The sequence below is a fragment of the Hyperolius riggenbachi genome, chromosome 1 (assembly GCF_040937935.1).
Source record: "Hyperolius riggenbachi isolate aHypRig1 chromosome 1, aHypRig1.pri, whole genome shotgun sequence".
Classification (NCBI taxonomy): domain Eukaryota; kingdom Metazoa; phylum Chordata; class Amphibia; order Anura; family Hyperoliidae; genus Hyperolius; species Hyperolius riggenbachi.
This window is the reverse complement of record NC_090646.1, coordinates 564278499-564422677: the sequence shown is the minus strand read 5'-3', so window position 1 is coordinate 564422677 and position 144179 is coordinate 564278499. Positions and strand designations below refer to the sequence as shown.

The window sequence follows — 144179 nt, the reverse complement described above, 5'->3', positions numbered from 1 at the left end:
TGCATTTATCTAATTTAAAGAACATCTGTAACAAGCCGGGGTAAATTGAGCATGTAAGGAAACATAATCAAAGGCAACCTGTGCTAAAACTATATCCCAGAGCATTTTCCAGAAATAGTGGTTGCTGAAGCAATATACAGATTTTGACCTTTCTTGTAGAAGTCATCTTGGCCCCTGCCCCCTCCATCTCCACGCTTCCTTATTGGCCTCTGCTTTGAAAGGTTAATTAACAAATAGGAGAGCTCTGGAGCCCACTCAACTCACCTTTTCATCCATTTCAGAAGTCAACATTTTTGGAACTACCGAATGTTTTGACATGTAGTTTTCAAAGAAGATAACTTCTCATTTTACCATTACCTAGTTTTTTGATGAGTTTGATTACACAATTATAAATATAGTCAGTCTGTTCGAATGAGAAAGGTTCCTGAGAGGACTTGGAGTTACAGATCGCCCAGCAAGCTCAATATGAACCAGAACTCCTAGGAGTGTGTAAGGGGCTGAAAGAGACCAAAAAGCCCCCTTACTAAAATGCTATGCAAAACAGTTTTCCTTCTTATCACAGAAGGTGTTTGTAATTATTCAGGTTGATGAGATGATTTGCATATTCAGCCGTGATGCTCTGTGGGACACCTCAAAGCTCACTCCAACCTGAATAATTGCAAATACCATGGCCCGTACGAAATTCAGATTTTCTCCTGAGTTTTCTCCTATGTGATATTTACACATTGTGTCATAAAATGCTTTTTAAAAAATGAACAAGAAAATAATAAAAATAATTTTGATAGTACATTTTCACCTACTCTTGGGTATTTTTTTAATTGCAAAATGCTTAAAAGTTGTTTTAAATAGAATATTAAAATTATCTCCTAGGAGATAAAGTGAATTGTATATGGGCTCTTCTGTTTTAAGAAGGCACACTTCTGTTTCGAGAGGACTTGCTAATAAATAGCGTTATCCGGAACTCAACTAACGAGAAGTCTCAACCACCCAGCACAAATTGCCAGCAGTACTCACAGTGTGGAAGCACCATATGTTGCCTACGGAAAAATCCTCCTCACTAGGTATCTCAGGTCCTGCCGGAAGTGGATGGTCACTCTTGTAGGATCCTTACTGGCTATGGATAGCGCCACACCAGTGGGAAGACTACCTCTAGAGGAGATGTGGTAAGCAATGATGAGGGGTGGAGGCACCCAAAATATGATTATCAGATTGTATGTAACAAGGCTGTTTGCATCATGTTGGGTTGATGTGGCTCTGTAAAATTTAAAGCTATAGGCTTGCTACACACCAGTGGTTCTGGATGTAAGCCTGGCTTCAGGGGCATAAAGAGATAATTTGCATATTCAGTAGCAGTGCATTATGGGTAACTACAGATGTTCACTTAAAGCTGAATTATCTCAAGTACCTTCTGTTTTAAGAAGGCAAATCACACTAAGGCTGCTTACACACCAAGACGTTACAGGCGCACGTTAGTGCGCCTGTAACGCTCCCCCAACGCACAGCAATGTAACACAAGTGGGCTGTTCACACAGCCCACGTTGTGTTACATGTAACGCTGCACGTTCTGTGCAAAGTGCAGCATGCTACGGCGTTGGAGCGGCTATAGCCGCGTTAGACTGTTTGCACATGCGCAGTGGGGGGCGGAGAGGAGGCGGGGAGATCCAGCTACAGTAGCCGCGCACATGGCTACTTAATATTCACTGCACTGGCGGGCGCTGATTGGCCGGCGGGACCACGTGATGCAGAGTGTCTCGCTCCGCATCACGTGGTCCCGCTGGCCAATCAGCGCCACTCTGGGAGACATTATAGGACTCGAGCCGCCTAACGCGGCTCACTCTACCGTCGGCTCTTGCAGCAGCATACGTTGTGTTAGGTGCACGTTATGCGACCTTAACGTGCCACCTAATGCAACGTCTTGGTGTGCAAGAAGCCTTAGATTGTATGTAAATTATAGAAAATAGTAAAGACTATAAAAATTATGTATCCTACCTCTCCACATGACACAGCCCAGACAAAAAGGGTTTTAGACCAGGTCAGATTTATAGAAGCAAGTTTAAAACAGACATAGTGTTTCATGAGTCTCCACCCACCTATTCATGTCAATATGAGTGCCTTCAGAAGTTCAGTTTAAGACCAGTCTATAGCATTTTTTTTCATCTCTTTATCTTTATTTGAGAAAGAATAATAAATATGTTAAAATAATAGTATTAAAAAGGGGACGGTCTGAAGTCAAAATTGTTAAATATTGTCTATAACAATGAAGACGTAAATATATTTAGTCGTAATGAGCACCTAAAATCCCCTTCCAGACAGGGCCGGATTTGTGGGAAGGCTTTAAAAGCCCGTGCCTAGGGCGGAGCCAAGGAAGGGGCGGGTTGACGAGCAGTCCAACCAATGTCCCAACAGCTGCCGATACCATTTCTCACAAAAATGTAGCCCGTGCTTTGCTCTGCACACAGACACAGAAGATTGTTTGTGTGTGCAGCAGCAGCAGCTATAGAGAGGAACAGAGGGGCCGGGCAGCTTTGCTAATTTGAGTGTGACAGGACAGGAGCAGCGGCAGTATCGCTGCAGCCCTGCTCGCTGTCATTGTGTAAAAGTCACATGTAAAGTCTGCCCCGCCCCCACTTCCTCCCCCTGCTTGTGTGCCCGGGCCATGTGAAGCTCTCAACAGGAGTTCTGTGTTTAGCAGACACGAATGTGTCAGGAGTCTCAACTCCTCCCCCTCTTTTCCACATGGCTGCCTGAACCTGCAGGGATTGTACAATTGCCGGTGCATCAGTCCTGGTCTCACATAAGGGAGTGAGAGAGCACGAGTGATTCCGTGGAGGAGGCACCCAGGATAGTGTAAGTTGAAGATGCACTGTGTGTTTTAAACAAGACCTTAAGCTAAAATAAAAAAAACAACACAAACAGGATTTACACATTCCTGGGGTTTCTTCTAGCCCCCACCCCCATAGAGTTCTTGCCTCTCAGTTCCTTAGGACTCCTGTTCTATTGTTGTCACCCTTCTTAAAAAGCTGCTACTGGGTACAATCACAGCTATGGCGCATGCAATATTCTGTGTGCACAGCACCTCCTCAATCATGCTCCCAGCACAGCAGCCACTGCAAGAAATGTGTTGTGCGTGTACGATTTGGAATATTTATGAAGTATACTTGTGCATATGCTCTGGACCACGGTTGCCTTGCCGCTTGGAAGCATAATGGAGGAGATTCCATGCACCATAGCTGCAACAGAGATCAGTCGCAGCTTTTTAAGTATAGCTACAGCAGATGGAGAGGAATGTAAAAGAACTGAGGGGCCAGAAGCAGTATTCCTCCCCCTGCAGCTGGAAGAAGCCCCAAGTATGTGTAAATCCTGTTTTTTATGCTTAGATCACATTTTTTGGAATTGTGCAGTGGTGTTTTTTTATTCTTTAAATCAGACTTGAGCTGTGCTTAAAATTACCCTGAGACGAATAATAATAAAAGATTTACACATACCCGGGGCTTCCTTCAACCCCCTCTGCACCGATTGCTCCCACGCCACCATCCTTCGCCTTCTTCTCCCGTTAGCAGCCCCATAACTTTGGCCATTCGGCTGGGAGCGTTCTGTGCCTGCGCAGTAGTACTGCTCAGACGCAGAGTACTTCCAGCGATGGGGTGCGCGCAGTGCGTCCCCACTCGCCAAGCTATCAGGTCTGCTAACGGGAGAATTTGGAGGAAGATGGCATGGGAGCGATTGGTGCGGAGGGGGCTGAAGGAAGCCCCAGGTAAGTATAAAACGTATTATTATTCATCTCAGGATCACTTTAAAACTCTGTACTTTTACTTACCTGGGGCTCCCACAGCATTCTCTGGTCCCCCTCCATTCTCCCACTGGCAGCTCTGTAAGTTTAGCACTCTGACTGCACAGGCACATTCCCAATTCACGCAGCCTTCTCAAGTATGCCCCCATCCCATCCTGGTCCTTTAACCCACACTGTGGCCCCCAGTTCTGGTACTCCCATCCCCCTAAAGCAGGAGTGGGAGGGGAGTCATTAGGTTACCTGTAATGAGGTGATGTGCTCATCTGGCTACTCATACTACTTCCAGAGACCCTCTTCTTCCTTCCCTGTGTGTACAGGCACAACTGTACTAGGTATGTGCAAGTACATGCCCAGTAGCACAAAGCAGCTTGTGCAAAGAGGAACAGGCCATACACAAGTGGCTTTGTGCTACTGGGCATGTACAGACCATAATCAAAGATGACCAGTACAATTGGGCTTGTACACAGAGGGAAGTGCAGCCTCGAGGAAGAAGAAGGTCCCGAGCAGTAGTGGTGGGGCCTGAATATACTCAGAGGGTCCCAGCACTGGAACAGTGGGCCCCAGGAGGATCTACTATGGTAAGTATCTAGTTTTTATTTTGCTTCAGGTTCACTTTTAAGAGAACCCGAGGTGGATTTCAAGAATCCTATTAGCACACAGAGGCTGGTTCTGCATATAATCATCAGCTTCTGTAACTATACCGTTCCCCCCAAAGAATCTGCCATGCAGCTTGTCGCTAGCAGGCTGTTTACATGCAGACTGTCACTCTCCGCCGCTTCCCGCCTTCTCTATAGCGCCGCTCCCCACCTGCGTCCTTTACCTGCAATCAGCTTACAGAGGCGGGGAGGGAAGGGATGCAGGCGGGGAGCGGCGCTATAGAGGAGGCGGGGGAGCGGCAAGGATTGACAGTCTGCATGTAATCAGCCTGCTAGCGACACGCTGCATGTCGCTAACATGGCGGTTTCTTTTCGGGGGGACAGCAGAGTGCAGGGGGGGCCCAGTATAGTAACAGAGGCTGGTGATTATATGCAGACCCAGCCTCTGTGTGCTAATAGGATTCTTAAAATCCACCTTGGGTTCTCTTTAAGGCTATATGTTTGGGGGAAAAGTGTGTGTAAATTGAAGGATGGGGTTGGTTGAGATTGGTCAGGGGGCGACTGGTGACAGTGGGCCTTGGGCGGTAAAAAGTAGAAATCCGGCCCTGCTTCCAGACACCCAACCCTTAAACTCCCCTTCCTGACGCCTAACTCTAAACCACCTGCCAGATGCCTAACCTTAAAACCACCTACTTTCTCCACTGCAAAAAAAAACGTAAATACAAAAAGTGATACATTTTTCAGAAAATACATTTCAAAATGATAATTTAGGAAATGATAATTTTCAAAACAATTTAAAACAAGTAAAATAATAATTGTCAAAATTATTTTCAAAACTATGTTTTTCAAAACACTTAATCACAAAATGAAAAATTTCACTTGGACGGGCCAATCGCCTGGTATTTATTGGGCAAACCAAATTTTCTTTTTTGGCACCCCATAGCCAATACTTTGCATTAGTGCATGCATATAAGGTGCCCAAGTAGTCAATTAGCCGCAGTTGCCCACATTTCCTAATTCCTCTTTTTGGACCAAAAGAAGCAAAAGATGCTGGTACTGCAGTGTGTCTGTGTGGTGACCGTAACAGGGGGGTAGTACCATAACAGGGGGGTAGTATGGACACCTACTGTAGTACTTCAGCAGTGTGTTTAGCGTGCTCTGGTAGTAGTGATCAGGCTGTAAATACAGAGAGGAGGAGGAGAGGCCGGCACTGCTATTAAATGCTTTATTCAAAGTTGTATATAAACATCATAAGTCACATACAATTGGTGTGCATAGTGAAAATTTCACGTACCAGGGTTTATCCAAGCTGCCAAATGGTGGTGGGCGCTGGGCTCTGGAGGGCTACAGCCGTTTCACGCTGTGAGCGTTTCTACGGAGGCTGTGGGTGGCGGCAGCAATTGCCAGCATTTAAAAACTGTCAAACTTCCGTGCGGTATCTAGTAGCTCCGCCCACTTCAAACTGCATGTGGCTAATGGGAAGCTGGGGTATTCTAAGTACTAAGAAATTACATTTTATCCTTCACTATCTCCTCCCATTGACTTCAGTACTTTCCACCTTTTGTTTTGTGTTTTAACAAATAGGTTCCAACATTGGCCTCAATTCACTAAGATCATGCTGGAGATAGTAAGGCAAGAGAAAACTTACCTCCACACAGTGAGAGAGTTATTTTATCTCTTCATTCCTTAAGTTACCTCTTCTGTAGTTAATTTACTTCCTCTGTAGTTAATTTACCTCCTTTGTAGTTATTTTCACACGCAGTTAATAAACAGCCTGTCTTTAACTCTGGAGTTATTTTAAGGATTGAAGAGTTAACTTAAAGACAGAAGAGTTAACTTTAGGTTTGCCTGAGATAAAATGTTTCCTGAATACTACATGCCTTATCACCATGGTGATAACTCTAGAAACGTTATTAAAGACAGGAGATAAGCTTAGTGAATTGAGGCCATTGTCAGAAACCTTGTGTCAGGAACCGGCCCGCGGCACGCCTGCGTATACGGTTCCCGACTGCGGGTTTGACCAGACTGAGAGGGGAAGCAGCCTTAGTCAAGCTAAAACAAGGCTGGGACCCCTCAGAACACCTCTCACTGCCACCACTAGCGGTTCGCTAGACACTTCCACTCTGCTGTCGAGTCCTCAGCGCGCACTCCGCGTTTTCGTATTTGGGTCAGCTTTGCGCTTAGGCCAAATACAGGAACGCCACGCACCCACACACAAACACAGTTGCAATCTTACACTGTCGTGAAGCAAAGACCCACTAACAGTCATTCCGAACGATACTGTTAGCCACTCTGCTGTCGCTACTCGCACTGGCGTTGTTCATACGTTGGGTCAGCTGCGCGCTTAGGCCAACGTATGACAAACGCCCCACACACAATGCAATTACAATTTCATACGGTAGTGTTGCTCAAGCGTACAATTAGGCATGAACTTATACACAGTTACACTTCAGTCTCTTCTAGGCTATGAGTGTTAGTTTAGTACGGCAGAAGTCAAACTTATTAAATAATAATTTAATATTCTAGAAAAACATAGAACAATGCAGAACTTAATATATACAAAAAGATTACAAAAAACAAAGTACAGACTAACCAGCAAGCTCATGGTGACCCAGAACTCATTGGCGTGTGTAAGGGACTACAATGGTCCTAAAAGCCCCCTTACTAAGATGTTAAGAAAAACAAAAATTTGCTTTCCTAAAACAGAAAGAATTTGCGATAATTCAGGTTGGAGTGAGCTCGAGATGTCTCCCAGGCACCACTGCTGAATATATGCAAATTAACCATTGTACCCTTAGAAGCTAAACACACCTCCAGAACCGCTGGAATGCAATGATGTGTCAGCTTGTTAAATTGTACAGAGCCATAATAATCCAACATGCATACAGACTGTTTCGGATTGTTTTATCCTCATCAGTGCATGGCATGGATTAATTTGGCTCTATGGAGTAGGGCTTGTAAACCGAGAGGTACAGACTAACCAGCAAGCTCATGGTGACCCAGAACTCATTGGAGTGTGTAAGGGACTACAATGGTCCTAAAAGCCCCCTTACTAAGATGTTAAGAAAAACAAAAATTTGCTTTCCTAAAACAGAAAGAATTTGCGATAATTCAGGTTGGAGTGAGCTCGAGATGTCTCCCAGGCACCACTGCTGAATATATGCAAATTAACCATTGTACCCTTAGAAGCTAAACACACCTCCAGAACCGCTGGAATGCAATGATGTGTCAGCTTGTTAAATTGTACAGAGCCATAATAATCCAACATGCATACAGACTGTTTCGGATTGTTTGTTTTTCTTAACATCTTAGTAAGGGGGCTTTTAGGACCATTGTAGTCCCTTACACACTCCAATGAGTTCTGGGTCACCATGAGCTTGCTGGTTAGTCTGTACCTCTCGGTTTACAAGCCCTACTCCATAGAGCCCAATTAATCCATGCCATGCACTGATGAGGATCAAACAATCCGAAACAGTCTGTATGCATGTTGGATTATTATGGCTCTGTACAATTTAACAAGCTGACACATCATTGCATTCCAGCGGTTCTGGAGGTGTGTTTAGCTTCTAAGGGTACAATGGTTAATTTGCATATATTCAGCAGTGGTGCCTGGGAGACATCTCGAGCTCACTCCAACCTGAATTATCGCAAATTCTTTCTGTTTTAGGAAAGCAAATTTTTGTTTTTCTTAACATCTTAGTAAGGGGGCTTTTAGGACCATTGTAGTCCCTTACACACTCCAATGAGTTCTGGGTCACCATGAGCTTGCTGGTTAGTCTGTACCTCTCGGTTTACAAGCCCTACTCCATAGAGCCCAATTAATCCATGCCATGCACTGATGAGGATCAAACAATCCGAAACAGTCTGTATGCATGTTGGATTATTATGGCTCTGTACAATTTAACAAGCTGACACATCATTGCATTCCAGCGGTTCTGGAGGTGTGTTTAGCTTCTAAGGGTACAATGGTTAATTTGCATATATTCAGCAGTGGTGCCTGGGAGACATCTCGAGCTCACTCCAACCTGAATTATCGCAAATTCTTTCTGTTTTAGGAAAGCAAATTTTTGTTTTTCTTAACATCTTAGTAAGGGGGCTTTTAGGACCATTGTAGTCCCTTACACACTCCAATGAGTTCTGGGTCACCATGAGCTTGCTGGTTAGTCTGTACCTCTCGGTTTACAAGCCCTACTCCATAGAGCCAAATTAATCCATGCCATGCACTGATGAGGATCAAACAATCCGAAACAATATAGTTATTTGGTTTTGGTACGAGAGATATTCTAAGGGTCCTCCTTGTGGGGGCCCTGGATAAACGAGGGGAGGATGGCAGCTGCGTCGAGTGGAGGAGGTGGAGGAGGCATGCCAAAACTTCGGAACTCAGTTCGCTTTGTAGTAAAGACGGATTGGAGGAAGCATGGACCAAAGGCGTTCATCGATAAGGTACTGGTGGAGGGGTTGAAGCTGAATAAGAGCAAGATGTTCGCAATACAAGATTTTCCAGGACAAGGGGCCTATGATATTACTATGCATAATGAGGAAGATGCGCTAAAAGTGCTGGCAGATTATAGAGAGAGCAGGGAAGAGTATGTTAATTGGTTGGAGTCGGTCACGCCATTATTTAATGAAAAGGCGAGACAGATTTATGTACATATGTACAATCCATTCGTGGAGCCAGATGTGGTCAGGCTGTTTATGCTCAGATATTTTGAGGAGGTGAGTTATGCTGAAAAAATATATAACCATATTGGTGTTTACAGAAGCAAAATGAAGTTTTTTGTGAAGTTCAAGAGACAGGAGGGTTGCTGGCATGATGTAGTTCACCCGCCCCCTGTTTTCTCTATTGCTGGAGAGAGAGGTTATGTCACGTATCCTGGGCAGCCTCTCTACTGCCGGAGGTGCTATATGTTCGGGCATGGAGCCGGAAGTTGTGTTTCTGAGGAGCGGTGCAGACATTGCAAGGAGCCAGTGCACCCTGGCTCCAGCTGTAAGAAGGTGAAAGTGTGTGACCTCTGTGGTCTGGCTGGCCACTTGGCCAAAGATTGTGAAAGGCGTGGCAACTGGCAAAACAAGGATTTACACGTATGCTGCTGCAGCTGGTTCATACAGCAGGGGAAGGAGGTGGTCAATGGCTCCCCATGTGGAGCCCCGGGACCCTGAGGCTGTTACTGAGCCTCCCTTTGCTGATGCAGCTGGAGAGGGCACCAGTGTGTGTCATTCGGGCCCAACCGCTGCTGAGACCCCCCCTGGCCCCCCTGTGGATGATGTAACTGATTCCCAGATGCTGCAGGCAGAGGAGGTGTCAAAGCCGCAGCGAGTTAAAAAAAGGAAACTTGCCGAGGACGTGAATGAAAATGATGATGCTGTGGGGAGTGGGGGTGAAGAGGACGCCGTGCCTCTGTCTGCAGAGTTTCCCTGTGATGTGCAGAATGTTGCCGGTCCTGCCTGCAAGAAGGCTGCTGCTGCCGTGTCTGCAGCGAGTAGGACTGGAGAAGCTGATTTATGTGCTGTGACTGAGGTTGCCCCGAGTCCCCCCGCTGTGGAGAGTCAGGCTGGGGCTGTGCAGAGAGATTTTGTGGAGGAAACCCCCCCAGAGCAGCTCCCCGAAGATGTGCCCGGCTCTCAAGCAGAGCGGGATTCCCCCGATGCCAGTGACGTCACCAGCTCAGCTGTTGCTGAGCGGGACCCGCAGCGTGAGCCTGGAGAGCATGCTGAGGCTTCCCCAACCCCTGCCACCAGTACCGAAGCCTCCCCCGTGCTTCTCATCAGCCAGGCAGAGGTGCCTGATGTCTGCACAGACCCCCAGCGGCCTGCCATGGACGCTAGTAGCCGCAGGTCCGCTGGGAGCAGTAGTGCCACAGTCCCTGGAGCCGGCTCAGCCGGCGAGAATGAGAGGAATACAGGTGGGGAAACAGCTGTACAGTCAGCTGATCCCCTGCACAATCCTGACTCCACCCCTTCTTCTGCTCTCTCGCAGAAGACTCTGCCAGCACATTCCAACCCTGTGAAAAGCGCAGGGAAAAAGATAAAGGCTGACACTGCTGTGGGGAGATCCTAGCAGGGGACTCCCTTTTTTCCCTCCAAAAAAACCGGCTCCCCAAATTCAAATAAAGGAGGGAAATCAGCCAGCATGATGTCAGAGGAGGTGGGAGGAGGTTATGCAAATGAGGAGGAGGAGAGTGAGATGGACATAACTGACCCTGGGAAGGTGGAAGGGGAGAAAGAGGTGGTGATAGAAGAGAGTGACAGCGATCATCCACCACCTTATCAGGAAAGAAAAGATGCTGTGACCGAATCAGAGAGTGATGACACCCATGTGTCAAAAATGCGTATTGTCAGTGACATTTCTGAGGGAGAGTTAAAAGTTGACATGATGCAGTCTCCTGTACCCACTAGCTGGGAAAACACCAAACCAGCTAGGAGGATTAACCCAGAGGTGCCTGGGCCGAGTACTGCTGGAGATTCTGGTCCAGAGGACTGGAATATGGCGGAGTCAAAGAAACAAAAAAGAAAGAAAAATAGAAAAGGAAAGCAGGAGCCCGCTACAGTGGGCTTAAGAAAGGGTCCCAGGGCATCCAAGAAGTGATGATGGCTGAGTGTAGGGTACATAACACGTGGTGTCTTTTGGTGATGGTCCTGTCCCTGCTGTCTGTAAATGTGAGGGGGATCGGCTCCTCATACCGCCGGGCTGCAGTCCTGCAGGACCTTGCAAATTTTAGGGCGGATATTTTTTGTCTGCAGGAGTGTATTTTGAAGACGGTACCAGGCTCTGGGGAATGGGCAGGGGGCAATGCCATCTGGTCCCCTGCCTGCCAGAGTAGGAATGAGGACATTGGCGTGCTGTTTAATAACTCAGGCATAAAGGTTTTGTCACATGCTGTTATCATTCCGGGAAGGATGATGGTTGTGAATTTTGATTTTTTTGGTTCCCAGTACCGTCTTTTTAACTGTTACGCTCCTGCAGACAAAAATGAGAGGGCGGAGTTTTTGGAGGTGCTCAAGTTCAATCTGCCAGGCCGCATTAAGACCATTGTGGCCGGCGATCTGAACTGTATAAGATCGGTTGGGGATCGAGTGGGGTCAGGAGAGACCAAGCTGGACTCCACCAGTAGGATCCTCAACCAGATTGTGACAGATTTTGGACTGCAGGATGCAGCTTTGGCGGCAGGCAGCAGGGACAGGGAATATACTTACTTTTTGGATACGGGCACGGTTAAGTCACGCATAGATTACTTTTTACTTTCTAGGTATGTGTTGGTTTCTGCTGTCTCTTATCACCAGGTCACTTTTTCTGATCACAGAGCCATTCTTTGTTCCCTGGAAGCGTCGGAGAGAGTGGTGTTTGGGAAGGGAGTCTGGAAGTTGAATGTGGAGTTGTTGGAGGATGTGGATGTACTTGAAAGATTTAGGGTGGAGTATGCAGGATGGGTGTGTAGGAAGAGAGGGTTTGTGGATTTGTTGGAATGGTGGGATTGGGTGAAGAGGAGGATTTCTGGCTTTTTTAGGAATCTGGCGTATGAGAAGAGGTGTTTGCAGAGAGAGGAGGAAGAAAGGTGGAAAGTGAGATTGCAGTATCTGGTGAAGATGAAGGAATGGGGGTATGAGGTGGAGGAAGAGTTGGAGGAGGCAAGACAGCGAATGAAGGGAATGTTGATGGAGCGTGGGAAGAGGATTGTGTATCAGGCGAAAGTGAGAGATTTGGAAGAGGGGGAGTCTTGCTCCCGTTTCTTCTTTAAGAAGGTGGTGTCCAGTAGGGAAGTGTTAGAGTCAGTGGTGGTGGATGAGAAAGAAGTGGTTGGTTCTGAGGTGGTGGAAGAGGTGCAGAAGTTTTATGTGGATTTGTATGGAGGAGGGAATGTTGGGTCGGATGTGGAGATGGAAGAGTATTGTGATGAGGTGTTGGAGGAGTGTTTGGATCCGTTGGAGGTGCAGCAGTTGAAAGAGTCGGTGGCCACGGAGGAGGTATGGGCGGCAGTGGGTGCCATGCAAACAGGCAAGACTCCAGGGAAGGATGGGCTCTCAGTGGAGTTTTTTAGGTGGGCCTGGCCTATCATTGGTGGGGAAGTGGTGGAGGTGGTCCAGGAGGTTTTTTCTTCTGGACGGTTGTCCCCATCAATGCGGGAGGGAGTCATCACCCTGATTTATAAGAAAGGAGACAAAAAACTGATAAAAAATTGGAGGCCGATTTCGCTGTTGAATGTGGACTACAAGATAGTGGCGAAATTGGTCGCAAACAGGTTAAGGAGTGTGATAGCATCTATGATTGGAGAGGGGCAGACCTGTGCGGTCCCCGGTCGAAGAAGCGTCGATAACCTGGTTTTGTTAAGGGACATGATAAATTTTTCACAGGAAAATAAAGTGCCGATGGTCATTGAGGGTATCGATTTGGAAAAGGCATTTGATAGAGTATCACACTCCTTCCTGTTCGGGGTGATGGCAAAATTAGGGGTCCCTGATTGTCTCCTAAAAGTTATTAGAAGTTTTTACACTGGAATTTCGAGCCAAGTCTTGGTAAATGGGGTTTTGTCCAGGTCATTCCCCGTTTTGTCCGGAGTCAGGCAGGGGTGTCCGCTGTCGCCTATGGCTTTTATTTGTGTGGTGGAGCCTTTGCTGAGGAATGTCCAGCGGGATAAAGTGGTGAAAGGGTTTGTTGTGCCAGGTGGTGGTGGAGAGCAGGTGAAGTATTTGGCTTATATGGATGATGTGTCGTCTGTACCTTTGAAAGTGGAGAAAGTGCCGGTGAGTCAGGAGATCAAGGTGTTGGGTGTGGTGTTCAGTGCTGGGCCGAAATTACGCATTAGCGTAATTACGCATCGTAATTCACTACAAATGCACCGTAAGCTTTACGTGTAAGGTTACGGTATTACGCGTAATTAATTACGCGCAGACCGTAGGTTACGTTTTACGCGTAACAAATTACGCATAAGACAGTAAACTCCCATTGAAATTACACAGTCTGCCGTAATCGCGTAATATTACGCTCCCGTATAATATAAAAAAGCCGCCAAATTTAAGGGTTAATAGCAAAGCCCCCTTAAGTGCTAAGAGTCTCAAATTTGGAGAATATATTAAGGAGATCAGAAGGAATAAGAGGAAAATTTTTTTTTTCAAAAAGACCTTATAGTTTTTGAGAAAATCGATGTTAAAGTTTCAAAGGAAAAATATATACATTTAAAAACCCGCCGACTTTAACGGTTAATAGCAAAGCCTGCTTAAAATTTAGGAACACCAAATTCACAGGGTATATTAAGGGGATCAGTGGGAATAAGAGGAAAATTTTTTTTTCAAAAAGACCTTATAGTTTTTGAGAAAATCGATTTTTAAGTTTCAAGGGCGAAAATGTCTTTTAAATGCGGAAAATGTCCGTTTTTTTTGCACAGGTAACAATAGTGTTTTATTTTCATAGATTCCCCCAAGTGGGAAGAGTTTTACTTACTTCGTTCTGAGTGTGGGAAATATAAAAAAAAAACGACGTGGGGTCCCCCCTCCCAGACCTCTTTAACCCCTTTTCCCCTATGCAGACTGGGATAGCCAGAATGCGGAGCACCGGCCGCGTGGGGCTCCGCACCCTGACTATACCAGCCCGCATGGTCCATGGATTGGGGGGTCTCGGAAGGGGAGGGGCAGCCAAGCTTTCCCCTCCCCCTCCGAGCCCTTGTCCAATCCAAGGACAAGGGGCTCTTCTCCACCTCCGATGGGCGGTGGAGGTGGAGGCCGCGATTTCCTGGGGAGGGGTTCATGGTGGCATCTGGGAGTCCCCTTTAAAAAGGGGTCCCCCAGATGCCCACCCCCCTCCCAGGAGAAATGAGTATAGAGGTACTTGTAGTACCCCTTACCCATTTCCTTTAAGAGTTAAAAGTAAATAAACACACAAACACATAGAAAAAGTATTTTAATTGAACAAAAAACATAACCACGAAAAAAGTCCTTTAATATTCTTAATTAACCATTAATACTTACCTGTCCCTTTAAAAGCCAGTTCCCACGCAATATCCTCGGAAATATACTAATCAGTTACAATGTAACAAAGTTATTACAATGTAACAACTTTGTTACATTGTAACTACGCCGCACCCGACGTCACTCACCGCCGCCGCCGCCTCCGCGTCTGTGCTGCAGGACCCGACAGAGCTCTGAGCTATAGCTCAGAGCTCTCTAAGCATCTTTGTATTTGGGCTCCAAGGAGCCCCATTGGTCCTTAGCAGACCAATGGGGTTCCTTCTGATTTGAAGGAACCCCATTGGTCTGCTAAGGACCAATGGGGCTCCTTGGAGCCCAAATACAAAGATGCTTAGAGAGCTCTGAGCTATATAGCTCAGAGCTCTGTCGGGTGAAGGGACGCTAAGTCCCCGCCGGCTCCGCTGCCCTCCCCGCCTCTCCCACATGTCACCTATATACATGCTGGCTTCCATGGGTGCCAGCATGTATATGAGTGACAGGTGTGGGCGGAGTGGACGGCGGGAGCCGGCGGGGACTAGCGTGTATGCGGCGGCCGGCGGGTGAGCGGCGAGTGACGTCGGGTGCGGTGGTGTTACAAAGTAACAAAGTTGTTACATTGTAATAACTTTGTTACATTGTAACTGATTAGTATATTTCCGAGGATATTGCGTGGGAACTGGCTTTTAAAGGGACAGGTAAGTATTAATGGTTAATTAAGAATATTAAAGGACTTTTTTCGTGGTCATGTTTTTTGTTCAATTAAAATACTTTTTCTATGTGTTTGTGTGTTTATTTACTTTTAACTCTTAAAGGAAATGGGTAAGGGGTACTACAAGTACCTCTATACTCATTTCTCCTGGGAGGGGGGTGGGCATCTGGGGGACCCCTTTTTAAAGGGGACTCCCAGATGCCACCATGAACCCCTCCCCAGGAAATCGCGGCCTCCACCTCCACCGCCCATCGGAGGTGGAGAAGAGCCCCTTGTCCTTGGATTGGACAAGGGCTCGGAGGGGGAGGGGAAAGCTTGGCTGCCCCTCCCCTTCCGAGACCCCCCAATCCATGGACCATGCGGGCTGGTATAGTCAGGGTGCGGAGCCCCACGCGGCCGGTGCTCCGCATTCTGGCTATCCCAGTCTGCATGGGGGACAAGGGGTTAAAGAGGTCTGGGAGGGGGGACCCCACGTCGTTTTTTTTTTATATTTCCCACACTCAGAACGAAGTAAGTAAAACTCTTCCCACTTGGGGGAATCTATGAAAATAAAACACTATTGTTACCTGTGCAAAAAAAAACGGACATTTTCCGCATTTAAAAGACATTTTCGCCCTTGAAACTTAAAAATCGATTTTCTCAAAAACTATAAGGTCTTTTTGAAAAAAAATTTTTTCCTCTTATTCCCACTGATCCCCTTAATATACCCTGTGAATTTGGTGTTCCTAAATTTTAAGCAGGCTTTGCTATTAACCGTTAAAGTCGGCGGGTTTTTAAATGTATATATTTTTCCTTTGAAACTTTAACATCGATTTTCTCAAAAACTATAAGGTCTTTTTGAAAAAAATTTTTTTCCTCTTATTCCTTCTGATCTCCTTAATATATTCTCCAAATTTGAGGCTCTTAGCACTTAAGGGGCTTTGCTATTAACCCTTAAAGTCGGCGGCTACCTAACATTGATCCATGCGTCAACTTTTCCGCTTGGCAGCATGACCTTACGCATTAATTGCTAGTAAGATTTTACGCGTAAGCCTATAACGTAATAACCAGAATTACGGTATACTTACGCGTAATTGCGTAAATGCTATGCGTAATTATAGACATGTACCGAAATTAAATGTCTATGCCGCAAGCGTAATTTCGTAATGCGTAATAGCGTAAAATTACGCGTAATGAACCGTAAGCGTAGCTTTCTCCATTACGACCAGCACTGGTGGTGTTTGATGCAGAGATGAAAGGTAGAAAGACTTTGGATGAGGTGAAAGGGAAAGTGGTAAGAAAGTTGAATTTGTGGAGGTTGCGGAAGTTGTCCTTTTCAGGGAAAGTGTTGGTGGTGAAAGCTGTGATATTGCCATTGTTGTTGTATTTTTGTTTGGTCTTGCCTCCTGGCAAAAGGTGGATGCAAGAGGTGCAGAGAATGTTGTTTGTCTTCTTCTGGGGTTCAAAGATGGAGAGGGTGGCACGGGTGACGGTTCACAAGGGTGTATCTCTGGGTGGTTGGGATTTCCCTGATGTTGCTTCCTTTTTGTCTCTGCACTATCTGGTGTCTGTCCGTAGAGTGTTGGAGTCAGAAGGGAGGGTGAAGGATTTTGTGAGATATTTGGGAGGATGGTTGTGGAATAAGTTGGGATGGGTCACTAAGGACCTGAGCAAGCCTGCCGCATTTACAACCGCGCTATGCTACCAAAAAGTCAAAGACATTCTGGATAACTTCAACATGACAGGAGCAGCCTTGACAGACATCAGCAAGCAAAACATAAAAAAGTGGATTACAAGGAATGATATGATCTGTGATATAAAAGGAATGACAAGTGTGCAAACAGAGGCAATATGGAAGAGAATGAGTATAAAAGGAATAACAAACAGGCAGAAGGATGTGGTGTGGATGGGCCTGGTATCAGCACTCCCTACTAGAGGTTTTTGCAAAAGGAGGGGTATAGCTGTCTCAGGAAGGTGCCCAAGAGAAGGGTGTGGAGGAGAGGAGGATGTGGACCACGTTTTCTGGGAGTGTGATTTTGCAAGAGATTTTCGGAGGAGGTTGGGAAGGTTTCTAGAGGTGGTGGTGGAGGTCAGGGGCACATCTTTTTCAATGGTGATGGGTGGAGTGTCACTGGGAGAAAAGGAGAAGGATAGGAGAGGGTGGATAGTGTTTTCTGTTTTCAAGGAAGTTCTGTGGGACGCAAGGAACCTAATTGTATTCAAAAAAGAGCAGTTGTCATTGGAAGCAGTATGCAATATATTTTTGGCAAAACTGTACGTGATTTATCTAGCAGATAAAAGGGGTGTTGGGGAGGAGAAGGCGAAAGAATTGTGGAGACAAGAGGAATGGGGCTCTTTGCTCTAAAATGTATTTTTTTGTTGTTTTTTCTTGATTGATAAAGAACAGATTTGATTAAAGCCGGCATGATGATTAAACAGTGAAGGAAGGGCAATATCGCTGCCAACCTGATGGAGAGATCCGTGTGATGGCTGGTTTTTAAGTGATTTTAATCTGAAAGGCAAAAAAAAAAATTAAAAAAAATCCGAAACAGTCTGTATGCATGTTGGATTATTATGGCTCTGTACAATTTAACAAGCTGACACATCATTGCATTCCAGCGGTTCTGTAGGTGTGTTTAGCTTCTAAGGGTACAATGGTTAATTTGCATATATTCAGCAGTGGTGCCTGGGAGACATCTCGAGCTCACTCCAACCTGAATTATCGCAAATTCTTTCTGTTTTAGGAAAGCAAATTTTTGTTTTTAAAAAACAAAGTAAAAATAGTTACAAGATAAAAGTTACAAAGATAACACACACGGATATTTGCGTAAAATAAAAATGGGGATTAAAAAAAACGTTACCAACTTGAAGGTCTCAACTTTGCCGGCAGGAGCATGCCACTTGTTCGACCGGAAGTCGAGATCGACTCTAGCTATGCGCTAACTCCCAGAGCAGATGGTCACTAGGCATTTGCCTCTGCTTTTTATACTCTGAGCTACGCCTGGAGGCTGCAACTTCCTTGGGGAGGGGAGGAACTAGGTTTTAATTAATTAAATCTCAGACATATTCCATTTCCAGGTAAAAGTCTATACATCAAAGATTGTGAAGTGAATCTTTTAACTCCAGGTGAAAACTTGATTAAGGCTTTTTCCTGTCTCCGTTTTATTAGATGTCATTTACAGGGTATAGTTTTGCACCTCCACTAATGATTTAATTTCCACAGGTAAAAAATGGTATCAACAGGACTTCACCCATTTCTAATAGCCTGTCATGTACATTTCAAACGTTCCTGTGTTAGTCTCCAGGCTCTGGTCCTCTTGCTTTGTGTATTGAGACAATGGGCCGTCTCCTGAGTTCAAAAGCCAGGCAGATAATCCCATTAGCACTCTCAGAGGAACTGCATACAGACTCAAAGCACCTCATGTGGTCAAGACAATCACCCATTTCCTTGCCCCAAGCAACTCAAGGTAACCTGCTCCCTTCTGGCAGAAAAAAATGAAAGAATATGTTCCTGTTATCCTTCATATCATCAGCACCTCAATATATCTCCACACCTTGGTGCAGGAAAAGCCTTATTTACTTGTCAGAGAGATGAGCTCACAGAATTTGTGAAATTATTCTTACTGTGAATATCATAGTTTCCCCACAGGGAATTTTTTATTTGTGAAGAAAAAAAATCATTTCTAAAAAAAAATGCACCATTCATTCATTTTTACAAATGTATTTTCTTTTGTAAAAAATGCATCTGTTTTTCATTCTTATTTTCACAAAAAACACTAAAATTTAACAACAATTTTAGGTAGGTAATACTACTTCATTCGCTTATCACAAATCCTTGTTAGGAATTACCAATTCATTCTATAAAAATTCTCCTTCTTTAAGATTCGTATGATTGATTTGGTCAGGTAATTGGTGTTTGTAGGTCTCTGATTGGCATGTCCTGATCATGTGATTCTAATGATAATTTTAGACTCTTGTAGGAAGCATACGTGAGAAATGATCACCACTAGCCAACAAGGGACTTAAGCATCATGCACACTTATAAATTATGATTAGCCAATCACCAATTTTACCGCCTCCATATAGCATAAGGGAAAACAGGATTAAAGCCTGGTACACATATCTAATTTTGATTGGCCAATGCGTGGACAATTTTACCACCTCCTTGTAGCATGAGAGCCAACAGATTTTTGAACACTATGAGCAAATTGTGTAGGTAAACCTTCATTCTACATGGATGTAGTTAACATGATCAATGATCAGCCAATCATAATTGAAAGTGTGCACTAGGCTGTACAAATTAATCACTTGATCAAATTAATGGTATGATTCTCCATTAATTCACTTTGTGAAAAAATTCTGTGAAATAAACTGATCATCTCTAATGTTCATGACCTGTTTCTACCCAGAAAAAGTGTCAAGACAATTAGCTGGCTGTATTCTCTAGCTCGGTTAGTTATCTGACTCAGAGGACAGGCTTGACTAATCCTTGATCGTTCATCTGTGCAATTAGTTAGCACTCAACTAAATCCATCAGCAGTCAATCATTGTACTTTGTGGAAATACATGTTACGTGTCTCTAATGTAAACCCCTATTAAAACATCCTGAATAATTATTATAAAATGTAAACATATATCTTTTTTAATGGGCAGCTCTTGTAGGTCACACCGTAAGGCACTAATTATTGTTTTCCAATACTATTTTGCATGTAAAATTTGCGTTGAGTCGACCTTGTTTATTTCATGTCATCCAGGGAAGGAATAATATTAAATCTAAGACAACTTAATTCATCAAAGACACAAACATTGTTTAAAGTGCATCATAAAGTAAAGATCCCATTGTGTCTGGCGGAGACTTGAAAATAAATGGATTCACTTGTGTTGTCAGGGAGTATTTAAAGCCAGTCATTAAAAGAAATACACAGACAGACTTGTGGCACAGATTTATATGCATGCCCATGTCCCTGGGTGCACTGGATGTTAATGTTTCACAAAGTCAAGAAAAGTTCATCCTGTGATCAAGGTTTCTGGCTGTGTTCCAAGAAGATGTCATTCACAAGGATTGTGTTAAATATACAAAGGCTGAGACTTCAATTCCTACCCATGTGCCAGACTGCTCACATGGACTTAGAACAGTCACTGGTGCTGATTCACTTCATGGCTGCTTGCTGTCTGTCGCTATTATGCTGTAACCCAATGAGATGAGACTTTTTTTTTCTTCTTACCTTTTACAAACTTTTTAGTCTTCTTATCATCTTTTTTTAGTTTTTGCATATTAAATTAAATAATTCACTGAAAACAACACCACTGAATTTAAACCCTTGATGAGCATCACGATGCATACATTTTAAAATATAATATGCCTTTATAAATGAATTCTATAATAGTTAAATGATGCCTCTAGGAAGGTGTAAAGGGTTAGTGTTGTGGTTATATTTAAACGTGCCAAAATGTCTTAAAATGGAGTCATAATCACAACTGAACAATCTCTATATATCATTTGCAAGTGTCCCTGCATCCTGCTTTGTCCGTGTGTCAGTTTTTTGTGCACTGCGCATGTGCAGGGATGCAGAGACACTGAAGGCCTGCAGGGGAGGATGGGGCTAGTGTTGGGCGAACAGTGTTCGCCACTGTTCGGGTTCTGCAGAACATCACCCTGTTCGGGTGATGTTCGAGTTCGGCCGAACACCTGACGGTGCTCGGCCAAACCGTTCGGCCATATGGCCGAACTAAGAGCGCATGGCCGAACGTTCCCCGAACGTTCGGCTAGCGCTGTGATTGGCCGAACGGGTCACGTGGTTCGGACCCGAACGCGCTCTGATTGGCCGAACTGTCACGTGGTTCGGGTAAATAAATACCCGAACCACGTCATATCTCCGCCATTTGTCTGTGGGTTTAGCTTTGGGTAGGCAGGCAGGGTAGTTCGCGCTCCAGCCACGCTAGCCAGGGTCCCCCCCAGTCATTGTGTGTCGCTGCTGGGAATAGTAGTACACCGCTCGCTCAGCATTCTGTTTACTGCCACTCTGTGTACCTCGCTCAGCCACACTATATAGCATTCTGTTTACTGCCACTCTGTGTCTGCTGGGAATAGTAGTACACCGCTTGCACAGCCACACTATATAGCATTCTGTTTACTGCCACTCTGTGTACCTCGCTCAGCCACACTATATAGCATTCTGTTTACTGCCACTCTGTGTCTGCTGGGAATAGTGGTACACCGCTCGCTCAGCCACACTATATAGCATTCTGTTCACTGTTCTGTGTCTGCTTGGAATAGTGGTACACCGCTCGTTCAGCCACACTATATAGCATTCTGTGTACTGTTCTGTGTCTGCTGGGAACAGTAGTACACCGCTCGTTCAGCCACACTATATAGCATTCTGTGTACTGTTCTGTGTCTGCTGGGAACAGTAGTACACCGCTCGCTCAGCCACACTATATAGCATTCTGTTCACTGTTCTGTGTCTGCTGGGAATAGTGGTACACCGCTCGCTCAGCCACACTATATAGCATTCTGTTCACTGTTCTGTGTCTGCTGGGAATAGTGGTACACCGCTCGCTCAGCCACACTATATAGCATTCTGTTTACTGTTCTGTGTCTGCTGGGAATAGTGGTACACCGCTCGCTCAGCCACACTATATAGCATTCTGTTCACTGTTCTGTGTCTGCTGGGAATAGTGGTACACCGCTCGCTCAGCCACACTATATAGCATTCTGTTCACTGTTCTGTGTCTGCTGGGAATAGTGGTACACCGCTCGCTCAGCCACACTATATAGCATTCTGTTTACTGCCACTCTGTGTACCTCGCTCAGCCACACTATATAGCATTCTGTTTACTGCCACTCTGTGTCTGCTGGGAATAGTGGTACACCGCTCGCTCAGCCACACTATATAGCATTCTGTTCACTGTTCTGTGTCTGCTTGGAATAGTGGTACACCGCTCGCTCAGCCACACTATATAGCATTCTGTTTACTGTTCTGTGTCTGCTGGGAATAGTGGTACACCGCTCGCTCAGCCACACTATATAGCATTCTGTTCACTGTTCTGTGTCTGCTGGGAATAGTGGTACACCGCTCGCTCAGCCACACTATATAGCATTCTGTTTACTGTTCTGTGTCTGCTGGGAACAGTAGTACACCGCTCGCTCAGCCAGAGTATATAGCATTGTGTTTACTGCCACTCTGTGTACACCGCTCAGCCAGACTATATACCATTGTTTACTGACACTCTGTGTACACCACTCAGCCACACTATATACCATTGTTTACTGACACTCTGTGTACACCGCTCAGCCAGACTATATACCATTGTTTACTGCCACTCTGATTCTGCTGGGAACAGTAGTACACCGCTCGCTCAGCCAGACTATATACCATTGTTTACTGACACTCTGTGTACACCGCTCAGCCAGACTATATACCATTGTTTACTGACACTCTGTGTACACCACTCAGCCACACTATATACCATTGTTTACTGACACTCTGTGTACACCGCTCAGCCAGACTATATACCATTGTTTACTGCCACTCTGATTCTGCTGGGAACAGTAGTACACCGCTCGCTCAGCCAGACTATATACCATTGTTTACTGACACTATATAGCAGACTATATAGCATTGTGTGTACACCGCTCAGCCAGACTATATACCATTGTTTACTGACACTCTGTGTACACCGCTCAGCCAGACTATATACCATTGTTTACTGCCACTCTGATTCTGCTGGGAACAGTAGTACACCGCTCGCTCAGCCAGACTATATACCATTGTTTACTGACACTCTGTGTACACCGCTCAGCCAGACTATATACCATTGTTTACTGACACTATATAGCAGACTATATAGCATTGTGTGTACACCGCTCAGCCAGACTATATACCATTGTTTACTGACACTCTGTGTACACTGCTCAGCCAGACTATATACCATTGTTTACTGCCACTCTGATTCTGCTGGGAACAGTAGTACACCGCTCGCTCAGCCAGACTATATACCATTGTTTACTGACACTCTATGTACACCGCTCAGCCAGACTATATACCATTGTTTACTGCCACTCTGATTCTGCTGGGAACAGTAGTACACCGCTCGCTCAGCCAGACTATATACCATTGTTTACTGACACTCTATGTACACCGCTCAGCCAGACTATATACCATTGTTTACTGCCACTCTGATTCTGCTGGGAACAGTAGTACACCGCTCGCTCAGCCAGACTATATAGCATTGTGTTTACTGCCACTCTGTGTACACCGCTCAGCCACACTATATAGCATTGCGTACTCTGCCAGTCAGTGTGTATATTGCTGGGATCAGTAATACTCCACTCACCGTCAACCACTATATGAGCTCAACATGAGTTCCCCAGAGACCTCCGCTGTGAGCAGCACTCCCAACAACAGCAACAGCCAACGCCCCACGCAAGCTATAACATCCACCCCAGCAGCCAGTGGTCAGCAGCAGCCCTCCCCGGAGGAGAACGTTGTGTCCATCAGTCCGTCGCCAGAGCGATTAATGAGGGCTGCCATTGAGGAGATGATGGGGCCTGATGTGGAGGAGGAGGTCTGGCTCAGGCCAGCATCCCAAGTTAATGTTGAGGACGATGAGGGGTCTGTGTCTGGGGATGTTGGGGTGGCAGAGGTGGTGGGTGGGTCAGACTCAGGAGAAGAGTTGTATGATGAGGATGATGATCGGGACCATCTGTATGTGCCTCAGAGTCCGACCCCGGAAAACATGTTGTATCGTGTGTTTAGGTACTAAAATCTGCGTTCCCTCCCAGTAGTGTTGGGCGAACAGTGTTTGCCACTGTTCGGGTTCTGCAGAACATCACCCTGTTCGGGGTGACTATATAGCAGACTATATAGCATTGTGTTTAATGCCACTCTGTGTACACGGCTCAGCCACACTATATAGCATTGTGTTTACTTCCACTCTGTGTCTGCTGGGAACAGTAGTACACCGCTCACCCGCCACTGTATAGCATTGTGCTCTGTGTCACTGCTGACAATAGTGGTACACCGCTCACCCACCACTGTATAGCATTTCTGTACTGCCACTGTACTGCTGCCAGTCAGCGTGTACTTTAAGGATAAGTGAAATGAGGAAGAAATCCGGTGAAAGAGGGAGGGGCAAGGGAAGAGGTGTTTCCCCTGACGGTTCACGTACAGGCCACAGGGGAGCACCCAAGAAAACCCACTCAATACTGCCCATGTTGTCCAGGACAACAACCCTCACAGATCCAAAAGAACAGGACCAGATAATTACTTGGATGACCTCTCAAGCGTCCAGCAGTGGGTTAAGCAGCACCAGCACATCACGCACGAGGTCCGAGTCCTCAGCCAGTTAAAGTCTGGGCTTTCTTTGAAGACTGCACTGAGGATGTTACCATGGCGATTTGCAAGGTGTGCAAGACCCGCCTGAGCAGGGGGAAAAGTATTAACAACCTCTCCATCACCAGCATGAGCCGCCACATTCTATCCAAACATCCCACTCTGTGGGCAAACGCGGCAGGACAGGGTACCACCAGCAACACTGCCTCCCTTGGGTTCACCAGACTCACCACCAGACCCGCCTCAGCAGCAGCAGTAGCCCAGCCATTGCGTGGTTCACAACATTCACAAACATCAGACGATGCTGACACTGTCACTTTCCGGACTAGTGCTCTTGAGGTCTCCCAGTGTTCATCAAACACAACAACCAACAGCCCTTCGGTGTGCAGCGCTACGGTTGAGTTGTCTGTTTCTGAGATGTTTGAGCACAAGAGGAAATTGCCAGCAAATGACCCCCGGGCCGTGGCAGTAACAGCCAGCCAGCATAGCCAAGCTTCTGGCCTGCGAAATGCTGCCATATCGAGTGGTGGAGACAAACAGCTTCAAGGGCATGATGTCAGTGGCCATCCCACGTTACGTGGTTCCCAGCCGCTACCACTTTGCGCGCTCTGCAGTGCCTGAGTTGCATGAGCACGTGGTCAGCTAAATAACCCGAAGCTTGAAGAATGCCGTTGCCTGCAAGGTTCACCTCACCACTGACACCTGGACGAGTGCGTTCGGCCAGGGTCGATACATCTCCCTTACCGCGCACTGGGTGAACCTTGTGGAGCCTGGCAGCGATTCCTCACCTGCTACGGCGCGGGTGTTGCCCACGCCGCAAACAGCTGGATAACAACAGCAGCACCTACCTCTCTGACTCCTTCTCCTCCAACGCATCTCAAAGCTGTACCTCATCCGGAAATGCTAACCCAGCACCAGCAGCAGTAGGATCGTGGAAGCAGTGCAGCACAGCTGTTGGCATGCGTCAGCAAGCGTTGCTGAAGCTGATCTGCCTTGGGGATAAGCAGCACACAGGGGAGGAAATTTGGAGGGGAATAAAGGAACAGACGGATTTGTGGCTGGCACCGCTGGACCTGAAACCGGGCATGAAGCTAGACACCTGGCACGAACTGGCAATGTACGCAATAGAGGTGCTGGCTTGCCCGGCAGCCAGCGTTATGTCGGAACGCTGTTTCAGTGCTGCCGGAGGCATCATCACAGATCGGCGTATCCGCCTCTCCACAGAAAATGCAGACCGTCTGACTCAAATTAAAATGAATCAATCCTGGATTGGAAACGACTACGCAACACTCCTGGACCCCAACCAAGTAACATGACCGATGAACATCTGGGATGGTTTAGCGTTTCCGGTCCCTGTTTATTGAACCTCTCATCTGTATTACATTTATGACTGCATGGCGGCAAAAAGCATTGCTGCTATATCCGCACGCTTTTTGTCCTCATGCAAGGCCTGGGTTGTTGTGTCTCACAAAGCGTGGCCTTCTCCTCCTGCGCCTCCTCCTGTTCCATCACGTGTGCTGCTGCTGCTGCTGGGTTACCGTTGCCGCGTGGTCCCTGTTTATTGAACCTCTTATCTTTATTACATTTATGACTACATGGCGGTACAAAGCATGCTATCCGCACGCTTTTTGTCCTCATGCAAGGCCTGGGTTGTTGTGTCTCACAAAGCGTGGCCTTCTCCTCCTGCGCCTCCTCCTGTTCCATCACGTGTGCTGCTGCTGCTGCTGCTGCTGGGTTAGCGTTGCCGCGTGGTCCCTGTTTATTGAACCTCTTATCTTTATTACATTTATGACTACATGGCGGTACAAAGCATGCTATCCGCACGCTTTTTGTCCTCATGCAAGGCCTGGGTTGTTGTGTCTCACAAAGCGTGGCCTTCTCCTCCTGCGCCTCCTCCTGTTCCATCACGTGTGCTGCTGCTGCTGCTGCTGCTGCTGGGTTACCGTTGCCGCGTGGTCCCTGTTTATTGAACCTCTTATCTTTATTACATTTATGACTACATGGCGGTACAAAGCATGCTATCCGCACGCTTTTTGTCCTCATGCAAGGCCTGGGTTGTTGTGTCTCACAAAGCGTGGCCTTCTCCTCCTGCGCCTCCTCCTGTTCCATCACGTGTGCTGCTGCTGCTGCTGGGTTACCGTTGCCGCGTGGTCACTGTTTATTGAACCTCTTATCTTTATTACATTTATGACTACATGGCGGTACAAAGCATGCTATCCGCACGCTTTTTGTCCTCATGCAAGGCCTGGGTTGTTGTGTCTCACAAAGCGTGGCCTTCTCCTCCTGCGCCTCCTCCTGTTCCATCACGTGTGCTGCTGCTGCTGCTGCTGCTGGGTTAGCGTTGCCGCGTGGTCCCTGTTTATTGAACCTCTTATCTTTATTACATTTATGACTACATGGCGGTACAAAGCATGCTATCCGCACGCTTTTTGTCCTCATGCAAGGCCTGGGTTGTTGTGTCTCACAAAGCGTGGCCTTCTCCTCCTGCGCCTCCTCCTGTTCCATCACGTGTGCTGCTGCTGGGTTAGCGTTGCCGCGTGGTCCCTGTTTATTGAACCACTTATCTTTATTACATTTATGACTGCATGGTGGTACAAAGCATGCTATCCGCACGCTTCTTGTCCTCATGCAAGGCCTGGGTTGTTGTGTCTCAAAGCGTGGCCTTCTCCTCCTGCGCCACCCTCCTCCTGTTCCATCACGTGTGCTGCTGCTGGGTTAGCATTACCGGTCCCTTTTCCTGGAACCTCTTATATGTATTACATTTATGACTGCATGCCGACAAAAAGCATGTTACCTGTGCAAAGAAAACAGACATTTCCCGCATTTAAAAGACAGTTTTCCCTTTGAAACTTTAAAATCGATTTTCTCAAAAACTATAAGCTCTTTTTGCTAAATTTTTTTTTCCTCTTGTACCCACTCCCAAGGTGCACATACCCTGTAAATTTGGGGTATGTAGCATATAAGGAGGCTTTACAAAGCACAAAAGTTCGGGTCCCCATTGACTTCCATTATGTTCGGAGTTCGGGTCGAACACCCGAACATCGCGGCCATGTTCGGCCTGTTCGGCCCGAACCCGAACATCTAGATGTTCGCCCAACACTAGATGGGGCCAGAAGTGGGGGGCGTGTGTGTGCGCGCGGCGGGTTTGTGCATGCGCTGGTGCACGCTTGCGCATGCTGGGCAGGCGCGTGCATGCGTGCGGCAGGCAGTGACAGACCTAGCCCATTTTTAAACAGGCTAAGGTCACTAGTTATTCCATAAACTTGCATTATTGATTTTAGCCCCATTTTAAAATTGTGGCAAGTCACCTTCAATACTGTATGTGTAGTACAAACTGTTACACTGTGCTTATAGTAAGTATTACTCTACCTCTCCCAAATCCCTTTCTTTTACCCATGCTGTAAATTGTGGTGCTTATCACTAGCATAGGAGGAAAACTTAAAGAAATTGTAACCAAGGTTCGAACTGCATCCCAATCAGTAGCTGATACCCCATTTCCCATGAGAAACTTTTACCTTTTCTCAAATGGATCATCAGGTGTGTTTGTATGGCTGATATTGTGGGGAAACCCCTCCCACAGTGTGATGTCAGCGCCAAGGTCCTGAAAGTGTCTTGTGTGTGAACCCTGTTGCATTGTGGGAAATAAATAACAGCTGTTTCCAACTGCCAAAAAAACAGTATCTCCTCTGTACATCTGTATATTTATCTAAAAAAAAATCGTTTAGGGCCTGTTTCCACTACATGCAGATTGGATGCAGAATGGATGCAGAACAACTGACTCCAATTAATGCCCATGGGGAAATCTGCATCAGAAAAATCGTGTTTAGTGGGAACAGGCCCATAGGCATTTATTGGAGTTTTTCTGCATCCATTCTGCATTCAATCTGCGTGTAGTGGAAACAGGCCCTAAGCCTATTGCAATGGCAGTTCATGTTATCTAGTTTTTTTCATGTCTGCCAGTAGTAAGGATGATTAAGTTCAGGCCCATTGTGAATTAAATAACATGAACAAATAACAGGATGAATATCAATCATTTCTTTATCTCTCTTCTATTTTTTAACTTTTCAATGTATTGTTTTTATATTTTTTTCCACTTTTTGCTACAGTTCCTCTTTAATCATTAACAAAGCTCAACAAAATGGAAATTTAGAAAAAAAGGTACTTTATTCAATTAATGTTTTGCTTCACAGTCCTGTCTGTATTTTGGTGAAAGACTCTTGACCATAGTCCTAAAAGCTGCCATTTTTTCTTTAATGACTGTAGTGAAGACACCTTTTACAACAACAAAACTTTTGTGGAGCACTTTTCTCCCATAGGACCTAAAGCACATACGCTTATCTCAAATCAGTACATAGTGATGTGTTACAGGGGGAAAGTTATGTGTTCATAAATGCTTGACTAAGCAGGCAGCTTTTCAGTGTTGCTATAAATTTCTCCAGGGTTGGAGCTGTTTTAACTGGGTGTGGAATACCTTCCAAAGGGTAGGGGCTGGATGACAGAAAGCTCTGGCTCCAAAGGTTTTGAGTTGGACTCTGAGCTTGATCAAGTTATTAGATCCTGTTTACCTGACATTGTGGGAGGTGTGACAAAGTTGCAAGAAAATCCTTCAGGTATACGGGGCCTAGGTTGTGTAGAGATTCAAATGTTACCATGCACATTTTGAAGAGGATATTTCATTTTATAGGTAGCCTATAAGTAAAGGATTAGTGTTATGTGGCAATGGCGAGCTTGTCTTACTAACAGTCTTGCAACAGCATTTTACCTGATGAAGTAGGAAGTGCTGAAATTTGGATCCCACACTGTGCTCTACTGATGAAAACCAATGTGATTATTTAAAGGTCATGTCCGAAATCTCTTCTCCTGTCTATTACTTCCATTCAGTCTGGTACAGAAAAAAATCACCAGTGAAATCTGCACATGGCCAAAGTGGAGAGAGCCAAAAGCTATAACAATTGGACAATCTTTATAATAGACAAGAATTGATAAGAGCTGATACAGAGCTGCAGTCAGAGCTGAGAAGCATCAGGTAGGTGTTGGAAATCCGGACACTGGACACCCACTACACTATGAAAAGCAATATTGTTAGATGGGAAAATGTGGTACTCAAAGCACTTGTCTCCAATGTCCTGCTGTGGATTTTTACATCAACTTTAAAGACCTATAAAATGGATAAACAAAAATTAATAAATACATCTTATTGATGTTTAGCTTGACTACCCTTTAGCTTTTCAAATCATATCAATTATCCCAAGTGTTCTTGCACACAGTTAAAGCACACCTTAAAGAGAACCTGAACTGAGTAAAAATATTTAAAATAAACACAAGAGGTAACTTCAAATGAACATTACATAGTTACCTTGCCATCAGTTCCTCTCAGAAGCTCACCATTTTCTTCTGACAATACTCCCTTCCAGTTCTGACAATATTTTGTCAGATCTGAAATATACCAGTTGCTGTTAATAAAATATCAGTTGCTGTCAATAAAATATCAGTTGCTGTCAGTTATAGCTGAGAGGAAAACTGATGTACCAGGTAATGTCCATGTTTCCCTACGGCACAAGTGGGCGATGTTACAGTTTAACTGTGTGCTGACCAGAAAGCTGTTATGGGTAATGGCCATTTTCAAAATGGAGGACGGAAAATTCCCTTGATCACAGTGAACAAACAGGACGCGGGAGAGGAGGAAGAGGTTGAGGAGTAGACTACACGGGAGGTAAGTATGACTTGCGTATGCATATTTTGACTTTTAATTTTCAGTTCAGGTTTTCTTTATAATAAAAAAAGTGGGGAAAAGAAACGTTACCTTCTAACACACTTCCTACTGCTTGCTGTATTCGGTGTCCCTTCCCGTTCCAGGACCTTTTCCCCCTCCGGCCTCCAGTCCTGGATGTTAATAGAGCGGTGAAAACGTGGTTCTAAACCGCATATGCATTACTTCTGCACTGCACATGCCCAGTCAAAGAAAGCTTTTATGCATGTCTTCTTTCTTTCATGCACCAGCCCTTCCATTTACTAGGGCAGACATGGTTTTGAGATAAAATATCTTCTACAGAATCAAGATTGAGCACAGCAACAGGATAAGAGGTGTTACCAGAAGTGTATTATGCAACATAACATATTTTGGGAAGCCATCTTAGAAGCACCATCTCAAAGTGATGCATTTTTCCTCTGTTTACATCCAGGGAGGGGACATAACAATGGTTACAATGTCCCAGTCTCTCCTCTTGCCAACATAAAGCAGAATAGTCCCAGACAGGCCCTTTTTCGTCTTACATAGTAGGAGGGCTAAAAAATAATTGATTGATGAGACTGTCCGTATATGTTGCCAGCCTTTGAAACCTGGGAACTCTGGATGGCTGAAAAATAAAAACGGACAGTAAAAATGTGTTAGATAGTTTTCAATGGAATCAGCTACATGGTAATTGGGTAATTGATGACTGCTTTCATGGATGTGGAAAACATTCTATTATGAAACCAATTTTGTGGAACAACTATATTCATCCCTAGCTTTGAAGCCCTACCACAGATTTGTGATTCTCTAGAATGAAGCTCTACCCCAAAGCTGAATAATTATCTTTATGTCAATTAAAAGCATAAAGGAGTATTTCATGGAGTACTCTTAACAACTATACAGTATATATATACAGTACAGTCCAAAACGTTGGACACACCTTCTTATTCAAAGAGTTTTCTTTATTTTCATGACTATGAACATTGTAGATTGAAGGCTTCCAAACTATGAATTAACACATGTGGATGTATAATACATAACCAAAAAGTGTGAAACAACTGAAAATATGGCATATTCTAGGTTCTTCAAAGTAGCCACCTTTTGCTTTGATTACTGCTTTGCACACTCTTGGAATTCTCTTGATGAGCTTCAAGAGGTAGTCACCTGAAATGGTCTTCCAACAGTCTTGAAGGAGTTCCCAGAGATGCTTAGCACTTATTGACCCTTTTGCCTTCACTCTGCGGTCCAGCTCACCCCATTCCATCTAGATTGGGTTCAGGTCTGGTGACTGTGGAGGCCAGGTCATCTGGCGCAGCACCCCATCCCTCTCCTTCCTGGCCAAATAGCCCTTACACAGCCTGGAGGTGTGTTTGGGGTCATTTTCTTGTTGAAAAATAAATTATGGTCCAACTAAACGCAAACCAGATGGAATAGCATGCCGCTGCAAGATGCTGTGGTAGCCATGCTGGTTCAGTATGCCTTCAATTTTGAATAAATCCCCAACAGTGTCACCAGCAAAGCACCATCACACCTCCTCATCCATGCTTCATGGTGGGAACCAGGCATGTAGAGACCATCTGTTCACCTTTTCTGTGTCGCAAAAAGACGTGGTGGTTGGAAACAAAAATCTAAAATTTGGAATCATCAGACCAAAGCACAGATTTCCACTGGTCTAATGTCCTTTCCGTGTGTTCTTTAGCCCAAACAAGTCTCTTTTGCTTGTTGCCTGTCCTTAGCAGTGGTTTCTTAGCAGATATTCTACCATGAAGGGCTGATTCACACAGTCTCCTCTTAACAGTTGTTCTAGAGATGTGTCTGCTACTAGAACTCTGTGTGGCATTGACCTGATCTCTAATCTGAGCTGCTGTTAACCTGCGATTTCTGAGGCTGGGGACTCGGATGAACTTATCCTCCACAGCAGAGGTGACTCTTGGTTTTCCTTTCCTGGGGCGGTCTGCATGTGAGCCATTTTCTTTGTAGCGTTTGATGGTTTTTGAGACTGCAAATTGGGGACACTTTCAAAGTTTTCCCAATTTTTCAGACTAACTGACCTTCATTTCTTAAAGTAATGATGGCCACTCGTTTTTCTTTACTTAGCTGTTTTTTTTTCTTGCCAAATTCTACAAATTCTAACAGTCTATTCAGTAGGACTATCAGCTGTGGATCCACCTGACTTCTCCACAACGCAACTGATGGTCCCAACCCCATTTTTAAGGCAAGAAATCCCACTTATTAAACCTGACAGGGCACACCTGTGAAATGAAAACTATTTCAGGTGACTACCTCTTGAAGCTCATCAAGAGAATGCCAAGAGTGTGCAAAGCAGTAATCAAAGCAAAAGGTGGCTACTTTGAAGAACCTAGAATATGACATATTTTCAGTTGTTTCACACTTTTTGGTTATGTACTATACTTCCACATGTGTTAATTCATAGTTTGGATGCCTTCAGTGTGAATCTACAATGTTCATAGTCATGAAAATAAAGAAAACTCTTTGAATGAGGTGTGTCCAAACTTTTGGTCTGTACTGTAGAGATAGATAGATAGATTGATAGATAGATAGATACATAGATAGATAGATATATTCGTAAAAGTGGGTACAAAATGTCATCAACCACAATGGGGGATGCTTTTAAAGTGCAGTTTTTCATAAAGGGTAACATAATATAAAAATGTTGAGAAACAAAGATAAACAAGATACATTTGTACATACATATATAGCATATAGCTTACAATGCATAACCAGGATGAACTAGTGTTGTATCAGCATTTGAACCATATATAACTGTGGATGAAATAGGAAATGAAAAGTACAAAATTGATAGAGCTCGTAAAATTGCTGCAACACTTGGAAAATAAAAATTTACAGACCTGCATTAGTTTTTACAGTCACTTATCGTGACTTGAGAACATGGCGCTCATTTATTCAATTTTTAAGGCAGAGAAATATTACATTTACATTGTATAAAAAACATGGAATATAATATAAGCAGTGGACTTCAACTGTACCTCCTGTGTAATAATAATAATCATCATTATCATAATTATTAATAATTTCATTTTTATTTTTATTTTTTTGAATTTTGCTATGAATCAGCTTTGAATAATATTTAAAGCCACCTCCTGCAAAATGAAAGTTTTTAAAACAATCTGTTTTGCACGGTTGTGAATCTGGGTGCACCTGCGAGTGCCGTGGGGGGTAAGGGGTGGGGGGCTGCACATTCACTTGCACTTGTGTGCATGTGCGAGGTCACTTTCCGTTGCCTCAGGAAGTGGTTAAAGAAATCCTATAGTGAGTGGGACATAAGGACGGCCATCTTCATTCCCTTATGCACAATTTCAGTTACTTGGCTGGCATGTTGAGATTTTGGCTTTCAGCTGTGTTTTCATTCACACACAGGTAAAAAGCATGCAACTAGTGTAGTCAGACATAAGTCAAAGCATCTGATCTGCATGTTTATTTTGGGGCAGCGGCTTAAAGTATTAGAGGCAGAGCATCAGCACAGAAGTCAGGCAATTAGCATTGTTTGTAAGGAAATGAAGATGTCAGCCTCCGTATTTCTCTCACTTTAAAGTGGTCTGAAAGTCGGCATTTCTACTTTGCTCTAAAAGATTCCTCACAGCTTGAATGCTACTCTCCCAGAATTCTTTTTTAGCAGAACATCACTGAAATGGTTAAATAAAGCACTATGTCCTGCTATTCAGCTTCAAATCCACATCCAAACTGGAGATAACAGTATCTTTGTTTGTATTCCAATGTTGATACATGTGTGTAAACACAGTGTAACAAGTGAAAATGAGCTCTCTGTGAGGCTATCTGTGCTTAAAGCACACAAACAGCTCAGAACAGCTAATTAGATGTTAATATATAATAAAAATCGGTTTGAATAAACTGCAATGGCGGGTTTCAGGGCAAGATAAACTACACTTTGGAAACGTGTAATTTGTAAACAGACAATATTACTTATGCACAAAAGCAAATATTATAACTGTATGAGTAGTAAAAAGTAGGAAAACACATTTTTATTGAATGTTATGTCGGAGTTTCAGACCACTTTAAGTGCCCTTTAGGAGTTAAAATATCACTTTTCGGCATCAATGCTGTCAGAACACTGTTTGGTATACTAAACAACCATAATAGACTTGGATTGTAATTTATAAATATTGCTACATTTCAATTTGGGAATTATCAGTGTAAAAGGCGGGGAATAGCAATAAGGGATGCAAAGGTTGTGACCGCACTGGGGCCATAGGACTAGAGAGGTCCACTAAGGGCCCTCCTTGAACTGCAGTAATAGCTCTTCAATGGTGCTATCCTGGTAATGATCACTCATAATGTGGATGTACTTGGCAGGTTTTCTGGTGCCATATGAATTGTTATGTATAGAATGCTTGGGGGCCAATGTAAAACTTACACTTGGGCCCAAAGCTCCTTAGCTACACCACTGGTTAGAGTGATGGGTATGCAGAGAGGAAGCATTTAGAGCCATCTAGCCAAGTTAAAGTGTAACTATAGTTAAAGTTTTCTAAGAGATTAGTCACACCTTGATAACCTCTATATACAAACAATTTCTTCGTGAAAAAGAATTGTACTTAAACTAGTAACCTTTTACTTACCTGGAGCTTCTTCCAGCCTACTGTAGTCCGTGCGGTCCTCAGCATCCTCTGGCTTCCCTCCGCTGGCTACTCCAAAAGATGTGCGGTCCAAAAGCATGCCCTGCTGACTGCGCATGCGTGGCCCCATCTGTACGCCTGTCTCAATCACACTTCCATCGCCAGGAGCATTCTGTGCATTTGTGCAGTTCACTAAAGAATGAACCTCACATGCGCAGAACACTCCTGGCAACAGGAAAATGATCAAGATGGGCCCCCAGATGGAGTGACTTGCGTTTGGGTTGTAAATCTTACGAAGCTGCCAGTGGGAGAACGGAGGGGACCCAAAAGACGCCAAGGGACCTCACGAATTACAAGTCTAACCACCTTAGCGGTAATGATGAGCTCAGCTCATCCATTACCGCCGCAGTGGATATCTCCGGCCCCTGTGGGCCGATTTTGATATATTTTTTTTTTAATACACGCAGCTATCACTTTGCTAGCTGTGTGTGGGGTTCAATCGCCAATTCGCCGCTAGCGGCGGTGTAAGGGAGCCCCGCCCAGACCCCTAGCACAGCCTGGCCAATCAGTGCCAAGCTGCGCTATGGGGCTGGATCGGAAACCCCCCCGACGCCATGACGTGGATGACGTGGGCGACGTGGGATGGGATTTTCTGCTTGCTGTAAAAGCCGGCGGTGATCGGACTAGATGGGCAGATGCGCCCTCTAGTGTGAATCATGTAGCTAACTTTCTGTTAGCTACAATGATTCAGAAAATTAAAAAAAAAAAAACTGTCCGCACGCCACCCTGGCGATTTTAATGTAACGCCAGGGTGGTTAAGCACAGTTCAGTTGTGCATTATGAAAAGGGATATCAGAGTGTGTTTTTCACCTTAGTTTTAGGGTTAACAGACTGGGCCCATATTCAATAAACTTTTATCCTGAGCTTTCGCACAGAAGAGAAAAAAAACGTAGGTCCTGACGGTTTTCTGTCTGTGAACCTTGTTGTACTGTGGGAAATAATGGCTGTTTCCAACTACCAAGCACCCAGCATCTACCTCTGTGCACATGTACTGTATATCTATAAAAAATACAACCTTGTAGCCCATCGCATTGTTAGTGTAGCTATACATAATGGCAGATGGTGCTGTCTAGTTTTTTTCCTGTCTTCCAGTAGTAAAGATGATTACATGCAGGCTGATTGTGGATCAAACAATATGAACACATTACATGGCCAATATTAATCATTTATTGCTCTATATTCTATTTTGTATATTTTGTAACTTTTCACTTTGCAATGTATAGATTTATTTTTTTCCCCTTTTCGCTAAAGTTCCTCTTTGTGTTGCCTGTATAAGGTGCCTTCTATAAGCAACGTAGGAGTGGCATTTTATGTGCACGGACTTCAGTGTATATGTACCCCTTGGTAACTGAATATTCATTCTGCTGGACTTCCCCTGTCAGTGGTCTTAATGTTTTGGCAGGTTCAGTATGTGAGCATCTGTATCAGGGATCCATTTGAGGATTATGGTGGGATACCCTTTTAAACTGTAAAAACCTTTTTAAACGTCTTTCTGGTAACAGTGACACTGTTAATGCTGACCTGTTACCTTTGGTATATTCCAATTTATAAATGTCATTGCCTAACCGGTTAATACTATGACAGTGGAGTACGAACACGACAGCTGGAAACATTAATTCCTTCAACACGACATTTCAGTTTAAGCACAATAAATTTTAATACAGTAGCTCATTTGCCAATGCTGCTCCCGATTTTCAATTTAAGACACTTCTAAAATTAATGTGCAGAGACAGCGACTATAACCACAGCTATGACTGAACATATACCTCTTTCATTCTTCTTTTCTGCAGTATAAAACAGTAATCGTGTTATTTAAAAGAACCTGTATAGTGTGCTGTAATTAGGTCTTTTTAACAAAACAGCTCTTTCTGGCACCACGTCTTCCGTTGCTTATTGGCAATAGACAGCAATGTTAATTGTGGGTACTGGATGCTGGGATATTGGTAAGCGTCACTAGTGATGTGGCAAGATAAGGAGGTAGTGCTGAGCAAGTTCGTTATAGCACCAGGTTAATGGCAACCATTTCCGGTTATGCAGCAAGTTTGACAAGTGTTGCAGGAATACTTAGTAAGCAAAGGAAGTGTTAAGATAATGTTAGACATATCATCACTCGTCAGTAGGGATGATGAATATATGCAAATTTATGTAAATTGTTATGCAAATATATGTATCTTGAAAATGGACCAATCAAGTCCCATCCATGTTTAAACTGATTGGTCCATTTTCAAGCTGCACATTTTTGCATACAAATGTACATACATTTGCATAAACTCTGAGAAATTTGCATACCATTGATGATCCATACTCGTCAGAAATATTCCGTTAGCAGCGTAAGTGTTCAGTTGGTGTTAAAAGACATATTGATAGAAAGGATAGTGTAAAGGGGATTGGTTAGTGTTAAGTGTATGAGTAGGCAAGTTAGTGTTAAGTGTATCTGTAGTGTAAAAAGTACAAAGGTTAGTGTTAGGCATATCAGTAGAAGGGTTAGTATTAGGGGCGAGGATAGTGGTCGGCTAGAAGCCTACCATTTGGAATGATTAAAAAAGTGCCACCACTAGCCAAACAAGACTATTGGTAATTTTATGTTATTGATATTCTCATTATCGCCATTTGCCACCAGGTGTCAAAGAAATCATGCCACATGTGCCACAAAAATCATATTGCCAATACAATACATACCATATGGCAGCACGGTGACAAAGTGTATAGCACTCTCACCTTCCAGAGCTGGGTCTGTGGTTTGAATTCCAGCTGGGGCAGTATTTGCACGCAGTATGTATTTTCTCCCAGCGTCTGCATGGGTTTTCTCCGGCCACTCCAGTTTCCTCCCACATCCCAAAATCACATTGAAAAGTTAAGTGCCTGCTCCCTAAAAAAAATTACCCCTAAACTACAATGGACATATGAAAATGGGGGGGTTCAGATAGTGAGCTCCTCTGAGACACAGTTAGTGACGACACTACAGATAATCTTTCAAAGCTGATATTTTACGCTTATGCAGGTCCACAGGAGAGCCTCCTCCACGTCTTTCCCCATTACCGCTAGTGGTGCCTGTCTGCCTGCCTGTATCCCGTGACTCCACCACATGTACTGACATCAGTCATGGGACTAAAAATCAAATGCCGCTATCACTATGCACCTGACTGAGCCCTTTCAAGCAAGATCTTTCCAGTATACCGGATCAATCGTTTCAATCAATTTCAGCCAGAAAATGATTGAATGCCATGTTGCTGCATCAAGCTCTGCCAGATTAAATCATTATGATTGATTCTACAAGATATTGATGTTGCAGATCGTGTAATGTATGGACACCTTTAAACAGAGCAAGGAAATAAGCAGCGCTACTTAAAAACAGACTAGTGCCTACCTGCAAAAGAGTGCAAGCCCCACTCGTGGGGTCGAATACACACCGAGCATACACATGATCTGTCTACCACTAGAGGAGGATGTTGGTTTCCATTAACAGCTTGCATGCAACCTATTAAGTACTCGTCCCTCCCACTGCGAAGAAGTCAATCCTCCTTGGGAGGGGCCTAACACTAACTAAATCTTAACCTATGTATATGCATAGCCTGGGTGCGGCTAATCAAATAAAATCGAAAATTGCGCAAAAGGTGGATCAGCGCAACACCAGGCCACCTCCGAATGGCCTCCATCAGAGATGCGCTGAGCCCCCCCAGGAACTACAAACGCACCTTGAACCCAAACAGAAGCTCTGCATATACACCAAAAGCATGGCTGTTAAGTGGGAGCAGCTGACCAAAAACGAATTACATTAGTACATAGCAAGGAAATGAGCAGCGCTACTTAAAAACAGACTAGTGCCTACCTGCAAAAGAGTGCAAGCCCCACTCGTGGGGTTGAATACACACCGAGCATACACATGATCTGTCTACCACTAGAGGAGGATGTTGGTTTCCATTAACAGCTTGCATGCAACCTATTAAGTACTTGTCCCTCCCACTGCGAAGAAGTCAATCCTCCATGGGAGGGGCCTAACACTAACTAAATCCTAACCTATGTATATGCATAGCCTGGGTGCGGCTAATCAAATAAAATCGAAAATTGTGCAAAAGGTGGATCAGCGCAACACCAGGCCGCCTCCGAATGGCCTCCATCAGAGATGCGCTGAGCCCCCCCAGGAACTACAAATGCACCTTGAACCCAAACAGAAGCTCTGCATATACACCAAAAGCATGGCTGTTAAGTGGGAGCAGCTGACCAAAAACGAATTACATTAGTACATAGCAAGGAAATGAGCAGCGCTACTTAAAAACAGACTAGTGCCTACCTGCAAAAGAGTGCAAGCCCCACTCGAGGGGTCGAATACACACCGAGCATACACATGATCTGTCTACCACTAGAGGAGGATGTTGGTTTCCATTAACAGCTTGCATGCAACCTATTAAGTACTCGTTCCTCCCACTGCGAAGAAGTCAATCCTCCATGGGAAGGGCCTAACACTAACTAAATCCTAACCTATGTATATGCATAGCCTGGGTGCGGCTAATCAAATAAAATCGAAAATTGCGCAAAAGGTGGATCAGCGCAACACCAGGCCGCCTCCGAATGGCCTCCATCAGAGATGCGCTGAGCCCCCCCAGGAACTACAAACGCACCTTGAACCCAAACAGAAGCTCTGCATATACACCAAAAGCATGGCTGTTAAGTGGGAGCAGCTGACCAAAAACGAATTACATTAGTACATAGCAAGGAAATGAGCAGCGCTACTTAAAAACAGACTAGTGCCTACCTGCAAAAGAGTGCAAGCCCCACTCGAGGGGTCGAATACACACCGAGCATACACATGATCTGTCTACCACTAGAGGAGGATGTTGGTTTCCATTAACAGCTTGCATGCAACCTATTAAGTACTCGTCCCTCCCACTGCGAAGAAGTTAATCCTCCATGGGAGGGACCTAACACTAACTAAATCCTAACCTATGTATATGCATAGCCTGGGTGCAGCTAATCAAATAAAATCGAAAATTGCGCAAAAGGTGGATCAGCGCAACACCAGGCCGCCTCCGAATGGCCTCCATCAGAGATGTGCTGAGCCCCCCCAGGAACTACAAACGCACCTTGAACCCAAACAGAAGCTCTGCATATACACCAAAAGCATGGCTGTTAAGTGGGATCAGCTGACCAAAAACGAATTACATTAGTACATAGCAAGGAAATGAGCAGCGCTACTTAAAAACAGACTAGTGCCTACCTGCAAAAGAGTGCAAGCCCCACTCGTGGGGTCGAATACACACCGAGCATACACATGATCTGTCTACCACTAGAGGAGGATGTTGGTTTCCATTAACAGCTTGCATGCAACCTATTAAGTACTCGTCCCTCCCACTGCGAAGAAGTCAATCCTCCATGGGAGGGGCCTAACACTAACTAAATCCTAACCTATGTATATGCATAGCCTGGGTGTGGCTAATCAAATAAAATCGAAAATTGCGCAAAAGGTGGATCAGCGCAACACCAGGCCGCCTCCGAATGGCCTCCATCAGAGATGCGCTGAGCCCCCCCAGGAACTACAAACGCACCTTGAACCCAAACAGAAGCTCTGCATATACACCAAAAGCATGGCTGTTAAGTGGGATCAGCTGACCAAAAACAAATTACATTAGTACATAGCAAGGAAATGAGCAGCGCTACTTAAAAACAGACTAGTGCCTACCTGCAAAGGAGTGCAAGCCCCACTCGTGGGGTCGAATACACACCGAGCATACACATGATCTGTCTACCACTAGAGGAGGATGTTGGTTTCCATTAACAGCTTGCATGCAACCTATTAAGTACTCGTCCCTCCCACTGCGAAGAAGTCAATCCTCCATGGGAGGGGCCTAACACTAACTAAATCCTAACCTATGTATATGCATAGCCTGGGTGCGGCTAATCAAATAAAATCGAAAATTGCGCAAAAGGTGGATCAGCGCAACACCAGGCCGCCTCCGAATGGCCTCCATCAGAGATGCGCTGAGCCCCCCCAGGAACTACAAACGCACCTTGAACCCAAACAGAAGCTCTGCATATACACCAAAAGCATGGCTGTTAAGTGGGAGCAGCTGACCAAAAACGAATTACATTAGTACATAGCAAGGAAATGAGCAGCGCTACTTAAAAACAGACTAGTGCCTACCTGCAAAAGAGTGCAAGCCCCACTCGTGGGGTCGAATACACACCGAGCATACACATGATCTGTCTACCACTAGAGGAGGATGTTGGTTTCCATTAACAGCTTGCATGCAACCTATTAAGTACTCGTCCCTCCCACTGCGAAGAAGTCAATCCTCCATGGGAGGGGCCTAACACAAACTAAATCCTAACCTATGTATATGCATAGCCTGGGTGCGGCTAATCAAATAAAATCGAAAATTGCGCAAAAGGTGGATCAGCGCAACACCAGGCCGCCTCCGAATGGCCTCCATCAGAGATGCGCTGAGCCCCCCCAGGAACTACAAACGCACCTTGAACCCAAACAGAAGCTCTGCATATACACCAAAAGCATGGCTGTTAAGTGGGATCAGCTGACCAAAAACGAATTACATTAGTACATAGCAAGGAAATGAGCAGCACTACTTAAAAACAGACTAGTGCCTACCTGCAAAAGAGTGCAAGCCCCACTCGTGGGGTCGAATACACATCGAGCATACACATGATCTGTCTACCACTAGAGGAGGATGTTGGTTTCCATTAACAGCTTGCATGCAACCTATTAAGTACTCGTCCCTCCCACTGCGAAGAAGTCAATCCTCCATGAGATCGTGTAATGTGTGGACACCTTTAAACGGATTGCTATTTATTTTTTCCTAGCAGGTTTGGTTCCAGACATCAGGTGTGGAGCATAAAAACATGCAGTAAGATATAGTGACAGTCGCATCTCTCTATCTACCGGTAGTAGTGAAGCAATAGGGTGTGTAGACGTTCTGACCACACTAGTGCTCCTCGATCTGGGGGGACCATTAGCCCTTTATTAATGGTATAGGGTAATGATTACCTCTATATGTGCTTTGAATAGTGATGATCAGTAACAAACCATCCTTATTCATCTCCTTATTTCTCTCACAAAGTTGTTGTCCTTGGAGAGATGGTTTTGGCCATCTTTATTAAATGATTATAACACATAAAGTGCTAGAGGGGCCCCAGTGCAAAATGTGCACTGGAGCCCATAGTTCTGTAGCTACGCCACTGTCTATAACTATATAAAGTCGGAGGCAGTAACTAGAGATGTTAGATTCAGCCAGGACAGTTGATCATCTCTACACATGCTAGACTAAAGGTTTATTTCATCAATGGCATGTGTACTGGTGTCCCCCTAGGGTGGTTAAAGATCCTACTCATACAATACAATAACATTTGTAAAGTGCTTTCCTCCCATAGGACTCAAAGCACATACAGTGGGTTGCAAAAGTATTCAGCCCCCTTGAAATTTTCCACATTTTGTCATATTACTGCCACAAACATGAATCAATTTTATTGGAATTCCACATGAAAGACCAACACAAAGCAGTGTACAAATGAGAAGTGGAACGAAAATCATACATGATTCCACACATTTTTTTTTTTTTACAAATAAATAACTGCAAAGTGGTGTGTGCATAATTATTCGGCCCCCTTTGATCTGAGTGCAGTTGGTTGCCTATAGACATTGCCTGATGAGTGCTAATGACTAAAGAGAGTGCACCTGTGTGTAATCTAATGTAATTACAAATACAGCTGCTCTGTGAGGGCCTCAGAGGTTGTCTAAGAGAATATTGGGAGCAACAACACCGTGAAGTCCAAAGAACACACAAGACAGGTCCAAGACAGGTCAGGGATCAAGTTATTGAGAAATTTAAAGCAGGCTTAGGCTACAAAAAGATTTCCAAAGCCTTGAACATCCCAAGGAGCACTGTTCAAGCGATCATTCAGAAATGGAAGGAGTATGGCACAACTGTAAACCTACCAAGACAAGGCCATCCACCTAAACTCACAGGTCGAACAAGGAGAGCGCTGATCAGAAATGCAGTCAAGAGGTCCATGGTGACTCTGGATGAGCTGAAGAGATCTACAGCTCAGGTGGGAGACTCTGTCCATAGGACAACTATTAGTCATGCACTGTACAACGTTGGCCTTTATGGAAGTGTGGCAAGAAGAAAGGCATTGTTAACAGAAAGCATAAGAAGTCCCATTTGCAGTTTGCCACAAGCCATGTGGGGGACACAGCAACCATGTGGAAGAAGGTGCTCTGGTCAGATGAGACCAAAATGGAACTTTTTGGCCAAAATGCAAAACGCTATGTGTGGCAGAAAACTAACACTGCATATCACTCTGAACACACCATCCCCACTGTCAAATATGGTGGTGGCAGCATCATGCTCTGGGGTGCTTCTCTTCAGCAGGGACAGGGAAGCTGCTCAGAGTTGATGGGAAGATGGATGGAGCCAAATACAGGGCAAACTTGGAAGAAAACCTCTTGGAGACTGCAAAAGACTTGAGACTGGGACGGAGGTTCACCTTCCAGCAGGACAATGACACTTAACATAAAGACAGGGCAACAATGGAATGGTTTAAAACAAAACATATCTATGTGTTAGAATGGCCCAGTCAAAGTCCGGATCTAAATCCAATCGAGAATCTGTGGCAAGATCTGAAAACTGCTGTTCACAAACGCTGTCCATCTAATCTGACTGAGCTGGAGCTGTTTTGCAAAGAAGAATGGGCAAGGATTTCAGTCTCTAGAAGTGCAAAGCTGGTAGAGACTTATCCTAAAAGACTGGCAGCTGTAATTGCAGCAAAAGGTGGTTCTACAAAGTATTGACTCAGGGGGACGAATAATTACGCACACCCCACTTTGCAGTTATTTATTTGTAAAAAATGTTTGGAATGATGTATGGTTTTTAATCTACTTCTCACATGTACACCACTTTGTATTGGTCTTTCATGTGGAATTCCAATAAAATTGATACATGTTTGTGGCAGTAATGTTACAAAATGTGGAAAACTTCAAGGGGGCCGAATACTTTTGCAACCCACTGTATATGCAAGATATTTAAATGAGAGGGACTCCTGAACACATTGTCCCCCTCCTTACCCCGCCGGATGGAATCTGCTCCATCATGACCAGTTTGAGCACACTCATCGCTCAGCTGTAGCTGCAGAACACTTCTGTCTGAAGTTTGTACACCACAGCGTCACCTGCAGGATCGAGTTTGATCCTGATGGGTAACATTAATCCAGAAAGTGTGCCTAGCGTTAGATTTGTAGAAGATCAGGTAAACAATTGATGTCTTCCAGATATATTGTCTATCTGTACAACCACTTTTTGTAACTTTGTGCCATTTGCTATATATTATTTTTGCTTTTAATTTAGTTATTTGTTTGTTTGTTTGTTTGTTTTCTGTTAAGGAGTAGTACTGCAGAATGTACTGATGCCATATTAAGCAACATAAAAAATATGATTTTTTTTCTCTTTGTCTCAAGTCTCTGTTTTCTATATTGCTCACACGAGCTGGTCTTCACCGACCCTGATTTATAGCAAAAATCTCCTTATCTATCTCCCTCTGATTATAACATAAGTGTTTGTATCTGGTCGGCAGTGGTCCTGATGACAAGTGCAATGTTCAGCAGACTAATTGGAAGCACATGCTTGGGAAACACCTGGCTGGAGGTGCTTTGAAGTGGATGGGCCTGCTCTACATCACCGGACAGCAGAGTAGTTTTCACTTCTATGAGGGGGATTAGAAAAGCTGACAATTTGGGAAACAATATATACAACAGTCCACGGCTGTTTAGCTCAGTTTGTTTGTCATTTAAACAAGAGCAGATACAAGCCAGCAGTCCCTCTTATCAGCTCCTATAATCAAGTCTAACCATCTATTAAGGTTCTCACAGTAACTGAATGGACAGCGTATTTCTGTGAGCTCACACACATTCCTAGAATGGAAAGGTGATACTATGCAGTGCTAAATTCATTTAAATTTGAAAATATTTTCCTTCCATACTTTTTATTAAAAAAAACAAAAAGAATGTTTTTTATAAGCTTTCTCTCAAGGAAGGTGTAACATCTAATGTATTTCATATGAATCTTACAGGAATATTACTAACGAATACAAAAGCAAAGCAAGACATTCAAATAATCTGCACAGAAATGTTTTAAAATTCATGTCTTGAGATGATAGCATTGATTATGAGTGTAAAATAATATGCAGTGTGTCCAAAACAAAGCATTGCTGTAAAGCTTATGCACGCCACAGACATTAGGTGGTGAAAAGGCATGTCCATACTCTCAGTATATTAGTTTTAGGGTACGTGTGCTTGAAATAACTTAAAATGAGAACACTTTAACATTATCCAAACACAGATCAAAAGACACTGTGGGGTAATGGCGAACACTCCTAACTTGCACTAGAGATCTAAAGTATAGGTTACAGTCTTGGCCAGAACAATATCTGCATCTGATGGGCCCCTCAAAGCTACTTCGTTGTACACCACACATCATCCATCCTCCTCGCTCCACTGTACCAGACATGTCACTAGCCTGCAGGCTAGTGATCTGTCTGTACAGCATCAGTCCTAGAACTGATTGTGCATGTGTATGCCATGTGGGCTGTGGTTAAGGACTTGCGTGTAATGGTTAAGGGCTCTGCATCTGACATTGGAGAACTGGGTTCTCGGCTCTTCCTGTTCAGTAATCCATAATTCTGTAAGGCTCTAAACCTATTCAGTAAGGAGTCTTTGGGCTAGACCCCCTAGCACTGCGAATGCCTACTGAGTGTGCCCTTGTGGCTGCAGCTCAAGTGCTTTGAGTCCACCAGGAGATAAGCACAATATAAACATTATTTGTCTTATCTTGTCTTGTCTATAAGGGTTGAGACTATGGAAGGGATATAAAGCAATGACTATGGTAGCAGAAAGCCGCTAGTGTAGGCCAATGTCAGTATTATCGCTGTTGCTTATTCCGAGGAGCCAGGGTTGGATCAGGCTGGCTGAGGAGGACAGGGGAGTTTTTTTTTAACTCAGAGGTATACTTTACTGCTGACATTAAAAAAAAAAACACAAAAAAACAACAACAATTTAATAATGATTTATAATAAAGTTTGCACAATTTTGATTTTACAGTGTACTGTATTTTTATCTTATATTTTTCTTGAATTTCACCACAGGTGGTGAAGGAGTGGATAGGATGCTAGCCTAATGCTGGGAATACACCATAGTTTTTTTCGGCAGATAGATGGCTCGATAGATAATTTCCAACATGTCCGATCTTATTTTCGATTGATTTCTCATAGAAGTGAATGGAAATAGATAAGAAAAGATAAGAGAATCAAGCGGGAAATCGAGTGGAAAAAACAAATCGAAAATCGATCGGATGGAAAATCGACCGTAAAAACGCATCTTGTATTCCCAGCATTATTGTGACTACTGTTCGGCTCTTTAGATCATTTTTGAAACCCACGAGGTGATGTATAAGTGTTTAGGAGATTTTTTTGTGCTTTACTTTTTTTTTTTTTAGCAGGCCAAATATTTTATTATTGTATTTAAAAAAATCCACATAAAAAAACAAATAAACACAAAAATAAATTGTTTTAAATTTATTTATTTTTTTGCTGAATTTTCTTCTTTAGCTCTTAATTATTTTTTTATCTGTCCAACAGGTAAAGTTATGCATTTCCATGATGTGAAAAGAAAGTCTGAGAAATGATGGGACAGCCCTGCAGATGGCTTAACAGGGTGTTTTTGGAAAGTGACTTAACAAACATAACACAAAAGATAAAATATTTTTTAAACTATCCCCGGGAGGGTTATTTGAACAGACAAAATTTATTTTTTCAGTGAATAGAGCAGGGAGCACAATCTGAACACTATGGTATGTTTTAATGTCTCCTTAACCTGTCTGAGCTGACTGCATAAATCACAGCCATAAAGTCTTTCATACCAGGGCTGCAGAGTGCTGACCAGTTTTTGACCTCTTATTCTGGGCCCCAAATGACCCTTGGCAAGAAGTTCACGCAGTCAATAACAGGTCACTGAGGGCAGTTGTTGAGCCGGTTTAATTCCAGTTTGATTGCAGGGTCAAAAAATGCATAACAGGTATATGGCCATGTAAGGAAACAGATTAATTTGGTGAAACATCTGGCACTGGCCACGTTTAGATGTTTTCACTCTTTCTCTATAAGGTGTATACATAGAGGGATTTTTTTTTAAATAAATGCATTCCAGTACATTAGACAAACAATAAAAAATAAATAAAGCATATTTCAGCAGGTTCGGCTTCTAATTCTTACATAATATAAATAAATACAGGAAAGAACATTTTATTTTGAGACAGAAATATATTTTCTTACACCAGGCCTGGAACTGGTTAATGTCTGGATAATTGCAGTGCTCAAAAAAGGTGTTTTGAATCACTTAGTTAAGACCTTGTTAAAAGTCTGCGCACATTTCAACCTGGTTTACGAATGATCATTGTCAACATAGAAACCAAGTGAACCGGTGACGTAGAAATGAAATGAAGTAATGTGTTTAGATTTATTTTAGGAAACTCAAGCAATACTTAGAAGGCAGAAGAGAAAAGTTTGCTGTAAAAATGTGTTGATATATATCTGGATGCCCAGAATCTAATAATATTAATTGGTTCAATCATCTCTAATAAACTGAGACCTTTAAAGTAATGTTTATATGCATGAATGAATGCATGATGAACTCTTAAAGCAGGGTAAAATTCACTGCATAAATGTGATTGTGTGACAACACTCTTCCCTTGAGATCCTTTGCCAACCAGAACTGTACAAGTTAATACGGGGATCAGTTACATAATGGCTGAACTCTGCATGCCCGATTTCTCACACCGGTTTCTGTCTCTGCGGGTATGCGGGTTCAGCTACATGCTTGTCGAATTCAATCTCTCAAAGAACCTTAAAGAGAAACTGTAAGAAAAAAAGAGCCCCTGGGGGCTACTTACCTTGGAAGAGAGAAGCCTCTGGATCCTAGTCAGGCTTCCCCCGTCCTCCTCTGTCCCTCCGTTCCAGCACTGGCAGTAGCCGAAGATCCGGCGACAAGGTGGGCTCCACGATCATAACAATCCCATGTGAACCTCGCATAGGTGCAGAAGTGGCTTTCATTTGGGCTTAGGCGGAAATAGCCGTGCCCGATCAGATCCGCTCCACTGCCTAGGTGCAAGGTGTCTGCCCCTGCGCAAAAGACCAGATCCAATCGGGCTTCGCTATTTCCACCTAAATGAAAGCCACTACTACACATGCACAAGGCTCTCACAGGATTGCTATGTAGAGATAGCCCTAACGGTTTGACCGCAAACCGATTTGCGCGACCTTCGATGGTTCGCGGTTGCGGTGAACCGCGAACTATATGCGCGTTCGACCCGCCCCCTATACTACATCATTATGGTCAACTTTGACCCTCTACATCACAGTCAGCAGACAGACACAGGGTAGCCAATCAGGCTACACTGCCTCCTGGAGCCCCCCCCCTCCTTATAAAAGGCAGGCAGCGTCAGTCTTTTCACTCACTTGTGTGGCTGCAGTAATTAGACAAGGGAGAGAACCTGCTGTAGACATAGGGAAAGCTTAGTTAGGCTCTAGTTAGGCTTATTAGCTTGCTCCTTGTTGATACATATTGCTAAAAAGCACCCCTCAACAGCTCTTTTGAGAGCTAATGTTGTTCTTGTGATCTATTTTTTTTGTGTGTGTCCCACAGACACTTGTGTTGCATATACAGCCTTGTCAGTCGCAGCTGGCCCTTGGCCCCTTGGTAATTCCTACTGTGCCACTGCAAGGCCCAGCACATTCAGTGACTACCTGTGTGTGTGACAGCTGCACATTTGTAATACCAATCACTGCATACCTACTTGTTCAGTGCACCTACCTACGTGAGCGCACGCAGTGTTATATACCACTAGAGATGGGCCGAACGGTTCACCTGCGAACGGTTCCAGGCGAACTTTTGGGGTTCGCGTTCGCCTGCATCAGGCAAACTTTTGCGGAAGTTCGATTCGCCCCATAATGCTGTATTGAGCAAAATTTTTACCCTCCATTTCACTGTCAGCAGACATGTTATTGTCAAACACACTGCTTTCAGTGCTAGCGAACCCACCCACCCTCCCTTCAAGCTAGGTCCTTTATACCATTTGACTCAGTTGTCTGCCTACACTAATTAGTTATGGGACAGCTGCTACACACTCTGCTAGGGAGATTTTAATTGGCCTCCTCCCCCCACCACCTCCCTCCTACCAGAGGGAGGAGGGTCTCTTCTGCCAGGGAATTATACTATTTTAAAAACCAGTATACATCATACCATAGCTGGTACATCATACCATAGCTGGGAATACATACATGAGTATACATCATACCATAGCTGGGGATACATACATGAGTATACATCATACCATAGCTGGGAATCAAACCCAGATCTCACTGTGTGGTGGGCACGTCACCCTAAGCACTGTACCACTACAGAAGTAAGTGAAGCTAGCCTAAAATTTAATATTTATGCTCAATGCAATAGAACCATTAGGTTGCTTAAAGGAGAACTGTAGTGAGAGGTATATGGAGGCTGCCATATTGATTTCCTTTTAAGCTATACCAGTTGCCTGGCAGCCCTGCTGATCTATTTGGCTGCAGTAATAATAATAATCCAAACATTTGTATAGTGCTTTTCTCCTGTCAGACTCAAAGCACTGAAGAGCTGCAAGCCACAGGGACACGCTCAAGAGGCCACCCTGCAGTGTTAGGGAGTCTTGCCTTGAACTCCTTACTGAATAGGTACTTGACCTAGCCAGGATTCAAACCCTGGTCTCCCATGTCAAAAGCAGAGCCCTTAACCAGTACACTTTCCAGCCACTGTAGTGTGAATCACACCAGAAATAAGCATGCAGCTAATCTTGTCAGATCTTACAAAAATGTCAAACACCAGATCTGCTGCATGCTTGTTCAGGGTCTAGGGCTAAAAGTATTGGAGGCAGAGGATCTGCAGGATAGCCAGGTAACTGGTATTGCTTAAAAGGAAATCAATATGGTAGCCTCCATATACCTTTCACTACAGTTCTCCTTTAAAGGGAACCTTAACTGAGAATGATATGGATGTTTCCTGTAAACAATACCAGTTGCCTGGCAGTCCAGCTGATCTTTGTGACTGCAATAGTGGCTGAATCACACCCTGAAACAAGCATGCAGCTAATCCAGTCTGACTTCAGTCAGAGCACCTGATCTGCATGCTTGTTCAGGGGATGTGGCTAAAAGTATTAGAGACACAGGATCAGCAGGCGATTCAGGCAACTGGTATTATTTTAAAAGGAAAAATCCATATCCTTCTCCGTTTAGGTTCCCTTTAAGGATTTGTAGCATAAAAACCAACTCACATTGGCTGGGATTTGAACCTGGGTCTCACTGTATGGTGGACAAGCACACTAACCACTATACCAACTGAAGCTGGCCTGAAATTGCTGGCCTAAAATTTACTATTTATGCTCAATATAAGAGAAAAAGTAGACAAGACAAATAACACAAAAGAGAAGGCCATGTCTGGCTAAATATCTGTAAGCAGTGGCTGCATGGTGTAATGGATAAGGGCGCTGCCTCTGAGAAAGGAGACCAGAGTTCAAATCTCAGCTCTGTCTGTTCAGTAAGCCAGCACCTATTCAGTCGGAGACCTTAGGCAAGTCTTCCTAACACTGCTACTGCCTATAGAGCATGCCCTAGTGGCTGCAGCTCTGGTCCTTTGAGTCCGCCAGGAGAAAAGTGTGATATAAATGTTATTTGTCTTGTCTACTTTTTCTCTTGTATTGAGCATAGTGTTGGGCGAACAGTGTTCGCCACTGTTCGGGTTCTGCAGAACATCACCCTGTTCGGGTGATGTTCGAGTTCAGCCGAACACCTGATAGTGTTCGGCCATATGGCCGAACTAAGAGCGCATGGCCGAACGTTACCCGAACGTTCGGCTAGCGATGTGATTGGCCGAACGGGTCACGTGTAGTGTTGGGCGAACATCTAGATGTTCGGGTTCGGGCCGAACATGGCCGCGATGTTCGGGTGTTCGAGCCGAACTTCCGAACATAATGGAAGTCAATGGGGACCCGAACTTTCGTGCTTTGTAAAGCCTCCTTATATGCTACATACCCCAAATTTACAGGGTATATGCACCTTGGGAGTGGGTACAAGAGGAAAATGTTTTTAGCAAAAAGAGCTTATAGTTTTTGAGAAAATCGATTTTAAAGTTTCAAAGGGAAAACTGTCTTTTAAATGCGGGAAATGTCTGTTTTCTTTGCACAGGTAACATGATTTTTGTCGGCATGCAGTCATAAATGTAATACATATAAGAGGTTCCAGGAAAAGGGACCGGTAACGCTAACCCAGCAGCAGCACACGTGATGGAACAGGAGGAGGGTGGCGCAGGAGGAGAAGGCTTTGAGACACAACAACCCAGGCCTTGCATGAGGACAAGAAGCGTGCGGATAGCAATTTGCGTTTTGTCGCCATGCAGTCATAAATTTAATACAGATGAGAGGTTCAATAAACAGGGACCGGAAACGCTAACCCATCACAGATGTTCATTGTTCATGTTACTTGGTTGGGGTCCGGGAGTGTTGCGTAGTCGTCTCCAATCCAGGATTGATTCATTTTAATTTGAGTCAGACGGTCTGCATTTTCTATGGAGAGGCGGATACGCCGATCTGTGACAATGCCTCCGGCAGCACTGAAACAGCGTTCCGACATAACGCTGGCTGCCGGGCAAAATAAACAGGTTTTTGTGACCCTAGGCTATGACCTCTTTGGCCTAGGGGCCCGAAACTCACCAGTCATGTTTCCCCTAAGGGTCCCTACAATGCTAGAAAATTTGGTACTGCTGAGCCATTGCCCTTTGAAAAGATGTGAGATTTTGGAAAGTGAAATAGGGAGGCAATAAAAGTCTATGGGGGATTTTACCAATTTTGGACCCCTGTAACTCTGGTTTGCAGAGATGTAGGGACCCCATCTTTGGAATCCAAGTCTAACAATATGTCTTCTACCTGCATGAGACATTTCGTGAAATTCAGACGTTGCTAACGGCCATAGCTGAGATTTATGTACGTCACCATCACTACCATTGAAATAGCCCAAATAAACAGGTTTTTGTAACCCTAGGCTATGACCTCTTTGGCCTAGGGGCCCGAAACTCACCAGTCATGTTCCCCCTAAGGGTCCCTACAATGCTAGAAAATTTGGTACTGCTGAGCCATTGCCCTTTGAAAAGATGTGAGATTTTGGAAAGTGAAATAGGGAGGCAATGAAAGTCTATGGGGGATTTTACCAATTTTGGACCCCTGTAACTCTGGTTTCCAGAGATGTAGGGACCCCATCTTTGGAATCCAAGTCTAACAATATGTCTTCTACCTGCATGAGACATTTCGTGAAATTCAGACGTTGCTAACGGCCATGGCTGAGATTTATGTACGTCACCATCACTACCATTGAAATAGCCCAAATAAACAGGTTTTTGTGACCCTAGGCTATGACCTATTTGGCCTAGGACTGCATTGAACGCGACCCACGCATTGTGCGCATTCTGGACAACACCAATTACTGGGTTTATACCCTTCTGGATCCACGGTACAAACACAATGTTCCAAAACTGCTTGAAGAAAGAGTCCGACAGGTCAAAATGGAAGAATACCAGCAGGCCCTTGTGGAGACTTTAAAGAGGAGATTGACATCCTCCCCCTCCTCTAGCCAGTTGTACGCCGACAGACTGACTTCCGCAAACCCAGGACGACCAGGAGGGCAGCAAACAACACAAGCCGCAGCTAGTGCCCAAAAGGGAATGGTATCGGCAGTGTCCTTGGAGTGGGAAAATTTTCGGACACCCATGCAGCAGCACACAGAACAGCAAGCGTGCAGATCCACCTCCAACACCGATCGCCTGGAGAAGATGGTCAAGGACTACATGTCAGATGGCATAGCTGTGTTGAACAATACATCTGCACCCTTCAACTATTGGGTATCGAAGCTAGACACCTGGCACAAACTGGCAATGTACGCAATAGAGGTGCTGGCTTGCCCGGCAGCCAGCGTTATGTCGGAACGCTGTTTTAGTGCTTCCGGAGGCATCGTCACAGATCGGCGTATCCGCCTCTCCACAGAAAATGCAGACCGTCTGACTCAAATTAAAATAATAATAATGGCAGTATTTGTATAGCGCCTTTCTCCTGTCGGACTCAAAGCGCTTGCGAGGCAGCCACTAGAGCGCACTCAGTAGGCAGTAGCAGTGTTAGGGAGTCTTGCCCAAAGCGCTCCTTACTGAATTACTGGCTTACTGAACAGGCAGAGCCGAGATTCGAACCCAGGTCTCCTGTGTCAGAGGCAGAGCCCTTAACCAGTACACCATCCAGCCACCGCTGGATGAATCAATCCTGGATTGGAAACGACTACGCAACACTCCCGGACCCCAACCAAGTAACATGAACAATGAACATCTGTGATGGGTTAGCGTTTCCGGTCCCTGTTTATTGAACCTCTCATCTGTATTAAATTTATGACTGCATGGCGACAAAACGCAAATTGCTATCCGCACGCTTCTTGTCCTCATGCAAGGCCTGGGTTGTTGTGTCTCAAAGCGTGGCCTTCTCCTCCTGCGCCACCCTCCTCCTGTTCCATCACGTGTGCTGCTGCTGGGTTAGCGTTACCGGTCCCTTTTCCTGGAACCTCTTATATGTATTACATTTATGACTGCATGCCGACAAAAAGGCCTGGGTTGTTGTGTCTCAAAGCGTGGCCTTCTCCTCCTGCGCCACCCTCCTCCTGTTCCATCACGTGTGCTGCTGCTGGGTTAGCGTTACCGGTCCCTTTTCCTGGAACCTCTTATATGTATTACATTTATGACTGCATGCCGACAAAAAGCATGTTACCTGTGCAAAGAAAACAGACATTTCCCGCATTTAAAAGACAGTTTTCCCTTTGAAACTTTAAAATCGATTTTCTCAAAAACTATAAGCTCTTTTTGCTAATTTTTTTTCCTCTTGTACCCACTCCCAAGGTGCACATACCCTGCAAATTTGGGGTATGTAGCATGTAAGGAAGCTTTACAAAGCACGAAAGTTCGGGTCCCCATTGACTTCTATTATGTTCGGAGTTCGGGTCGAACACCCGAACATCGCGGCGATGTTCGGCGAACGTTCGCGAACCCGAACATCTAGGTGTTTGCCCAACACTAATTGAGCATAAATAGTAAATTTTAGGCCAGCAATTTCAGGCCAGCTTCAGTTGGTATAGTGGTTAGTGTGCTTGTCCACCATACAGTGAGACCCAGGTTCAAATCCCAGCCAATAAACGGAGAAGGATATGGATTTTTCCTTTTAAAATATTACCAGTTGCCTGAATCGCCTGCTGATCCTGTGTCTCTAATAATTTTAGCCACATCCCCTGAACAAGCATGCAGATCAGGTGCTCTGACTGAAGTCAGACTGGATTAGCTGCATGCTTGTTTCAGGGTGTGATTCAGCCACTATTGCAGTCACAAAGATCAGCTGGACTGCCAGGCAACTGGTATTGTTTACAGGAAACATCCATATCATTCTCAGTTAAGGTTCCCTTTAAAGGAGAACTGTAGTGAAAGGTATATGGAGGCTACCATATTGATTTCCTTTTAAGCAATACCAGTTACCTGGCTATCCTGCAGATCCTCTGCCTCCAATACTTTTAGCCCTAGACCCTGAACAAGCATGCAGCAGATCTGGTGTTTGACATTTTTGTAAGATCTGACAAGATTAGCTGCATGCTTGTTTCTGGTGTGATTCACACTACAGTAGCTGGATAGTGTACTGGTTAAGGGCTCTGCCTTTGACATGGGAGACCAGGGTTTGAATCCTGGCTAGGTCAAGTACCTATTCAGTAAGGAGTTCAAGGCAAGACTCCCTAACACTGCAGGGTGGCCTCTTGAGCGTGTCCCTGTGGCTTGCAGCTCTTCAGCGCTTTGAGTCCGACAGGAGAAAAGCACTATACAAATGTTTGGATTATTATTATTACTGCAGCCAAATAGATCAGCAGGGCTGCCAGGCAACTGGTATAGCTTAAAAGGAAATCAATATGGCAGCCTCCATATACCTCTCACTACAGTTCTCCTTTAAGCAACCTAATGGTTCTATTGCATTGAGCATAAATATTAAATTTTAGGCTAGCTTCACTTACTTCTGTAGTGGTACAGTGCTTAGGGTGACGTGCCCACCACACAGTGAGATCTGGGTTTGATTCCCAGCTATGGTATGATGTATACTCATGTATGTATCCCCAGCTATGGTATGATGTATACTCATGTATGTATTCCCAGCTATGGTATGATGTACCAGCTATGGTATGATGTATACTGGTTTTTAAAATAGTATAATTCCCTGGCAGAAGAGACCCTCCTCCCTCTGGTAGGAGGGAGGAGGGAGGAGGGAATAGGTGGGAGGAGGGAGGAGGCCAATTAAAATTTCCCTAGCAGAGTGTGTAGCAGCTGTCCCATAACTAATTAGTGTAGGTAGGCAAATGGTATAAAGGACCTTGCTTGGAGGAGGGAGGGAGGGAGGGTCCTCCAGCAGTGATGTGTATTTCACTCAATTAGGTGGGGCTCCAGGTATTAGAGCTTTTGAAACATGTTTTCTATCATTTTTCCAGTTGATAGAATTTTTTAAAACTTTGAAAGTTCGCCTCCCCATTGAAGTCTATTGCGGTTCGCGAACTTTTTCGCGAACCGAACCTTTCGCGGAAGTTCGCGAACCTAAAATCGGAGGTTCGGCCCATCTCTATATACCACCAGTCACTGCACCTGTTCATGGTACCTGTGTGTGTGACAGCTGCACATTGTATTGATACCAGTCACTGCATACCTGTTCACTTCACCTGTGTGACTGCACATTGTATTAGTCAAGTCAGTGCATACCTTTCACTTCATCCCCCCCAATATTGGCATAAGAGGCAGAGGAAGGCCACCCGGCAGGTCTGTTCGAGGTCATGCTGTCGTGATTTTGTGCGCCCCTGGACCAAAGTACAGTGTTCAGAAGGCACGTGCCATCAACCCTCAAGATTGTCAGGACGTAGTTGACTAACACAGAATACCTCATCTTCCTCAGCTTCCGCACGGACGCGTGACATATCTTCCTTCTCCTGCTCTGATTCTGGCACCCCACTGAACACTCAGTCGGTCGCCACCACCAAAGTGCCATCACCACAGGGCTCAGCGGTGTGGACATTTTTTTGTGTGTCTGCCTCAGATGAGAGCAATGCCATCTGTACTCTCTGCCAACAAAAATTGAGCCGTGAAAAGACCAAGACCCGCGTAGGGACAACTTCCTTACGAAGGCACATGATGACAATGCACAAATTGCAATGGGATGACCACCTGAGGAAAAGTAGCACACAAAAGCAAAGCCACACATCGCAGTGGAAGATACCAGGCCACAATTATTTCTCAAAAAAGGCGATGCCCAAACTGTACCATGATGTTGAAAGGCAAGTGGTGTCATCTCTGGCACACAGCGTTGGGTCAAGGGTCCATCTGACCACATGGTCTGCAAAGCACGGTCAGGCCTGCCCGAAGACTAAGTCAGTGCCCACACACAGCATCTCTGCCTGCAGGCCGCTTGACTGCCTTCTCTGCCACCAACGGCTAGCAGCGGCCGCTATAATAATGTTTCTGGTGCGTGTACATGCCTATCTACTTTTTCTGACTGCACTGCAGCTGCAACAACAAAACAAAAGATATGTACATGTGTCAATTCCCCTTCATGATCATTGCCTTGCCACAGTGAAAGGGCTTGCGTATCATAATAAAGCAATGACCGCCGACTATATGAGTGATATCTGGCTGCTAGACCTCACCAAAGTCTCCTATCACCTTTTTCTCCCCAGGGCACATGCTGGATTAGGCACGTGACTCGCATGCAATTACCCAAAAGTTCACTGGGCCAGAAGAATGCAGCACTGGGGATGAAGACAGGGAGCAGAAACACAGCAGCACTGGGATATGTGAGTTATAATACTGGCTGCAGGGGCCCCTGGGTGCACAAGGCGGTGGGAAACTTTGAGAGGGGGGGATCCAGAAGCCACAAATCATGCAGGTGTTCTGGGAAGCACAAGGCAGTGGGAGACATTGGAGGAATCAGGCAGTGGGGGAGGGGGGGGGGGGGCGTCAGCGCTCAGGGGCTTTGGGGAATTTACCCCCTAATGGCAGCACCGGCCTTGATGACAGCTCATCTGGGGTGATTAAGGTGTAAGTCGGTTTTGTGGAAGTCACTGCATTCATCAAATGTTTGCAGTTCCCTATCTGTAGTAGACACTGTAGTGACTAAGAAATGATCAGAGTTCATGGAGTGGTCAGTGTCTTAAACTGGACTTTAAGATTATGTTTAGGTACAGCAGTTCCATTAACAGGAAAGAGATTGTTGGTCAGCAATGTTGCTTTTTATTTCTGTTCCCTATGCAAATGCTTACTGTTTGTCTGCTTTGTACATTTTAAAACTTTTTTTTTACTTGTCACCAGCACTGCCCATAAAATTAACCAGAGGCAAAAATATTTTTAGTGAGGTTTATACTGCAGAGTTCAGTGGGGTCACTCAGGAGATTTATGATATTCACTGCCAATATGTGATTGTGAAAGTTAGCCCCAGAGAAAGCTGACATTCACAACATCACACTACCTCCCATAACTTCACTTAACATTTCCTTCAGCTTCCAAAGTGGCAGAGAAATTGATTGCTTGTACAGACACCAAAAGGGACATCAATAAACGGAGATAAATGGAAAGACGTGGATTGTTATGGCACACTGTTTCAGTAAATGGACAGCAGGCACAGGTTAAAATAACACAGGGTAGTTATTTATACAAGCATGTATATGCAGCAGTTGTCAGCTCTCTGTTTAGCTGCTGTTGCTTCTGGGATAATTCATTACTCTCTTCGGTGTGAGGCTATGGCATTGTGATACTGCTCAATGCTCCCAGCACATCGGCAGCCCTGGTGTACAGTAGAGTTCTAGTATTATTATTATTACTGATTTCTAAAGCGCAAACATATTCCGTGGTGCTGTACAAAGTAAGAAACAAACATGGGGTTCATAATAATACATACAATGGTATGCACCAATATACAAGATTGGTAACAAAATACAGAATCGAGATAAAGAATACAGAATTGGTAATTACAGTGACAAAAGTAACATGATAAATAAAAAAAATTCAAGTTTAAATTCCAAGACACAAAATTGTGAGAGGAGAGAGCCCTGCCTTTGCGAGCTTAACATTTAAAGGAATACTGGGAAAGAAGAGGTAGGGTAGGATACAATAAACATACCTAGAGGCAGTGTTTTAGGATATCTAGTAGGAGTGCAACTTTGCCTTAGGTCAAAGGGAGAATGGCCTAAGTTAGAGCGTATGCTTGTCAAAAAAGGGAGTTTTGAGGGAGCGTTTAAAGAAATCAAAGTTTGAAGAGTGATGGATGTGTTGTGGGGGGGGGGGGGGGGGGCATTTCAGAGGAGGTGATGAAGCACATGAGAAATCTTGTAAACGTGAATACAAGAAGGTGATTCTAAAGGAGGACAAAAGAAGATCATGTTCAGATCTGAGATTGCAATTGGGTTGGTTTCTGATAACTAGTGGGGAAATGTACAGGGAAGAGATATCATGGAGTTTGAACTGGTTTGATCCTCTGGCTAATTGGTAGCCAAAGAAGAGTTTGAAAGAGTATGCAGAAATATGGGTTATGTGGGATTTTATAGCGTTACAGGCCCGAATATTCAGTCCGCAGAACTTACTAGATGCAGCACAAAACCAGATATTCATCCTCCTGTATAGCATGCTAAATGTATCCTTCTAAAAGAGATACATAAAAGCAGTAGTTTCAGAAGCTGCAATAGTTCAAAACTATTGACTATTGCACAGAAGCAAAGTGCATATCCACAAACACCCAGAGATATCCCCACACACATGGAGGTCTTCAACTTTGAGAGTGGTGGCATCTCAGGACTATGCTGCTCCATTCCTTTATCAGACTGGTCTCCAGCTCTCTGGTGCTTTGCCCCACCCCCAGGTCATGCCTCGCTCTGTAGCTCAGTGCTAGAGAGAGTTACATAGTTATTTGGGTTGAAAAAAGACATGTCCATTGAGTTCAACCAGAAAATAAGGTTCAACATTAGCCTGCACCCTCACATGTCCCTGTTGATCTAGAGCAGGGGTGTCAAATTCAAATACAAAGTGGCCCGAAATTGTACACTGGGACCTAGCTGCGGACCGAAATTGTACACTGGGACCTAGTCGTAGGCCAACTTTAATGTCTACTGACCACCTCCCTCCCTTATAAAGCTCTCTAGCATCTAGTGGTCCTCCCTTCCCTATACAGTTCCCTAGTGTTTAGAGACCCCCACCCTCCCCTATACAGTTTTAGTGCTTTCCCCCTACCTCCTCATATGGCTTCCCTGGTGTTCTAGTGCTTCACCTCCAATATTGCTTCCCTGGTGGTCTAGAGTAGGCCAAACATAATGCAAGGTGGGGAAACCAGTTGGGGGCCAAATTGAATGGGTCTGAGGGACAAATTTGGCCCGCGGGCCGGAGTATGACATGCAGGATCTAGAGGAAGGAAAAAAAAACAAACCTTACAAAGCATGGTCTAAATGGCCCCAAATGTGAAAAAAAATCCTTTCCAACTCCAGATGGCAATCAGATAAAATACCTGGATCAACACCTCCAGGAATTACCTAGTAATTATAACCATAGATGTTGTTCAATGCAAGGAAACCATTCTAAACCCTCTTTAAATGCAGATATAGATTTTGCCATAACTACCCCACCAACAGGGGTCGGCTGATAAGTGTGCTTACTGGTTGCTTGAGACTCAATGTTAAAAATAGGCCTAGCTAGTACTGTACTATACCCCACTCTACAGTAGAGTGGGGTATAGTACTGTACTAGCTAGGCCTATTTCTAAAGTACACACGAGGCGAGAATAAACTAATGAAATAAATTATTGTATCTATCTTCCTTCTCCTAAAAATGACTTTTTAAGATATTCCACAGTTTTATTTTATGTATAAATCTACTTTTTAAGTTTTAACTGTTTTATTGTTTTTGCTCAATGACACATTCCTTGAAGTATGCCAGAGTTAAAATGTATGAACTATTGTCCCTTTTTATCTCTTTCCTGCACTCAGAAGCCATTTTCTGCTAGGAAAGTGTTTTATAGTTGGAATTTGCTATAAGTGAGGGTCACACTGTAGTCGCTTCCTGTCTGAGTCAGGACTGAGTCAGCCACTTACATACCTGATATTTAACTCTTTCAGGCAGAGAAAGAAAAAAAGGAACACAGCATAGTTATTTGTGTGCTGATACCTATGTCTATCTCAGCATGTCACATGTCACCAAGGGTATCCTTTAACATTGAGTCTCAAGCAACGAGTAAGCACACTTATCAGCTGACCCCTGTTGGTGACGGATAACCAAGACTTACTGTATAGGCATTTGGTTCTTGGTTGTTTTACTGTCTCTTGGCTGACCAATGACCATGCCATCCACTGCATTTAAAGGAGTTATAGGCCAAAATCAACAAAATGAGCTTAACTCACCTGAGACTTTCTCCAGCCCCTTGCAGCCGATTGTCCCATGCCTACTGCTCCACTCTGTGCCGCCGTCCCGGTGTCCGAGCACGGTGCGGAGGCCGACCCCGAGGTCATCCTCACTGCGCCTGCGCTAACCCCTGCTGTCAATAAAGCCCACGTTGTAGTCAGCTCACTGCACAGGCGCAGTAGTTCTGCGCCTGCTCAGTAAGCTGCGTACAATGTGGGCTTGATTGACAGCGGCAGTTAGCGCAGGCCCCCGAAACTCCCCCCAGTCCATTCAATCACGGCTGATCGACGCCTCTCCCCACCACCCCTCTCTTTGAAAGAAGACTGAGAGGGGTGGGGAGAGGTGGCGATCAGAGGTATTTGAATGGGCAGGAGGCAGAGCTACAGCCCAAAGCTCTGCCTCCCCCGGGCAGCAAAATCTGCGACTTTGAAAGCCTTGGAATTTTGCCCCGGGATTTGGGGGGGATAAAGCCCTCGTATGGCGGTGGGGATGCGGCAAATCATCTTTGCTTTTAAGGCTAAAGTGTATCATAAAAGAAAAACAGGTAATTTATGAGGCTTCAGACTCTCTTCAACTCTCAAGAGACCTTATGATCCTAGCAAATTACTGCTGCCTTTCTAACTTACTCTCAAACAGTCTTCCTTATCCTTAGAACATTTAATGGAAAATATCAATTTTAACTTCTTCTAATTTAAAAATCACTGATTTTGTGCATCATGTTTTTGTTTAGCTGTTTAAGAGAAAACATGACAATAAAGCATATTAAGTGAGTTCCCATGGCTTCCATTCGCTGAGAAAATGCATTCATGTGCACTGGAAAGGAACTCTGAAGTTAAATGTATCCGGGGTATTAGGCCTCAGGGAACATTATATTAGCAAATAGCACTACGTGGTCTAGTGTATTTACATGGGAACGTGCCTGTCTTCTATTGCCTTACAGAAGACTTACTTTTATCAAATGCTGTAACTAACAGCACTCAGTATTTTTTTCTCTTTTACTGCACAGACTACTCACGGCTAGGTAAGCTTTCACTGTACTATTTATATCTTATTTACCACATGTGAAAAGTTTTGAACGTAAATAGAAAACAACACATCTTTTCTACATTCACTGTTTTTTAAAGAGGAGCTGTAGTGAAAATAACACAATGAATAAAACTGCTTTTTACGATATTCTCTTATAAATTATTTGGCCACTGTAAAATCTTTCCTCGCCCTGATTTAAGTTTTGAAATTGATCACATCTTTAGACGAGTCAAGTGCAGCTCTGCAGAATGTTTGTTCACTGAGAGTTCTGTAGCCAGTACAAAATATATCTGGCCTCCCAAAATGCTCTGGGAGGAGAATTTGCATAGCTAAATGGCCTAAGGCCCGGTTCACATTAGCGGTTGCTATCCGGAATCGCCGTGCCGGAGCCGTGCCGGAGCCGGACCGCATGCGGACCGGACGAAACGGACGCACGGCATAGCAATGAAAGTCTATGCGACCGTTCACATGCGTCCGTTTCGTCCGGACCGGATCCGGACTCCGGCGTCCGTTCCAACATGCGCTATTTTTTGGTCCGGCTGGTCCGGCTGACGTATCCGGACCGGAGCCGGAATGTTGCATCCGGCCAATGGAAACCAATGAGAACCGGAGAGCGCACAACACACTGGCTATAAAAACCGGATGTTATACCACACTTCCTATGCTGACTCTATGGTATGGTGGCCATTTTGGATGGGGACCACATGGCACCAGCGTTCACAGAGTGGAGCAGCAGTGACTTCATGCTGGAGCTCTTTGGCAGCAACATGTCTGACGATATGTCTGATAACGAGGGGGTGAGGCCCTACACATCAGAAGACCTCATCCTACAGGTGCAGCAGGTACCAGCCCTGTGGGACAAGGGGGATGCGGACCACAGCAACATCAAAAAATGCAGAGGCCTGTGGAAAAAAATTGCCAAGCTGTATGTGGAGGACTTTGAGCACTTGAGCAAGAGACAGCAAGGCACAGAGGGTATGTTGACTAGAAGTTTTTGGGGGGGCTTGTGGTTAGCTTGTGATGTATTCCACTTTTGCTATGGATTTGTGTCACCCACGTGTTGCCCACCCACCCGTGGCCCACCCACCTGTTCCCCACCCACCTGTACCCCACCTGTGATGTATCCCACCCACCTGTGATGTATCCCACCCACCTGTACCCCACCTGTGATGTATCCCACCCACCTGTGATGTATCCCACCCACCTGTACCCCACCTGTGATGTATCCCACCCACCTGTACCCCACCTGTGATGTATCCCACCCACCTGCGATGTATCCCACCCACCTGTGATGTATCCCACCCACCTGTGATGTATCCCACCCACCTGTACCCCACCTGTGATGTATCCCACCCACCTGTGATGTATCCCACCCACCTGTACCCCACCTGTGATGTATCCCACCCACCTGTACCCCACCTGTGATGTATCCCACCCACCTGCGATGTATCCCACCCACCTGTGATGTATCCCACCCACCTGTGATGTATCCCACCCACCTGTACCCCACCTGTGATGTATCCCACCCACCTGTACCCCACCTGTGATGTATCCCACCCACCTGCGATGTATCCCACCCACCTGTGATGTATCCCACCCACCTGTGATGTATACCACCCACCTGAGATGTATCCCACCCACCTGTGATGTATCCCACCCACCTGTACCCCACCTGTGATGTATCCCACCCACCTGTACCCCACCTGTGATGTATCCCACCCACCTGTACCCCACCTGTGATGTATCCCACCCACCTGTGATGTATCCCACCCACCTGCGATGTATCCCACCCACCTGTGATGTATCCCACCCACCTGTACCCCACCTGTGATGTATCCCACCCACCTGTGATGTATCCCACCCACCTGTACCCCACCTGTGATGTATCCCACCCACCTGTGATGTATCCCACCCACCTGTACCCCACCTGTGATGTATCCCACCCACCTGTGATGTATCCCACCCACCTGTACCCCACCTGTGATGTATCCCACCCACCTGTGATGTATCCCACCCACCTGTGATGTCTCCCACCCACCTGTGATGTCTCCCACCCACCTGCGATGTACCCCACCTGTGCACATAAAACATACACAATGACCAATTATTAAACATCAATTTATTGTAAAAAATTAAGACATTTAAAATCACTTAAAAACTTGAAACTCCAAAATAAACACATTTCAACAAAACATATTAAAAACCAAACATTCACCCTCGTCCTGGTGATGTGGTAAAATAAAGTCTCAGTTGGTCCCTGTTCCGCAGTGACACTACCCTTGGCCTGGTTGCATACCTCCGCAGGGGCATTAGTGGAAGCACATTCAGGGGTTCCGGAGTCTCTCTTTCCTCCTGCCGCACAAAGTTGTGGAGGATGCATGCTGCCTTCACCACGACAACTGCGTTGCCCGGTTTCAGCAGCATGGGCGTGTGGAACACCCTCCACTTTGACACCAGGATCCCAAATGTGCACTCCACCATTCTCCTTGCACGGCTCAACCGAGCATTGAAGTGTAGCTGGCTGGCATCAAGTCCCCTGTCTGGGTACGGACGCATTATATGGTCGGACAGGGCGAAGGCCTCGTCCCCCACAAACACATAGGGGTAGGCCGGTGCCCTTGTCCCAGGCCAGGGTCTGTCACGGGGGAGAGGAAGGCACAGTCTGCCTTCCTCCATCAGCCGGCAAAGGGTCGTACGCTGGAAAATTCCAGAGTCATTGGAACTACCGTACGACCCCACGTCCACGTACACAAACTTGTAGTCCGCATCTGCCACTGCCATTAGAACAATGCTGAAGTATTTTTTATAGTTGAAATAATGGCTGCCACTCCCCACGGGTTTCTGAATCCGGATGTGTTTCCCATCCAGTGCGCCAACACAATTAGGAAACTTGCACTCGGTCCAGAAGCCCTGGGCGATCTCCTCCCATTTCGTGGTGTCCGGCACAGGCATGTATCTGGCCCTCAGTCGCGTCCAAAGGATCCTCGAAGTCCTCACGACGATGCCTGCCACCGTGCTCTTCCCAATACGAAATGTGACATGTAGCGATGTATATGTTTGTCCAGTTGCGATGTACCTACAAGAGAAATAATCGAAATCAATTTTTCATGTCGTTACAGGAGAAAGGTTCAAGACAAGGTGGCGCAATATACGTGATGCATACGTGAAATGGCTACGGAAGAAAAAACTTGCCGAACGAAGTGGCAGTGGCGGGGGAAAGCGACAAAAAGACTACCAATTTGCCAAGCAATTGTCTTTCATCAATGCAAGCCTGGAACCTAGACTGTAAGTACCACTACTGTGGGCAGGAACTGAGAGCTCATTTTAGCAGACAACTACCATGACTTCGGCCATGTATTGCTATAAACTGGCCTCAATTCCCATGGCTAGCGAACTTTTCTCACAAGCTTTATCAAATGTTTGGTAGAAACGGTTGATAAAGTGTTTGCTAGTGTTTGCTAGCTCTGTGAATTGACGCCACATGCTGTTTGGCACACCAATAAATATTGTTTTTATCTACAGGACTGAAGACAATTTGGAGCAAGAGGAACCGACCCAGGAGGCACGGTTCAGCAGTGAGGAGAGCTTGGTGGATGATGACGTCGCCGATGTAACCTATTTCCCCGAGGAGAGGAGTAGGAGGAGGGAGTCCTTAGCTATCCCAGCTCTCTCCTTTGATGACTTGGTAGAAGAGAGCTTGGATGTTGAGGTTGCAGGACCAAGTGTGGAAGAAGCTGCACCTCCACAATCGACCGCTATGGAAGCTCCAGGGGAACAAGAACAAAGTGAGGAGCACCAAGAGACTGCAGCACAACCAGCGCGCAGGGCAACCCCGACACAGGCCAGAGGACGGGAAGATGCTGCCACACCACCAGTGAGGACCACCCCACCAGTGAGGCGTAGAGGTACCCTCCCCCCAACAAGGAGAGAGACAGAGTCCGAGATGTCCGGGGCTGTCTCCGGACTTCTCGGGATTCTTCAGAGCCACCAAACTCTCATAACCCGGCAGTTGCAAGATGAGGACAGGGGCCATATCATGGAGCAGTACAAGTCCCACATCACTTCACTGCAATGTGAGCTCGACGCTGTACATGGGCACTACAGGGACGAGCTTAAAATGATGCATGAGATGCACAGAGGAGAAATCGACCAACTGCGTGCGCAGCATCATCAGTCGGTGGGCCAGCTGCAGAACATGATGCAGCAAATGCATCAACAAAGCAAGGAACTACTGAAATTGCAGGCACACCCGTGTTTTCACACTGTGATGTCTCTAATACCATATTTGGAAAAGGTGCCTTCCCAAAACATGATGGCGTGCCATTCCACTTTGCTGGAGGTGATCAAACAACACATGGACACGCCATTATTGCAACCACCAATTTTTAGACCCCCACAACCAACAGCGGTGCCCACCTGGCAATCATCACAGATGTACACCGGCTACAGAGGCAGTCAATATGGGCCACCGCTGTCAGGGTCCAGCTCATTCACGACCAGCACCCAAGAGAGTCCAGATTTCCAGGCAGCAACTCCCACCTTTTCTAGTAGTGGTGCCGATCAAATTTGAAAAAAAAGTCAAATTGTTCCTGGACATGCTCCTCTGAATACCTCCGATCCTCGGAGGAAGGATACCATCACAGGGCTTTTTAGCCCAACCTTTTCCCTGCCCCATCTCCTTCAACCAAGGTTCAGAGGTGTTCAGATGACCATGTCAAGGAACTTTTGTTTTTGCTGGACTTGAACTTTAGGGCCTGGTGTCCCCGAAAGACACTACCTGGGTCACAACCTTGTGCCTGTTGCACTGCACCTGTAGTCCTGCACCTGTGCCTTTGATTCCTCTTGTTCCTTACTTTGTTGTTCCTAATCACTTGCACAAGACCCTTGGAGCCATGGGTGAAGGACACCTTCACTGGTCGGTGAGAGGCCTAGCCTTTTCACTGACCTGTGTCCTTCATCCATGGCTCAGAGGGTCCTGTGCCAGTGGTTAGGTTTTTAAAGCACTTCAATTTTAGGGCCTGGTGTCCCCGAAAGACACTACCTGGGTCACAACCTTGTGCCTGTTGCACTGCACCTGTAGTCCTGCACCTGTGCCTTTGATTCCTCTTGTTCCTTACTTTGTTGTTCCTAATCACTTGCACAAGACCCTTGGAGCCATGGATGAAGGACACCTTCACTGGTCGGTGAGAGGCCTAGCCTTTTCACTGACCTGTGTCCTTCATCCATGGCTCAGAGGGTCATGTGCCAGTGGTTAGGTTTTTGAAGCACTTCAATTTATTAGGGCCTGGTGTCCCCGAAAGACACTACCTGGGTCACAACCTTGTGCCTGTTGCACTGCACCTGTAGTCCTGCTCCTCTGCCATCGGTTCCTCTTGCTCCTCACTTTGTTCTTGTTCCTAACCACTTGCACAAGACCCTTTGAACCATGGATGAAGGACACCTTGACTGGTCGGTGAGAGGCCTAGCCTTTTCACTGACCTGTGTCCTTCATCCATGGCTCAGAGGGTCCTGTGCCAGTGGTTAGGTTTTAGAAGCACTAATAATTTAGGGCCTGGTGTCCCCGAAAGACACTACCTGTAGTCCTGCTCCTCTGCCATCGGTTCCTCTTGCTCCTCACTTTGTTCTTGTTCCTAATCACTTGCACAAGACCCTTGAAACCATGGATGAAGGACACCTACACTGGTCGGTGAGAGGCCTAGCCTTTTCACTGACCTGTGTCCTTCATCCATGGCTCAGAGGGTCATGTGCCAGTGGTTAGGTTTTTGAAGCACTTCAATTTATTAGGGCCTGGTGTCCCCGAAAGACACTACCTGGGTCACAACCTTGTGCCTGTTGCACTGCACCTGTAGTCATGCACCTCTGCCATCGGTTCCTCTTGCTCCTCACTTTGTTCTTGTTCCTAATCACTTGCACAAGACCCTTGGAGCCATGGATGAAGGACACCTACACTGGTCGGTGAGAGGCCTAGCCTTTTCACTGACCTGTGTCCTTCATCCATGGCTCAGAGGGTCCTGTGCCAGTGGTTAGGTTTTTGAAGCATTTTAATATTAGGGACTGGTGTCCCCGAAAGACACTTGGGCAGCTATGCCCTGCAACTCTTCCAGCACAAAGTTGGTGGTTGGTGTTCCTTAAAACTGACCGGGCTATACCATAGATATGTTATTTTTTGTCTTCCATGTTGGAAGAATGTTTCCATGTTGGAAAGTGGTTGTTTTTGCAAAAAAAAAAATTGTTTTTACATACCTCAGTGTGATGAGTAGTTGTTCTTGTGGTGTGACTGCTCTCCTGAACGTGGTATCCTTCTTCCTAAGGTCATCCTTCACCATCTCCAAAAGGGTATCAAACCTGTCAGGAGATGGAAAGGAAGAAGCTGTAAAGTATGTTGTGGGACAAGGTGTTGGGTGGAGGATGGGGGAGGTGTGTTTACAGAGGTTTGGGAGTGTTGTGGAGGGTGGGGGTGTAGTGTATAGCTAGGTATACAGGGGTGTGGGGGTCAGGGTGGTGTGTTTAGCTAGGTATACAGGGATGAGGTGTTGTGGGGGTGAGGGTGGGGTGTTTAGGAATGGTGGGGGTTGGTGTATTTAGGCCTATATACTTACAGGGGAATAGACATCCGAGTGTAGCTGTAGAACTTCTGTGGGTGTCGTCTGAGGTCCCGGTAGAGGGCCTGGAACTCTCCCTTCCTCTGCCTCCTGGCTAGTAGAGGGTGCACCCACCATCTCCTGTGAGGAGCACGCCTTCTCCCCACATAGTAGTAGGTAAACAACAGGAAGGAGAGAATTCCCAGGTAATAAGCGTAAAAAATGACTGGATCCATGGTCCCAACTGCTGTCTCTGTATCCAAGGATGGTCTCCACACGTCCAGCTGTCTCCAACAATGACCCCAGAGCTTCTGCTGACCTCCCAGAACCCCAGGTATTTATACAGGTTGTTATCTCTTTAAGAATCCGGATCCGGACCGCAACCGTGTTCATACCGCACGGAAACCGTATGCAACCGGACCGGATCCGGACCGGATCCGGACAGGAACCGTACGGTTCAGGTCCGATCCGGCTCCGGTGCGGTCCGGACATCCGGTGCGGTTTTCGCAAAACCGCAAGTGTGAACGGGGCCTAAGCTAGGCATCATTTATTGGGCAGGATTACATACCAATATACAGCAGTATGTAGATATAGGAAGTGTTCTCATGAAACCAGTAAATTAACATGAAGGTGGGCATCCAGAATAATTTACTGTATTCTACTTTATATCACTACAGTGCTTCTTTAATATTTATTGCTACAATAAATACAATGGATAAGTACATTAGGAATTACAGGTTAAAACAGCAAGTATTTTATTATTTCATTTAAATTGTTTGAATATAATTTATACTAAAGTTACTGTATTTTTTGGACTATAATACTCACTTTTTCTCTCCCAAAAGTGAAGGAAAAAAGTCACTGCGTCTTATAGTCCAAATGCAGGGAGTTCCTGACTTGTGAACTCCTGCCAATACGAACCTCCAACCCGCCGCAATGTACTCCCTGTACTGTGCCCATGCAGAGGAGGACACAGGGGGACCAAAGGGGCATAGAGGAGGACACAAGGGGGACAGAGGGCGACACATGGAGGACACAAGGGGGACAGAGGAGGACACAGGGAGACCCAAGAGGTACAAGGGGGGCGTGAGGTACAAGGGGGGCATAATCTACAAGATGCCCCTTCACCATGGATGCACCAGGTTTAGTATAAATATTTTTCCTCTGATTTTTGTCCTCTAAACCTAGGTGCATCTTATGGTCAGGAGCGTATTATAGTCCGAAAAATACGGTAACTTAAAACATCTTAAAATGGATCCTATTTCAAGATGGGGTGGGCACATTGAGAGGATGGGAGAATCCTCCCTATCCTTTCCTTCATAACCCTTTCCAGGACTACAGGACTGTGGCGTCACTGGCCACCCACCCAAGGGATCTTTTGTTCCATTTGTTGTTATTTATAATACGGTTTTATATTTTAATGTCTCAGGTTCAGTATTTGATGCCTGATGGCTACTGGAGACTCCATTGTGCCTATGCTGAATGATGTCATGTGCTCCCATGTGTGGGATGCACCACTATGTTCCTCTCTTATGTACACATATGTACTATTGTTACTATTATTGAAATGTTTAATACAAATTTTGAAACCAGAATGGATTCTGGTCATTCATGCTGTATAATCCTATTACATATTTTAACTTTTTTTTTTATCATACAGGCTTTTCAACCCCCAGAATAACCAATATAGTTTGTTGCTCGGACTTATATCAAGAGTAATCTGCAAGCAATGTGTGCTGATAATCACCAGAAAAATGTGTTCTGAATCTATTCTAAATGCTTTTACAAGCATATCTCTTACCATTTAAGGGGAAACTACGCCCCGCCCCAGTTTTACATATGAAACGCTCCCTATAAAGTTCCCTGGTGGGGTCATGTGTTTCCAGCTTGATTATGCAATCTTACTGTCTGTCACCACTCTTGTCGACTAGAACAGTCTCTAGTTTGACCAATAGAGTAACCAAGCAGCTTGGGGTGACCCAAACCACTAGGAATGTATAGGGGGATAAAAGATACTGAAAAGCCCTCCTACTAATAAGCAATGCTTGGTGAAATGTGCCTTCTTAAAACAGAAGGAAACTTGCAATAATTCAGCTATAAGTGAACATTTGTGGTTACCCACAATGCACCACTACTGAATATGTAAATTATCTCTTTTCGCCCCTGTAAGCCAGGAAATCATCCAGAACGGCTGGTGTATAGCAAGCCTATAGCTTTAAATATTACACAGGCACATCAACCCCACATGTAGACAAAGTCCAGAACAGGCTGTCTACATGTGGGGTTGATGTGGCTGTGTAATATTTAAAGCTATAGGCTTGCTATACACCAGCGGTTCTGGATGCTTGCCTGGCTTACAGGGGCGAAAATAGATAATTTGCATAGTCAGTAGTGGTGCATTGTGGGTACTGTATATACAGCTGACCCGAATATAAGCCGAACCCCCAACTTTTACCTTAAAAATCTGGAAAAAATGACTGACGCGAGTATAAGCCGGGGGTAGAAAATGCAGCACCTACTGGTGAGTCTTAATAGTCAAAATAAATGTCAAAAGGACAGAATGTACCAACCCGTACTTGACAGCTGCTGTTTACAGTCGTGTGGGTGGTATCCATCTCCCCCTGCCAGAGGCAGAGCAGCATGTATAAGTAAAGGCCTGCCCCATCCTTCCCAGCATATACCGAGTAGATTAATACATATGTGAAGCTTTAATAACTGAAACTGTATGTGTACCAATGAAAGTTAAACAGTGATGGAGACATGCTGATTGCAGATGCAGAGCCAGTTCTAGCAAAAATGGGGCCCCCGAGGCAAAATTAACCCGGGGGCCCCCCAATAGAAACCCCCAACCAAAAAAGTGGCAGTAGGGGCCCTTTGTTGCAACCAAATTTCCCCCAGGACCCCTGAGCCGGGTGCTGACACCCCGCATCACTTAACTGTGCTCCGTGGGGCCACTGCAGAGTCTTTGGCAGAGTAACATCTTACCTGTGCTGGTGGGCACCCTCCTCTGTCAGTCTGTGGCTCCATGTACTTTTCAACTTCACCCTCCCAAGGGTGCCTCACCTCTGTGACCTGTCACAAACTATAGCATGCCGCAGGTCATAGAGAAGATGCAGCCATCGGTGGATGAAGACAGCAGTAGGAGTAGGGCACCCACTGCGGCAGGTGAGAAGCTTTTCTGCCAAAGATTTGTCAGGGGCCTCTGGGGATCAACAGTTAAGGGGGAGGGAGACACCTTGGGAGACCATTACAAGCTCTGGGGCCCTGGGGCAATTGCCTTCTTTGCCTCTATGGTAGCGCCGGCCCTAAGCTGAAAGTGGACCTGAACTCTTGCGCAGGTCAGAAGGTAAACTTATATGAGGGATTAGTATCACCTGTAACAAAGAAATGTTGTGTTGTTGTGTATCTTTTAGAACAGAGAGGACATTCTGAGTTCAGGTCCGCTTTCTGATTGGTAGCACATTGCGTGTAATGAGGAGCCTGGAGCTGAGCGGTGACAGCTTTTGTGAAAAGCCAGAAAATCAATCTTTATTCACAAAAGCCGTGACCGCTCAGCTCCGATGAGCTTGTGGCAGGTGGGGGTGCACTTGGGGGGTGTTGCTGTTTGTTAGTGACGCGAGTATAAGCCGAGACTCCCACCTTTGGGCCAATTTTTGGGCCCAAAAACGTGGCTTATACTCGAGTATATACGGTAACTACAAATGTTCACTTATAGTTTGACCAATGACACTGAACTACTGTTATCAAAGACATTTGCATGATCATATTTTGTTCTGAGCTACTTGTATGTCCTACCTTGTATGTTAACCCTTTTATCTATTGTGCAGCACTGTCTAATATGTTGGCGCTTTATAAATACAATAAATAATAATAATAGCTGATTTTTTTTTTACTTAAAAAATAAAGTATTTGCAATAATTCAGGTTGGAGTGAGCATATGATATACATTCTTTGTCACTTCTGTTTTAAGAAGGCAACCATTTGTTTTCCATAGCATTTGATTTTAGTAAGAGGGCTTTTTGGTTCTTCATAGCCTCTGACACACTCCAATGAGGTCTGGTTCACCATGAGCTTTCTGGGTAGTCTGTAACTTATTTATAATGTCTGATACATACCCTGCAATTTTCCTGTCAGATCAATGGCTTAACCGATCATTTCCATCATATCTGATCTTCTTCTGTTCAGGGATCGATTTTGAAATCAGTACAGCACAAAATTGATCCCTTTCTTGAACTGAAACAGATCATAAATGATAGAAATTATCAATTGAGCCATCAATCTTGCAGGAAAATTTCATGGTGTGTATTAGCCATAAAATGTTATTAGTTCATCAGCAATGAGTATTTCCCATAAAAATGTACCTTAATTGTACATAGCCATAACCATAACCATATAACTGTGGGTTGGGACTTGGGAGATGACACACACACATGTAGTTCAGGCTCTGGCTATACCAGTATGCGGTCACGAATTATAGCATTGCAGCTATAGCCACGCCAAGATCAGGAGCTGTGCGATGCACAGCGTGTGCTGAGTTGAGCTGCTTTGGCTGAACTGGATAGCAATTACCAAGATTGCCTGAAAAGTGTCACAACTTCCATAATAGTATGTTTTGTACAGATCACAGATATTTATCTGCAAATCTAGCACTCAATTCATCCACTCCCAGAACAGGGATCTCCTGCCCTTTGGATAAATGCACTGTGGGGTATTTAGGTACTTCCATGATCTCCTTTCTAGCTGCTCAGCTTTAAGGTTATCATTTTATACATTGTTCTGATTTTAACTCTACCTTGAAGCAGAAACATTGTTCATTCAACTAAGGAATGGTGGGAAATGCTGATTTCCGATTCCACAAAAATTCTAATTTCCGCCACTGTCGATTACCAATTTTGTGGCTTTCCGATCTCCGATTACCGATTTCCAAGAAATCTTTTTTGTCAAGCATTCTCATTTTGGCCAAATCCTTCTGAGTTGACTGAAGTGTTGGACCAACCAGAGAATGCAGAATTTTACCGCGGTATTTGAAATACCATGAAACGTTTAGGCCAATCACAAGACTCGCAAATACTTGGTAGTATCCGAGTCTCATGAATACTCTAAAATTGCCACGGTAATCCAAATTTTGCTGAAAAATTCTACATTCTCTGATTGGTCCAATGCTTCCAAGTTCTGTGATTGTACTACAATTACAGAGTTGTAGTAAATCGGATTTGAGCAGAATTCCATGTTGGATTTTAATGACATATTTATGTGAAATAGGTAATTTGTGCTCTGATCAATAAAATATTGTTGTACATGCCAGAGACCTCTGTAGCTATTTTTTGACAGTCTACAGATATGTTGTTGATGCAGGAGGCTCCTCTCTATTTGAAAGTAGTAGTGCGTTTTTTTTAATTAAGTGGCTCTCCTATATTGTTCAATAGTTTATGCTGTGTAACCAGGCCACTTGCTCTTCAGAGACAAGTTACCATGAATCCAGGAGAAAATGAGGCACCGGCTCAATTAAACTTAAAGTTTAAATGAAACTTTACCCTCACTGCTGACCACTGTATTTAATGCCCAGCTGAGAAATAAAGGTGCGTTTATAAGGCACTTAAAAACGCACCTTTATTTCTCAGCTGGGCATTCAATACAGTGGTCAGCAGTGAGGGTAAAGTTTAATTTTCAGACAGGAAGAAGCAGGCTTGCAGCAAAGTTCTCTCCTCTCACCCTCGCATTCCCTCCTGGCCGGGAAAGAGGAGGGAATAGGAGGGTGGTAGGAGGGAACATTGATGCAAACCTGCCTCTTCTTGTCTGAAAATTAGATTTTAGCCGAAAGTCAGATTTTTTAAGGCGTGATTGCCGAGGCCAGGGGAAACGAGGAGAAGAACAAATAATACACAGAGGCAGGTGGATACAGTATTAACATACTTCCGTGCTGACCTTAGGTAGCTTTGTGTCAGGTGAGGTATCCCTTAATAGTAATAAAATATTAAGTAGTAGTAGCAGTAGTAGTGGTGGTGGTGGTGGTGGTGGTGGTGGTGGTGGTGGTGGTGGTGGTAGTAGTAGTAGTAGTAGTAGTAGTAGTAGTAGTAGTAGTAGTAGTAGTAGTAGTAGTAGTAGTAGTAGTAGTAGTAGTAGTAGTAGTAGTAGTAGTAGTAGTAGTAGTAGTAGTAGTAGTAGTAGTAGTAGTAGTAGTAGTAGTAGTAGTAGTGATAGTAGTAGTGATAGTAGTAGTAGCAGCGGTGGTGGTGGTGGTAGTAGTAGTAGTAGTAGTAGTAGTAGTAGTAGTAGTAGTAGTGGTGATAGTAGTAGTAGTAGTAGTAGTAGTAGTAGTAGTAGTAGCGGTGGTGGTGGTGGTGGTAGTAGTAGTAGTAGTAGTAGTAGTAGTAGTGGTGGTGATAGTAGTAGTATGTAGTAGTAGTGGTGGTGCTGGTAGTAGTAGTAGTAGTAGTGGTAGTAGTATATAAAAATGGCACTCCAACAACTTTTATTAATGTAAAGCCTACTGGGAGAGAAAATAAATTCACACTTAAAGGGACTTTTTAGACGTATGTGTGTTGTAATTTACCATATATCAAGCAATGGTTGTGGTTGTGACAGTGAGGCTTATATTTTTGAGCAAGGTGTGCATGTAGTATTTGAAATTTATCTGCAGCAGAATTTTTATTTTAAAATGTACTAATACCATTCATGAGGCTTGTATAAAAATATGTACACATTGTCCTTGATATAATTTTCACATGATCATCACTGGGAATTTTGCAATGACATTTGTGGCTGACATATAGCTATTGCTAAAAACAGCAGAAAGATGAAAATCTAAACAAGGAAACCTTACTTAGTTTTATGCAGGCTTTGCACTGTTATAAATATTTTGATTTTTTTTTAAATATGTGGAAAGTTTCCAAATTACTTGAACATCTGCTCTGCTTCCTCTACTTAAGGCAATTAGTGCATATATGCCAAATGAAAAAAAAAAGTTCACATACTTTTTTACCCTAAAGTATTGGTCGTATAATCTGTGCCAAGTTTTTAAAAAGCAAGCATTTTAACCTCTTCACAGCCCGACCTTGTTTTCCTTATGGACCATAGCAGTTTTGCCATTTTAGCTATGTCCCTATTTAATCAGCAATAACTTTATCCCTACTTATGACACTTAAATAAAAATATGTTTTTTTTTAAGACAAACTAGGCTTTCGTTGTATGACTTTTTTTTCCCTTAAACAACTTTGTTTTCTATGCATTTTAATGCATATAATGCATTTGCATTTGAAGGCACCCAAATTCCTATTACGGCTTGTAGTGGTGCCGGCCATGCCGAAATCTCCAGCGCTGTTGTTCCTTGCTTCGTACAATGAGGATTAAATTAACTATAATGTACATTGTACCCTTGGTTGTCTTAAGAATATGGATAAGCTATATATAAATTAACCTGAATAAGTATTTATAGTTTGTTAAACGCGTTAATTAAAATCAAGGAATGTTTGAAAATCATTCATACACAATTATGAAGTACTTCTAGCAATATGTATGTGTCAACTTGAGACAACAGTGGGTACTTGACCAACAAAGTCATTAAAAAAGGGGTACATGCTGCAATAATGTTGAGAAACACTGATGTATACAGCACTGTGCTCCACTTGAGTGTGGTGACATTTCAGCAGAAATAAGAATTCAAAACTCTGCCACTGCCAGCACTGCATTGCTTGTTGGATTGTTGTGGCTTGGTACAATTAAAAAGCTGATAAATCATTGCATTCCAGCAGCTCCAGAGGTGTGTTTAGCTTACAAGGACTATAAAGGATGATTTGCATATTCAGTAGTGATGTATTGTGGGAAACATCATATGCTCACTCCAATCTGAATAATCACAAATACCCCCTCTTTTAACCACTTGAGGACCATAGGCTTAACCCCCCCCCCCCCCTAGTGAACAGGCAATTTAGGCCACTGCAGCTTTAAGGCTTTGCACACAAGTGATCTCCCCCCCCCCTTTTCTGCCCACCAATATAACTTTCTGTTGGTGGGCTCTGATCCTTGCTGGCATGTTGTGTTTTTTTTTAAATTTATTTGTCATTTATTTTTAAATACATTTTCCCTTTTTTTTAAATTATTTTCCCCCCCTTCCTCCCTCCCCCCGCCAGCCAATCACAACGATTGGCTGTCATAGGCATGAGCCTATGACAGCCGATCGCTTCTGTGCTTCCAAGGGGGACAGCCATGTCACACGGCTGTCCCCAGTACAGCGCTGCCATAGATCGCAGCGCTGTACAATGTAAGTAGATGGCAGTTTCGCTGTCTAACAGTCTCCTAGCGGCAATCGCCCCTGGGAGACTGACTCAAGCAGAGATGTGCACACGTGGGTGTGCGCAATCTCCTGCAAAACTCCGCCATTGGACTTCACATCAATTAGCGGTCCTGGGGCTGCCGGCGCATTTACATCAATTGGCGTGGAGCGGTCGGCTAGTAGTTAAGAAGGCAAACTTTTGTTTTGCATAACATTTTAGTAAGAGGGCTTTGTGGTCCTTTGTAGCCCCTTACACACTCACAGGAGTTCTGATACACCATGAGCTTGCTGGCCATTTTGTACAAAGTTAAGCAGCATCGTCACAGAAAATCTATACTTGCATGTCTACATTTTGAAATGATGGTCAACAGTAACTTCTATTAAATCAAGCAAATAAAAAGCTGCCCTTGATAAAGACAATGCCAAACTGGAATCAGACAAATTATAGCCAATATAAATCTAGCCATTACATTTCCAAGAGAACTGCATAAATCTCCCAAGCTTCGGTCTCTTTTGTGCTGACAACTTGACAGAGACCCGAACGCATCTGGAAAAAAAAGGAGTGGTGGCGTCAGCCTTTACATCAACTCAGAGTGGTGCTGTAACGATCGGTGTAACACAGAGAGGATCTGATTATTGGTGATCTGCAGTATCACCAAAAATACAGATATACACCTGATTATTGATGATCTGCAGAATCACCGATAATCAGATATATTGCTAACCTCTGGACACCTGAGTGATATGAGTGTTTGGTGCAACAGTAATACTTTGAGGACAATACCTGGAGAACAGGTATAAAGGCAGTAAGGAATACTGCACTAGAGAACAAGAACCTAACAGTAGCCTGAGAATCTCCCGAAGGGAGGAGTCAGGCTGGGAGTAGGAAGGACCAGAGCGTGAGTGACACCAATAGGAGGATGTCACTGACTGATCTGTGAACTATCTCTAAACAGGGGAGATAGCTCTCGAGGTCAGGCAAGCCAGGGCGGCAACACACGGACAGATAAAGTACAAAGACAGGAGGCTGATTCAGTAATCCTAAAGCATGCAGGGTTTGGCAACAGAGTATCAGATATAGCGAAGTACCGAATCAGTGATCAGAAGAGAGCTCAGGAAAGCAGAAAGTCATAACAGATAATAACAATGCCTAGTCTTGGGTGTGAGCTCCGTGACCATCAATACCCTGGAACTAGTCTGACTTATAACAGAATGGTAATACAAGTCCCTAGTCTTGGGTGTGAGGTCCGTGATCATCAACACCCTGGAACTAGTCTGACGTATAACAGAATGGTAACACAAGTCCCTAATCTTGGGTGTGAGGTCCGTGATCATCAGCACCCTGGAACTAGTCTGAAGTATAACAGAATGGTAACACAAGTCCCTAATCTTGGGTGTGAGGTCCGTGATCATCAACACCCTGGAACTAGTCTGAAGTATAACAGAATGGTAACACAAGATTCTGACAAAAAGGTCTGAGTGCTTCCACGTAGTGATCGCAATGGCAGACAACCAGCAACTGACAAGCAAGCAGAATATATAGTAGCTGAACTCTGCTGCCCCGCCTGAGCCACTCAGCCAATCATGAGTCCAGCAGGAATCAGCTGATCGTCCTGATCAGCTGACACTTCCCCTGCTGGTATAAAGGTCCTGACTTCTGGCCCGCGCGCGTGTAGCTCTTCATCCATCTATGTGGACCAAAAGACCCAGCCACTCCAAAGGCACGCTGCTGCGTACAAACCGGCACCGTGGACGCTGAAACAGCCGCTTTGCTGTTAGAACATGCGGCGGCTTTTCCGCGTTCTGCCACACTACCAGACGCGTGCCTACGCGTGCAAACCGCCGCATTGGACGCGGAATAAGCCGCTTTGCTTTCAGCACACGCGGCGGCTTTTCCGTGTTTTATCACGGAAAGAAACTGGGCACTGTGCAATGGAGAGTCATCCACCGCGGTGACCGAAATCTGCCGGTCGGGTGCGGATAAAGGTGTCCCCAAGCTTTTAGCAAAATCGTCATCTATGAGGTTCGCTGCTAAACCCGAGTCCACCATGGCTTCTGCGGACTTGGTCCAACCTTCCCACGTAACCGAACAAGGAAGGTTTAGCCGACTATCGTTCAGAGATGAACCCTGCTCACCTATGGTATTGACTCCCCCCAGGTGGTAGCATTCGTCTGGTCTAGAGGACCCATATAAAGCGTTCTTCTTTGGGCTCCTGTGACTCCTCTTCCCCAGACTCAGCCTTGTTGTGTACCCAATTTGCATAGGTTCGCCTGGGGATGAGGGAGACCGAGAAGAGTCACGTAAGATAGACCTTCTGGCCACTCTACCACGAACCTGTCTCTGGTGGCGCAAACGGCGATCTATCTGTATAGCCAAAGAAATTGCCTCATCCAATGATTCGGGCTCAGGATGACCTATCATTACCTCATGAATAGTATCTGACAATATGGCCAAAAAACAGTCCAGGAGGGCGAATGCGTCCCATCTAGCCGAGACTGCCCACCTCCTGAATTCCGCAGCATAATTCTCTACCGGACCTTTACCTTGACGCAGAAGCTTGATCTTCTGTTTAGAAGTCGAGGCAATGTCTGGGTCATCGTAAATCATAGCCATAGCCTCAAAAAATTCATCCACAGAGGTCAGGGTCTGATGCCCAATCAGAAGACCATATGCCCAGGTCTGGGAATCCCCTGACAACAGAGTCTTAATGAATGTAATTCTCTGTGCCACGGTTCCAGACAAGTTAGGCCTTAACTCAAAGTATGATAACACTCTATTTCTAAAGTTCCGAAAGTCAGTCTGTGCTAGGAGGAGATCGCACTTCATTCACAGCCGTCTGGAGGGTTTGTATAGATCCAGACAAAGCGTCCATTAACGTCTGGTGGCTGCCCAGCACTTGATTGATGTTTTCCACCGAAGTGGTAAGTGTGCCCAGACGGCTGGTGAGTGCATCCATTTGCATTTGGTCTGCCGTTCTGTAACGATCGGTGTGACACAGAGAGGATCTGATTATTGGTGATCTGCAGTATCACCAAAAATACAGATATACACCTGATTATTGATGATCTGCAGAATCACCGATAATCAGATATATTGCTAACCTCTGGACACCTGAGTGATATGAGTGTTTGGTGCAACAGTAATACTTTGAGGACAATACCTGGAGAACAGGTATAAAGGCAGTAAGGAATACTGCACTAGAGAACAATAACCTAACAGTAGCCTGAGAATCTCCCGAAGGGAGGAGTCAGGCTGGGAGTAGGAAGGACCAGAGCGTGAGTGACACCAATAGGAGGATGTCACTGACTGATCTGTGAACTATCTCTAAACAGGGGAGATAGCTCTCGAGGTCAGGCAAGCCAGGTCGACAACACACGGACAGATAAAGTACAAAGACAGGAGGCTGATTCGGTAATCCTAAAGCACGCAGGGTTTGGCAACAGAGTATCAGATATAGCGAAGTACTGAATCAGTGATCAGAAGAGAGGTCAGGAAAGCAGAAAGTCATAACAGATAATAACAATGCCTAGTCTTGGGTGTGAGCTCCGTGACCATCAACACCCTGGAACTAGTCTGACATATAACAGAATGTTAATACAGGTCCCTAGTCTTGGGTGTGAGGTCCGTGATCATCAACACCCTGGAACTAGTCTGAAGTATAACAGAATGGTAACACTAGTCCCTAATCTTGGGTGTGAGGTCCGTGATCATCAACACCCTGGAACTAGTCTGAAGTATAACAGAATGGTAACACAAGTCCCTAATCTTGGGTGTGAGGTCCGTGATCATCAACACCCTGGAACTAGTCTGAAGTATAATAGAATGGTAACACAAGATTCTGACAAAAAGGTCTGAGTGCTTCCACGTAGTGATCGCAATGGCAGACAACCAGCAACTGACAAGCAAGCAGAATATATAGTAGCTGAACTCTGCTGCCCCGCCTGAGCCACTCAGCCAATCATGAGTCCAGCAGGAATCAGCTGATTGTCCTGATCAGCTGACACTTCCCCTGCTGGTATAAAGGTCCTGAATTCTGGCCCGCACGCGTAGCTCTTCATCCATCTATGTGGACTAACAGACCCAGCCACTCCAAAGGCACGCTGCTGCGTACAAACCGCCATCTTGGACGCGGAAACAGCCGCTTTGCTGTTAGAACATGCGGCGGCTTTTCCGCGTTCTGCCACACTACCAGACGCGTGCCTATGCGTGCAAACCGCCGTGTTGGACGCGGAAGCAGCTGCCATTTATTCACTTCAATAAAGAGCTTTGAATACATTTGAGCGGTGCTGGCCCTATTCGTTTTGTGGATCTGCTGCTTCCCAGGAGGCACTGGGGTGTGGGCCAGAGCACGCTCTAACTGCTAGCATTCCGGTGCTGCCTTCCATTTGTTCTTCCCACCCGGAATAGCAGCATCCTGGACCACATTTACACCGTGCTCAAGGATGCCTACAAAGCTTCCCCTCGAGCCGCCCTCGGTAACTCCGACCCCTGCCTCATACAACTAATTCCCACTTATAGGAGGCGCCTTGAGTCCTCCAAACCAACCCTCAGGTCAGTCAAAATGTGGACAGATGAGGCCAAACTACAACTACAGGACTGCTTCGACTGCACCGACTGGTCAGTCCTTGTCCCCCCAAATGGCAACCTGGACGAATAGGTGGACAATGTCACCTTCTACATCAGCTTCTGTGAGGAGAAAGCCAACCAATCTCTGCCCCAGCTCACACTGTCCCTGATCCCTTCTACCGCCCACAAATTCTGCCCCTGCTCCACCAACGGCGGACAAAGAGGGGGTGGCCCCAATCCCACTAACGGCTGAAATGTAGATGAGGGGGTGGTCCAGAAACTGCTCTGCAAACTGAACCCAAATAAAGCTCCCGGCCCGGATGGTGTTACAATGCAGTGCCTAAAAACCTGTGCTGCACAGCTGGCTCCTGTTCTCTTTACCCTGCTCTCATGATCCCTAAGGGAATGCAAAGTCCCCTCCTGCCTGAAGAGGTCCACGATAATTTCTGTCCTGAAAAAACAGGCGCTGCTGATCATGACTTTAGACCAATCATCCTAACCTCAAATGTCATGAAAGTCTTTGAAAGGCTGGTCTTGTCCCACTTGAAAACCTCCACAAATGACCAAACTGACCCTCTCCAGTTTGCCTACAGAGCAAACAGGTCCATAGATGATGCCATTAACATCAGCCTGGAGCACATCCTGTCCCACCTGGACAAACCAGACACCTATGCCAGAGTTCTCCTCCTTGACTTCAGCTCTGCCTTCAATACTATCAACCCCAACATCCTATACGACAAGCTGACGCAACTCAACCTGCACCCCTCTCTCTATGCATGGCTGAAGGACTTCCTCACCAACAGGACCCAAGTGGTAAAGCTTGACACCTTCAGCTCACGAGTGCAAATTACCAACACAGGTGCCCCCAAAGGTTGTGTCCTGTCGCCAATCTTGTTCTCCCTTTATATGAACTTCTGCACATCACAGTCTGACTCAGTTAAGGTGATTAAAGTCTCAGATGATTCAACCATCATATGCCTCATGGACAAGAGCGGTGAACAAGCCTGCCAACTGGAGATAGAAAAGATCTGCTACTGGTGTAAGGACAACAAGCTCATCCTAAACTCAGCTTAAACTGTTGAGCTGACCATTTAATTTCAGGATTAACCCTCCTGCACTCCCCCGGGTCCTCATAGAGGGCTCTGAGGTCCCCAGAGTCCACAGAGCCCACCTCCGAGGCAGGGCCAGCGCTACCATAAAGGCAAAGGAGGCAGCTTCCCCAGGGTGCCAGAGCTTGTAGGGGCCCCCAGTGGCTACAAGAGGGAAAAAAATTCAAATCGGCCTTATAGTTTTTGAGAAAATTGATTTTAAAGTTTCAAAGGAAAAAAAATACACATTCAAAAACCTGCCGACTTTAATGGTTAATAGCAAATCCACCTTAAATGCTAGAAACCCTAAATTTGCAGGATGTGTTAAGGAGATCATTAGGAATAAGAGGAAAAAACTATTTTTTAAAAAAGACCTTATAGTTTTTGAGAAAATCGATTTTAAAGTTTCAAAGGAAAAAAGTATACTTTTAAATGCGGTAAATGTCACTTTTAGTAGCAAACCTAACGGTAGTGTAATTTTACATGCATCAAACGAAAGCGCAATAAATTTCCTGACGGGGTTTCCAGGGGGTCTATACATAGCCACAGCGGTTTGGCCAGGGATCGCTATACAGCCGCAATATGGCTGTATGAAGATCCCTGGCATTTTTTCCTATTTTCCCAATTTTTTTTTTATGTTTAGAGTGTGGGATTTTTTTTTAAATTATGTGGAGTCCCCCCTCCTGAAACTTTTTAACCCCTTGTCCCCCAGGCAGGCTGGGATAGCCAGAATGTGAAGCTCCGACCGATTGGGACTTCACACCCTGACTATACCAGCTGCAAAAAAGGTCCCCTAATGCCGATTTTTGTTCTGGGGTATATATTGGGGGGGCCCCCCCAGGTTTATTTTGCCCTGGGGCCCCATTGTTGCTTAAACCGGCCCTGCTCCTAGGCACCACCATCTCCAGCGACCTAGGGTGGGATGAAAACTCCTCCAGACTGCAGAAAAAGGCCCAACAATGGTTGTTCTTTCTGCACCAGCTGAAAAAGTTTGGCATGTCCCGCGCCCTCCTGATTCGCTTCTACTCCTCCACCATAGAGTCGATTCTCTGTACCTCCATCATCATATGGTACTCAGGCGCCTCCGCCAGGGACTAACTCAAACTACAGAGAGTTATCGAATATGCCAAAAAGATCATTGGAACTCCCCTCCCATCTCTAGACCTCCTGCACCATTCCAGACTGAAATCCAGGGCAGCCAGGATCGCAGCAGATCCCTCCCACCCTGGCAACCACTTCCTCAATCTACTCCCAATGGGTCGTCGCTTCAGGACCATCGCTACCAAGAACTCCAGACACAGGAACTCTTTCTTTCCCCAAGCTGTCCTGGCCCTCAACTCAGCCACCCCCTCACCTAATCCATTCACACACTCTGAGAAATGCAGTTGTTTGTTATCCACACTACGCTCCGAATGTATCTTGTAAAGTGTAAACTGTATGGTAGTGTTGGGCGAACACCTGGATGTTCGGGTTCGGGTCCGTTCGCCGAACATGGGCCAGATGTTCGGCATGTTCGGCCCGAACCCCGAACTCCCTGAACATTCCGCTTTTGGGGGCCCTATGGGGTCGCAGGCATAAGGGGGGAGCATGCCCCGGTCGCGGGGGGGGGGGTCGGAAATTCCCCCCACCCCCTCCGCTAGTGCTCCCCCCTCTGCCCGCTTCCCCATACAAAAATTTTCCGTAAAGTTCAATAGTACCTTCAGTGGCTGGCCTGGCTGGCACTGTGGTGTGTTGTGAGTGAGGAGGAGGAGGAGTCTGAGTAGGACGCGTTGAGGCCGGGCAGTGGGCGGTTCAGCGGTAGTACCCTTGTGGTACTTCCGCCCTTTCTCTGACCTCACGTCCTCTGCATACGAGGGTACGCGTGACGCGTACCCTCGTATGCGTCATCACGTAGAGGACGTGAGGTCAGAGAAAGGGCGGAAGTACCACAAGGGTACTACCGCTGAACCGCCCGCTGCCTGGCCTCAATGCGTCCTACTCGGACTCCTCCTCCTCCTCACTCACAACACACCACAGTGCCAGCTAGGCCAGCCACTGAAGGTACTATTGAACTTTACGGAAAATGTTTGTATGGGGAAGCGGGCAGAGGCGGGAGCGCTAGCGGAGGGGGTGGGGGGAATTTCCGCCCCCCCCCCACGACCGGGGCATGCTCCCCCCTTATGCCTGCGACCCCATAGGGGGGCAGTATTCGGCCGAACAGGGGCCCTGTTCGGCCTGTTCGGCTGGGCATTGAGCTGTTCGGGCGAACCCGAACTAAAAAGGCCGAACACCATGAGGTGTTCGGCCGAACTCGAACATCACCCGAACAGGGTGATGTTCTGCAGAACCCGAACAGTGGCGAACACTGTTCGCCCAACACTACTGTATGGTATTGTAAACTGGATTGTAAATATTAGAATTGTAGTATTGCAAACTGTAGAACTGTAGTATTGTACACTGTATGGTGTAAACTGGATCGTAAATTGTAGAATTGTAGTATTGCAATTATGCTCCCAATTCCTGCATTGTATTGTAACATATACTGAAAATTGTTCATAGCACTCATCATATCATAGCACTCATCACATCATAATATGTTCTTTATTCTTTTATGTTCCTGTCCTGAAGTTTTGCTGCTCTGTACTGCCAAAAACAATTCCTTGTACGATCCTCTACTTGGCGAATAAAATCTATTCTAATTCTGAAAAAAAAACCTCAAAAAAAACAAAAAACAGGATTGTGTTGATTTATGCATTAGATTCATTTCTTATATTAATGGTGGTGTGCACCACTGTAATAAGGTATAATGGCACTTACATTATTAACATTTGCTCCTGTATTATCTCCTAGGAGATCATTTTTCGTCCACCATTTCCAATAACTTTTCAACATTTGGCAACTAAAAAAGTTCCTAAAAGCAGGTGACAATGTACTATAAAATTATTTTGAGTATTTTCTTTTTGGTGGTTAAAAAGGCATTTTATTGACAATTTTAAAAATATCACCTAGGAGAAAGTCAGTTGCATATGGGCCATAGTGTGCATTTACCTGACAGTTCTGAAAATGTATGCATGTAGGAGACAGAGGCTGCAAAGTCAAAGTGGCTATTGTAAAGGCTTGAGCGATTTGTCAGATGGCTTTAGCAGAAGTCAAGCCCCAAGGTTAAGAGGTCTTGACCTTAATGGTGTTGAAATCACACATTGCAAGGAAGGAGAAGCCTGGAAAAATCATCTGCTCTGCTTGAGAACAATGAATGGATCAAGACACAACTAATCTGTATCTGCATAATTCAGGTAAGTCATTTTATTGGAACTGACAGCAATGTGACAGGCTAAGAAATTGAGCAGGCAATAGAAAATCTTAGTGAGAGATAAAAGAAAGTAATTTTTACATTTATATTCTCTGTAGCCAGCTTGAGATATTTCTCCATTTTCTTGCGTCACTAGAGCCCCTATGAGGCTGTGTTCTGTATATTTCAAAATTAATAAGCCTTCTGAAAGCTACCAGAAAAACCAAACCATGCCACAACTAAGAACTCTATACAGCCGGCTTCACCAAAATAAATAAATGATTAGAAATAACGGTGGCTACATGGAACCAATTCTTATTAAAATGGGATTTGTTTGCTTTCTTTTCTGCTCCCCTGACTTGTACTGAAATGACAAATCTCAACCCAGAGGTCAGAAGGTGACAAATCGTCTTCACTGAAAGCTGCTGATGCCATTCAACTGATCAAGCCTTTTAAATTCCTTCATTTATCTTGATGTGACAAGTATTTCTTTCCTTACACATACACAGGAACAGTACACTAGTAGTGGAATTCCAACCAAGTGTTAATTAAACAGAATGTTGTGGATAGTTACATGTCTGGAATACATTTTGCAAGATAGAAAAATAAGAAATAATAATAATACGTATAGTTAAAAAAAACAACATTATTTCTCCATCCTGGCTATACCAGCCCTCATAGGGTTTAAGAAGCTAAGGGCTCGTTTCCACTATCGCGAATCTGCATGCGTCCAACGCATGCAGATCCGCACATGTAATACAAGTGGATGGGCCTGTTTCCACTGTAGCGTTGTTGAGGTGCGTTTTTTTCAGCGTGAAAAAAACGTACAAAAGAGCCAACGATTTCGCCTGCGTCGGGAATCCGTGCGAATCGCCGCTAATGTATTTAATAGTAAAAACGCATGCGTTTATTACATGCGTTTTTACCCGCGATTTCGCGTGCGATTTCGCACCTTTTTCAATTTTATTTAGCCCTGGCAGTGTCATGGTTAATTTCGCATGGCACCCTGCCATGCGAAATCGCAGGCGAAATCGCGGGTAAAAACGCATGTGGAAACGCATCCGCATGCGTTTTTACAAGCGTCGGAATGCGGCCGAAATCGCGTCGCAACAGTGGGAACGAGCCCTTATAAAAGCTTTGGAGGAGGGGGGGGGGGGGGGTTACATCATTTTTTATTATTATTTTCAGGTACAAAGATACAACAAACAACAACAGCAGATGTAACTATGTAACAAAAAAGCAGGTGATAAATTCTCAATTATTTACCTTCAGGAAACCAGCAATTGCATTAGTGAACTTGCTTGGTGATAACTTCATTCAAAAGATTTTTTTCCCTGCCCTGCCCTGCTGTGCGAAAACAGCTTCAGGCAAGATTTAAGGCCCGTACTCACCACGCAATTTTCCCCACGACCGGCAAATTTCTGAGTGACTTTTGAGGGTCGTTTTGGCGATTTCGTGACATGGGTACAGGTGCGTGATCACACAACGATGTTTAGCGATGCACGCCAACTAGCAAAGTACCGCTTGTCTTCCCATTTGTGCCCATCATGTAATGTGGTGTGAATTAGCAAGCAGGAAGAGGAATCACCAGTGATGCTTGGATACCCACAATCACGGATTCGACTATTTGGCTGTGGTTGAAAAAAAAATCTGGAAATGGCATGATTAATTTCCAGATTTGAAACGGACTCACAAATTTGACCCGGATTTTTCCCGTGAATGAGGCAATCACGGAAAAGCGTTTTAGCTAATAGCAAAGCCCCCGTACATGCTACAATCACCAAAATTGCAAGGATTATAAAGGTGAGATGTGGCGATAACTTAAAAAAAAATTCAAATAGAACTTTTAGTTTTTGAGAAAACTGATTAGAAAATGTCAAACAAAAAAGTATTCGTGAATAAAAAGCCGCCACAACCCGCCGACTTTAGCAGTTAATAGCAAAGTCCGCTTACATGGTAGGAACACCAAGGGCTTGATTCACAAAGCAGTGCTAACCTAGTTAGCACACCTAAAGACTTTGGGCGTGTTAAGTAGGGTGCTAACTAGGTTAGTACCATTTTGTAAATCAACTCGCTTGCAAAGTCCTGCGCGCAAAACTTTGCGTGCGCAGTGCGGTGCACGCAAAACGTTGCACCGCGGTGCGACGATAACGGCGCACCCGATGCACGTGAGTTGATTTTATCACGACCTAACTGAGTTTAGGCGTGATAGAGGGCTTTTCACAATCGTAGTAACAGTTAGCACCACTTTGTGAATCAAGCCCTAAATTTGCCAGGTATGTTAAGAAGAACAGTGGGAACAAGAGGAAAAACATTTTTTTCAAAAAGACCTTATAGTTTTTGAGAAAATCGATTTTAAAATTTCAAAGGAAAAAAGGTATACATTTAAATGCGGCAAATGACAGTTCTTAGTGAAACAAATCCCGCCAACTTCAGCAGTTAATAGCAAAGGCCCCTTACAACCTAGCAACACCAAATTTGCAGGATATGTTAAAAAGATAGTGGGAAACAATATTTAAAAAAAAAAAGTTAATTTTTATATGCTGATAGTGGGAAATTTAAAAAAAATGACGTGGGGTCCCCCCTTCCCGAGCCTCTGTAGCCCTTTGTCCACCATGCAGGCTGGGATAGCCAGAATGTGGAGCCCCAGCCGACTGGGGCTTTCCACCTGAGCTATATCAGCACGCATGGTCCATGGTATGATGGGGCTCCGGGGAAGAGGGGTGGCCAAGCCTTCCCCTCTCCCCTAGAGCCAGGGCCGGTTCAAGTAACAATTGGGCCCTAGGGCAAAATTAGCCTGGGGCCCCCCAACAGACACCCCTGACCAAAAAGCATCATTAGAGGCCCTTTGTTGCAGCCAAATTCCCCTCCTGGACCCCTGAGCTGGCTACTGACCCTCCCCCAATCAACTCCCAACTTAACAGACTCTGCAGAGTACCTGGGGAGCAACAGTTAAGATGGGGGAGGGACTAGAGATGTTGCGAACCTCCGATTTTCGGTTCGCGAACCGGGTTCGTGAACTTCCACGGAAGGTTCGGTTCGCGTAAAAGTTCGCAAACCGCAATAGACTTCAATGGGGAGGCGAACTTTAAAAAATAGAAAAAATTATGCTGGCCACAAAAGTGATGGAAAAGATGTTTCAAGGGGTCTAACACCTGGAGGGGGGCATAGCGGAGTGGGATACATGCCCAAAGTCCCGGGGAAAAATCTGGATTTGACGCAAAGCAGCGTTTTAAGGGCAGAAAGCACATTGAATGTTCTGCTTCACACTGACACACCAAACTCACTGTGTAACGCACCGCAAACAGCTGTTTGTGTAGTGACGGCCATGCTGGACTGGTGCGCACCGTGGCCAGAGTGTAGGCCGTGGCGTTTTTCAAGCCCATATGGTCGCCGGGCTGTGGTAGCTCAATGATAGAACAACAGTGACTGTCCAGCTGATCAAATTTGGTCTGACCACAATGAAGCAACGACCTTATTATCTTTTGTGTGCCACCCCCACCCGAGACACTCAAATAGCCGGCGGTCATTGCTTCATTGTGATGCGCAAGCCCCTTCACCGCGGCAAGGTAATGATCATGAAGGAGGAGGGGCACATGTACATGCCTTTTGTTTTTTTGTTGCAGCCGCCCGCAGTGCAGCCAGAAAAATTAGGCAGGCATGTACACGCACCAGAAAAATTTGTGTAGCGGCCGCTGCTAGCAGCGGCCTTAAAAATTCAGGAATCCGCCTAGAGTTCTGGACCCTGTTGGTGGTGGCGGAGAAGGCAGTCAAGCGGCCTGCAGGCAGAGATGCTGTGTGTGTGGACTTACTTAGTCTTCGGTCGTGCAGTAGCCCTCCGTGATCCATTCCTCATTCATTTTGATAAAGGTCAGGTACTGAACACTGTCGTGACTTAGGCGACTTCTCTTCTCAGTAACTATGCCTCCAGCTGCACTGAAGGTCCTTTCTGACAGGACGCTTGCGGCAGGGCAAGAGAGAAGTTGTATGGCAAATTGGGACAGCTCTGGCCACAGGTCAAACCTGCGCAACCAGTAGTCCAAGGGTTCAACGTCGCTTTTCGCAGAGTCTACATCCACACTCAAGGCCAGGTAGTCGGCCGGTTGGTGGAGGGTGGATCCGGAAGGACTATGGCGAGGAGTTGGACTAAAGAACGTCCGCATTTCTGACATCACCCTGAGATCGCTGGAGCGTCCTGTCCTTGCCTGCGTGGACTTGGGAGGAGGCAGGTTACTGCCAGTGGTACCTTGATTGCGTTGTGCAGCCACATCACCCTTAAACGCATTGTAAAGCATCATCGACACCTTGTTCTGCAAGTGCTGCATCCTTTCCGCCTTGTGTTGACTTGGTAACAGGTCCGCCACTTTGTGCCTGTACCGAGGGTCTAGTAGCGTGGCCACCCAGTACAGGTCATTCGTCGTGAGTTTTTTGATACGGGGGTCCCTCAACAGGCTGGACAACATGAAAGAGGACATCTGCACAAAGCTGGATGCAGACGTACTCTCCATCTCCTCTTGCTCTTCCTCAGTGACGGGATGCAACTCCTCTTCCTCCCCCCAGCCACGAATAATACCACGGGAACGTGGAGCAGCAGAAGCCCCCTGTGACGGCTGCCGCGGTTGTTCTTCTTCCGCCGCCTCTTCCTCCTCCACAGAAACACCTTCCTCATCATCACCATCATCAAAGTCTGACTCCTCTCCTTCCCCACACGACTCCTCTTCTTCCTCCTCCTCCTCCCCCCTCTGTGCTGCCGCAGGTGTTGTGGGAACATCGGGTTCGGGTGTAAATGGCTCCCATGACTCCTGCTGCCGTAACTCTTCTCGTTCACGCTCCTCCACAGCTGTATCCACCACTCTACGCACGGCACACTCCAGGAAGTAGGTGTAGGGGATCAAGTCGCTGATGGTGCCCTCATTGTGACTCACCAGTTTGGTCACCTCCTCAAAGGGCTCCATGACCCTGCATGCATTTCGCATCAGTGTCCAGTTGCTGGGCCACAACATCCCCATCCTCCCAGATTGTGTCCTTGTACTGTAATGATACAGGTACTGGGTGACGGCTTTCTCCTGGTCTAGCAGGCGAGAGAACATCAGCAGGGTGGAATTCCAGCGAGTCGGGCTATCGCAAATCAGGCATCTCACCGGCAAGTTGTTTCTACGCTGAATGTCCGCAAAGTGTGCCATGGCCTTGTAAGAGCGCCTGAAATGCCCACACAACTTCCTGGCCTGCTTCAGGACTTAAGTCTGGGTACTTGGACACAAATCTTTGCACGGCCAGATTCAGCACATGTGCCATGCAGGGTATGTGTGTCAGCTTTCCCAAATTCAATGCAGCAATGAGATTGCTGTCGTTGTCACGCACCCCGTTGCCGATCTCAAGCTTGTGCGGGGTCAGCCATTGCTCCACCTGTTTGTTAAGAGCAGCCAGGAGAGCTGCTCCAGTGTGACTCTCCGCTTTCAGGCAAGACGTCTCTAACACTGCGTGACACCGTCGTACCTGGCATGCAGCATAGGCCCTGGGGTGCTGGGGCTGTGTAGCTGGAGAGGAGATCATGGCACCAGCAAAGGAGGAGGAGGAGGATGACGACAGCGAAGCGGTGGTAGCAGGTGGAGAGGAGGTGGCTGGAGGCCTGCCTGCAAGCCGTGGAGGTGTGACAAGTCGGTCCGTTGCGCAGCCACGTACTCCCTGCTTGCTGCCATTGGTCACCAGGTTGACCCAATGGGCTGTGTATGTAATGTAGTGGCCCTGCCCGTGCTTGGCAGACCAGGCATCCGTGGTCAGGTGGACCCTTGACCCAACGCTGTGTGCCAGAGATGACACCACTTGCCTCTCAACTGCACGGTACAGTTTGGGTATGGCCTTTTGTGAAAAATAATTGAGGCCTGGTCTCTTCCACTGCGGTGTTCCAATGACCACAAACTTACGGAAAGCCTCCGACTCCACCAGCTTGTAGGCTAATAGCTGGCGAGCTAATAGTTCCGCCACGCCAGCTGTCAGACGCTGGGCAAGTGGTTGACTGGCAGACATTTGCTTCTTACGCTCAAATACTTCCTTCACGGACAGCTGGGTACTGCTGTGGGCAGAGGAGAAGGATCCGCTGAAGGGAAGAGGCGGTGTGGAGGAGGGTGGCTGTGAAGGTGCAAGGGAGAAAGTAGATGAAGACGATGCACCTGAAGGAGGAAGAGGAGAAGGAGGGTGGCTTGTCTTTTGAGGGGTGCTTCTTTTCCTCAGGTGTTCTTGCCTTAGCTGTTTGTGCCTTCTCTCCAGGTGCCTTCGTAAGGCACTTGTCCCTACGTGAGAGTTGGCCTTTCCACGGCTCAATTTTTGCTGGCTGAGACAACAGATGGCTTTGCTCCAATCTGAGACACACACGTGAAAAAATTTCCAAACCGCTGAACCCCCCTGGGGTGATGCTGCTACGGTGGCATCAGCAGCTGACGTTGAAGGGCATGTTGGCTGGCCATAGCTGGTGATACATGGCGCCGGACACTGCCCCCAGCTGTTTCTGAGGATGATCTCCCTCTGCTTCTATCATGGAGTCGTCTCCTCCTACTCCTCTCTGACTTCTCCTCTGAACTGTCCCCCTGGTCATCTCCTCTACCGGGAACATATGTGGTATCCGTATAATCGTCATCATAATCCTCCTGGCCAGCTGCGCTTTCCTCAGACACCTCCTCAAGTGCACCAACTTCAGGTGGTTCACCATCATCCCCATCCACACACGTTACGTCCATACTATCGCCACCTAACTCAGACGTATGAGGTGGTGTACCTGCACCTTCTTGTTGTTGTTGCAGTAGTGGCTGGGAATCAGTGATTTCACCACCACCAAATAACTCCTGCGAAGTGTCAAATGCAGCGGATGTGGTGCTTGTTGTAGCGCTGGTAGCTGCGGGAGATAAGGTGTTCTGTGTTAAATACTCAAGCACCTCCTCACGATTTTGGGAAGTGATGGCACGTGCCTTCTTCTGAGCACTGTATTTTGGGCCAGGTCCGCACAGCAACACCACCTCGCACAGACCTGCCGGTGCCTGGTGGCCTTCCTCTGGGTCTGCCTCTACCTCTTCCTCTACCTGGTTTGTCCATTTTGTCCATCTCGGGGGGATGCTAGCTATATGCAGTGAGGTGGCTTCTCACTCAACACAACAGGTAGTTAGATGCAGTGAGGTGGCCAGGTGGGTTCTCACTCAACACAACAGGTAGTTAGATGCAGTGAGCTGGGTTCACTGAACACAACAGGTAGTTAGATGCAGTGAGCTGGGTTCACTGAACAGTAACGGTACTTAAGATGCAGTGAGGTGGGTTCTCACTCAACACAACAGGTAGTTAGATGCAGTGAGCTGGGTTCACTGAACACAACAGGTAGTTAGATGCAGTGAGCTGGGTTCATTGAACAGTAAAAGTACTTAAGATGCAGTGAGGTGTGTTCTCACTCAACACAACAGGTAGTTAGATGCAGTAAGCTGGGTTCACTGAACACAACAGGTAGTTAGATGCAGTGAGCTGGGTTCACTGAACAGTAACGGTACTTAAGATGCAGTGAGGTGGGTTCTCACTCAACACAACAGGTAGTTAAATGCAGTGAGCTGGGTTCACTGAACACAACAGGTAGTTAGATGCAGTGAGCTGGGTTCACTGAACAGTAAAGGCACTTAAGATGCAGTGAGGTGGGTTCTCACTCAACACAACAGGTAGTTAGATGCAGTGAGGTGGCCAGGTGGGTTCTCACTCAACACAACAGGTAGTTAGATGCAGTGAGCTGGGTTCACTGAACACAACAGGTAGTTAGATGCAGTGAGCTGGGATCACTGAACAGTAAAGATACTTAAGATGCAGTGAGGTGGGTTCTCACTCAACACAACAGGTAGTTAGATGCAGTGAGCTGGGTTCACTGAACAGTAAAGGTACTTAATATGCAGTGAGGTGGGTTCTCACTCAAAACAACAGGTAATTAGATGCAGTGAGCTGGGTTCACTGAACACAACAGGTAGTTAGATGCAGTGAGCTGCGTTCACTGAACAGTAAAGGTACTTAAGATGCAGTGAGGTGGGTTCTCACTCAACACAACAGGTAGTTAGATGCAGTGAGCTGGGTTCACTCAACACAACGCTAGGTATATGCAGTGATGAGGTGGGTTAAGTAAACACAACAGGTACTGGGTAGTTAGATGCAGTGAGCTGGGTTCACTGAACAGTAAAGGTACTTAAGATGCAGTGAGGTGGGTTCTCACTCAACACAACAGGTAGTTAGATGCAGTGAGCTGGGTTCACTGAACACAACAGGTAGTTAGATGCAGTGAGCTGGGTTCACTGAACAGTAAAAGTACTTAAGATGCAGTGAGGTGGGTTCTCACTCAACACAACAGGTAGTTAGATGCAGTGAGGTGGCCAGGTGGGTTCTCACTCAACACAACAGGTAGTTTGATGCAGTGAGCTGGGTTCACTCAACACAACGCTAGGTATATGCAGTGATGAGGTGGGTTAAGTAAACACAACAGGTACTGGGGTATATGCAGTACTGGGTAGTACAATGTGCAGCTCCCTGACACACACACAGGTAGTCACTGAATGTGCTGGGCTGCTGGCAGTGGCACACACAATATCAATTAGCAAGGCTATGCATGCAACAAAAGTGTCAGTTTGACACACAGAAAAAAAAATATGTACAGGATGAGCTCTGAAAAGAGCTGTTGCTGGGTGCTTTAAAAGCAATAATAATCAGTCAGGAGCAAGCAAAGCAGCCTAGAACCTAACTAATCTGTCCCTAGGAGAAAAAGTCTGCAGCAGCTGTCCCTTTCCTCTCTCTAGCAGGCACATGAGTGAGGCTAATGGCCGCTGGACCCTGCCTTATATAAGGGGGGGTGGGGCTCCAGGGCTTAGTGTAGCTTGAATGGCTACAATGTGCCTGCTGACTGTGATGCAGAGGGTCAAAGTTGACCCTCATAGTGCATTATGGGGCGAATCGAACTTCCGCAAAAGTTCGCCTGGTGCAGGCGAACGCAAACCCCCTAAATTCGCCTGGAACCGTTCGCCGGCGAACCGTTCGCTACATCTCTAGGAGGGACACCTTGGAGGCCCCTACAGGCTCTGGGGCCCTGGGGCAATTGCCTATTTTTTCCTATGGTAGCTCTGGCCCTGCCTGGAGCCCTTGTCTGATTCATGGACAAGGGGCTCTTCCCCACCTCTGATGCCCCAGGTGGAGGTTGGGGCGACGACTCCCAGGAGAAATCAGTATACGGGTACAAAGTACCCCTTACCCATTTCCGCAAAGGTTTAAATGAAATAAAAACACAACGACGAAAAAAGTATTTTATTATTCTAAATTAACCATAAATGCTTACCTGTAATTTTAAAAAAAGTTCCCACGCCAGTATCCTCGGAAGTGTCCCACGCCAATATCCTCTAATCTTGCGATCTTCATTAACTTGATTGAAAATCTCCGCTGCCCCAACGCCACACACGATGCCCCCCGCGCAGCTATACTAATTAGTATAGCTGAGAATGCGTCCTTTAGTTTAGTTAGCCAGATCTATAGGTGTCCCCAGTTTGGTTAGCCAGGTCTATAAGTAGCCCCAGTTTAGTTAGCCAGGTCTACAGGTGTCCCATGTCTCCTGGAAGGGCTAGCAGCGGGCACAGAGTGGTGGGGGGGGGCAGCCTCCTCCTGCTTCCTCATCTGAGGCCAACCCTTCCACACTCCCCCTCCAGACCAGAATGTAGCGCAGCAGCAGTGAGCGGGGAACGACTTACTATCTTCTGGTTCCAGCTCTGCGTGCGGCTGCTCTCATGTGGTCTTCTCTGTTGTCCAATCATGCTCTCACAGGAAGCACAGTGAGAGCATGATTGGACAACAGTCAGAGAAGACCAGAGCAGCGGCACACAGAGCTGGAACCAGGAAGTAGCAAGTTGTTTCCCGCTCGCTGCCACTACTATACATTCTGGAGGGGGGAGCATGGAAGGGGGGGGGGGGGGGAGGTGAGGGGGAGGTGGCTGCTGCCACTGTATGCTCACCGCTGCTCCTACTTCTTGCGCTGTGCCCCCTCCTGTTCACGGCCCTAGTGCTTGGAACACCTGGGGCCACTAATGTCACATGATGTCAATGTAATTAAAAGGCGAAGCCTCTGCCAGCCCAGTCCTACCACAGTTTAAATAAAAAATTAAAATACGATTTTTTTTTTAAAGTGCATACTCGGATCTATTATCAGTATCATTAATAATATTAATGCAACAATTGCAAAATTATCTCCTTGGTCAGCGCACAACATGTGCGCTGACACTGTGGAAACCCTCCACAAGCGTTTGGATAAGGGAACCCAGCTTTGGTGCAAATGCACCTGTAGAGAGGAATTCCAACCGGCAGATGGAGTTGTGGAGTGCAGAGGAATAAACCCCAGATGCCAGATAGAAATTGTACGAAATGAAGCAATACAGGGCAAGATAGCCTCCCGAGATAGAGTAAGCACAGAGACAGAATGTATGTATGTCCACCAATCTAGTCGCCACCCGGCGACGGTAGACATACAACACCGAAGACCAAAGTGAGAAAGCAATCGCAAGAATTACGATTGCTAATAGAGACACAAAACTGAGTAAAGACAGATCATAGGATGAATAAACACAGAAACAATTAACAAACTATAATCCAATATGAAAGAACAGACAGGACTAGCTACACGCGGTCACCACACGTTAAGTGCAATAGCAACAAAGCGCGTGCAAGGCACGGTCACCGCACGTTAAGCACAACATCGAAAAAGCGTACCAACCCTGACTAACAAATGAAACACGAAAAAAATGAAACAAACAAAGAACGTGAACGCTTGCTAATCGGTTGCCTCACCCAGACAACAGCAAGCGTTCGTTCCGGACAAGACAGACAGAAGGAGTAACCAGTAGCAACCGCTGCTCTGGCTACACTCCAAGACAGAGTACCGAGAGATCCACCACCTCTACCGCTAGGGTGAATGCGATCCAAACAGACAGAGCGATTCACTGTCAGCCGTCATTGGAGAAAGTGCAATCGCAACAGATAAGACAGAACTAGGCAATACAGATAATAAACAACCTGACTGCGCTAGAAGGAATGCTAGTGCACTCCCAAGGATAACTACTCTAAGACAATATTTAGCAAACAATTAGCAGAGGGGCTGTAACTCAAGTTAAGTCTAGCAGAACCAAACCTTTATGACCAGCAGGGAATTCTGGGAGGAAATGGTATTTATACTGCAAGCTTTCAAGGGAGGCAGAGCTATCAATAGCCAGATAAGTGAATGCAAATCCGTCACCAGAACAGCAAGTCTGAAACTTGCAGAGTGAAGACAAGTCTCCTTTCCAGGGACCTGCAGCATACAGACCTAAAAAATGGTCAAAAAGCTGCCTGCCTGTGCAGACAGCAGAGCAGATTATTACAATTAATAATAACAACACTGTGATTGCTATTACTGTTGCTGTTGCTACTAGTAGTAGTAATAATAATAATAATAATAATAATAATATTAATAATATAATAATCTTTATATATAATTTCCAAGTGTCCCCGCATCCGTCCCTGTGTCAGTGCTTTTTTGCTCTGTGCATGTGCAGGGACAGACACAGAGACACTGCAGAGAGCCGGAGGAGGATGGGGCCAGAAGGGGCAGACGTGTGTGTGCGCGCGTAGCGGGCGCGCGCCGTGCACACAACTCATTTGTGACAGACCTAGTCCATTTTTATATGGGCTAAGGTCACTAGTAATAATAATAATATGGCATATTTTCCACAGTGCTTTACGGAGAACATTGTGCCAATTAAATGATTACAAAACTCCCAAAGACTATCAAAGTTTGATGTTCATTCTATTCACTAGGTCCAGTTTGTCATGAAGCTACAGTATTCAATAAACCTGTATGTTTTAAAATTTGGGATGAAAATGGAAACTATTGTCATATTGAAGGATTCATCATTAGTATTTTTTTTATCTTTATTAAATGTATTGTTTTGGTATTTCTTCCAGCGTATCCTCTCTGCAGCTGATCGCAGCAGGTGGTGAATTGATGTCAGTGTAGCGTGTTGACAGGAGAGAACGACAAAGAAGTGCACTTGAGGCTTCTGTACATACTGGTGTATTGCACCATGCACTGTATTTGATAATTACTAAAGCTTTCTATCCAAATGACAAAAGGCTATGCAATCAGAAAAAATAATTTGGTTAAAATATGTAAACTGTGCGGGTATCATTCTATTTACTATGCAAATTATTGTAATCTGTAAGGTTTAATGACTAAGATGCGAAAAAAACACAACAAATCTATAATTTTAGAAAGTATTAGTAAATCCATTGAGTGCCTCTTCAGAACCATTAAAACAATTAGTGATTTAGATAGGAATTGTACTAATTGCATATATTGCTATTTGTTTGGGGGGGAAAATGCTAGTCGTGTGCTTGACAAATTATTTATAATCATTATGATAGCACTATTTAATCATTATCATCGTGCAGGTGTAGATCTGGGAAATTTGCAGTATTTAATATCATGCTAAATAAAACAAATCCACCCAAGTCCCCATAATGAAATACACACTTATGAGTAGATTGAAATCAGCAGCTTAATGAAGATCCAGGCATGCTCAACACACTTATTGTCAGCCAAATTTTAAAACTGCCGTATTACAGGGATATAATTGTATTTTGACATTATGAATATTCATGGGCAAGCACAAGACCTAACCCATAAACAGGCAGAGGAAAGAACAGTGTCTGAAGTGGACAGATGTTCCCACCACTAAAAAAATAACTGTTTTAAAGTGCACTGGTACAATACATTTTGCAAATGTGTTCAAAATTACAATCTCATTAATACACAGATTAAGGACCTTATTCACTTTTTCTCCTGAGCTATTTTCTCCTAGGAGATAATTTTTCACTTTCTGTTTAAACGCTTATCGCACGAGTGGCAGTATATCTAACACCCCTGAGACTTAATCTAAAGTCCTAGGGGCGTACTCGTCTTCTTCTTCCTATGTGCGCCACTCGTGCGTGTGCACATGTTGCTGGCCCTTAGAGCACTAATCGACTAGCTTTGGGAACACATGTTCCCATTCACCAAATTGCCTGATTCATGCATGATCACTGCTATAACCAACAGCAGTGATCATTCATTGAAAAACTGTAAAAAATGCACAAACTTTTACTTTTCTTTTAGCTTATAATGCTGTGAGTCAGCATTCTTAGCAGGACATCTAGTGGATAAATTTAATAGTGCATCAACAAAAATCCTATACTTATAAATGCAAAACCCATTACCCCCTTCTGTCTCCTTTCGCCCCATAAAATCTTGTTAAAAAAGAAGAGTCAAAGTGACAGAAGTTACATACATTGTTATGTTAGAGACTTAGCTTTTTATATATGTATGCCATGAGGGTATATTATTGTTATTTTTGCAAATTAGGGCTTGTAATGATTTATTGAGTACAATGAGAAAACCAAAAATAAGCAAATAAAATGTGTGTGTTTTATCTTCAGTAACATAGTTAAATAGGATAGTTTATTTTACTAAAATTTGCCTATAAAAAGCCTAGTTTGTGGTGAAAAAAAAAAACAAGATATAGATCATTTAGGTAGGATGAGTAGTGATAAAGTTTTTAGCAAATGAATGGTAGTGGTCAAGTGGTTAAAATACATTTTCAGCACTGCAATTGCAAAGGTAGCAAAATGTGGGTAAAAAAATACTGGCAACATTATTGAGTATTTTCTTGCTTTAAAAGCATTGTATTGATAAGGTGTGAAAATATATATAATATATATGGGCCCAATCCAATTCACTTCTTCTACAAAGTTTTCTCCTAGGTGATAATTTTTATCTTCTGTTTAAAATAAGTTTTCAGCACTCTGCAATTAAAAAAGTATCAGATTGCCATCTGGAGTCGGGAAGGAATTTTTCCCTTTTGGGGCTGATTGGACCATGCCTTGTAAGGGTTTTTTCACCTTCCTCTGGATCAACAGGGATATGTGAGAGAGCAGGCTGGTGTTGTACATTGTACTGGTTGAACTCGATGGACGTATGTCTTTTTTCAACCAAATAACTATGTAACTATGTAACATAATAAAGTACTGACAATATTATTCTGAGTATTTTCTTGCTTGCTGGGGGTTTAAAGGGCATTTTATTGGCGTACGTTAAAAAGGGGCGATGGGAAAAAAGGGCGCCGGGTTTTTAACGATAAACATGGATTACGTTTAAAAATGTATTTCGTTTAAAAGTAATGGTTTTAAACGTTATAAATCATTAAATAATGTGTATTAAATCGGCAATTGTAAAAACGTTAATCTTTCGTTTAAATAATGAAACGCATAATAACGTTTAAAAAAAAAATTACTAAGTAACCCTCCCTGTACCTACCCCTAACCCCTAGACCCCCCTGTTGATGCCTAAACCTAAGACCCCCCCTGTTGGTGCCTAAGTAACCCTCCCTGTACCTACCCCTAACCCCTAGACCCCCCTGTTAGTGCCTAAACCTAAGACCCCCCTGTTGGTGCCTAAACCTAAGACCCCCCTGTTAGTGCCTAAACCTAAGACCCCCCTGTTGGTGCCTAAACCTAAGACCCCCCTGTTGGTGCCTAAACCTAAGACCCCCTGTTGGTGCCTAAACCTAAGACCCCCCTGTTAGTGCCTAAACCTAAGACCCCCCTGTTGGTGCCTAAACCTAAGACCCCCTGTTGGTGCCTAAACCTAAGACCCCCCTGTTGGTGCCTAAACCTAAGACCCCCCTGTAATTGTTTTCGTTTAAAAATAATGTATAAAAAAAAAAAAAAAAAAAAAAGTAATGTTTTTCGTTTAAAAATAATGTTTGGGAAAAATATTGTACTGGTTTTCGTTTAAAAATAATATTTAAACATGTATAAATCATTAAATAATGTGTAATCATGAGAAACAGTAATAAAACATTAAGTCTCCGGGCGCCGCTTTTAAAACGTTAGTTTTCTCCGGCGCCCTTTTTTCCTACCGGGCGCCCATTAAACGATATTTATTATAGAAGTGAATGGCGGCGCCCGATTTGTCCACTAGCCTCAGGCGCCCGAATTTACTGTTTCCATTTTATTGATAAGGTGGAAAGAAATCCCCTAGAAGAAAACTTAAGAAAGGAAGTGAATTGGATTGGGCCCAATGAGTAGAAGTACAGCATGTCAAATGAGTTGTGTAGTTTTCGCTAGGAGAAGATTAAAGTTGAGAATTGGCATCAGAGTAGTTTCTCAAGATGGCATCTCAAATACAGCCTGTTATTGATGCTGTGAAAATGAACTCAGGTTTACAGTCACATGTGAACAATTATTTAGTATTCAGAACTTTTCTAACCCTGCAATTTCAACAACACTTTATAAAGGGAATCTGAAGTGAAAATAAACGTATGCTGTGAGTAATGGTTGAAGAGGAGCTGTCAGCTATACTATCTCCCTGCATATATAAGTAGATGCATACTTGCTCTACTTACATAACATATGTATTGCACTGTCCACGTTTTGATTTTAGTGATTTTTCTACAGTAAAAAAAAAACATAAAAATTGTTATGAGGGACTTCCCAGAGTTTTCATCTGTGTCTGCCTTAACTGTTCAAGGCTTGTCCAGGCTTATTCAGACATCTACAATATACAAATCAAGTTGTAACATTTCCGTCATGCTGCAAGTGTGCTCAAAAATACATTTGGTCTGTCCCTCTTTTAACATTACAACAGAATCAGCAAATAAATAGTAATTTAATAGTAGTAAATAGTAATTTAACTTAACCGCTCACCATAATACAGATAAGTGCCTGAAATCCAGCCCCTCCTCCCCATCGGCAAGACTGCCATTGTGGTTTTGCCTAAAGCCTTGTAGAACTAGCCCCAAGCTCTGAGGCCAACTACAGCGCTGTTGCCACCCCAAACTGAGCTATTAGGATGCAGCTGCTGAGCTTGAGTCAGGCCACGGCAACACAGCTGTAAGTGACCTCAGAGTTGTGGGCTCTTACTACCACAGTGGTTTTGCTGATGAGGGTGGGGTTTCAGACTCTTCTTTGCATTAGACTGAGCAGTTGAGTTAAATTACTATTTACAGTATTTGCTGATTCTGCGTTAATGTTAAAAGAGGGACACACCACCTTGGCAAAGGCAAATGTTATCATTTTACACCAAGTAATAGACGTGGAAGTAGTCAGTTGTTTTATTATATTAATCTAAGACCATATTTGTTAACATCATTAACTAAGTCACCATGCATAAAGTTGATATGGGAATCTAGTCCTTCTCATAAGGCTCAAAGTGGTACCTGCTGATGGGCTCAGTTAAAAATGTACATGTAGGACATTATGCAATTCATTAACAAATACAAGAAAAGAGATAAACAGAGACCATTGAAGGTCACAGACAAGGGAGGAAGCATAGGACGTTAGGAAGATATGTACACAGATTTTGAATTGGAAATGCTGCAATCACAGATTTTTGGAAAATGAAATGTAAGAAGTTTGGCAGGCAAAGATACAAAAAAATGCAAATATTAGTTATCTTACACTTTTAAAAATGAAGAAGAAAGGAGGGAAGATATGAACTGTTAAGGTAACATCTAAAAATAATGGAACATGTGGTAATGAAACGTTACAGTTTACAAATAGAAAGTTGATGATGGCAAACATAAAAGGCGAAGATGACAGCATGAAGAACAAGGTGACTTTTCATGTAAACAAAGCAATAGTAAATGACAGCAGGGTTCATTATATTGGGAGACCTCAATGAACACGTAGTAAAAAAAAGCAGAATATTGGGAAGATGTAATTAGAAAAAGGGCTCAGAGCTGCTTAGTACTGACAGAGAGATAACAGAGAGATGTTATTATGATTTAATAGTTATCCACAATATACTCAAAAACATATACCAGAAGAAGTAAAATCATTAAAATTATATACAGTAGAATCTCTTTACAGTAAACTCTCATAACTCTCATATAGTAAACCTCTGGCTATAGTCAACTCAGTTCCTAGGTCTCACAATGTGCCTGTATGAATTCACAACGCATGACCAATCCTGATAGAGTAAATTTCTGCTATAGTTAAAGGCAACCAGAGACGAACGATCTCTAAAAAATGAAAAAAGATGTTATACATACCAGGGCTTCCTCCAGCCCCATAAGCCTGGATCGCTCCCACGCCGCCGTCCTCCACTGCATCTATCGCCGATACTGGGTCCCGTCACTTCTGCCGGACGCTACCAGTCCTCCGCATGCCCAGTGGCTCCCTCTGGCTTTGTACGCATGCACCTGCGCAATACAGAGGGACCGCACTGCACTTGTGTCGACTGGCCTGACTGGCCCAAATGTCCCGTCTGTGCGCGCGCCCACGCAAGGCGGCGACCCCCTGCACCAAGGAACGTTCCATCCTCGGCGCCCTAGACGCCGAACTGACGGATGGTCGCATAGAGGCAGCTGCAGCGGCGGTGCTGTTCGCCGCAGCTGCCTCGTGTATTACATAAACACATTTTACAAAGTCCTAAAGAACATGAGGTACAAGTTGTGCCATTTGAAATTCATAAGAATTAAGAATGTGGAACTACAGATACTAAAGGGAACTAAATGGAAAGATGCAGGGACTCCTTCAGGGAACTGCTTGGAGGAAGCAGTGAAGTTTAAAGATTCATGGTGAGTCACTCAGGTGAAAAATACTGGTGTCCAAGATGAGGTTTCAGTCCATCGCTACCAGGACCTCAAGGCGCAGGAGCAGCCTTCTTCCCCTCAGCTGTCAACTCTCTGAACTGTCACTCCATCCCAACCCTGCCTCCACCCCACCCCCAATGATCATTACTCCCTACAAGCCGGTTTCTGATAGAATTTGATCACGCCAACGCACCCTGTACAATCTGTGGCAATCTCTATTTTGAGGTAGTCCATGTAAACATCTTGTTTTTGTTGTTTTTCTATTGTACTATATTTGTATTTTTTGTTTTGCTGTATTTTTCTTCTTCTTTTTTTATTGACATTTGTCACAACACCATTCAAATAAGGACACCTATATTAATCAGATCCCCTCTCGGTTCAGGGGTACTTTAAGAGCTGAGATAGAACATCATATTTAAGATGAACGTCTTTCACCTCAACAGAAGGACATAAGTCCACAACTACCATAAGGACGCCATAGAAAAACAATCCCATTGATTATGGGAGTAAATCATGCTAGTTTCTAAGATTTAGAGAAGGAATTCCAAATGGTGACATGGTGGTCTCTTTGAGATCTGCTAAATATAGAAGAAGGAAACAAACAGTTTCTACTGCTGTTGCTGATAATACTTTAGGATAGCCAGTTAAAGTTTGCAGCAGTGTATTGCAGCAAATGGAGTCTGCCGAAGAGATATGTTTTCACCACGTCTGAAAGAAGCAATCATTAGACCTCTACTCAAGAAACCATCCTTAGACCCAGATGCAACTGCATCACACCTTCCACAATCTTAGATCAAAAGCATCTAATATATTGGTCTCCCCCAGAGTCCATCTCAAAACCTATGGAGCAAGAGCATTCTGTCATGCTGCCCCTACACTTTGGGTGTGGCAGGGAGTTCCAATCAGGTCGGTTCCTTCCCTGGCTGGAAGCATGTAAGTCAAAGCTGTAAATACCAGTCTACACAGGTGGCTTTTCAACACCTATTTCCTCTGGAACACAGTCCAGCCTGCAACCATGTATTGACCTGAGAAATGTTATCGTATTCTATTTGTTCCTGAGGGATGAAATAAGAATGCTTTCAAGGAAATGGTTACAGGGAACAGGGTACTAAAGACAGTTAGCATTTCTGACCTAATTTTTGCACATGATTTAGTTCTGCACTACTAAGAATTTGGTACAGGTAATTAAACAGAAAAAGAATCACCATAAGTACTAGTAAGACTTATATCATGGTTGTAGCAAGACATTCGTATTTGTGTAAGAAAGGATATGAAATGAATCAAGAAACAAGGCAATCTTCAGCTTCTTTATTGCACACATTCTTCACACAATTTCATAGCCGTATTCTTCTTCAAATAAGATCATACACATGCCACATATAATACAATTGGATGCTATAAGCTTGAAGCAAAAAATATGAAATGGCTGACATTAAGCAAAATGGCTACACAAGTTCATTTTGAGCCAACACTGGCTCCTTATCAGGCCTCAATATACCGGTGGGATATGATCTACCAGCAGACCAAAGAAGAATAGAGTCCAAAAGAATTTTGCTAAAGCCAGCACCCATCCCAAGTTACATTGGATTTGCATGGCATCACATACCTCCCTACTGTGTCCTTGTATGAAAAGTCAAAAGGCTGAAGTAAATCACAGGCTTCAAGCTGCGGGGAGTGACGCGCGTGCACACAAGATGAGACGGACGCCAACACCGAGCTGCAGGAACGTGAGTATGACAGTGGGCAAGAGAAGGATCTGGGAAGGCTGAGGCTCCCTAATAATTAGTTCAATTTTTAACCTTTATACTTTTTCCCACTTCAGGATTGCTTTTACAGCCGTCCATCCACTTAAACTTATGATTTAAATTTTTAGGCTCCAATTGCAGAAGAAAGACTGCACATTTGCAAATTATTATGTATATACCACTGGTATCTTACACAGCATGTAACAGACTATATAGTCTTGCCACTAACTGTCCCTCAGAGGGACTCACAATCTAATCCCTACTACAGTCATAAGTCTTCCGTTGTCTAAGGCCAATTTAGGGGAAGCCAACTAACTTATCTGTATGTTTCTGGAATGTGGGAAGAAATCCAAGCAGACACAGGGAGAAAATACAAACTCCTTGCAGATAGTGCCAAGCACTGCAAGGCAAGAGTGCTATGAACTATTGCAAAATATATATATATATATATATATATATATATATATATATATATATATATATATATATTTATATATATATATATATATATATATATATATATATATAGGAACTGGAGCAGACCCAACTGAAGGGGATTGGCCATTTAATGAGCATGGGATAAGAGTAAGCAGATGACGAAAGAAATTACTTGAAACAAGGAAAGGCAGAAGGAGACCTAAAGGCTCTGGAAAAATGGAGATTACAATGGAAGAGAGAACTTTGGCACAAGACCACAAAGAATAGTGAACTCTGTATGGTGTTGTTGATTCCCAAAAAGTTTCTCTTGGATGATCTCACTCTCCATATGTTTCAGCCTATGTTTATAAAAAAATAAAAAATAAAAAATAAAAAAAAACCTGCATGAGCTCAACCAGCAAATAAAGTACAAAAATGGATGACAAAGGTAAGTTAATTAGAATCAACTGATTTTAAGTGATTTGTCTTAAGAGTGTTGATTTATTTTTCTTTTTAGATATTAAGTGGAGAAATAGGTAAGAAGAGATAACTCATGAGAAGTTTTGTAAGTATTTTCACCTAGCTGAGATAAATACATCTTTAAACAAAGTAGCACCAAAACATACGACCAATAAAAAGAAACCATGAAACAAATGTTATTAGAGAATAAATGTAGTACAAACCGTTGTGACTATCAAAAAGTGCTTAAATTCAACACCATACAGTGATGCAGTGTTTGCCCAAACTGTCCCCAGGCTACACTAGCAGTGCATGTTTTTAGGGGATATTCACATATTCACAGGTGGGGTAATAAATTTTTTATCATTCAGTCTTGAGATTCCTATTCCAATGCCCCAACATTGTGCCAGAGAGTCAACTCCTCACCAGGGACGTAACTAGAGGGGAACAGCCCCTGCAACGACAGTGGGGCCCAGAGCTGAAAGGGTCCCCAACTACTAACCTTCCCTTCCTCCGATACAGGGGACTATAAGTCAGATCCGGTGTTTGTGTGGCTACACTCGTTATGGGTGCGAAGATCACGATGGCCACACTTATTTTATGACCTTTGTGAGATGGGCCCCAACGCCATGAAGGGAACCAAGGGGAGGCAAAGGGAGGCAATGGTGTAACAATTATAACAATGTATTCAAGCGCACATCAAAGCATCTCCAGATATTCCCCCCATTCTTTATTATTTAATTCATCTGGTATAATGTCCCATCTGAATTTAGTTGGTGTAATGCCTTTGACTATATATTTATTTAGAGTTGCAATATCACACCATGTAGTTTGCTCTTTAATTAAGAGGTGTTCCAGAGCGCGGAAGTTAGTTTCCAAATTGGTATAATTTTCATTTGTACCACTGTCATTGACCCTGAATATTTCATCCAGATCTATTTTTCTGTTTGGTCTATATTCAAACACATCCATTATACTACCCTCATTGTCTAAGGCCAATAACCAAATTTAAAAAAGCTCTACAGTTCAAACTCAAAATACTAAATGCAACGCAGCCCCCTATATTTCTATAGCTGAGTGCGCTGTCTGCACGGATGGCATTCTGCAAAGCATTATGTAAAATATAGCGCACATCAAAGCAGAAAGGAGGGCCATTAAAGATTTGCTGGGGGCCCCATGAATTGTAGTTATGCCACTGCTCCTCACCTCCTTAGTGACAGAGGACCTCCCTGTATTTTCCCATGTGCCTGCCTAAACTCCTCCATCTCCAGACTCATTAACACATCACTGCTTTTCAATAAAGCTTGATTGTCTCACATCACAGAATATAGTAGAACATAGGGGACAATGGGAAATCAATGTAACAATACATTTGGGGTGATTATACTAATATAATTTACAGAATCTGGCTGAAGTTGTTTTTTCTCCCGGACTCTGACAAATGTCCTGCCTGGTCACTTTCTGCGCATCTGATGGCATTTATTACAACTGTTTCATATTCATGGGTAGCAATAATTAGTTGTTCTTGTTCTTATATATAGAGCTACACATACATACTTGTAATGCATATTACATATTGTCAGCTATACGCTATCATCAGTGACTACATAATGCTGAGGCTGAGAGAAACGAGTCCTGATTTGAAACCATCACAGACAATAAAGAGCTAATGATAATTTACATTACACTGTTCTGTAAGTTAAAATAGCAAATGGGAATCTCTCACCAGTACTGAAAGCTAAACAGCATGAAGTTATTTCTATTTATATATATATATATACAACACAACTGTACATTACCCCTAACAGTAGATTGTCAACAAGGATTAAAGGGATCTGTATTTCATCAATAAAAATGTTTCTTGGCTATTTACACCTGGAAGTTATGATTCATCATGTATTATTGGCACTTTTATATGATATATAGGGCTTGATTCACTAAACCGTGATAACTCATATCACGGTAACGCTAGAGTTTTTGTGTGCGTCTTCAAGCGGAATCACAGATTTAATTCGCGATTGCGCTCGAAAATGCGAAAATGCTAGCGCGGCCGTAATGTGAGTTATCACGGTTTAGTGACTCAAGCCCATAGTGTGCTAAGCACCTAGCAACATTTACTATCATTTGTTCAACCTCTAGTGGAGTGAAATAGCCAAAATCAAAAAAATGTTCTTTAAATGTGGTTAAATGACAAATAATGTATCTACCCATCGGTATTTACATAGATATAAAATAACATATGTATCCCCAGAAACAGCAGTGACTTTCCTGCTGAGGTTTCCTGTTGGTCAGTACAATGATGGTGTAATGGACAGCAGGAAACCCCGGGGCGAGTTGCAACATTTGTGCTGGGGATCACTGTACAGCCACAATGCTGCTGCATAAGGAACCCTGGAAAATATAGGTATTATTTGTATTAAAAAAAATTATTTGAGGTCCCGCCTTGTCCATTGTCACCCACGCTGGCTGGTATAGGCAAAATTCAGAGCCTGGACCGCATGGGGCTCTGCACCCTGAGCTATACTAGCCTGCATTGTCCATGATATGGGAAAGCTCTGCAATGAGCGGCAAAAAATCCCCCTCTTCCCCGCCATACCCCTTGTTCAATGGGCAAGGAGGGAGTGGGGATGCTCAGGAGTTTATGGTGGAATCTGGCGGTCCTCTATAACAAGGGGACCCTAGATGCCCCCCCCACACCCCAAGTGAAATAGGTATAGGGTTGTATTCAGGAAGAAGGAGGCACTCCACAGGCTTGAACTTGCGTTCGGTTTATTGCATGTCGTTACACTACATGTTTCGGGCCCCGCCCTTCATCAGGTGTAACCTCCTACCACCTCCACCTTCTATTTATAACGCTGACCCCTCCTATTCTGGGTGGGTCAGATTCACCACATATAAGTGTCTATTACTTACATACATATTCACATCAAATATTCCCCTGTTCATTCACAGGTTCTATATAAACTCTATACATCCTCCATGCATATAGGATCTACTATATGGAGTACAACTTCAAAACAATAAAAATAAAAAATATAAAAATAAAAATAAAAATAAAGAATGGATAAATAAACTAAAAAAGTCACTTGCACAGGGCACTACCCCTTGGGGTCTACCCTGGATAATCTGATGAGAGGCTGAGCTCTTGACATATTAGTTCAATTGTTTCCATAAATCTATGCTATTTTACATACAGTTGCTTGTCAATTTCATTGGAGTACGTCAGCACAGTTCATTTCCTGCAAAAGAATTATAGAAACCATTTTAAGTTCACTTGTTCATTCAGGCCTCTCGGGGACACAGAGTCTAATACTCTGATCCATCTAATTTCCCTCTGGAGCAGTAGTCGTTCTCTGTCCCCCCCTCTAGGCAAAGGTTCTATTTGATCTAACACCAGCCATCTCAGTTGAATTACATTGTGGCCATGTTCTACAAAGTGTCTGGATACTGAGGTCTCGTGCCGTTTTTCACCTTTAGCATATCCTTTTATATTATTTTTGTGTTCCTGTATACGTGATTTTACCCCCCTAGTGGTTTTACCCACATAGTACAGTCCACAGGGGCATTTGAGAGCATAGACAACGTATTCACTTTCACAAGTGTAGTACCCAGTGCACTTGACCATTTCACCTGTACGGGGGTGTGGGAACCAGTCACCTTTAATTACAGCTCCACAGCAGTTGCATGAGAGACAAGGAAAAGTTCCTATCCTCTTTATTCCTAGAAATCTCGATTTCTTTTTTCTGGACAGGTCTTTATTGCTCACTGCCTCACCGATAGTTTTCCCTCTTTTGTAAGCAAATACAGGATAGTCCTTAAACAGGTGGCCACACTCTCTATCGTTCTGTAATATAGACCAGTATTTCCTCACTGCTTTGCGAACAGTGCTTGATAAATCATTGTATTGTAGCACATGGGGGATTCTTTGCTGTCTCATCCTTCCTGGTCTACTTTGGAACACCAACTGGTTTCTGTCCATGGTTCCTATCTGTTCTTTGAGGCTTTTTAATATCTCTGTCTGGAAACCATATTACGCAAAAATTATTTTAAATTTGAAAATTCTTTTTATATCCAGAAACAGGGAACGAGTATGGGAAGTCCGGTGGCCCCATCTTTCGCAAACATTTTTGTCAATAGCCTGGAAAAGGATTTATTTTTGAATAATAGGAAATATAGCAGGCACATTATTGCATACTATAGGTTTGTGGATGACATTCTTTTCATCTGGGACGGTTCACAAGAACTTTTGTCAGAGTTCATGATGGAAGTCAATTTATCACATAGTACCATTAAGTTTACTGCAGAGACATCAGAGGTATCCATCAGCTACCTGGACGTAGTGATTAGCAAAAAAGAGGGTAGATTAGTCACCAGCCTATACAGCAAGGTCACAGATAGGAACAGCCTACTACGTATAGACAGTTACCATGAGCCCAACTGCAAGAAAGCTATACCACGAAGCCAATTCCTTAGAGCAAGACGTATCTCCTCATCTGAGGAAGATTATATGAAAGCCGCAGATCAGCTTATTGAGAAATTTAAGGCAAAAGGGTACAAGACAGAGATATTAAAAAGCCTCAAAGAACAGATAGGAACCATGGACAGAAACCAGTTGGTGTTCCAAAGTAGACCAGGAAGGATGAGACAGCAAACAATCCCCCAGCAAAGAATCCCCCATACAATGATTTATCAAGCACTGTTCGCAAAGCAGTGAGGAAATACTGGTCTATATTACAGAACGATAGAGAGTGTGGCCACCTGTTTAAGGACTATCCTGTATTTGCTTACAAAAGAGGGAAAACTATCGGTGAGGCAGTGAGCAATAAAGACCTGTCCAGAAAAAAGAAATCGAGATTTCTAGGAATAAAGAGGATAGGAACTTTTCCTTGTCTCTCATGCAACTGTTGTGGAGCTGTAATTAAAGGTGACTGGTTCCCACACCCCCGTACAGGTGAAATGGTCAAGTGCACTGGGTACTACACTTGTGAAAGTGAATACGTTGTCTATGCTCTCAAATGCCCCTGTGGACTGTACTATGTGGGTAAAACCACTAGGGGGGTAAAATCACGTATACAGGAACACAAAAATAATATAAAAGGATATGCTAAAGGTAAAAAACGGCACGAGACCTCAGTATCCAGACACTTTGTAGAACATGGCCACAATGTAATTCAACTGAGATGGCTGGTGTTAGATCAAATAGAACCTTTGCCTAGAGGGGGGGACAAAGAACGACTACTGCTCCAGAGGGAAATTAGATGGATCAGAGTATTAGACTCTGTGTCCCCGAGAGGCCTGAATGAACAAGTGAACTTAAAATGGTTTCTATAATTCTTTTGCAGGAAATGAACTGTGCTGACGTACTCCAATGAAATTGACAAGCAACTGTATGTAAAATAGCATAGATTTATGGAAACAATTGAACTAATATGTCAAGAGCTCAGCCTCTCATCAGATTATCCAGGGTAGACCCCAAGGGGTAGTGCCCTGTGCAAGTGACTTTTTTAGTTTATTTATCCATTCTTTATTTTTATTTTTATATTTTTTATTTTTATTGTTTTGAAGTTGTACTCCATATAGTAGATCCTATATGCATGGAGGATGTATAGAGTTTATATAGAACCTGTGAATGAACAGGGGAATATTTGATGTGAATATGTATGTAAGTAATAGACACTTATATGTGGTGAATCTGACCCACCCAGAATAGGAGGGGTCAGCGTTATAAATAGAAGGTGGAGGTGGTAGGAGGTTACACCTGATGAAGGGCGGGGCCCGAAACATGTAGTGTAACGACATGCAATAAACCGAACGCAAGTTCAAGCCTGTGGAGTGCCTCCTTCTTCCTGAATACAAGTATCACTTTGTGGAGCAGGGGTGGTGTACCTGCATGGAGGAGTGCACCGGCACTAGCTCTCCCTGCCTAGGATTGAGCCGATGAGCTGGGTTCAGTCGTTTACTATACTAAATAGGTATAGGGTTACTGATGTATTCCTTACCCATTTCCATAAATGGTTAACAATGAAATCGCAACACAATGATGAGTTAAGTCCTTTAATATTCTTAATTAACCATAAATACTTACCATACATGGCCCCACACTAATATCCTCTTGAATTGTCCCATGTTCTGTTAAGAACCAATGGGAAGCTCTGGCAGCACATTTACTGTAAAGATACTTTGTTGAGGCTCTTGCTATACTTTAGTATAGCTAGTGCTGGTGTTGGGGAGCGACATGTGTCGCATTGTTCAATATATCATATTCAATCAATTGAGAGGATATTGGCATGGGACAATTCGAGAGGATATTGGCATGTGTGTGGCGTGTTATGAGGAGATGAAGAAGAGATGAGCAAAAGAGAGAGAGTAAAACCCTCTTACCCTGTCAGTGTGGTATAGAAAAAGTGCGCTGACACCGGACAAGTTACTTAGAACGGAGGGGGACACAGCCACAAGGTAGGTGCGGTAAGAGACCACACACCTCCCCATACACAAAGCTTCCCAGCTAGGTCTTATTTTCGGGGTAGGTCTTATATTTGAAGCTTGCTTGAAATATAACCTAGGCCTTACTTTCAGGGTAAGTCTTATAATAGGGGAAACACGCAGGGGCGTAGCAATAGGGTTTGCAGAGGTTGCGACCGCATCGGGGTCCCTGGGCCAGAGGGGCCCAAAGGGCCCTCCCTCCACTACAGTATTAGCTCTCTATTGGTCCTGTGCTCATAATAATCACTTCTATAGATACTTTGAATAGTGGTAATCATTAACAAACTGCTCCCCATTCCCTTCTTGCACCTCTGACACTGTAGATGCTATTGGCAGGTTTTAGTGCACCGTATCAAATGTTATGTATAGAGTGCTTGGGGGGCCCCATTGTAAAACTTGCATCGGGGCCCACAGCTCCTTAGCTATGCCACTGGAAACACAGTAAGTTTGTCCAGATCGCTTAGGGCCCTGTTTCACATTGTATTATTTTCTGCTTTTTCTGCTATTTGTCTGCTCTCCACTAGGCTGCTATGTCGATGCTGTGTCTGATCCTGTGCTACTGCTGCTGCTACTACTATTCTCTGCTCTCTACTAGATTGTTATGCTGATGCTTTGTCCGATCCTCCTGTGTCTACAGTATTATATTTTGCTACCGATATTAAAGGCTCAATATATATGGATGGTTTTGAATCCTCAAAAAATCCAAATTCTGCAATTGTCAATTTCCGATTCCTCGGATTTCTGATTAATTTCTGAGTTCTGATTTCTGAGTAGCCTTTTTTTTGGTTATTTTTTGCATTCTCTCAGTGGCCAAATACTTCTGAGTAGTGTCTGCATTCTCTGATTGGTCCAATGTTTCCAAGTTCTGTGACTGGTCTAAAATTAAAGAGTTGCTGTAATATGATATTACCGCCAAAATCAGATTTCCAGAGGATTACCTTTTTTGGACATTTTTTGCATTCTCTGATTGGCCAAATACTTCTGAGTTGTTTCTGCATGCTGCAGAGTTCTATGATTGGTCTGAAATAACTAAGTTGTGGTAATGTGGTATTTCCATTGAAGTTCAATTTCTGAGTTCTGTTTTCCAATTTCCGATTGGAATCCGATCAGAAATATGAAAATTTCTGTTCTGCAGAATCCAAATGAGCACCCCTATCGATATATCAGCACGTATAGCTTCTACATGCCCCCAAGTCCCACTGGTTCCTGAGATAGGGTATATAAACGCTATCTTGATAACTAGTCACTAATGTAAGTCAGCATAGCCTCAGCAAATTTCAGTCAACAGCTACAATATGTAATGAGAACAAGTACATAGGCTTTTGGATTTTAGCCTGGCTATACTGAAATCTGTAGTCTCCGTTCCATGACTGGAATTGTAATTTCAATTTTACACATATCTGTTATATGTTTTCCAATTTTGCCTGGCGCACCCCTTTAAGTTGTTGTGCAGTATCTTGTTTGTGGGTTGTGATTAAACTCCCTTTTGTAGGCTGTGTGTGGTGCGTGAGTGAAGGAATAAGAAAGGGAAGTGACTGACACCTTGCAGCCACTCTGAAGTCCCGCACGTTGGGTGCGTATGCCGCACAGTGAAATATTACCTTACTTGACTTTTGAAAAATGTGTGTTGAAGCCTAACATAATCATTACTCAGGCATCATACTGAAACACCTGAAGAAAATGTTTGTGTGAAAAGAAGTAATGTCAGCTGACAGTTCTTGCTGAATAGCTACAAATTCAGCGTGGAGGATCGGAAGCCTGCCCAATTCGCATGCTGGCGTTTTACTTGTGAAACGGTGTCTTCTAAATGCAAAAATCTTACCTTTCTGTGAAGCCAATTAAACAGAGCAGCACAGGGCTGTCGATCAGTCCTGCGAACAACAAAAGCATCTGTTATCAAAGCAAATAATGTTGATGCTGAAAGAGAATCCGTTTCTCATAAAATAAAAAAAAATTATGAAAGAAAAAATCATGCCTACTATTTCACAGCAAAAGTCAAGACTTGATGCAGAGTTACCTGACATATTTATACATGAAAAACATTCATTACCATATTAAACATTACTTACCAATCCGTTGCATCTTTTTTTGGTAGTGCTAAGAGAAATTAAAGGCATTAGCTTGGTGCAGAGAAGAACGACACGCTTTTCTGCCAGCAAAAATGATTGGTTAGTCTCCGCTTATTGTGGATAAAAGGTGCATGCTGTTTGCTTACACGTGATTGACTGATACATAAATCATTGTGATAGAAAGCGGTTCTAAGGAGACGCAGCAAGTCATTAGTCTAGGCTCCAGAACACTATTCAGTAAAGGTAGTGATTATTGACTATTGCATTATATGTATGCATGTATATGTCTACATCATGTTTATAGTGTTAATGTACCTTTGGTAAATCACTTAAAATGAGCCTTTTGATCAATATTGTAATACATTTGCATTATTCATTTTAGCCCCTTAATAGAAACGTCAGCTCCTGTATGCACAGTATACACTGTATAAGCTGTTAAAGAGGAACTGTAACCAAGGATTGAAATTCATCCCAATCAGCAGCTTTTACCCCCTTTCCTATGAGAAATTTACATTTTCTCAAATAGATCATCAGGGGGGTCTGTATGGCTGATATTGTGGTGAAACCCCTCACACAGTGTGATGTCAGGAAGGACCTAGGTCCTGACAGTTTCCTGACTGTGTACCTTGTTGCATTTTGGGATATAACAGCTGTTTCCAACTGCCAAACAACCAGTATCTCCCACTGTGCATATGCATATCTATAAAAAACAACAACATTGTAACCTATAACATTGTTGGGGGGGGGGGGTGTTTATAGATAATGGCATTTGGTGCTGTCCAGTTTTTTTCTTGTCTGCCAGTAGTAAAGATGATAACGTGCATGCTCATTGTGGATCAAGCAATATGATCAAATTCCATGGCGAAAATCATTTCTTGATATATGTTCTATTTTTAAACAACTTACTTTGCAATGTATTGATTTTTTCCTCTTCAAACTGGGCTGTGTTCATACTGATATTAACTACTTAGGGACTGGATGTCTCTGGCTTCTTGATGAACAAACGACACCCATGCTAACCTAGGTATAAAAAACACATATATAAGCAAATAAATACTACTTCTACTTGCATAACAGATGTATTGTGCTATCCACGTACTGATTCCTGTGAATTTTATAAAGGAAAAGCAGAAAATCCTATTCTAGGCAGTTGCCATCTTGCCAAGCTAATGCTGACATCATATCCTCCCAGACTCTTGTTTTCCTCCCTCCCTTCTCTTGCTCATTGTGTATTCATTAGCTGTACTCCTCCCAGAGTCTTCAGAGACTCCCACTGAGGTGTATACTAGGAACAACACTGTCTTATCCTCCAATCGCTGAGTCACCTCAGCCTTTCTTGTGAACACAAGTGAACAGAGGTGTTTCAGATAAGAAAGCTAGGCATATATTATAGATAAAAAGAACTCCCAGCATTCAACTCTTTGGCACTGTTTGGCACTAGGGCCAGTGCTTATAAAGTATGTGATAACTCCAAACCAAAACAGCAGAAAAAGTTTTGCAAAACAGCAGAAAAAGTGTTGCAAGTTTTGAATGCAGGATTAGCATCTTTATCACTTAATACACTCAGACCAGTTGCTGTTGAAATTTGATTTTTATGGTGACAATACCGCTTTAAAGGAGTCATCAGGCAAAAGATAGTAAAAAGAGTGGTACTTACCGGGGGCTTCCTCCAGCTCCAGGCTCCCAGGATGTCCCTCGCCGCAGCTCTCCTGCGCAGTCCGCTCCGGCCCACGTCGCAGTGATTGACAGCGCCGCTCACGCAGGCGCAGTACAGAGCGACCTCCAGGTCGCTCTGACGTCATCACCGGGGACCAGGACGGACCTGCGGCGAATGGCTGTGGGCAGAGCTGCGGCGAGGGACATCCTGGGAGCCTGGAGCTGGAGGAAGCCCCTGGCAAGTACCACTCTTTTTACTATCTTTTGCCTGATGACTCCTTTAAGGACCAGAGCCATCCTTTTCCTTTTGAAAACAGTAAACGGGAAGCATGGTGGCGTAGAGGTTAGTGCTCTTGCATTACAAGTGCTGGGTCCCCGGTTCGCATCCCAGCCAGGTCAACATCTGCAAGGAGTTTGTATGTTCTCCCCTAGTCTGTGTGGGTTTCCTCCGGGCACTCTGGTTTCCTCCCACATCCCAAAAACATACAGAGAAGTTAATTGGCTTCACCCTAAAAAATTGGCCCTAGACTATGATACATGCACTACACGATATAGACATATGACTATGGTAGGGGCTAGATTGTGAGCCCCTCTGAGGGACAGTTAGAGGGAACCTAAATTGAGAAGGATATGGATTTTTCCTTTTAAAATAATACAAGTTGCCTGACTCTCCTGCTGATCCTGTGTCTCTAATACTTTTAGCCATAGCCCCTCAACAAGCATGCAGATCAGATGCTCTGACTGAAGTCAGACTGGATTAGCTGAGTGCTTATTTCAGGTCTGTGATTCAGCCACTACTGCAACTAAAGACATCAGCAGGAGAGTCAGGAAACATTCATATCCCTCTCAGTTTAGGTTCCCTTTAGTGACAAGACAATATAAATAATCTGTACAGTGCTGCATAATATGTCAGCGCTTTATAAATACATAAATAAATAAATAAATAACAGTGATTACTGTGATTGGCTCACAGTAATCATGAGGTCTTGAGCCAATAAAATTGGCTCCTGACTGGAATATGGAGGTCTGCTGTCAGTGTGACAAAATCTATGCCCTGGCAGGCTTAAGGTGGCCACACACGATACAATAAAATGATCCGATTCTACAGCAATTCGATAAATATGATCGGATCTACCGAAAACATAGAAAGTTTTTCTTTTTCATTCGACTGAAAAATCTGATCGGATTTCCCATTTTTTTCAGATTTGTATCGATCCAGAATGCTGGAAATTTTTCATACATTTTTCTAAAGATTGTATGGTGTGTTTTAGGTTGTCAGTTTATTAATATACACACCCTAGCAATTTTCTCAAAGTTTCCAATCATTTTTATCATAATTGGGGAAAAATTTAACATACGGGTGTGGTATATTGGTCATATTTTTGAAATGTTACAATCAGTCAGAAAAATTGATTGCAATTCCTCAATTGACCAGATATCTAAAAAATGGTATGGTGTGTGGCCACCTTAAGGCGGACATAAACAGGGTGTTTAAACTAGCTGCAGTGTTTTGTGATGACTCTTTATGTTGTTATGTTGTGTTGTGATGTTCTTTTTTTCAGAACTGCTTCAGCCATTGTAATCAGACTCTCCACGATTATTGTCTTCACTCTCATGAAGTTCTGTTACCATTTGTAAATAATTAACATGGAATATTGACTGATAAGGCTCGTGTGTGTAATGTACTGTCCACATGGCAGTGACAAGTTTGTAGTCAGATTTTAAAACAGAGATAAAACCATTAATACAAATGCATTGCAAGATTGTAATTATGTGGTTCAGACAGCCCAGCCACATGGCACATGGGTGCATCCAGTGCATGAAATTCAAAAGATGGACTCCAGAAGCTGAAAAAGAAAAAAAAGACAGAGAAACCAGAAGTGCCAATATGGGTCTTGATTCACAAAAGAGTGCTAATTGATAGCACGGCCATTTTTTCAATGTAATGAACACTAAATGACAATGCGTTTTACAGGCCTAACCCGCTTCTTCAGTTAAAAAAATATAGTGGCTGTATCTCGAACAGCACAGATTTGGATCATCTTGTGAGGACTCACTGGTTGTTACTGAGCTAATTATAGACTATGGCTCAGTACGAGGGAATTCATCACTAGCCACAATTCCAGGCATATCTTTACATCTCCCATGCAGTTTCAGAGCCCCTGAAGGAATTAATGCATGTGAAATGTATTTATTTTTATTTAAAGTATGTAGGTGTCTTTTTATTCTTTGTAAACAGTACACAGGAAGTGTGGTGTGCATGTTTTTACTTTTGCTTTAAGAATGACCAATGGCATTTCGCTGATGCATTGGTCCTTCGTTACAGGCACTTTGATCAGAAAATGGTAACACATTATCCTATTCACTGATCAGTGTACTAACCGCTGGCAATGAGGATGCACACGGAAGCATGCAAACGCAGCAGCGGTCGATCGAGACGAGGTACGTATATCTACACTCCTGGAGCTAAGATGAAGTCTCAAGGAGCATAGATTTACTGTAGCCGCACCGATTACTGGTTAAATAGAATATAAAATATTTATATATAGCTGATGTAGGCCCCTATGTCGGGTACAAGGGTTGCTAATTGGCAGGACTTCCGTTTCAAGCAGGATCTCTCTTTTCAGATAAATTATGATGAAAGATAAAGTTTTACTCCCAGGAGTGCTATATATATATATATATATATATATGGTGTTATAAATGAAAATGTTCTGGGTTAGATGTTTGATAATGCTTTAAACAAAATATGGAAAATGTGTGTGAGTTATAATCAAGCATGTCAACATACCTCCACTGGAGATACATCTGCTTTTGCTTTCATGAGAGACAAAAGGTCAAAATTCCTTACTTCTAAGTGTGCTGGCCAATACATTAGAAGTGTAACATGATAGCTTTCAAGGGTATTAATGAAATTTGTATTTCATAGACATCATCATCCGAGCTGCATCACCTAGGATTTGCATGACTGAGTTCTTAAGTCAGGGGATTTTACACACAGATGCACATTTGAATGTAACTTTTCAGATGACCTTCAGACCTCACAGCCTCCACAGCAGTCACCTGGGAAATGTGTTGGCTAAATATGGCACCTCCTGTTTTACTTTAAATTGAAGCCTCCTAAGTAGAAAACCAGTACAGTTACTCACATTGCCTAGGTATTCAACAGTACACACATCATTTTTAAGAAGTGTAGCAAGAAAGACATGCAATTCATGTATTATCTGATATATTAATTTATGAATGTTATTACATAAGACAAAACAAATAATATTTATATTGTGCTTTTTTCCTGGCAGACTCAAAGCGCTTGAGCTGCAGCCACTAAAGCACATTCAGCAGGCAGTAGCAGTGTTCGGGAGTCTAGCCCATGGACTCCTAGCTGAAAAGGTTCTTGTTTACTGAACAGGAAGAGCTGAGATTTGAACCCAGGTCTCATAATGTTATTTTTAAAGCAGTGCATGGACAGTCTATATGTCCTTGTCATATCTTTGTGGGGTTCAATCAGGTGCTCCAGTTTCCTCCCAAAAAACTCTAAAACATGCGGTGTAGTTAAAAGGTACCCTGCACTGGATCCAAATACTTTCCACTACGCTGTACTGAAAGACAAGTGTTTACCAAAAGAACTGTTGCCATTTCTTACGCTGTAAAAGTTTTCCTTTTGCTAATCCAGCAAGCTGAAAACTGTGTTGAATGTGAACCATAGCATGGTCAGGTCTGCACAGCTTCTCTGCTATCTCCCTCCAAACACTCTCTCTTTTGATGATGAAGCTGCCTTCTCAGGCGTGTTCAGAGACAAGTCAGCTGCTTTGTGTGTTCAGTACTGTCTCTGAGAGCAAACACCCCATATCATAGAACATGTGAGCTGGTATAGATCATACTTGCTTGCATGGGTTGCAAGGGGTTAGGGAGGCTTAGGAGAGGGACACCACATCATTCAAATATAATGTATATATATATATATATATATATATATATATGTAATGTAAATAATAGATATATTTGCCAGGGATTATCTAGAGCAATGTTGAAGCTGTACAGCTATACCCAGCAAAAACATGCAACTTGCCCCAGAATTTCATTAAATCCACTGCTGTTTCTGGAAATATATGTAAACTTTGATATCAATGGGTAGATACGGTACATTATATGTCATTTAACTGCATTAAAAAAATCATTTTTAGTACTTTCACATATTCAAAATCAAATTTCTCAAAAAATACAAGGCATTTTTAAACAACAACAACAAAAATACCCTTTGTTTCCACTATTCTTCTTAATTAACGTAGAAAATTTGGTGATTCTAGTATGTATAGGGGCTTTGCTATTAACCCCTCAATTCAGCAGTATTCTTCATTGCTGTTTCACCCAGAAGTCTGCAGGTGAATTCTTGGAAATGTGAAAGGAAAATTTTAGTGCAAAACATGCATCAGGACCGCAACAATATTTGGTAAGGAAAAATAAGCCAATTCGCTGTGAATGTAAGTTTGGAGAATTTGCCTACTCATCCATATGAAATATTACATTCTTACACCTTCATGAGGACCTGCAAGATTCAATGTAAAATAAATTCTGGTTTTTCCGCTAGTCCGTCCCTTGGAACACCTCCTTCACTCCCCGCTGATGGTTCCAGATATTACTGTAATTAAACGTAAAAACACATAGCAGAGGAGAGCTGCAACTTGTGTGGGCTTGTGGAGATTGAGCTCAGAGCGATAGTACACTATAGTGTACTATCGTTTCAAACTCAATCTCCCTAAGCCCACACAGCCCTTTTTACCTCTGCTCAGGGGCAAATCCAGGATTTTCAAGGGGGGGGGGGGGGAATTCCTGAAAGGCCTCCCTCAGCCACGCATAATACTGTATAATAATATGGTTGGACATTATGCTGGGTACACATACTGCAATATCCTGTCCAACTGACAGGATCTGACAATTATTTCCTAAATGTCCGATCTACTCCTGATCAACAACTGGATCGATCAGGAGCAATTTGAATACAGATAATAATGAGGACAGCCGGCATGGGTAGTGAAGGGGAAAGTGAAGCATTCACACAGCAGGGCAAAGGGCTGTGCTGATACCTGAATCTAAGTTCCCCAGAGCTGCTCCATGCTCTGTACACACACTGCTGCTCCATGCTCTGTACACACTCTGCTGCTCCTTGCTCTGTACACACGCTGTTGCTCTGTACACACACTGCTGCTCTATGCTCTGTACACAAGCTGCTGCTACATCCAAAGTCAACTGTAGCAGGGAAAGAAAGGGGGCAGAGCTGTGAGCACCAGGATACTTGCAGATATTCTGGTGTTTCAACTTGTGCTTGTCCCCAGACACTGCACCAGCCCTGGTCTGAGGGGGGATTCTGGGCAGCTGTAATCCCCCCTGCGTTTGCCTATTTGCGCTCTACTCTGAACCGGCCCTAAGGCATATAAAACAAGCCAGAGGTGAAATAAAGTGATGGATTGATTAGTTCAGGTTGCTTTTAAATAAAACTGGAAAGTCATCTTGTTTAGCTTTGCCACCCTGTGACATAAAAAAAAATTGGATATTTTTTCAAAAAAATCTGAAGTGAAAATATACTAACTTATGATATAATGAATTGTATGTGCAGTACAGCTAAGAAATAGTGAAAAAGTTCTGGACAGAGTTTGCTTATCTCCTGGAGCTTTGACAAGATTACTAATTATAATATTTCTGGTATATTTCTTTAAATCACGCTGAAATTCTAAGTGACTAAACGATCCAAATATTCCTGAAAACCTGCCACTAAAATGCAAGTGATTTGTCAATGAAAGTATTACCAGTGCTGTAATTATCAGCTGTATACAATTAATTCCTTCGAATGATGCAGAAAACAGTTTCGCTCAATTGACTTTACATGTTCTGATTAACTAATGATTCCTATCACAGTTATCTATCTGCTATCATGTTTTAATATATTTATTTCCCAGCTCCACAGGTTTTTGTCCTCTACCCTATATGGGTTTTCATACTGTCTCTGCAGCATCTGTTCCTGTTTGCATTGGTGAGTATAGTTATCCAGATGGCTTCCTAATTTGGTACATTTACCACCTTTAGATTCTCAACTAGCAAAAGATAGTTTAAAAGCTATCTCAGTTTTACACACATACATATGCTTACCACATAGTCACATATGGCAATACTGAGATTTGTGACTGCACATAACATAATCTAACTCCTTTGCTAACAGGCAAAACCTCAGATCAGCTTCTAACATTTGAGGGAATAAATGAGAATATACGAAGTGCTAAGCATGTTTGTCTTTGAGTGCCTATTTAAAGAAAATGTAACTGAGCTCTGTCAGATTACTCACCAGACAATTACAGAGTACAATATTATACGGTATATAAATTGTGCAGCTGTTCAGAGCGACTTATAATTTCAGCTGTAAAATGATATGAATTCTGATCGGTTAATCTAGGCAATGACTTCAGATTTTCTCTAGCTTCCTTGTCACATGACTGATAATTAATATCAATTTCATTAGTATAAAGCTTTCTTTCAGTTTACTTTGCCTAGAAGGACCTATGTACATGCAAGATTTCCATTTCATACCAGTAGTTCTAGTGTGCATCCAAGTGTCCCCCAATATCGTTGGTGTTCCCATCAGAAATCCATCACATTGAATCCCAGTTGCTTTACTGCTGTTTTGTTCTTATGTAATGGAATTGGCACCGCCTACCCCTCCCCCCCCCCCCTTTCCTTATCTCCATAGAACAAAACAGAACTGGTTGCCCACAAGTAATCATTCTGGGCACAGTAACGTAGGGCCTGTACTGGCTTAGAAGGGATATTGGGGACCATTGTCCCCAGTGTTCCTTTAAAACCAGTACAGACACTATAATACTGTAGTGGGATCTAGAACAAATAAAATATACATGCAGAGAAAGGGAGGGAATAATAAAGACACATGTTGTGTATCAGAAAAACCATGGGGGAAGACCAATATGGTGGCCTCCTATTGTTGTGCAAACACAAACGCTGAGTTGAAAAAGTAGAATTTTGCATTTGAAACTTTATCTGGTATTACTTTATAAATTATTGTGTTTACCCTAACCATTGTTTTTCTTTACAGAATCATCATCCCCACTGCAAGTGCTAAGCTGTGCCTCCCTTAGCAGTGTATAATATAGTAATGGTACAGTACTTAGTCCCATACTCTGCTTTCCAAGGATATCCACAATGTGAGATACAGTACGCAGTAATGATTGACTGTAATTTAAGGTACATAGGGCTTGATTCATCAAGCTGCGCTGCTAAAACAGCAAAGCTTAAGGAAAATGGGAACCGCTACATAAAAAAATAAACCAGCTACTTACCAATTTAGTCAAATATTGCTCCCGGGGACAGCACTGCACCAAAGGCACCGGCAGAGGAGAGGTAAGGCTCATAGAGTCTTCCTTCTCTTTAGGTAAGTATCTGGTTCCTTTTTCTATTAAGCGGTTCCCATTGGCTTTAATTTCAGCAGAGCAAGTTAAAAATCCTCTGCGCATGCTACCAGCTGTAGTGCTGCATAGAGTGCGCTGCTAACTTACATGCTCTCCTTTGTATGTGCGGCTCTCGATTAATCCCACCCAAACCCTTGTCGAGTCCTGTAGCTTTTTAGGACGTGATCACTACACTTTGATTGGCCCAATAGGCTGCCAGCCTATTGGGCCAATCAGAGTGCAGGGATCACTCCCATATAGAGCCCATATAGAGGTGCCCATTAACAATATAGCACTGCAAGAGCTACTTCACCTGCCGAAAAAGGCCCCAATTAAACACTTTTATCCAGAGGCTCAGTTTCAGTTGTCACCTTTTCAACCTTTATTGTTATGCTACTGCTTTTATTAATTGTGGTTCTACCTTCTAACTGCAGTATGCAGTGTATCCAGTTCAGTAAGATGTTAAAAGCTGCAACTGAATTGCAGAACTCAGCCTTCTCCACTGTCCTAGTAGTGATAGTCATGTCTAGGAGAACTCATGGAGAAGAATGACATTTGTTTGATCAGCTGATACTTTTGCAAAGCTCTGATTTGCTGTGAGGACATTCTGCTTTAGCACATGATCATGACTAGCAAATCAGAGACTTCCATATCTATCACCTGACCAAACTGGTCACATGTTTCTCCTTGAGTCCTTCTATAAATGATCATCACTATGCTCTAGTTTTTGCATAAGGGGTCAATACTGCCTATGGGACAGCACGTAGTTGTATAATATTTTGCAGATTACATCTAATTTATCAACATACAGGTCTACCTATAATGTATCAAACATCATATTTATTTCACTAGGCTGTTACTGATAAATCATTTTATACTTTATTCCTAAAAAATGTACGCCTACAGAAAATGTTTTTTTTTGTTGTTGTTCATATTAAGTGCTTGGTTTCAAAAACAGTAGCTAATTTATACACTGGGACATTTTACATATGCTGCTAAGATCTCTACATCACAACTGAGCTCTCTTCACATTTTAGTAAATCGTGCTATGCGTCAACCCTGTACTTAAAGTTATAAAAACAAAACAGAATTTTCAGTTTAGCTGGGGGAAAGCTGATATGGTGACATCCTAAACCTGGATTCAGTCGCAGAAGCCTAGTAGTAATATCACTGAGAACAACACTGGGTGATTAAAGACTTGATTTACACTAACATTTGAAAACTTCAGGAATAGATGCAGTATTGTCATCGCTGCATGTTGTTTCTCAATATTTAGCGCGTAGTTGATGGCATCTGTTTTGCATGATAATTTCCCATAGGAAAATTATAATGGGATGCCCGTGAGATGGCAAAAAGATGCTGCTAGTAGAGTCCACTGAACATGTCATTGACTGAATGGCGATGTCCAATGTTACAGTGAATGGTATTGTTGAACCCCCATGTCTGCAACTTCACAGGTGCTCACCATTTCTCAAGTGATAAAGCCACACCTTTCTGCTGATTGACAGCCTGCCAGTGGTTATGGAGGTGTGTTTGGCTTTCAGGGACATCAAAAAGATGATTTGCATATTCAGCAGTGATGCATTGGGAGACATCTCAGAGCACACTCCAACCTCAATAATTGTAAATACCTTCTGTTTGAGGAAGGCAAACGTCTGTTTCCCAGTTCCCACTAGGGGGAAACATCCTAGTGGGAAAGGACACTGTCCATTCCCATAGGTGTGTACAGGTTCCATTTGCATCTGCAGCATCTGGAAAAATCATGCAGGTTCTCCTCCATTACAATTTTGCCGGTGTAAATGGATCCTATGTCAATATAGGATCTGTTTACACATACCCTTCCGTCCCGCTGGATCAGAACAAGTGTGAATGGGCCCCAATCAAACCATCAAACAATGAATTCATGTGAAAAGCAATAATAAATGAATAATCTGTCACTGTTCTTTCTTCCTATTGTGCAACCTATGCGGTTTTGCCCCTGCACACTCATGTTTGTGCGCTGCCCTACATTTTTCCTTGTTAAAGCAACATTTATAGGAAAAGTTTGATTAAAATTCAACCGGGCCTCCAGCACATATGTTGCCCAAAGAGTCCGATTTTCAATTTTCTTGTTATTCCCCATGCCTTCTCCATCCTCACTTCATTATCCTTTGACAGGTGCATATCCTGGAAGAGGAAGGGAAAATACACTGTTTTTGACCAGCTCCTGTCATTTTAGGCTTTCATCAGTAATCACTAAATGTCAAATATGGTTAATTCTTGGTAACATTCTAACGGTATCTGATTTTATTATTTACCAAATCCATCCACCTTAATTATTTAGTCAATACAATGTAGATTAGTTTCAATTTCAATTTATTTCAAGAAGGGCATTTTCCTGCCTAATGTATTATAGTATATTTGATGTATTTTTGTAATTAAAAAAGAATTCTGAAAACGCATATTTACATGAAAATGACCCACCTTCCACACTTCCAATGTCATTTCAGAGAGTTAACTTTTACTCTTCTTGTAAATGAATCTTTGCTATATATTGGATTTCCTTGGTTCCCTGGAACCCCACTTACATTAAAAATTGCTACTTTTGCAAACCCTAGCCCTAGCTGGACCTTGATAATGTCACTGCTCATATATGGCCAGGGGCATAGGAATAGGGGTTGCAGAGGTAGCGACCGCATCGGGACCCTTGGGCCAGAGGGGCCCCATGGGGCCCTTCCTAAACCAAAGTATAAGCTGTTTATTGGTCCTGTGCTGGTAATAATCACTTCTATAGATGCTTTGAATGGTAGTAATCATTAACACACTGTTCCCCATCCCCTTCTTGTACCTCTAATACTGTAGATGACCTTTGGCAGGTTTTAGCGCGCCGTATCAAGTGTTACGTGAAGAGTGCTTGGGGGGCCCCAATGTAAAACTCGCACCGGGGCCCCGAGCTCCATAGCTACGCCACTGTATATGGCCATAGGCTGACAGATTCCTATCCTTCGAAAGGAGGAATTTGGCAGTTAGTGATGGGAGTGCGACGTGTGTGGATGCTTGTCAGTGGACTCTTAAATCAAGCTCTAGAGGTGATCGTTAATTAAAAATTAAGTATTTGTTGTTAATTTAGGATATTAAAATACCTCTCTCTGTGTTGCATTTTTAACACACACACACACACACACACACACACACATATATATATATATATATATATATATATATATATATATATATATATATATATATATATATATATATAGGTAAGGGGTATATTAGTAACCCTATGCCGATTTTATCTTGGGGGGGGGCATTGGGGGGGCATCTGGGGGTGGGAGGTCCTGTTTAATGAGAGGAGTTTTCCCAGACTCCAGCATAGGCATCCCTCCCCCCCCCCCCTTCTCCCCAGCCTACATCCACAAGCATGGGGATAATTACCCCACCTCCTACTGAGCACCAGAGGTAGGGATGAGCCCCATGTCACCTCATGTCCCTCTGTGTTTATTTGTTTGTCTTCATTACCCCTCTGTGTCACCTCTTGTCCCCCTGTGTGTCACCTCTTGTGCTGCTGTGCATCTTTTGTCACCGTGTCAGCTCTCTCTTGTCCCCCTCTGTGTCACCTCTCATTCTCCCCCTCTGTGTCACCTCTTGCTCCCCTGGGTCATCCCTGTTCCTCATGTCACAGACTCTTGTTCCCCCGTGTCACCTCTTGTGTCCTTGGCTTCCCCATGTCACCTCGTGATTCTCCATCCCCTTGGCTTCCCCTGTCACCTCCTGTGCCTCTGACTTTCCCCTGTCAACTCTTGTCCCCCCAGCTTCCCCCATGACACCTCTTGTCCGCCCAGCTTCCCCCATGACACCTCTTGTCCCCCCAGCTTCCCCCATGACACCTCTTGTCCGCCCAGCTTCCCCCATGACACCTCTTGTCTCCCCAGCTTCCCCGTTCATCTCTTGTCCCTCCAGCTTCCTCCTGTGTCATTAATGTCCCACCAGCTCCCCATGACACCTTGTCCCCCTCCAGCTTCCCTTTGTCACTTTGCCCCCCCCCCCCCCCCGCCAGCTTCCCCATGTCACCTCTCTTGTCCCCCAGCTTCACCCTGTGTTATCAATGTCCCCCAGCTCCCCGTGTCATCTCTTGACCCCCAGCTTCCATTTGTCACCTTGTCCCCCAGCTTCCGCCCCTTTTCATCAATGTCCCCCCTGCTCCCCATATCATCTCTTGACACCCGCATTCCATTTGTCACCTTGTCCCCCCAGCTTCCCCTGCTTGTAATTAATGTCCCCCCAGCTCCCCATATCATCTCTTGACACCTGGCTTCCATTTGTCACCTTGTCCTCCCAGCTTCCCGCCTTGTCATCTCATATCCCCTTAGTCAGCTAATGTCCCCCCAGCCTCCCATGTGTCATCAATGTCCCCCGCACTCCCTGTGTCATCTCTTGTCCACCCCAGCTTCACCCCCTTGTCATCTCATGTTCCCCCAGCTTCCCCCCTGTGTCATCAATGTTCCCCCCACTCCCCAGTGTCATTTCTTGTCCCCCTAGGCCCCAGCTGTGTCACCTTTTCTGTGCCGGCTTCCCCCACCCTTGTGCACCTTTTCCCTGACTCTCCCCTCCCTCCCTGTGCTCCTTGGCCCGGATCCATGCGCTGAACCTAGCAACTCTCCTGCTCACTGCATGGCTTCCCGAACGTCACTATGGTTATAACTTCCGGCAAGCGCATCTCATGATGTCAGATGCACGTGTCGGAAATAACCATGGTGACGGCCGGGATGCTATGCAGGAGAGCAGCGAGTTCCGGCACTTGGAGTGGGCTATGATGTGAGTTAATGTAGAAGGGGGCCACGGAGCATAGGGAGGGAGGGAGGATTCGGGCGGGGAGAAGGCGCACAAGTGTGATGGCACCCAAACTGCAAGTCCAGCTTACAGAGGCCCAAACAAAGGGCCCAACTTGTAGCTAGTGGTGGCCCTGCACATGGATGGGGGGGTTCAGGCGGGGGCCCCCGGGCCTGTCACTGGAGTCATTGTTCCCCCCACCCCCGATGGCGGCCCTGGTTATGGCTATTTGGACTTACAAGGAGAAGAGGGAGACCTGCAGCTGGAGAAAGATTTCAGCATCCCAGAAGCTACTCATTGTGGTGCAAAAAGTTGAAATGTAAAACTTTTTTTTTTCTATAAAAGCATAGGGAACAGTTTTAGAAACAATTATACAGTTTTAGAAATGAATATTTGTAAAAAAAAAATGGGTTATTGTAATCAATAAATTTGGTATGGAAATAAAAGTTAAAGATAAGAAGCGATGTAGTTGTTTAATATTTACTTGGCACCCTTTGTATGCACTTGGCGCCAATAGAGAAAAGATTTGCATTGATGTGAATTGGGAACACTTTTTGATAGACGCCATTATTACGTTTTTCCATTACCTGGTAGTCCTGCTGATTTTTCTGGTCAGTAGTGACTGAATCACACACCTGGAACAAGCATGTAGTATATCTTATCAGATTTTTGTCAGGAGCATCTGATCTGTATGCTTGTTCTGAGTCTATGGCTTAATGTATTAGAGTGGATTAGCAGTGGATAGCCAGGCAATGTGCATTGTTTAAAAGTAAATAAAAGTGTCAGCCTTCATATGTTTCTTACCTCAGGTTTCCTTTAAATGGGTAAATTAAATTAGAGATACATCTTAAATCCAAGTTTGAATGAAGCCATAGAAGGTACTTCTATCACAGATTGCATATGAAGCACACATGGGTGTAGTCATTAGAGCATTAACATCAGAAAACAAAACTGTAAAGTGGCCAGAATTAGGAAAGGATGTTGTGGGGTTGCAGGACATGTGGGGGGAGGGTGCATTACTGTGGGGGCAGCAACAGTGAGAAGAAGGGCAGTTAAATAGTATGTACTAGGCATAGGTCTAGCTCTGAGAAGGCGGTCACTGTAAATGGAGTGTGTACTTCTGGGAGGGCTGAGCTGGAAAGGGGCACAGAACTCTGGAATATGGGCGTAGCTATAGTGAAGCAGCACCTGCATGCGCAGGGGGCCCATAGCTGTGTAGGGCCTCTACTACTAACTATCCCTTCCTCGGATACAGGGAACCATCCTACCAATTGTGTGTTTGTGGCTACAATCGTTACGGGTGTAAAGACAGTGATGGCCACACTTGTTTTATGACCCTTGTAAGATGGGTCCCAAGGTCATGAAGGTCACCAAGCGGAGACAAGGGAAGGGGTTGTGAACACTGGCGGGCTTTCAAAGTTTTGCTGGGGGACCCCATAAGTGTAGTAACGCCACCGCTATGGAGGGGGCACTATGCCTAGAACAGGTGACTGACCTCCAAGGTTTCCCCTGGAGCCCATGTTTGTCTAGCCACAGCACCGATTCCATCCTTTTTATTTATCCATGCAAGATCAGCATGTCATTGGATTCTACCGCTTCAGTACAGCAATGATGGATGCAGAAGTAGAAGCTATATTGTGGAACACAGGGGTAGCGCAAAAGGAAGTATAATTTGGAATGTCAGGGTGGTATGTCTGTGCAAAAATACATCAATCACAGTAGTCCGACTATTTCAATTAACCCTTCGTTAAGACAGGACCTCCTGGAGAAACTGAAAAGAGACTAAGGGAATAAGAACTGCTATCTGCCACAAGGATTACCACTGTACAAGTGGATCAAAGACAATTCCAGATTTTACCCTGGTGATTAGCTGTAATTAAATAAAATAAGTCTGTTTAAACTTCATTAGCAGCAAGAGGTTTGCTACAGCAGAATGGGCACAAATCATCCATTCTTAATTAAGTGATAATCCACTAGATGACCATAATCTTTTTTTTTTTTCTGTAAATGGTATATCCTCCTAGGATCCTCCATGACCAGTGGGGTAAATAACAATTGGAGATGCCTGAGCAGTGAACAGAACATTGCTTTCTGTGCTCTCTGTTATCCTTATCCATGCCTGATAACATCGATTTGGCATGCTATTATCTGAAATGGTAGGATATCTCAGTTCAGCAAAGTCTGACATAAATCTTTGAAAGGGGAGCTGTTCCATATGCATGAGCCGAAGCAGATATGACAGTGTCGAAGCATTAATATTCCTGTCACTGGAGGGCTTCAAACTTTTAAGTGGATAATATAAATGATCTGAGCCTGAAGTTTGTTAGCGTTACACAAGACAATTAGTCACAAGAAAACAAATACAAAACAAAGTGGTCTTGAGATCAAAAGCAATGTTTGATCTAGAAAATGCTTCAGACTTCAGTCTTAAGGTTAAATCCTCATGAGATTGATTGCGTTTTAAAGTAATAAGTGGTAATACATTTTGCCCTCTTGTTATTTTGAAATAATGGTACTGCAGTGGAATAATGTAAAACGACATGATTCTGCTACCCGTGGGAATGGGCAGGGACACTGTAAAATATGAAGAATCTGTGTTTTGTCAAAATGGGCTACAAATGTTAGAGACGAGACTCACTCTCCCTATAGGCAGAATACTGAAGGCCTCAGGATTTTTTGTGCCCGGCTCCCTCCTGAGAAAATGTCAAAACTTCCCTTACTGCTGGCAAACACTATCACTGAAAAGGTGAATTGGTAAAACATTTCTGTGGAGATTTCACACTGAAAATGACAGCAAAATCCCTGCTATTGTTTTGCAACTCTGTAATTCTCATTCAGGGATTCAGGTATTGCAAATGCTATTGAGGCAACATTTTGCCACAATTTTCTGTCTGAAACAGATTGTTTTCCACACTGTGCTGCTTTGTGGTATTTCTGCTATTTCTCTGCTCTGCACAAGGCTGCTATGTCAGTGTTGTGTCTGATCCTGTGCTGCTGCTGCTGCTACTTCTCGGCTCTCCACTAGGGTCTCACAGTATTGGTAGCCATGCATAGTTGCCCCCAGTATAGGTTAGCTAGGTAGGTGTGGTAACCACATTTTTTTGCAAAGTTCTGTTGTTTGTGCCACTGCCTATGCCACTTTATCAAGCACCCAGCGAAACTGACGGTGTGCCGACTCCATTGGTGGAATCTCTTTGTGAACCAGTGGGGCTGGGAGGGCTGTAATTTGGCACAGAGGTAGTTCAGGGGGTCCCTTAAAATTTGGAGTATGTAGGAGCTATGAGTGCTGAGATATCCAGCCTTTAATATCAGCATATGCAAGTCAGGAATGAGCTGCATGTTATGTCATTACTCTGGGGGCAGCAACTGTGCATCAGTAGGTCGAATTTAATTAGGCCTACACTGTGGGTGGGGTTTCACCTTTTTTTTTAGCTTAATTTCCATTGGCTGCAGGACCTTTTTCTCTCTAAGACCTGGGGTTTCCCTAAAAAGACTGTCATCACTCATCAGCTTCACACTGGTGGTCATGGGGCAGTTTCTAGGCTAAATTGCACCCAGGGCGAGGGTGTAAAAATTGTGCCCCTTGTGGTGCCAGGTATAGGTGCCCGCAGTATAGTTTAGCCAGGCATAGTTGCCCCCAGTATAGGTAGCCAGCTATAGGTCCCTCCCAATATAGGGTAGCCTGTATAATTGCCACCAGTATAGGTTAGATAAGTACGTGCCCCTAGTATAGGTTACATAGGTTGGTGCCCCCAGTATATGTTAAAGGTGCCCCAAATATAGGTTAGATAGTTAGGTGCCCCCAGTATAGGTTAGATAGGTAGGTGCACTCAGTATAGGTTAGATAGGTACGGTTCCCCAGTATAGGTTAGATAGGTAGGTGCCCCGAGTCTAGGCACAGCGGCGGAGGGAGCGGGCATAGCTTGTTACAACTCACCTTCCTTCCGTGATCCTCTGCAGCCTCTATCTCCTTCCTGTCCCAGGCGTCCATCGCATTAGCAACAGTGCCCCCTGTGATTTCATGCGGTCACGTCATCACAGGGGGCGCTGTTACCAACGTGATGGACACCGAGAGAGGAAGAAGATAGAGACTGCGTGCAGGGATCGTGGCAGGTGAGTTGTAACTAGCTAAGTCCGCTCCCCCTGCCACTGTGCCTATACTCGGGTGGCAAGAGGTGGCAAGCTGCACAATAAAAAAATGTCAGCCTTCCATATTAACTGGATAGGTTGTGTAATAACTGTAACTGCAATTTCCCATGACTATCATTGTTATTCAATTCTCAAATGAGTAATATCTGTGATTGAGGAATTTGATGTCTACAGTGACATAGTGAATAGCACACTAGCCTTGCAACACTAGATCCCATGTCTAGTCCTTGGCCAAAACACTATCTGACTGGATAATGATTGGTCTACAGACATGCTCCCTTGTGGTACGATGACTAGGCAATTAGAAATCTTTAAATGTGAATAACAATGGAAGCCTTTCTCACTTCAGTTTTATTTGACTGGCTCAGTGGATGGAAAGTACTGCTAATTATAAGAGATAAGTGAAAGGAACAAATATTCCTTCACTTTAAAATTGTGCTATTTTGAAGAAAAATATTTATGGAGCAAAAATGCAAATGAAGAAGAATATGAGCTGATAAAATACTACAGAGGTCTTAAAATCCCTGTGGACTACTGGAAGCTATAACTATGTGAACCAGCTCTTGATATAGATGCAAAATAAGGAATTGATGCTGTTATAAGACTAGAGCTAATTTGAAAAAATGTGCACCTTGTAATGAATTCATTTTGGAGGGAGAACCCCAACACTCAGATTCATGCAGCTATACAGAGCCTTTAGATATATTGCCTTGGAAAACAGATTACTCGGTATTCAATGGGGGGGGGGGGGGCTGCGGCCGGAAGGCTATAGGCATTTCCACGCCACCCTCTGCATTAAAACACACTGACCACATCTGTGATACCAGTATTTCTGATACTTCTGGGCAAATGAAGGCTCCACACAGATGAGATTATTTAAAGTGGAACTTTACTAGATATAACTTAATGAATAAATAGCTTATTTATTTACAATATTAATTTACAAATAATATAATCAATGTTTTCCTCATTGTAAAATCTGACTGAACCCTATTTAAGTTCTTATATTTATCAGGGATGGCAACATCTTTACTGTTGGCAAAGTGAAAGTTCATAAAAAATTCATGTGTATGCCAAACATGCACAGTTAAAGTGCAAATTAGTTAAAGTGCATATGGTTTCAGTGCAAACCAGTCCTAAGTGAAAGGGTTAATACTACAACTGAAATATTGGCCCTGATCCATGAAGAGTCTGTAGAATTTAAGGGCACAAAGTGCATGTTAAAAATATTGCGCGTTATGCAAGCAACTCTAATATTATGTACACACTACGCAAGTTGCGCTATTTGCGCAGTGTATGTTATGTTGCTTGCGTAAGTGCTGGTAGTTAAATATACGTGTGCTATGTCTCTTTCCTATCTACTGTATATTCGGCTGTTCGCTTTACTTCACTTTAACTCTCCTCTAAGCACATTGAAAAATGAAAAGCCTTCTCTAATGCTTGTCAGCAGGTTGCCTATCCACAGTACTCGGGACAATACGTAAGTACTCACTGTAATTAGCTGCGTGAGCACACAACAAGTCGTGGGGGAGCATTTTAACCTTGTTTAGCTGAATGCTAACCAGTCAAGCATGCCATAGATCTCTAAAGAAGAGAACTGCAAGAGGGATACACAGCATTTGAAGCAGTCAGAAAGTAATAGATAGGGTAAAACAAAAGTCTATTCAGTGCTGGATTCTTAGATACACTCCCCCTCCCTTGTCTCAGCCCTCCCTATTATATATAGAGAGAGAGAGTGAGAAACCCTCATGAATCTGCAGTGTGCCTGAATGCCCGAGGCTGTCATGATAAAGGACAATGAATGACAGCTGACTGTCAGCACAATTCTATAAGACCAGCTTATCAATTCTAGCTTTTCCCCTATCAAACAAGGATGATGAGAATGTAAATTTATTTTTTATGTTTTGTATACATGGATCCGTATGCCGCAACTATTTAATTACAGAACTGGAGAAACTGTGATAAACATGTGAGACCTTATTATAATCCTTTCTAGTATTGCCGATAATAATGATAATACTCATACAGGAAAGTAGAGGAAGACAAAAAAAAGAAGAGTACAACAACATGAAAAGTTTCTACTTTTTAGACAGAGATGGATGAAGACAGATGGAAACTTGTGGTTGATGAGATTTCATATGGTAAAGGAGCACTGTCTTCAATGTGATGTTTGTGCTAGATGATGGTACAGTGGGGCCTGATTTACTTAAGAAGAACTTTACTGAATATAACTTTATGAATAAAATTTCTTATTTTTTACAGTATTACTTTATAAATGGTTTATTCCAGGTTTGCCCATGTTAAAATCTTTTTTCACCAATTTACAGTCTTAAATGTATCACTGATGGTGACATCTTTACTGCCAGCAAGTGCGTCAACGCAGAATGTTTGTTTGTTGTTAAGTGAGCAGAAACAACATATGGTCTCCCAGAATCCTCTAGGATAGAATGTTGTGACATCATGCCTTGGCTAAACATCGCTGGGAGGGTGCGTCTTTAACATTAATAGTGTCCTTTTTGATATATCATAATAAAATTGTGATATTTTTCCATATATTTATGTGTGGTGCTGTTCATAGGCCATATAGTAGTGTTGCTCTTTCTTGGGAATTATCTCTCTAGGCCTTAGCACACACTGATTGCTGGGTGCTGAGACTTTAGCGTGACATAAACATTGTTATGAAATTAACACCCTGAGCACACTCAGAAGATAGAAAGTTTAATAAGCATCTGAACAAATTCCTAGTTAATATTTTTAACGAGGACAAATAAAAAAATGATTGGGTATTGTAAATGTCTTAATCACTTGATTAAAATGCTCATTTTGATATGTCAGGTAAATGGACATTGATGTAAACTGACAGTATTGGCCTGTACTGATGTCCCTTACTTTTGAGGCATGTAAAAAAAATCCCACCCCCTTCCAAGAAAATTACTATATATACTCGCGTATAAGCCTAATTTTTCAGCATAAAAAATGTGCTGAAAAGTTACCCCCTCAGCTTATATGCGAGTCAGCGGAGCATAATGCATGGTGGAGCAGGTTTTTTTACTGGCAGAGGAGCATAAGGATTGTGCACTAGTGATCCTGCTCTTACCAGTTTGCTCCCTGCTGTGTCCGTTCCCTCCATCCCCTGCAACAAGGTGTGCAGAGTGTGCTGCTCAAGACTACCTGTGTCGCATACGTTTGAAATCAGCGCCGGTAGACTTGGGCGCAGGATACAGCCGGTATATGGCTGATCCTGCTTCTGCACAAGTCGGGCCGTATTAATTACTATTCCCCCTCCAGACCATCATGGATAGTGGGGGAATGATATAATTTGGCTTCCAGCGATTGCTGGAGACCGAATTATTGTGTTTTTTAAGCAACCTCGGCTCCGTCTTCTGACGGCGCCGAAGTTAGTCACTGAGCGCTGCTCAGTTGTGATTCCTGTTATAGTCTATGGTGGCACCGGCTTCGGCCAAATCTAGCAGCGCCGAAAAGCACTGCTCAGACCTGTGTCCCCTGGCTTGTAGAGCAGAGTGTGCAAGCAATGTTGTCAGCAGTGCAATGATCGGGGATTCTTTCTGTGGGGCAATCGCTGTCTGATATCTAGGATGCCATCTAGTGGCTTCTTGAGACACAGCTGTATGATCCTGGGGCACATCTGGCTATGGGGAGGGGGGCTGACTTGTGCTGGGGGAATATCTGGCTACTGTGGAGGTGGCTAAATGGGGAGGGGGGGCTCATACGAGAGTCAATCCCTTTTTCCTTGTCTTTTGAGGGAACAGTGGGTACCTCGGCTTATACACAGGTCAGCTTATATGCGAGTATATACGGTATCCGCAGATACCGTACATACTTACATTACAGAAAAAATAGATATTCAAACATGTAAAGAGATCAAGAGGAATGGCTTAGATTATTCTTAGATAAGGTGTGCTTCTTTTATAAATCAAGAACAACAAGAAAAACATATTTCTCTGGAAGACAAAGGTGCATTTTATGTTTAAATAGTGAAATTCAGAGGGCCATTTATTGATGTTTCAGCAATGCCACCTTGCCAGGCATCGCTGAAGACTTCAACTCTTAAGGGACACAAAGGAAAACTGGAGCAGTTGTATGCAGCGTTATGCCTACAGCAATTTTTAGAAGTCCATGAATATCAACACCCAACAAGAATAGTATATCATGTTTTACTCAAGGGACATCACAGGGCTACCTCATTTTTCTTTATCTGTCATTTAATACTCTGTCTTAGTTTAGTCAGTGCAATGACATATTACAGAAATATCTTTCCATTACATTTTACATGAACATTCGACTACACAAGCTCACTGTTGAAGTATAACTGCAGTGACAGTTACACTTTAAAGGGGCGCTATGCCAAACAATTGTAAAATTTAAAATATGTGCAAACATAGACAAATAAGAAGTATGTTTTTTCCAGAGTAAAATGAGCAATAAATTACTTTTCTCCTATGTTGTTGTCACTTACAGTAGGTAGTAGAAATCTGACAGAAGCGACAGGTTTTGGACTAGTCCATCTCTTCATAAGGGATTCTCAGCAAGGCTTTCATTCTTTATAAAGATATTCCTTAAAAAGGATTTAAACAATAATGCTGGCCAGCTTCCCTGCTCGCTACACAGTTTTTTGACAGTTGGACAGAGCAACTGCCGTTCACTAAGTGCTTTTGAAAATAAATGAATCCCTGAGAATTCCCTATGAAGAGATGGACTAGTCCAAAACCTGTCTGTAACGTTTGTGGAACTTTCTCCGTGATCAGCGCACAACGCGTGCGCTGACACGGCGGAAATCCTCCACAAGCGTATATTTGCAGGCACCCAGCAAAAGGTGCTACGCACCTGTAGAGGGAAATTCCTGTCGGCAGATGGCGCTGGGGAGTGCAGAGGAACCAATCCTCTGTACCTCCACAAGTGCCAGACAGGAATTGTACGAAGCGCAGAATGCAATCGCAAGAGAGGCGATTGCGAATGAGAGCGAGCAAAGGGACAGGTTGTATGTGTGTGCGCCAATCCAGTCGCCACCCCGCGACCGCGCACACACAACAGCAGATATGAAATAGGAAGGCGATCGCGAGAGGTGCGATCGCCAGACGTGACACAAGGCAGATCAGAATAGAATACGAGGGTAGCAAAGGCACAGCAAATAATACAATGAGAAGATGCGGAAAACAACAACGCTAGCTAATCGCGAACACCGCACTCATTCGCAGCAGTGCACGCGGTTATGCGCGGTCTCCACGTGATAAGCACAATAGAGACAAGCACGCCTAACTAACCATTGACAGACAAACATGAAACAGAGGACGCGAGCGCTTGCTTAACGGTTACCTCACCGAGCCTCCAGCAAGCGTAGCAGACAAGACAGACACACGAAAACAGGGACAAGCGAGAGATAGGATCCACAGCACTAGCGAAAAGTGGCTAGCGCGATCCAGGTACAGAGTAGCAGAACAGAAGGATCCCCAGCGCTAGCGAAAAGTGGCTAGCGCGATCCCAGAAGACAGAACAGAAGGATCCCCTGCGCTAGCGAAAAGTAGCTAGCGCGATCCCAGGAGACAGAACAGAAGAGATAGCTGGTAGCAACCGCTGCACCAGCTATACTCCAAGAACAGAGATCAGAACCATTTCCTGTCGACCACCGTGGGACAGGACAATGGCAACAGGCAAGACAAGACAGAACAGGCAATACAGATAATACAACCTGACTGGGCTAGAAGGGGAGCCTAAAGCAACCCCCAGGAATTAACTATACTAGATAGCAATGGCTGACACTCCAGCAGTGTCCATCAGGAACAGACCATGGAAGGGAAATGACCAGCAAAGCCTTCTGGGAAACATAAAGCTCTTATAGTGCCAGTCATCAAAGAAGGCAGGTAGGGGATTTGCATAACGAATGTATGCAAATTCCCCAGCAAATGAACAGACCAGAAACTTGCAATGGTAAGACAGGTCTCTGTTCCAGAGACCTGCAGCCCACAGACTAGAGGAATGGACAAACAGCTGTCTGCCTGTGCAGCCAGCTGAGCGGATCATCACAGTACCCCCCCCCCCCTCCCCCTCTAGGGATGGATTCCAGACATCCCTCAAAACTGGTATCATCACAAAACTCTAACTGAAGACTCATGAAGGTCGGGACAGCCCGACAAGGCCCAATTCCAGAGTCAGTCCATCCGAAACCGACCTCATCGGAAGCAGAAGCCACCGAAACATGCCCATCAGCACTACAAGTCTCAGCGTAACACCCATCAGGACCGTGGACACCAGAGAAGAAGCCATCGACACCCTCCAGACAATACCCACCACCTTCCAAGGAGCGTCCAAGAATACCAAACCTGCCGCAATACCTGTTCGAAGCGTCCCTTACAACACCAAAGCCATTGCTGATCGTATTCAGGGCACCAAGCAAAACCTTTCCCGGAATCTCCCAGAACGCCTTGAAGCTCCGCAGAGATCCCAAGAAGCCAGAACGCTCACCAGGCTCACATGGAGAACCACCAAGAACCCCTATGGAACCTATGATCATTCCAGACTCAAAATTAGCAGGACACCCATCAAGATCAGGACTTTCAGGGACCACTTCTGGGCATGCAAGCAGGCAGGCTATATCAGAACATGTCTCCACTGAGGAAGCATCTGAGTACGCTGGTAACCGAGACACACTTGGGCTTTCTGGGTCACAGAGCACATCAGGGTACACTAGTACAGGAGAAATCTCAGGACATGTCGGGGAACTGCCAACCTCAGAGTCCGACACAACAAGACCAAAACCAGTACCGGGCAGAAAATCATCACGAGTAAAGGTCACAGGTACTGGTCTTTCAAAAGAAGACTCAGACTCAAATTCAAATTTTTCTGTAACTGTAATATCATCATTGACTACACATGAATGAAGCTCCACAAGAGCTGCAAAAGTAGTCAGCAAGGCAGCAATGCCTACTGAAGTGGGCAACACCTCAGAAGGACCTGGGGGGCAGGAGACATCTCCTACAAGTTCTGCACCCTTTGGGAGGAACTCGGAGACCTTCAGATCATCAAACAAGACCTCAGGAACATCATTTTCCAAATTGTCTAAGAAGGATTCTGTACTATCCATGTTACAGGGCAAAACTGGAACTTTATTTTGAGAACAGGGCAGATGTCCCAGGGAAGGTTCCACCATAAACTGAGACTGAATTTCATCATCATGAGTGGAACGTAGAGGAATATTCACTGGACCACACACTGACTCCCTAACTTTAATCTCGCTGCACCCAGAATTCTGCGTAGTAGTCAAACTAGCTTGCAACTCCAAAACTGCAGAAAGACAGGTAAAAATAGCAGCAATACCTAGTCGAGCCTCTAGGGGCAGGGCAGGAGATATTGTACAAGGCAATATTGACTCATCCAGAGTACAGGGTGGAGAGTCAGAACTTTCTTCAAAGCAAGAAAGAGACTCCCAAATGTCAGTGTGATTGGACATCGTTTTGTTATTCATGGTACAGGGCAGGCTCAGAGAAAGCGTCTCTGAATAAGGCAAAGAAGGTTCAGCATCAGATTCGCAAAACCGAAGCGCTGTCTCACTCTTAGATTCGGCTAACAATGTCGAATCCGAGGAATCAGAACGCAAAACCTGCGAATCAAAATTCACTTTAGGTTGTAAAACTGATGCTTCCATAGCGCAAACCTCCGCGATCTGCGGAGCAGACTGCAAGGCATCTAGGACCGAAACACTGGAGCAACTGTCTCCAGGCAACGGGCCCTTACAGGTGAGAACAGGGTGAGACAGGGAATCATTTGCAGAAGAAATAGCGACATCAACAGCATAAACTTTATTAGGCATATTAATTTTACTTTTGACGCTGCACAGTCGAGAAACTTTCCCCATAGCAGGGTCACAGATGGAAGATCTCAAAGATCTGTTTCTAAATGACAAAGGATCCCACACATCCTTGAGGAAACCGGCAGACTCATGCCGATCACAATCTGCAGGAACATCCGAGAAACAGGCATCAGATCGCACAGATTCAAACGGCACACTGTCAGGAGAGAATCCTTCAGGATTCGCACAGGAATCAACCACAGCGGCATACTCATTCATTTCAGATTGCACAAAGTCAAGACTCTCATGCTTCACCCCAGAAAGGCAGGAACAATCATCCGACAACGATGTCTCTTTATTGGAATCAATTGGTTGGTGTGTGTGCAACTCATCCAAAATCGTTTGCCATACATAGATCACCAGATCCACATCATCCTTGTCACATTCATCGGAATCAATCTGAAGGATAGAATCAAGACAAGCATTTAAGACATCTTCGCTTTTTGCGATGTAAAAATCGCAAAAGGCTTTCCAATCAAAATCGAATTCCTCCAGCAAGGCCCCAACATCCCAGGAAGCAAATGGGGGTTCAAACAGGCCAGTATCCAGATAATCTCCATAGGGGTGGAGTTCAGGAACAAGAACAGATTTTTTAACTGCTTTAATGTAGTGTGCGATCCTACCTATAGCAGGATCCACATAAGCTTTGGATTGGGGCAAAAAACCTGGAAACTGATCAGGAGATGCATTATAAACATCATTATCATACTGCATGGTTTTGCCCATTTCAGACTTGACAGAAATAACCTCTCTATCTGTGGTTGCCATGGGCAACGGATCTTTCCGCTGGGAAGCCTTCCTAGATCTTTTACGTTTAGACTTAGAGGCTTTGGATGGCTGCTTTATGGATGAAAGAGTAGATGGAACAGCTGATTGAGCTGCTGACAACAACTCATTAAGGGGGTATGGTAATTGAGGTAATCTCAGCCAATTGTGAATTAAAAAGGCCAAGAATTCCAGGGGTCTTTGACTCAGGGTGGTATGATCTAACACATCATAACCCCACATTGACATTTCGCCCCCCAACAGAATGTAGACCATTTGGGGGGCCCAGGTAGACACTGGGGTGCATTGGAATTAAGGGTTCGCTAACAGTTTCGTACACTCAGACAAAAATTCGTCTGCTGATTCAGGTTCAAGTTTTTTAAATCTCTTAAAGGTACAAGAGCCATATTCGACAAAATCGTACAAATTGGAAATTCCGTCTACACTGGGGTTTTGGGTTTGGCTGGTCATTCTGTAACGTTTGTGGAACTTTCTCCGTGATCAGCGCACAACGCGTGCGCTGACACGGCGGAAATCCTCCACAAGCGTATATTTTCAGGCACCCAGCAAAAGGTGCTACGCACCTGAAGAGGGAAATTCCTGTCGGCAGATGGCGCTGGGGAGTGCAGAGGAACCAATCCTCTGTACCTCCACAAGTGCCAGACAGGAATTGTACGAAGCGCAGAACGCAATCGCAAGAGAGGCGATTGCGAATGAGAGCGAGCAAAGGGACAGGTTGTATGTGTGTGCGCCAATCCAGTCGCCACCCCGCGACCGCGCACACACAACAGCAGATATGAAATAGGAACGCGATCGCGAGAGGTGCGAACGCCAGACGTGACACAAGGCAGATCAGAATAGAATACAAGGGTAGCAAAGGCACAGCAAATAATACAATGAGAAGATGCGGAAAATGACAACGCTAGCTAACCGCGAACACCGCACTCATTCGCAACAGTGCACGCAGTTATGCGTGGTCTCCACGTGATATGCACAATAGAGACAAGCACGCCTAACTAACCATCGACAGACAAACATGAAACAGAGGACGCGAGCGCTTGCTTAACGGTTACCTCACCGAGCCTCCAGCAAGCGTAGCAGACAAGACAGACACACGAAAACAGGGACAAGCGAGAGATAGGATCCACAGCACTAGCGAAAAGTGGCTAGCGCGATCCAGGTACAGAGTAGCAGAACAGAAGGATCCCCAGCGCTAGCGAAAAGTGGCTAGCGCGATCCCAGAAGACAGAACAGAAGGATCCCCTGCGCTAGCGAAAAGTAGGTAGCGCGATCCCAGGAGACAGAACAGAAGAGATAGCTGGTAGCAACTGCTGCACCAGCTATACTCCAAGAACAGAGATCAGAACCATTTCCTGTCGACCACCGTGGGACAGGACAATGGCAACAGGCAAGACAAGACAGAACAGGCAATACAGATAATACAACCTGACTGGGCTAGAAGGGGAGGCTAAAGCAACCCCCAGGAATTAACTATACTAGATAGCAATGGCTGACACTCCAGCAGTGTCCATCAGGAACAGACCATGGAAGGGAAATGACCAGCAAAGCCTTCTGGGAAACATAAAGCTCTTATAGTGCCAGTCATCAAAGAAGGCAGGTAGGGGATTTGCATAACGAATGTATGCAAATTCCCCAGCAAGAGAACAGACCAGAAACTTACAATGGAAAGACAGGTCTCTGTTCCAGAGACCTGCAGCCCACAGACTAGAGGAATGAACAAACAGCTGTCTGCCTGTGCAGCCAGCTGAGCGGATCATCACACTGTCGCTTCTGTCACATTTCGACTACCTACTGTAAGTGACAGCAACATAGGAGAAAAGTAATTTATGGCTCATTTTACTCTGGAAAAGCTTGGTGTAATTGCCTTCTTAAAACAGAAGGAAATTTGCAATAATTCAGTTATAAATGAACATTTGTGGTTACCCACAATGCACACCTACCTCTGGAAAAAACATACTTCTTATTTGTCTATGTTTGCACATATTTTAAATTTTACAATGTTTCACCATAGTGCCCCTTTAACTACAGTAACAAAAGCTTTTGGTGTGGCTACGTTTAACTCTTTGGATGTAGGATTCTGGCTTTTGGGTTGAGAGAAATAGGGATGCATGGAAGGAGCACAGTGAATGTTGAGCAATGCCACTGACATCTGCCTCCCATCATACTGTGTCTTCACAGGTCACCTAAAAAAACCCTCACAACACGAACGTGTTATTATTTCATTGCTCTTTGTGTAATTTTACCACTACTGACAGTTCTCTTGACAGTTTTTGTTGCTTCTGGATCTTCCCCCTTCCCTGGATCTTCTGCACCCGTCACATACCAAACTAAATTCCAAACTCCTCAATTCACAGGGAGGATTTCAGCAGCCTAAACCCATATGTGGACAGGGACCAGGGGTGTACCTTGAAATCACTGCCCCACCCCCCTACAAAACTTTGGATAGGGAACCCCTACCCCACCCCTTGCTTTCTGCATAGGTAAACTGAGAACCAATGTTATCCAATTGGCTCTGACAGCAGTGAAGCAATGCAAGCATTTTCTCTATCAATTACATCAGCTTCTGTGATAAAATGTGCATGTTTTCAAACCTACAGACACACATGGTGTGCAGAAAACTGAATAGGGACTGTCTACAAGACTGAATAGGGACTGTCTACAAATCTTTATCTGCAAAACTTTGTAGGATTCTGTATTAGTGGCTGAGCAGATGCAGTCATTAGAACAATTGTACAGAGAGCAGAAGGGTTTTTCTCTCTGTGCCCTTCGTTGTCAGTCTCTCAGGACATGGAACATAAGCTTCTTCCCCCCACGGGGCCCCCTGAGGCCTCTGGACCCCCCCTGCAGCTGCATCCCTTGCAGGGTCTATTGTTATGCCCCTGACAGGGCATCATAGAGATTGCTGTCTGGGATCCCCGGACTGTGGTGGTGATGCTGAGACTAATGTTATAAAACGAGGGGCTTTTCAACATGAGTGGAACTCCAGGGGACCAGGAAGTTGGCAAATCCAACAATCCCTAATTATGAGCACAGAGCTTCCACAGCCCTCTGCATGCAGGCATTGCAGGCTGAGCAGGCTGCATCCACCTAAGGATCACACCATAGCTTACTAAGCCAAAGGATTGTTTATCGTGATCACAACACTTACTGAATCAGGACCCCTGCTTATAAACAGAAAAATGTTGACAGTATATATAGTGAAATGAAAAAAATATATATATACATGCAGACTTGCAATGCAGTTGATTGGTCCACTTGTTATCCAACAATTATAACTATTTTGTATGCAACATAGTCTATTACTTTTCAGTGAACCCCATCTTGATACTAAAAACTGCTGTGAATAGTCAGGAAATGAAATGAACTTTTTGCTAGGTATACACATTTGTTAGAAAATTTGAAAAAAAATATATAAAAAAAGTTATGAAAAGCTATAATTTCTAAAAATAAAAACAACTATGAAGTATAATGATATTGTAATAATAATCTTAATACGGTTTTGCGACCGAAAGCAAACTCC

At 44.2% G+C, this 144179-nt stretch overlaps 1 long non-coding RNA gene across 1 annotated transcript; it reads right to left on the bottom strand.

Moving 5' to 3' along the window:
- Nucleotides 1-30609: 30609 nt before the first annotated feature.
- On the bottom strand, nucleotides 30610-136611 carry LOC137557572 (uncharacterized). Its single transcript, XR_011029593.1, has 4 exons — nucleotides 136487-136611; nucleotides 114848-114961; nucleotides 113695-113743; nucleotides 30610-30704 (listed from the first exon to the last, which is right to left on the bottom strand). It is a non-coding gene; the product is annotated as an uncharacterized lncRNA (long non-coding RNA).
- Nucleotides 136612-144179: the final 7568 nt, after the last annotated feature.